We start from the raw sequence: 124201 nt of genomic DNA, 5'->3' as shown, positions 1-124201 counted from the left end.
ACAGTGTTTAAAGGGAGGAAATGAGGAAGTTCATGCTGACGTGTGAGGGCCTCTCCATGCTCGTGGTCTGTCCACTCCAATCCCTGTCCCGCTGAGCCATGGCGGCAAAGCACAATGACCACTGTGCTGTCACAGGATGCAGCCCGATGGGCTGACCTACATACACCCTCTGTCCCCGAACAGGCGGACGTCTCGCTGTGTCAGCCGCTGTAGTAGGAGCCTCTGCTGAGACAGCTCAAAGCTGCACAAGGTCAGACTGTGTCCACAGATGATATGAACGAGGTGTAATGGACAATGTACTGCCATGCAAAACCTCGGAAGCATGAAAGCTACAGTGTGGTTTCTGTCCCAGAAAATGAAAGGCGTCAAGGTCTCCAACAAAGCAATTATCTTCTGGGGATGTTAGGTGGGTTATTACACATCTTTTCTTGTCTCAGAGGAGCGAAGAGAGACTGGGAGTGTTAATGAAGTGGGCTTCAAGTTGGTTGGACCTCAACTAACTCATTCAATTTGCACTTTACAAAAGGTACAGTATGTGAAAATCAAATTCCCTTGCTGAATATTTCACATGCATGCATACGCGCACACACACAGTATACTGTACATTACATTAGTCTTTAAATGAGGTCTATCCACCCCGTGCTAGATTTTTCGTATTTAGAAATTACATTTAGAAAAAGACAGACGATGATGGCACAGTCCAATTTCTCTTTTCCAAGCCATTGTCCAAGCCATTTTAGCACCTGGTTGTATCTTTGTCTCCATTTTGAAGAAAGTTGAAAGAATTTCCTCACATCTGCAAGTACAGGGTTGTGATGAATAAAAACAGAATATAAGCTATATTCTGTTTATAAGTTTTCCATTCCCAGCCTGCAAACCGCTTTCATTAACCACTTAATCCTATATATTTTATTCTGCAGGGTCTCCCAGTGGTCTATATGCCCTCCTTTCCCCTCTGCACCAAAAATAGTAAATCTAAAAGGGCTAAGGTTTAGGCTTGTAGAGGTGCTATTTTTCGTTGAATGTTCGCCTATTGCTGCTGAATGTTTGCCAATTATGACATGCTCAGAATAGGGACACTGGCTAGGGTTCATGTAGTTAAGTGTTGGTTTAACCCTGAGCTTCAGCAGATCTCATACAATAGTATTTTTCACATTGTTAATAAGAATGTATCACAGGCTTTATTCTGACCGTAACCCATTTAGACCTGTTACACCTATACATTATCTTTCAAGCTGTGTCATTTTAGTTGTTGCTATATATATATATATATTATATATCTCCAACATTAATTATTTTACTTTTTATTTTTTATCCCACGATTTTGTAACCCATTTTTCACCCCTGTGTCAATCATCTAATGTGATCCTGGGCTCTACACACCCTCCACCAACCTAGTCCCCATATATGGGGGACAAGGGGAGAGCAACAGACTTGAACTCATGCTTCCTTAGTGTCCAAGTTGCTCCTTTACACCTGACAGGGGGGAGTTTCCCTGGTTGGACGTAGCGCGTGGAAGGAACACGTTATTCCAACCAGTTCCTTTCCCCTCCATCAGGCGCCCCGGCTGGCCAGGGGGAGGCAGTTTAGTGACCAGGATTACTGCATGTTTTTTGTGAGGGTACCTACCCTAGGGGACACGGGGAGAACATGCAAACTCCACACAGAAAGGCCCTTTCGCCAACCCCCGCCTTCGGGTATGGGCACTGAGGAAACACGCCGCCAGCACCCACAGTGTCCCGAGCAGGAATCGAACCCAGGACCTTCTAGCTGCGAGGCGACAGCACTACCAACTGTGCCACCGTGCCGCCAACATTAATTATTTTAAAGTTTTTCAGAAGGTAATTTAGATTCTGCCTCAGGTCTAACTAAGTACATAATTACTTGAATGTTACTATTTTTACAGTGTCACTCTGCCTAGCCATCTAGAGGTAGCCTGGGTAAACCCACTCCCCCTGCTGGACAACATTTCATTCTGCCAGGAGGGGTGAGTCTGGCATAATCGCCTGTGTGGCTGTTTAGCCGTGGGGCGGGAGAGTAGCGTTGACGGACAACCCCTTCAGCCAATCAGCGTATATCAAAACAAGAGGCGTCATCTAAACGCGTTCTGTTCCTACTTCCTCATTCCCATGTTTGTTGTTGTGAATGAGTCGAGGAGTTCACACGTCATCAACTGCTCAAATCGTTCCTGATTGGCCAACGTGCGCTGTCAATCACAGAGCCCTGAGCTCGGTCGCGGATTGGCTCGTACCAAAGCTGATACAATCTTAAGGACTTTGTATTACCATTTAGCCAGACTCACCCCTCCTGGCAGAATGAAATGTTGTCCAGCAGGGGGAGTGGGTTTACCCAGGCTAATCTAGAGGGTCATCTGTTTGTGTGTCTAGAATTAATATTGCAAACCACTGGACCGATTAGTGTTACATTTCTTGTGCCACATAAGTACTTGAACTGAAACCTTGCCAAAAGTTTGAGTTATACGTCATATATACGGTACGTCATAGATACGGTACATCATAGATGACTGACGTAATAGAATAGAAAAATGTTTGCCACAGGAAGTCTGAGATCCACATTGGACTCACACGGTTTCCATGTGGATCTGAGTTTTTTACCTGTGGTGAAAGAGACCATAAGACCATTCAATGTATGCTACCTGTGGTGAAAGAGACCATGAGGGGTCAGCAGTGTTTCACAGAGAGCAATAACATTCCATAATTCTGTTATAGTAACAAATATTAAGTATCCAGCCGCACTCAGGTTTTAATATTAGATTATATTGCAATCCAAAGTGTGTGTGTGTGTGTGTGTGTGTGTGTGTGTGTGTGTGTGTGTGTGTGTGTGTGTGTGTGTGTGTGTGTGTGTGTGTGTGTGTGAGAGAGAGTTAGTACATCCACAATCACAAATTTGGAGTCCACTTGTACAGTATTTCGGTTACAGAGACATTCTATATTCTACACTACAGAGATCATCATATCAGTATGACAGCACAATCTGTTCCAAATTGTATATCAACATTCAACAACATAGTAAGTGATAAAGAGAGGGAAAAAAGTATATCATTCTTTCTTGAAGAGTTGAAAAACAAGCTAGGGCAAAGTAATGACACCGACATGAATGATAATAGCTTTGTTGTGCCAGTAAGTGATTGCAATAGGAGTGCATCCAGATGTCCTTGATCATCAGTGCAAAATATTTAGCATTTCTTGCTCATTTTCTGATTCATGTGGTGGGGAGATAACTTTGTTTTGCTTAGATTTTTCATAGCTTTTGGCACAATTCTAAAGGGATACCCCCTCCCCCTATTTTTGAAGTACATGATAAGGTTCATGTCTGGCTCATTAAAGAGGCTTTAGGCAAGCATAAAGCAACAGTGTACAACTCCATAAACTCCCACACCCCAAATGGGCAATATATTGCAGATTCTAATTCAAATTCTGCACGGTTTAAATTACTTGAAAGCCTTTGATGACACACACTGATCTGTGAAATCGTCTCCAAATGTCTCCTTTATGAAACTTGGGGATCAGAGGAATTCATTAAAGATCTGTGGGTGGCATAGGCAATGTAAAAAACTCAAGCAATCCAATAACACTTCCACACAAGAGCTAAGTTGACCTGCTTTCAAATCTGAAATCTGTACCGCTAAGTGGAACACATCCACAGTCCCTATGGGTCCCCTTTCTGTGCATCCAAGTTGGAACCTTTCCTTTGGATTGTCTCGGCAAACAATAATTTGTGTCCAGCTACAAGACATCTTATTTTAGGAGGGTCATCGCCATTGCACAGCAGAAACCATGAAGGGTTTCCCTGTATTGAGTGAGCTGCTTGGTTAAAACAAAGGCGCCCCCAGACCTCAAACCTTGCAATGTCTCTGAGTGTGCTTCAATAACCATTCCCCCCAGGCATGTATCGCCTCATGTATGACTGCTGTCTTGGCAGGCATTGATATGGCTGATGCACATTATGCATCTGTGAGTCCAGTGTTATTGCAACGTAGGTCACAGATTACTGCAAAACCTGTCCGTCCATCCGTCAGTCAGGTCACGCCTCCATATATGGTTGTCAGTCCATTATGCCTCGTGACATCACACGCCTCCATATATGGTTGTCAGTCCATTATGCCTCGTGACATCACGCCTCGTGACACGTCACACAACGTGGTGAGTACTTTATATTTGAAATCTGAATGTTCATGTACACGTTCGCTTTGTAAATGTAGCGCTTGCGTAAAACTGGCTGCAGTTGCGCCATGTGAACCATAGTAAACAGTTAAGAATGAAGTTTCATAGAGTGCACACAGCACTTCAAGCACCTTTATGTTTGTTTATTTCACTCACTCACGCTTAACCCATTTAGGCCTGATGTCGAAATAAAATAAAAAAATCTTCAAAATCCTGACAGTTTTCTGAAAAACCTTATGTTTCTGTATCAGGTGGTGCTCAATATTTCATGTCAAGGACCCCAACAATGATTATGTAATTGGCCGCCGACCCCCAACTGTAAATATGTTGTTCCATGCAAGGACTCCCCCAGAAGCAAAGATTTTAGTTAAAAACGTTCGTTCTGAAAAAATATATATTCCAAATTTGTGCCACATTTTCGCGATCTTTCAAAAATAGCAGACCTACAAGTTCATAGCGCGGCACTCTGTTATGAGCTTGTAGATCTGCCAATTTTCAATAGCTAAAGTATAACATAATGCTTTAACCCGCATTATGTTGTTGCATTATGCTATCGAAAAATAGCAGATCTACAAGCTCATAGTACGGCACCGAGTGTCGCGCTACAAGCTTGTAGGTCTGCTATTTTAGAAAAATCGTGAAAATGTCGTCCAATTGTTTGAATATATATTCTTTCTTTGCTTCTGCGGGGGTCCCTAGAACTACATATTTTGAGATTGGGGTCCGGGGCCAATTACATATAATTATGGGGTCCTTGACATGAAATAGTTTGAGAACCACAGACATAGAAACAAAGTTTTGTTCCGAAAACTGTCATGATTTAGAAGACATTTGTAGAATGTCAAAATGGGTTAAAACACCAAAAGGGATTCCCGCCCTGAATGGGTTAAGGTAACTGACCTGCAGAATAAGATCACACCTGCAAATCTGCAATGTGAAGTGAACGACGTTGTTGACTTAAGCACAGCTGCAACGGTCAATGGATCAGAGTGTGTGTGTGTGTGTGTGTGTGCGCGCGCGTGCGCGTGCGTGACCCGAATGCAACCACAATCAGCTCCAGGGGTCAATGGGTCGTACTACAAACATACAGACAGACATACACACTCAGTCCCTCATTGGAGTGATAGGCACCACTCAAGAACAAATCGACCAAGCAGTTTGTTTATGAAAATTAATTAACTTCTCTTTCAAACTGTCACACACTTGTGACTGCACTGAGCAGTTTCCACTTCCTAAACAACACACTAACAGTGGCTGAGCGTTTACTGCAAGCTCACAACGCGCTGCATGTGGACGCAGCAGGAAAAAAACTAGTAGTGGGGTCCCTAGACACACCGTCATTTACAACTCAACAAAAGTTTAACTTTCACTTCTAATTTGTAGATAATGACCTATAGAACAATTTCACACAAATGAGACAACGCAGTACATATGTGGGGAACTAAAGTTAGATATTGGAATATAATACACCACTCCTGTGTTATATTTGTTTATTTTATTTTATTAGTTATACTATGTACTGCCACTATAGGGGGCAGAGTAGCAGGTGTGTCTTAATTGTTCAGACTTGGTAGCTTGTTAGTTATAAGACTAAGCATACTGCAGAAGAGCATGAGCTGCACTGATTGCTCTCTTGTGGTATTGATATTTTGAAGGTAAACAAAAAAGTTAAACATGTCATGAAGGATCCTAAAGTGTTTTTTATGAATATGGATAGTCATGTGGGATAAGTGGTCAAAGTACTACATCCCAATAGTATGAGCTAGCATCAACCAAAGTAGCCTGTAGCTATAGCACAGTCTAAAACTATAGCTACAGTATAGCAATTATGCTGAGGAAGAAATTGTGTTTTCATTATTTTCATTATTATTACAATGGTAAATGTGAATGTAGCTATATGCACTGCTGACTGTTTTCTTGTATTAATATGTTGAGGCAAACTGTTAAATACAAAAGTTATATAATAATATAGTAATATAATAATATAATATTTTCTATATTTTTTTCATGATATGACCCTAACAGAAAACTAAACCTGGATAAAGTATTTGTCTGTTATGGCTGGGACAACGAAATGGCAGTTGTGCATTTTGTGCCAAAAGCAAACTGAGGAAAGACTTGTTTGCCCTCTTGCAAATCCAGTTGCCAGTCGTAGAGAAGGAGCCTACACAGACATCATAGGCCTTGCAAGTCAGTTCAGAGCAATTGACGCTTCTCCCCACCCAGACGTAGAACTTCCAGATGCAGAATCCATGAAGCTAAATCGTGCATCCTGGCATACAACTTGTCCGCATCTTTACAGGGCAACAGCACTTGACAGTGCAAAAAAAAGGCATTCTGGAGGTGCTGTGGCATTGGCAAGAAGATCATGCCAGACTGGTGCACCTGTTAATCGTAATAAATGTCTCTTTTGTGGTGAAGAAACATATGCAGCAGACCATTCATTCCAGAAGGTAGAACTCACCCAAGAGATAAACGACAAGGCAGTTGCGCTGGGAGAAGACCGTATCGTGGCACTCCATGACTATCCATATTCATAAAAAACACTTAAGAATCCTTCATGACATGTTTAACGTTTTAGCTTACCTTCAAAATATCAATACCACAAGAGAGCAATCAGTGCAGCTCATGCTCTTCTGCAGTATGCTTAGTCTTATAACTAGCAAGCTACCAAGTCTGAACAATTAAGACACACCTGCTACTCTGCCCCCTATAGTGGCAGTACATAGTATAACAAATAAAATAAAATAAACAAATATAACACAGGAGTGGTGTATTATATTCCAATATCTAACTTTAGTTCCCCACATATGTACTGCATTGTCTCATTTGTGTGAAATATTATATATTGTCCTATTATATATGTATTTTGTTTTTATACAATTAGTCATTCATGATAACATATAGGCACCAACATCACCATTCTAGGTTCAACAGGATAGAAGTTAGGTGTAATGTAGTAATTCAATGTACATTGGCAGCCATCTTTATTTTGTTTCTATATCAGATTATTCAAAACATTAATATTTGAAATCCAGTTGATTCCTCACACAGGATTGACTTGATATAGCAAGAAAAACAAAGAAAAAACAGCAATATAAGAAAATTAAGACATTTTTCAAATAAACATAATTCCGATTTTGGCCATTTTGGAAAGTTGGCAAAAATATATATTTCTTTAATTTGTAGACTTGCCACTCGAACTAAAATTGTTCTATAGGTCATTATCTACAAAATAGAAGTGAAAGTTAAGCTTTTGTTGAGTTGTAAATGTGTGTCTAGGGACCCCACTACTAGTTTTTAGCTCGTTTTTCCTGCTATTTTTGTGGATATACACCAATACTGGGTGGAAACAAATATTATATGTGTAATAAGGTTTAAGTACCAACTGCTACTCCTGATTGTGAAGCCATACATATCTCATATGTTCAGATTGGATAATTTAATCAAAAGTTACAACAGTTTACATACTTTGGTAGGGCTGATGGGGGTTGGCACCTGACTACGCCCCCTATATGCCAATTATTTTATTTTGGTGATTGCCACTCGAACCAAAATGGTTCTATAGACCCTCACCTTCAAATTAGTACTGAAAGTGAAACTTTTACATGAGTTGTAATTGTAAATGACAACTAAATTTAACATGGAGACGGAACCCCACTATTGTTGGTGTAGGGCTGTAGGCTACTGCGCAATGGCATTTGGCCTGGGTCCTTATTGGTAGGTTAATATCCACAGTTTCTCTGTAGCGGTCCGCAATTAACCTATTGTTCAAGCTTCACACTCAAATACAAATGAAACTATTTGAATAAAGGTTGTACACATCAGTGAAATTAACCTCTGGGAAAATCCCTAATTGAGAGTGTAGGCCTATAGCAAGCGCACCACAGATCATATATATCATATATCATGGCTAGAACAGGGCTTGGGCACTACTCTACCATCTCTCTAGTCTATATCATTTGATAAAGGCATATTCAAAACATGACTTGTACACCCAATGAAAATATAAACTTCACGGAATATACCACTTCGAATTATAACAATCGGTTGAAGATTATCTGAATATCGCACAAGTAAAATCTCAACTTCTTTGCAACGGGCCATTGCGCTGAGCACTGGCAGTGTTTTACCTATACTTGTGAGGACCTCTGCTTGGATTCGTGGGTGAGTGGGGCACCGACGATCTGCAAGCTCACAACGCGCTGCATGTGGACGCAACACTTGGAGCTTGTAGATCCACGGCTTGCCAAGCCGTGTATATCCACGGCTTCCATAACAATTACTCAAACATGTCCACAGTCCACACGCAATTATATGAACAAACTGACAAAATGCATCATAAAAAGGCATAGGCCTATTTAGGTTACACATGACATTGGCAAGGCGCCGATATCAAAAAACATATAAATTATAGCCCTATTATACAACAGTACGAGCTGACAGCGCAGCGCACTTGGGCTCGGCGATCCGGGTGTTGTATCGTCATCATAGATCTCTCCCCGAGTCCCGAACAGGAAACTAGAACAGGGCCCGTCAGAATCTAATATATATTAACATTAAATTGCAGCAGCATTCAGCAGTTCAGTTGGCACGGCGGCCATAGTAATTAGTAAATACTATATTATTTCTCACTGCAATAGTGACTATTAGAGAAATAATATAGTTAAATAGTAAATGCTTTACCTTAAACCCCAAATGTGCTCTTGCGCTCCGGGGTGGTCAATTCCCTCATCATGGCATTCACTGTATCCAACGTGTGTTACTTGTCCAGAATGTCATTATGTACGTGAGGGTAATAATAACAGTATAGTCGCCTGGCTCCTGCAGGTGCAGGGGCCGTGGCCGCCCGGGCGTGCAGGTAGACTCTAGCTCGGCCCCTGCTGAACACTGTCACTGCTGCTGCTGCTGTTATTGTTATTATTGTCCTCCACGACGACAACTTCACGACAATGTCCTCCTCAACGTTAGCACTCCCCTGCTGAACACTGCGCTGGTGCTCACTGCTCATGAAGGGTTCATGAACTAGACTTGATTTGGGCTTGGACCCACCAAAGAAATCACTCATTCTCGCCTGAGCCATGTTGACAACAACAACACACACAGTCAGGCTGACCGGAGAAATTCAAATCCGTGCGCCCCGTGCGTAAAGGTAACCGGAAATAGGTGCTTCAGCCCCTCTAGCACCCCTACTTCCCTCAGCCATGCATGAGGTGTAAAGTTTCATTATAAGTTGTTTATTTCACTCTTTTTACTACCAAACATAAGGAGCTTGTGTCTGTCTGTCTGGTTGCTTGCAGCAGCCAGCAGGTGTGTGTAGAAGGGGAGGGGGCGAGGCTACCATAGGATTTTAAAGCTCTTGAAGCCTGGAGTGTCAGGGAGTGTCTACCAATTTACTGTCTATTTTTTCTAGTAAGAGAAAATAATTATGTATACCGGTACTTAACTTGTAATACTAAATACTAAATCTCAGTGTTGTCATAATGAACCCTCATCATCAGAGGGTGCATCTGTAGGTGTTTGCTATGGATTTCTATCTTTTGACCTGTCACCTCCTTCAACCACCTTGAACATCTCATTAGTGTTTTAGTGTGACAAGTGTGGTGGTGTTTCCACACTATAGACCCCGCCCACTCCACTGAAGTGAACTGAACTGCTTCAGGAAGCTTCAGTCTTGTTAAACAGGCTATATGGTGGCGCTAGCATAAACAAAACCTATGTCTATAGATGCTAGAAAAGGAGAGGCTTCACAAGCTGAAGGTTGAGGGTTTGAATCTTGGTCCTTATTGTAACTCTTTATTCGAGGTCCTGACCTCTACAGGAACTCCTGGAAAAGGGCAGATCCCTGTCCTCACTGAAGGTGAACCTAGCCGACATAACGGCATGCCACATTGGCATTGAGAATAAGGTGCTGAGTGAGGACGCCCTCATAAGGCGGTTTATGAGGGGCGTGTGGAAAATCCGCCCAGTGACCCGCGGTATTTTGTCCCACCATGGGACCTGTCCTTGGTTCTGGAGGCTCTTTCAGAGACCCCGTTCGAACCATTGGAGACAGTGGGTTTGAAGGCCCTGTCTTTGAAAGCCATTTTGTTGGTGGCTCTAAGATTCAGTGACTTACAGGCACTTTCTGTCAGTCCAGACTGCACAGCTTTCAACGAAGACATGAAGACTAGGGTCACGGACACGGTCAAACCTAACCCAGCCTTTGTCCCTAAGAACTCCAATGCCACCATTGTGCCAGTGCAGGACTTGAGGTTTTTTCATCCTCCTCCTTTTTAGTCTGCAGGGGGTGAGAGGTTACACTCGCTTTGCCCGGTCAGGGCTATACGGGTGTACATGGCCAGGACGGCTCCCTTCAGGAAAGGGAACCAGTTGTTTGTGGCCTGGGGAACGAAGGCCAGAGGGAAGCCTGCTACGAAGATCAGGCTGTCCCAGTGGATTGTGGAGGCCATTCAGCTGGCCTATTCCAGTAAAGGCGTTTTGCCACCTTTGGGTTTGAGGGCGCACTCTACCCGAGGTGTAGCGGCATCCTGGGCACTCTATATGGGTATTTCGGTGCAGGATGTGTGTACGGTGGTGAACTGGTCGTCGCCTTCGACCTTTGCTAGGTTTTACAACTTGGACGTCACGGAGCAATCAGTGGCGCATGCAGTCCTACAGGTTGCTGTAGAGCGTAGGGACCGCTCTTAGATTTACTCTAGTTCTCTAGTACCCAGGGGTTCAGGCTAACTAGTGGGATTGGGCCTGAAACAGTTACGCCTGGAGCATATAAGGCAGCCTAGGTCTGTTGGCTCCTTACATAGGGCTGAGACCGTCGGGTCGGACACCCGATAGGTCTCAACCTTTGACTCCACTATAGGCCAGTGGCCTAGTGGTTTGTTTATGGTCCCGTATGGGCGTGGCCGAGTGTATAAAGATGTTTTCTGTTTGATCGCATATGGAGATATGCTCCCATAGGGCAAAATGCTCGCTTGTATTACTTATATAACCACTGTTATTGCATAATCTCTGGGTTTCATGATTCTGAATCCATTACAAGCATTAGTTTTGCACAAAAAACACTCCTTGGGCTTAAAACGGCCATAGCCGTCATCACCAATGTGATGAGGTCAGCACATTTTGGGCACATTTGGGCAAGTGGATTCAGAATCATGAAAACCCCCTAGTTTGACTTTGACATGCTACATAACATAAAGCATATGAAATTCTGAAAATCGTTTTTTATTTTTATTTTATTTTGAAGTTGATTATCTTTGCCCATGAAGCTTTCAGAAGATTCGATCACCAATTTAGGCCTGACGTCAAAATATAATAAAAAGTCTTCTGAAAGAATATATATTCAAAGATTTGTGCCTCATTTTCACGATATTTCAAAAATAGCAGACCTACAAGCTCGCAGCGTGCCACTCGGTGGTGCGCTATGAGCTTGTAGATCTGCTACTTTTTGCGAACGCAATGAGCACTAACTATGAGACCCTGCTGATCATGTCTGTGTGTATGTCTGTCCCGCTGTTACACCACCCGCCCGCCACCAGAGGGCGCAGCTGTATCACACAACACGCACGCACTCACACACACACACACACCTTAACTTAAAAAAAACTTAACTTAAAATGAAAAAGAAAAAACTTAACTTCAAAAAAAAACTTTAAAAACACTTAACTTCAAAAAACTTAACTTAAAAAAAAAATCTTAAAAAAAACACAAAAAAACTTAACTTCAAAAAAATCTTTAAAAACACTTAACTTAAAAAAAAAATCTTAAAAAAACACAAAAAAGAGAACTTTAAAAAGAAAACCTTAAAAAAGTACGTAATTTATTCTAATTGTTGTTATTGCCATTTACGAGCTGCGTTCGCTTCCCGCGTTTGCGCGTCTTACTTGTCTAAAGTAAAGTATAACATAATGCTTAGTTAAAACACCAAAAGGGGCCCAGGCGGTGGCGTAACCGTCTGGTCACCCGACTGGTAATCCAGTCGCAGTGTGCCGCGGGTTCGACTCCCCAGCCCAACACGGCCTTTACTGCATGTCTTCCCCCATCTCTCTCCCGTTTCCTGTCAGCCTACTGTCTGTCCCTTCAAAAAACCAATGAAAGGCGTAAGCCGCAAAAAAAACAAAAAAACACCAAAAGGGGTTCCCGTCCAGATGATGAGTGAAAATGTGAAATTGTGCAAGACAGAAACCACATACTGACGTAGAGTACATACTACAAGTAATAAAGCACATTAAAGTAATGTAGGGCAGGCGTACGTACTGTGAGGGGATTTCAAACTTTTCAGTGTCATTAATTACTAAATATCAATTTCACTGCCTTATTGGTTCAGCATAATATGCTCCCTTTAACGAATTTAACGTTAAAGGGAATTTTACGTTTTAATCTTTATTCATATTATGAATAAATTACAGCATGTACAGTAGTTGCATTCTCTCATTCTCTCACAGTGAATTAAAGGAACCCTTTGATACAAACAAGGAGCCATCCCCATGTAATTATATTTGATCATGTTTGCATATGTCACTCCCACAGCCTCGGTCACGCTATGTGATTTGTATGCTGTGACACTTTTGGGACCACCCTTCCTAATCCAAAAAGTTGACGTACTGTACCTCCCAGTATGGGGGGACGGGGGGATGGATGAATTGGAGGGCACATACAGACAGGCTGGGTGCATTATTTATCTGGAAGAGAGAGATAAGTGTATATTCCACCCTCTTCCAGGGAACGCACATTAACGGTGCCTTGAGGGAACGGTGGGTGCAGAGATGGAGTGGGGTGGTTGGGGGGGTAGTGTGTCTGGCTGCCGTAAGCAGGGAGCTTTCACTCACTTTAGAAAGTTGTGAAAATGTCCCCCTTCACACCCTAAGCAGATCCAGCTCTTTGACGCAGTGTTAGCAGTGAGAAAATGCCTCAGATGGTGTAGCACGTTTGGAAGTGTGATGTACAACGTTATCCGCTGGGGTGATGTGCTGTCAGGACTACAATCTGCAAATTTGTGTCCTACAGTGACTTATGACCCTGTCCCTAGTCTGAAGGAGAAACCACACCTCGTCTAGATGTTAATGAATTGTTGACTTTGAGACAAGATTAAAAACGACAAAAGCAAAATGTATGCAACAAAAGAAACTATTTATTTGGAATATGCATTGCCAGTACAAATTAAGAGACCATAAAACCTACACCAGCTATTTTTCTCCACAGAAAACATGTTTTGAGTTGGAATTAAAAAGACAATAGTTTCTCATTTGATACCTTTTTACATAGGCAGAGATCTTAAAAGTTAAAATCTGTCCTGGAAAAAGGCTCCACGATTTCACTCTGAAATCCTTATAAAAAAAAGAATTAACATTCAAAACACTGCAGTACGTTATTTCATTGAAGAACAAAAGACATGCAACAAAGAAAACATTTCATGTTTTACAAATTGTTCTGTTTCTTTTCTCTTTTTTATGTTCCTTTTACTTTTATATTCAAAAACTAAAAGCATCATTACATGAAGCTTTAATAATATTTGACAGGCAATGTGAAAAGTAGAGTTAAGCATTTTTGAGAGGGATAGAAAGAATCCTGGCGTGGTGCGCGGCCAACGCTCTCATTTCAATGGACTGGTTTAAACGATTGAGACACTGTATAGTGTATATCACCTTCATGGCACTCATTCCTCCACTTAAATGCTGCGCTGGTGAACCAAGAAAGTCTTTCTGAATGATCAGAATTTCACATAATTGCTTATTATGTTAACATATGCTGGAGACTATTATAAAAGCACTGTAAAAAAAGAAAAATAACCACTGTTTTTTTCAGTCTGTGGTGAACTCGACATGTCTCTCTGAGAGGGTCAGTTAGGATTGGATCTCGTTTCGTTGTAAGGATTTACTCAAGCTAGAAAGAAAAATATCACAAGACAGTGTTAACACTGACTTTTCACGTCACCTTCGTCGAGACAGTAGCCATTTTGGAGGCAGGCTTGAGTGTAAAAGTACAAAGTAAACAGAGGAACTGCCTCACAAGGGTCTGGTGACCTCAATCTGCTCGTTTGACACTATGCTGCAGAATATAAAATAAAATAAAAAGGATACTGCCCAATAAAATTAAAATAAGCAAAACAAGAAAGGTGCATATCTACATATAGAGCATTCTTGGGCTAATTCACATATTATGAAAAACAGTCCTGTAACCAAGTGAAAGAAAAGCACAACAACAAAAAAGTGAATTATTCACAACATGAGGACATAAAAATATATCCAAACATCATCTGTGTGCCATCAGGGTACTTGTTTCAATTTAATTTCTATAAAGACTACTGTATTTTGACTGCATTTATGTTTTTGGTTTTGAGTACTAAAGCATTTTTGACATACTAGTACCGTAGGTAATAAAATTCTACAAAACGAGAAAAGAAAAGCTGATAAAGCTGATCCCAAAGTAGAGAATGAAAATGTCTGCCTTTTTTTTGGTATCAAAGTATGGTATATATGCTGAATATCTCAAGAGTACTACTTGTAATGTATACATGTTGGACCAAATACTATACTGTACATACAACAAAGGTCACAAATCTAATTTCACATTTTGGGTTGGTTGTGTAAGTTATGAATGCTGTGTTTTTGTTATGTGTTGTTGGCATTTTGGAAACCAAATGAAAAGTGGACATTAATTCACAGAACAAAGATATGCAGTGTATTAGCCACTTGAACCCTAGCGTCCTTATGCTGGGGTAAACATGGAGTGAAAACAGCAGATCTACAAGCTCACAGGTTGCGACGCTTTATGAGCTTGTTGATCAGCTATTTTCAATGAAGGGAAAAGGAGCGGACCTTAGTATATAGGGTTTAAGTGGTTAAATCCCCACAACATAGCACCTTAAAATTAAGAAGAATTAAGAAAGTTAAAGATATCAATTTGTTTTGCCCACAAGTGGTTTTGGTTACCAGCAGTATTTGGCTATAGTGATCGCGTTGATGTACACTGATTTGAGTGATGATGTACCCTATTTGTTCCATAAATGAATACTATCGTTATAATCTAGATTCTCTTTATCTGTACTCACTATTCTCACTATGACAATGACATAATACAAACATTACCCATTGAATGTGATCATTAGACGTTATTGTGCTTTAATACATATCGATGAGTCATAATTGCTGCCAATGTAATCATTGATTAAGTGTTTCAGGTCAATTTTTCAAACTAGCTTGAGTCAATTGTCAGTGAATACTAAGGACACAACAATACCTCAAGAGAAAGGAATTGATCCTTATCAAACTCCGTCAAAACATGTTAAATTATGTATTTTTCTACTTACCAACTTTGGAGCATAAATAATGTTACTCTGTGTTTCTGTATTGTATGCGAGTATAAAACATACTATGCTGGCGAAAAAATGAAAAGAAAAAAAAACTGTCTTACGAGTTACTGAAGATTTGAATACAAAGTAAGGTGAGAACCATTTCAGATATACAAAGAGAGTAGACTAACATGGTTGGTACATAACAAACAAATGAAATGTTACCTCCCATAGTACGTGAAAAAATAAAACAACGGAGTGAGTAGTAGTCATAACAAGAAACATGAATAATGTAACAATATCAAAATTCACCTCCAGGGTTGAACTTTGGCAGTCAAATGGAAACCTGTGGGCATGGCAGTAAAAATAAAAGGGTTTTGTTACAGAAATAAAACTGGGTGGTAGTATAAATTTCAGTAATTACAAAAGTGAAAAAAGAGAAAAGAAGCGACTCTCAAATGATTTTTCTTTTGTTATCGTTTGTTTGTTATTTTCCATAGAGGTAGTGTGAGAGTATTTGAATTTACAAGACACAGGCCCAATTGAGCACATTCCCATGGTGGCCATACTTCTTCATACTTCATACTCAGGGAAGGGTCCCAGACTCCCCACCCCTCCCCAAGTATGAAGTCATAACAAAATTGCCGCTGTGTGAATATGGCCGATACACTGCTAATCGTGTCCCTACGGAGTCACATACTGTATGAGAAATACAAAGAGGCAACGTGGACATTGTGTGGAAACTGTACAGACAGTAATGATGTGGAACGTGAGCTCCCTATGCAGGCTGCTGATGGCGTGGTGGTCGCAGTGATGGTCTGGGTAGAAAAAAGAAGTGACGATTTGTCCGTAAACGGCGATAATGTCATCCCCGGTTCCTACCCCACCCCCAGATGTCTCCTGCCCCTGTAACTACAAATGTCAGCTCCAGTCCTGATGGGGTTGGGGGTTGGGTGGGTCGTGAGGCTATTATGGAGGCTGTAGTGGTGTGGCGGTTGGAGGGATCAGTTGGAGGTGTCAGAGTGAACGCTTCCGGGTCCTTCTGTGGGTGAAGTCACTGATGAGGGGGTTGTAGGATCCTGCCAGCCACCGTTTGCCTGGGAGAATATATGGGGGAAAACATGGGACAACGGGAGGAGAAGTGAGTCGGGGTCGTTGGTGCTCATTACTCATGCATCTGGGTGATCTACAGAGAAGTGATACTGAGGTGCATTGAACATGAGTCCTGAGGGAAGGAACACAGTGAACTATATATGCAATATCCTCAGTTACTTCACATACGGTATTGTTAACTGCAGCCTGCAGCCAAATATATATCAGAAGGAAAAGAATATCTTCATATTAAATGCAATATTTCAAAGCAGAACTGACATTACATGTTTCTTTAATGACCAAAAGAAAGTATGGCTTTATGGCAAAAGATATGGTCTTGACGTAAATGTCACAAAATATAGAATGATGAAATTAGTGTGAACGGCCCCTTTGAAACTAAACAAAAGCACCATCAGTGTACATTTTCAGTAATTATGGCAGTGAAGCAACCACAATGAGGCATATGGAGGTCCTTTGCAATTCTGAAGACAGGCCTGCTAAAGAACATTTGGAATATGAATAGTAAATTTCAAGCCATCAGAGTTTTAAAAAAAAGCAGGAAAAAAAAAAGGAAATGGACATTTTTCATTTCAAAGCCTGTTATTTAAAGCAAACGACAGTCTGTAATCAAAGATGGCGGGGAAGAAAAATCACAGAATGTCTGACCTTGGTGACACTCTGTCTATTTCAAAATTGTAATTACTGCTGGAGTCGACCACAAAAAGGCATTATGTATCTGCTCTAACATTATCAATGTTGGGAGTTTGACAACATTTTGGATTGGAATTCCTCGACCCCCCACATCCCTTCTCCAGTTCGGTTCGATATGTGTCTCTGTCTTTGTTTCCGTACAATATGTGTGTGAGAGGGAGGGTGACTGATTTAAGCAGTCACACCTGGCCTGAGTCAAACTAGAACTGGACTCAGAGCTGGGTGTCGCTGCGCACCTGTTGTGCATGGACTTGATCAAGGCACAACAAGTTAAATCAGTCACCTCCCTCATGTGTTTTATGTTTTCTTGAAGATATAGACTCTATATCTTAGTAGTATTAAAGTTGCCCTTTAATATTGTAGCATATAAATCTCTGTATTATAGAGTTCTATATGCTACAATATTAAAGGGCAACTTCACCCATTTTCAACCTATATTGATATAATTGGTCCTCGCTAATGGCACCTTTTGTGTCTATACTCGCTCTGTGTCTCAGAGGAGGGCAGTGGATGGACAGTTCATAAACCCTCCTACCAGTGACATACTCAATGGAATCCAAGCTAATAGAAACTGCAAGCTTTCTATAAGTTGGCATCCTATAATGGAAGCTATTGTTCTTGTGTTAAAAAAAAGCCTAATGATGATGTCACTCGTAGTCAGGTTTCTGAACTGTCCACAGCCATTTTCTGAGACACAGGCAGCGTAGAATTTTTACCATATTATCATGAGCATTAGTGAGGATCAATTATATGAAGATAGGTTGAAAATGCGTGAAGTCTTCCTTTAACAATTCTGAGATTGTATTGATTCATTTTCCGTTTTCTTATTACAATGAGTGTTTTTCTCAAGCCATTCCAACATTCCAACAGTGCCATACCCGTCATACTATAGGAGCAAACAGCTACGGAGGGGGCAGAGGGGGCAACATTTGAACTGTGCAGCCTTCGCTACATAAATCATAAGGTAACAGCTTGTCACACAGATATCCCGCTCTTACATTATGCACTATGAGCCTTCTTTTAAGGCTGTAAAAGTGAATAAACCAGCATATTGAGGCATTGTAAGATGTGGAAGAGCAAGCAGGCGTCCAAGGAGAACCGTATCACCGAGGTCAGGGGAACGGCAGCGAACGGGCCCTGAATACGTTAGTGCTCTCTCAGGGCTAGACTAGACTAGAGAAAGGAGGACATGTCCAGATCCGTCCAGGAAGGGCCATTTGAATACATGTCATGTACATGCTCTTTTATGCATACACACACGCACATGCACACGCGCACGCGCACACACACACACACACACACACACACACACACACACACACACACACACACACACACACACACACACACACACACACACACACACACACACACACACACACACAATGTGTATGTATACACGTACATACATACATGCGCACACACACACACACACACACTGTACATACATACACAGGCCACATTTCAGTTCATTATCATGCGGCCGCTGAGGCACAACAGACAACGTCGACAGCAGAGGGACCCAGCCGCGCCTGTGACCGTCCTCGCCCTCTTTCTGCCGTGGCTCACTGTCAGGGCCATTAGTGTGGCAGCAACGTGATCTGAGCAATGCGCTTGGATTGCTGTCCCAAGTCCACACTCTGCTCTCCTTGTGTCTGTCTTATCGATTTTACCCTTTACGACACGGCTTGTCGCTGTGAATTTCCCTGCAGTTTGCAGCCGCCAGCTAGCCAGCATCCCCCCAAACTCCTGCCTCCCCCCGCATGCCCCCCACCCCAACTACGCAGGCCTGTCTCACAGTATGCACGAGATGCTAAATCCGCCGCCAAATCAGGTGAGGGACAAATGTGTGTACATACACAAATGTTTCCTTTTCTCGGGGGGGGGGGGACATTTCCTTTTCTAGTTTAAATTATCATTATGGTGGCCTATCGGAGCCTCTGGCTCTGTGCCACCAATCAGGGTCAACTAAGAGATGTGAAGCCCCATGCAGTAGGTGTCACCTGTTCTTGCATGCCTCTCACGACGGGGTGGGGGGGTACGTGGCTGCAGGTGCTGCACCGGAGCTGATCGGACATGACAGGCTCAGACGGCACCTCTACGAGCACATACACGCATATGTCTGCGTGTGTGTGAGTGTGTGTGTGCGCGGCCACGCACGCATCCAGGCCCCAGGTCTGTGCCCGTGGCGTGACCGATACAGAAGCAATCAACTAGGTGACCGCGGAAGCTGAGACAAGTCCTACTAAGTGGGAATCTGAGCCCCATGGCTTTGAAATAATTGCTAGGGGAGAGAAAGGAAGGAAGGAAGAAAATAAATAAATAAAAGGATTGTGTTGTTTTCTTTTCCTCCTTACATTGATGCCCTGCGGACTGTACATCTGGTTGGCTGTGAGTCCATCACTGTATCCGCCTGTCTGACTGATAACATGGCGAAGGGTATCCACCTGAAACAGAGGCAACAAACCAGGCAAGGTCAGAGTCTCCCAGCAGAAGCTCAAAGACGACAGAGGAACGGATGACAGGATGATAATGGGAACACAGCACTGCGGTGGAGGACAATCACATCCAATCAGACATCACAGATACTTAGGACTGAAAATGTTGTCATGTTGAAATAATACATAGTGTACAGACACACACACACACACACACACACACACACACACACACACACACACACACACAAAAACAAGAAAACAATCTGTGTTCAACTATTCTCAGTGCGAGCACGTCAGTAGCATCTAAATGTGAGTAGGCTACGGCAATGTGAAACAGCACACTGGATCCACATGAAAGATTGTGACTCTAGTCTGTACACAACAGGCCTAGTGGCGGGGAGCGAGCTATGCGTCTGTGCCTGTGGTTATCTGCTGCACCGCTCAGGGGCCCCCTACCTGTGACTGCACGTTGGCTCCCACCTGAGCCCCCTGGTACGAGTCCCCATTGAGAGACTGCACGCTCATGAACAAGTCCCCGGAGTTTGACATGTTAAAAGAGCCAGCAGAACCTGGAAGTAGAGAGGGAGCACCGGAATCACAGATAGAAAGAGGGCAAGCAGGATAAGCCAACTGGCCCATCCAGGGGAGGTCGGGCGCAAATGTCCACCGCCCCCTCCCTCCCCTGGAGGAGCACCATGCAGATGTTAGCTAGCTAGCAGGCACTGGCAGGCAGGTAGCTAGGCCAGATAAGATGACAGGAGCAGAACAGAGCAATGCTGACATGTGGACAGCAGAGCAGCAGCTATTACACGCAGCAGACGCTGTTTGTCTGAAGCGTTCACATCATCATCGACAACATTTGGCATATGACTTGTGTTATCACCGTGTTAATGTTGTTAAACAAGTGTTTGTGACCAAGCCTAGAGCCAGAGCAAATAGAAACTCAGGAGGCTTATATGTCAGTGCAGCAGAAAAACGCAGTAAGACAGTATGCCATAGTATGTCATGAACATCTGACATACACAGTAAAATCATGTGTTAATTTAAGCCTGAACATAAAGAAATTGACCCGTAACAGTCTTTTCACACTCTCCAAGTTAAATGAACACTGAGGATTTTATTGTGTAGTAACATGAGAGATATTGAGTTAATATGAAGAACAATGTTAATTGAAAAGCAAGAGCAATAAGCAAAGGGAGACGTGGCATGGGGCCCAGGTCTAATCTCTGACATAGCCATGGTCTTGATTTGAGGTGTCTTTAAAGCAGTTGCCAAAGTTTGCTACGCCCTCTATGCTATGCGGTGGTTATGTTACATGGTGACAGCCATGTTTCTTTTATATAGTAAGAGTGCTTTTACACTGATATTGTAGTCTGAATCTGTGTATGACTCAAAATGTGATATGTGAAAGCTTTTTCTTTTAACCTGGGTGTGCACATGTCATTCATATTCTGACTAACATTTTGGTAGCAGCATAAAAAAATATTGCATACTGTTCTCAGTTTCCAGCAATAATGTGCGTGCGTTGGACAGACTGACAGATTTGTAACAGTGTGAAACCAGAGAAGTTCTCAAGACTGTGAAAACCACATAAGAGCTGCTACAGTGTGGTTTAGTATCGTGAACAGCACCAGAGTGTGATCAAATTTATTCAGATCTAAATATAGCACTTGCACAATCATGATAATCATCAGCAAGGAATAACATGTGGAAATGCACTGTGCAGTGTGCACTCACCTGCAGAGTTTGGAGTCGAGGGTGAATTTGCTTGGCTTCCGTGCGAGGAGACGTTGGCAGCATTTACGGCAGTCCTTGCGGCATACATGTTGGCTTCTTCTTGGAACTTGCCAATGTTCTTCTTGTATCTGATTCTCTTATTTCCAAACCAGTTGGAAACCTACGTCAACAATCCGCAGAAAGCACATAATCTATGAAATTTACAATCATTACACGCTAAACTTTGCCATATTGAAAGCCGACGTAGATGTCAGGGTGAATCAGGGGAGTTTTTAGCCGGCCTGGCCTCCGCTGGCATGTCTAATAGTGAAGACGGCCTCTGGGGCTGTCAGGAGGTAGGGGCTAGAGATAGACCAGTGCTGTGAATCTACATTAGTGCCAGGATGGAATGATTGCCAATAACAGTCTCATTATGTCACCATGACTGCAGCAGCTATCATCAGAACTCATGCTAGCACCAATCAGTCAACATCCGCTAACACCCATTAATGCTAATGGACTCCCAGATGAAGCTACGGGGATAAGCCCAGCGCTAATGATAAACAACATTAAAATGAAAACCAAATCAATCCTGCAAAGTTTCCAATTCGCTGAGTAGGTAAACATGTCCCTTTATTACGACACCAAGCGACAATGCACAAATCATCTGGCCCCTAAGTAAGCTTTCACAATCAAGCCCAGATGTATCCTCAAATTATTTCGTATAAACTAATGAAACCAAATGAGAAAACAATTTGCTTCCCAAATGATGGATTCAAGCATTTTTAATAAAATGCTGTTTACCGTGGCATTGTCAATGACCCCTTTACTGTTTATCAATTATTACACAGGAATTCCACATATTAGTGCTGGAATGCCCGGAGGTGCCTATATTTCTGTCTTTCAAATGCTAAGATCACATTTTCCAGTCTCTTGGGTGGGCGTGTAATAAGTTCCAAAAGATGTGGGGCGCCAGCTGTTCTCTAACCTACCTGGGAAACTGTGATGGAGCACTTCTTTGCAAGCTCTTCTTTCGCCTCTTCGCTGGGGTAAGGGTTGCTGAGGTGTGAATAGAAGTACTCGTTCAGGATTTCTGTCGCTTGCTTGTTGAAGTTCCGTCTTTTCCGTCTGCAAGGAAGCAGAGCACAAACATTCAGCTGCATGGAAATCTTATAAACACAGATAACGCACATATACAATGGAGAGGCACAGCACAATAACAATTCACGGCAGCACGACAACAATGTACCCTAGCACAATAGCCATGCTGGAGTGAAAGATGCTCCTTTGTCAGGGGTTCACAGATGAAAATAATATAAATAAAAAAGACAAAAAAGGACAAAAACATGATAAAAAAGATAAACAACACAACTCTTTTGCAAGGCGTAAAATATTAAATATGGTATGGCGATGTCCGTGAGTTGACTGACCCCTCCATTTCCAGCACCTATCAGGTTATGTCTGCAGTGTACCACATCTCAAGAGTGCTTTACATAAGCTGGAGGGGAAACCCTGTAAAATCTCTTTCCACACATCCACAGCTGAGGAGATTTGTGCTGCAATCTCTGTCCCACACTCCAAAAGCCTGCTTGAGAATATGTAAATGTACACAGCATGGGCTCCAGCAGCCAGTAGATTAATCAGCAGAGCCGAGCATGGCAGTGCCTCTCAACCAGTGAAAGCCCTTCCCTTCCCTTCCATTCCCCTGCCTGCACCGCCGCAATCATTTGCAAGAGAATAGATGGGGAGCTTTGTAAGGGGAGCGCAGGCCTCATTTAAATGTTATGCCTCCGACTCAGACTGTGAGTGAGATTTATCCTAAGAGAAATGTATGCAAATCCAAAACACGCATCTAAAGCGAACAAGCGATTACTTTAAGAAAGGGGAAGCGTTCAACGTTACGGAGCTTGGAGAGAATTGTTATTGGCTGGCCGGTATCATTATGCGTGTGGCTCTGAACGGCACAACTATAGGACGCTAACTCCAAGGAGGCTGTTAGCCAAGCCTCGCGTTGTGAGCAGGGGTGGCAATAAGATGCAAAATGGCGTGCGGCGAACACGTTTATAACATAATGAGCTTCCAGAATCTCCCATTCATATGGACATGAGGATGAGAGAGAAGCACGTAATTAGTCGTTTGCCTTATTGTAAATTTGGGCTTACTTCAGCGAGGGAACACAGAGTAAAGGGTATAAGTAAGTAGATATGAAGAACATCACACACACACACACACACACACACAGGCCTCATTAGTACAAATATCAAAATAGCCAGACATATAAGCGCTGTGAGCTTGCAGATCGGCTATTTTACGATGCACGACCAAAGTATAAATCAGGCACCACTTTCTCACATGCCCACACTCACAGACAAAAAGAGCCACGCACCTGGCGTCCAGGAAGCGGGACCGCAGGATCATGACGGCCTCGCAGGTGCTCTGCTTCAGCTGCATCTGGATGGAGCTGAACTTGCGGTGGATGATGTTCACCATGCGCTCGATCTCCTTGGGCGAGATCGGCCGCGTGCGTGACTGCTCTCTCAACAGGTTCATCACATGGGTGGTGAACTCATTACACGCCTGTAAGAGAAATAAGATCAAATAAAAGGGGGCCATTCTATAAGATATGGGAGAAGTTCTTGGACTGAGGTGATATTGAAGAGACTTTGGATGTATAGTGGTTAACTGAGTAGTCAGCTGTGGGGTGGGGGTAGGGAACTGTGACGGACATTGGGCATTTGTTTGTTTAACTGTATGTAATGTGTTTTATTTTCGTTTTATTTTTCTTTATGTCATTATTTATTTATTTTTGTTCTGTATTAATTATTGTCAAAACATTTTGTGATAAGATTTTGTATGTGTGCTGCCATGGGGATGTGGGGGAAAAAAATATATGTCAATTGTTTTGAAAATACTTATTTGTACTGTAAAGAAAATGAATAAACATATGTTTAAAAATAAAATAAAATAAAAGGGGGCCGGAGGGTGAGGGGGGTGGGCACTCACTGACAGAAATAAATCAGAATTTCTTTCTGAACGCCCTCCACGAGGTCGATAGAAATTAATAGGGCTGCCTGGCGACGATGCAAAGCTTTGGCTCTTGAATGTGGCCGTGCAAAATTCAGCGTTGACAAAAACATACAACACATATGCGTGAAAATGCATGCTTGCAGAGCACACAGGCTGCACTGCATCACTCTAAATGCATGAAAGCATGTTGCACACATAGTGGGAAATATTGAAAATGTTGCACACATAGTGGGAAATATTGAAAAATGAAATCAAGCCCTGTGCTTAATGTTGTTCTGGGGGCTACGCTGGCTCACAGAGCCGAGGGGGAATAGAAGTGGTGATATTTCTCATATTTAACAGAAGTGGTGACGGCAGTGTGTTTGAGAGGAGCCCATGACAGCTACTCCCGTCTTACGAGCACATTTTCACAGTGTAGCCAGCCTGGGGCACGCACACACACACACATGTGCACATGTGCGCACACACACACACACACGCACGCACACGCACACGCACACGCACACGCACACACACACACACACACACACACACACACACACACACACACACACACACACACACACACACACACACACACACACACACACACACACCTCCCCTGTGTGACACAAGGCGTGAATCTGCCACGATATTACACTTTCTCTCACTCTCTCTGTCTCTCTTTATTTTTCCTACTGTCTCTTCTTTATTCCTTTCTCCCAGTATCAATCTCTCCCTGGATTTAACTGTGTCACTCAGTGTCTGTTTCTGTCTGTCTTACCTCATGTTCATTTGAAATGCGCCCAATTGTCGGGGATACCCGGATATCTCTGCAATCAAGGCAATGAGAGCAAATCCGTGTCTCAAGACTACGTGTCTCAAGACTATCACTGGCATATACAGACACACACACATGCTGTGCTTACGGACACTGTAGGTTCATTACACCACCTTAAAGCGCAAATAACATGCATTTTAAAACTGCTTTTAATATTTAATAATCATATTGTCTATGTCCCTCAAAGTTATTTCTAATGGTTTGAGCCTCAATCACCACTCTGATATAACCAGGCCTCAATTCTTTCTGGACTTTTAAAGCAGTTTTAGCTGCAGTACCACACTGTCCTGAGGTGGAGAGGGTGCTGATATGCAGATTATTTAATATTTGAGTCATTATAATACTCATGCTAGATAAAACCAGGCTTGTTTCCATTCCATGCCAGCTTGGAAAATCAACAATGGTGGACATTGTAAACAAAGTGGAAATGCAAATTTGCAACTGAAGACTGAAGAAAAGGAGGAATTATACAAAGTAGGGTGACATTGATGACATCACGATGAGGCCAAAATCAGTCGAGCTGTTTCTGAGAGAAACTTCCATTAAAACACCCATATGACATGAAGGCCTGATTGTTCAAAATTGGTTATTTGTGGGGATAGAAAACACACATGGGAGCCCCAAAAACACAAAAGAAATTGAAAAAGTTGAATTTTATGTTATAGGTCCTTTAAATTGTTTCCACTAGCACAGGCCAGCATACACTGGCCTGAGCCAGTGGAACCATAATTTAAGGCGGTATAATGAATTCCTATCGACAGCAGCCTACTGAGTCAAACATTATCTAATATGCAAGGCTTGCTGCCATCTTTAAGATTGAGTTGCCATCTCCCTATTGATCCTCCCAGTGGCAATATTTCACATATAGATCACCCAGGATTTCAGTGCCGTATAAGAGACTCGATCTGATGGCTCAGGCAGACCAAATGCCAAGTAAGTGGGAACATTGGCCGTGATCAGCACAATTGGATTAAATTACTCACTAGCAATATAAACAGTCTATAAAAGCTACGTAGGCCTAAGCCTAGAGTAAGACGATGTCATTGGTTGAGCGGTGGCATGCTTTCTGGGTACCTGGGAGAGCATCTGTAATGGTCTACTCTACTCTACTGCATTGGTTCCCAGACGTTTACAGCTGAGACACAAACAATACATTTGATGTCTCCCCAGCACCCAAACTTACAAAAGAATCCATTATGAATTAACCTCGTAAGCAAGCACTGTTTAATATTGAAAATAGGAAGATCTACAAGCTCACAACACATCGTGATGTGATGATTGTGGGGGATAAAAAGCTTTTGAAAAGCTTTGAAATAATAATGAAAAAGTATTTCTGTAACTTTACCTTTCCTTTCACCTACATTGTAATTTTAAACACTTGATGCGCAGTGTGATCACCTGATGGTCACATACATACTCTCACATCTTTCCACACTCCCCAGTTCCCCTGCCCACTTGCATACTGTTAAAGACCCTGTCAACCCACAGTTAACGCTCACACGCTCACACGCTACACAGCAAATACACTCACTTCAAATAAGAGTTTGCATTCATTCTGGGAACTTAATGTTCGACTATGTTTGTATACAGAGGTATCATTATGCGGTAACACACACTGATTTAGCATGGTGCAACCAACTGGAGAGCAAGCAGACAATTCTACTATATATTATAATATCTAATGAACTAGCTCAGCGGATGAGTTTGACCAAAATGACACTGGCAGTTTGTGCTCGTGCTCAGGGGTTTAACATGGTTTACCTGTTCATATTTCTCCAGCTCCGTGTGGTAAATCTGTCTGATCTGGGACAGCTTGGCGCGGTAATCCGAGTGCTCTGTAGAGTTGTCGGTGCCGGCCCCTCCTCCTGACGCGGCGGCGGCGGCAGCGGCGGCCGCAGAGCCGCCCCCTTTCTCTGGGCCCGACACGCCCTCCGCCAGCAGCATGTTGTCCAGGCGCATGAGCTGGGCGTCCGGGGGCTCCTCCTCCTGCGCACCGCGGATACTCAGCACTGCAAAGACAGGGAGGGTCGGAGGTCAGTGGTCAGTTCAGAGCCTCGTAACGAGCCGCCAGGCACAGTGTCCCTGCCTCCATGGCTGAGCTCCACCCACATGCTGCTGTTGCACCACCCCAAAAAAGGCAAAAAGGATAAACACATGAGTCCCATTCTGGGCATAATAGAAAAACATTATGTGAAAATAGGCAAATCTACAAGCTCATAAAAATGTCACAATGCAAAGAGTTGTGAGCTTGTAGATCCGCTATTTTGATTTGGTGTAGAGGGAAAAAACGAGGGAGCCAAGTACAGACCCTTGTCAGAACCCGCTAAACGTATATAGGATTTAGGTGATTAAAGTGAGCAATACAAGGCCTGGTCAAGAGCAACAGAAAGGCGGGGACTGGCAGAGTCATACTTATGTCAATTTGAGAATCCGGCAAATGAAGGAAAAACAGCGCCCTCTTTTCCTCGAAATTCTCTCAAGTCTCTCAAGACAGACTGTTGCTGTTGACGTGAGTCAGCAGTCTGTCTTCAGAGACTTCTTATGTAGACTGGTTGGCATCAGTTGCATCCTGTCTTGGAACTGGAAGGCCATAGTCCTCCCAGCAAGCACGGTCAGGACCTGGACCGACGAATCAGTGACATCTCCATTGGGGCCAGATCAGTCAAACCAAGACTAGTCAGATCTGGCCCAGAATATCACCTGATTTCAACATAAAATGTACCCACTAAGACGGACGTCCCTGGATGAATCAGAGAGAGTCTGATCGAGGCCAGATCAACTTAATCCATTTTGGGCGGGAACCCCTTTTGGTGTTAGCATTACGCTATGCTTTAGCTATTGAAAAATAGCAGATCTACAAGCTCATAGCGCTACGAGCTTGTAGGTCTGCTATTATTTTTAAATATAAGAACGACTGACATAGAAACATAGCTTTTTCAGAAAACTGTCAGGATGTAGAAGACATTTTTTTAATCTGATCTCAGGTCAGAATGGGTCAACTAGTCAGCTGGGCTTTGATAAATCATCTCCCTTTTCATTCACTTTCCAGAGCATGAATAGAGGGTATGGCTACAGTTTGGCAGAACAACAGATTATTAAAGTTTAATTTGTTTAATTTCATTAACTTAAATATCATGTATAAGTATTAAGTATTTAGAATAATGTTTTAAATGTCATCTTTATTGGCAAGTAGGTCTGAAAGACAGAAAGAGGGGGGGTGACAGTAATAACGGTCCTGAGCTGAATTAAAACCCACAATGTCTCCACTAAATGGCTTATGCTTTGCACTAAAATGTGAAAAAACAATCTTAGACTCTGATGGAAATGTACACACAAAGCCTGTGTCAATTAGGAGTCAGTGATTCATTCAGGCGATTGTTACTGTTGTTTGTCACGATTGTCGTGGTTCAATGCGGTGTGGATTTACACCTCTATAAATCAAAATCATACTGAGGATGTTATGGAAAAATACACCAGCGTGTGGTTGTGTGTGGCAAAGCTGGGTCTTTCACAATAACGTGCCTACAATAACACCTCCCACAGACACAGTGACGCTGGACAACACTGGACCAGCCCGAATGCTGAGAAAACAGAGCCTCTCCCTTCCACTAGAGGTCCCCCTTGCCATTCTATAGGCAGGGTCAGCCTTCCATTTTTCGGAGGGGTTGGGTGGAGGTGAAACACTCAAGATGCTGATATTTCTTCCACCATCTGAGGACCATCCATTTCAATTTCAAACACCTTCTGACACTATATGAGAAACCAAATTGATCCCGGAGAAGACAAGTGCATCAAACGCAGCCAGTGTTATCGTTGCTTTGGCGGCTCAGCCACTTAAATGTGGCCCTACGACTTAAGTGACTTTAAGGCCTGTGTGTCGATTGCCATTTAAAATGTTACCACTTGTCACGTGTCTCATTGTCACTGAATGAGAATGGACAGGCAGGGAGCACTTCATTAATCCAGAGACAATGGGAGTGCTTGGTGCATTAACCCGAGACTGCCGTCCGGGTGGGCCGGGCCTGGGCAGGGGGTCAGTGGGATGAGAAAGGGGCCTGCTGTATGGCCAAAGGGAAAGGGGGGTGGTGGGGAGTCTGTCCCCTCCTCCCTTGAAGTTGGGACTGGAAATGCAAATGTGGCGACTGTTGGCGAGTGGAGGAGGTCAGAAGTTGAGGCTGTGTGCTCAGCAGGGGGTAGATTGAATGGGGGGCGAGGGGGACACTGAAGGGGGGTGGGGTGGGGGTTGAGGTGGAGGGGAAGTCTCATGGGATCCCAGGACTGTACAAACATCCTGTCTCATTACACAGACTCCTTCATCACGCGTGTATAATGTATGGATGAGGAACGGTGGGGAAAACCCCCTGGTCACTTCACACACCCGCACTCAACTCTCCTGGCCCGGTATACTATGTTGTCTCATGATCACATAGCTTGGTTGAGAGTCACACTGTTATTTACAGGTGATCAGATTGGATTCCAGACATTATCGACCTATCCTTGGTTGCCGTGGTAACGACCCAACGACATGGGGTGAATAATGCTCTGTCGTAGGACGGTGTCACTCGTTACATTCAGCTATGTAGCAGCTATTCAGAGTGACACTGTCATTATGACAAAGTATAAATCCAGTTTCAGTGTCCGAGTGTTCAGACTAAGACATCATTAGAAATCACATTTGAATCACATTTGAAAACACCTGGAATGTGTTTTATGATCTAATTAGCCAAAATCAGTTTCCCTGCCTTGTTTTTCCGTTGTTCAGACTTGATCCAATCTGGTTCCAATATAATTAATAGGTAAAAATAAAAAAATAGGGTGCCCAGTCTGAACATACCCTATGTTATGTCATGAACACCTCTCTGAACTGTTCCCCGAACACCCCACTTCATGTCCACACTGATTCCCATACATCACCACACGTTCTGCTCTCCCAACTCTCCAACATTCAGAAGTGTGGCAGAGCAATTTTCTACGGTTACCACCTCGTAAATACCAGACTTAAGTGGGTGTTAAAATGAGCACTCACCACAATAACCCATACAGTAAAATGAGTGGTTTCTGACTTATTTTTTAACTGAAAAACGTATCTCACAGCACTGCAGACTTTGGGAAGAAGGAAACCACTAACCTTGACAAAGATAAACAATAAAAGGGTACATATGGTTTTCCAAAGTGGATAGAAGCACATTTGCCAGGCTCACAAGATGCATGAAATGTTTGGCTACTTCATGTGAATGTCTAAATCTGGGCTATTGTTTCAGACAACTCACTTGACCCTGTCCCTTGAACGTGGGAGGGAGGGAAGGAATCTCTCTGTCACTAAATCATAACCAACAGCACTCTGGGATCCAGAGTGTACAAAAAATATACAGGAGGAAGCCCTTCTCAGATGTTTCAGCTGAAAGCCGAGGCCTTCGGATTTCTTCCCAAACTCATAAAATGTCTAGACTGTCAAATGAAAATGGAACATAAAAATTCCCTGCGTCCACGCAATGATCCGATTCACGGCTGCCAAGCCCCGGCCTTACATTCACAGTGTTTATTTTACTTGGCTGGAAGCGCCTCAGACATCAGTCTTTTAGCAGAGTGGCCGTTCCAGAGCAGGTCATTCTGTTTTAGAAGATCTCTTGGAGGGAAAAACAGAGAAGGAGATGGAAAAAAGAAATAGGGCTATGCCTGAAACAGGAACAAAGGTCAGCGAAAAAGAGGAGCCAGTCAAATAAAAACCCAATGGGTTAGTTTGCCGTTTAAGACACTCTAAGCTAGAGTTTCACAGTTAAAAAATAAAACTGGTGCATTTTATTAAGGAAAACACACAAAAACGGTGGCATCAGTTTTGTGTCTGAGGCTGACAGATAACAGCATCCCCAGCATGAACCCTAAGCCTTGCTAGCTTGACATCTGTATACCCTACCTAATCAGCCAGATATCACATTTGTGCTCCTATCCCTGTGAATACCCCATATCCCAGCTCCATTCGTGTTGCTGATCCAGCTGTCTTGGGGAGCATCTGTCAGGGGGGACCCAGCAAGGAACAATGCAACGCGCCATGTTGGCTGTGTACTGTCATCCCTCATTGACAGAACATTGTCACACAAACACACAGTCCTCTGAGCTAAGAACTAAATGGCTGCTGCCTATAATATTGCCTCTTACTAACAGCTCTTCTTTTAACGTACCATTTGGTGGGAAAATTAACTTGCTCCCAGGACGGTTATTTCCGATTCTGTGAGAAGACACTAGGCTGTTTTGGGTAATAATTTGATTGATGTGATTCTGATGAAGCAGACAAAAATCTTGCCAGAATTCGAAATAGGTTCTCCTATCTCTCGTTTTGTGATTTCCCTCAGTCGCCTGGCACTTGGCACTTTGGCTACACGCTTACAGATCAAGCATGCTGTAAATGTTTATAGAACCGACTAAAGCACCAGACCTGTGTGTTTGTGTGCGCGTGTGTGTGTCATCTAAAGAGAGCGTCTGATGGAAGCAAAGGATGATTTATTTATTCTGCCCTGAACCTAAAGCACGTAATTAAAACCACAGAACAGATTATTCCTGAACAAATAAAATTAAAAACAAAAAGGGGGCTATGTGCCTCCATACAATTGGCTTTGCTGTGGGTCATAATTACACGACTCAGTGAGGGCCACTTTATTGGCTAATGGTGGCCTAATTGATTCATCCTAATGTTTTCGAGCCTTGGGTCTGTTGGCCTCTCCCTGTCCAATACTGCTGGTGAACTTACTTAGCCACCCGCAGATAAACATTGAAGGTTCTCCCAGGGATAAACAATTATCTGCACGCGTGTGTGTGTGTGTGTGTGTGTGTGTGCTTGTCTGATTTCAGCCCACCCCCACGTCCTCGCTCCCCCGCCTCTCCGGCGAGAGGCACATTCGCTGTAAGTCTCTAATGGATGCCATTTCCCTCTTGGAGGCGTTTCAAAGATGGCTTGTTGTCAGACAATGCCTTATTCCTCTCTCCTGTCACTGACACGCAATTCCCACAAGGTGGCTGATAAGCTACACGTTATTCCGGCGTTATTATGAATAAAAAACATGGGTTTATTATTACATTGGTGGGGGTGGCTGATTAATTTACTGATAGTGCATAACATTCTCTTTTTGGAAAGATGGTAGTGTGTTTTATAAGTAAATACTTAGGGTGGAGTGTTTAGCTGTAATTGATTCCATCTTGGAAGAGTGTATTATAGTATGTGTAAATACTAGGCAAATGTATCTGTGATAATAAATGCATAATCTTTGCAAACATGGACTCGGCCAGAATGGGGAAGTAATTCTTTGCACATTGCTGTGTGTACAAAATGTCACCCACTGAGTATAGACGTGAAAAGTAAACTGCAGTCAAACCTACAGGGAAACATGACATTTATTCAACCTCGCAGCATCTGGCTTTTTACAAATCGATATATTTAATAAAAACATTGAAATTATCGGTGCAACTATACATTTATTGTAATAGTTACAGTACTGTACTGTGCTCTGTACTGTATTGTGGTGTACCGTGTGGGTGTCCCAGGGGATCCGTCATCCGTGTGGGGGTCCCCAGAACATCTGGAGCCCCAGGAACGGCCCAGGGCTCATACTGTAGTGTACTCTGTGCTGTACTCTACTGGCCACTTTAGGAGTTGTCCGTGCTCAGACATACATACAGACACAGAGACAGACAGACATACATACACACATTGCACATACAAAAACAAGCCTATTGGCTTATGGACGGGTGGATGTTGAACTGTATGGTCGTTTATCTGGGAATATTATTTTATTTCATTTCCAAGACGTAGCTCAGGTAAAAGCTTTTCTCTTTGAGGATAAGCTAGGAACATCATGCTAGGAGATGATTTACGTACCTATTTGGAGAAAGCTGCTTTCCCTACCCGCAACCCCCCCCCGCCCCCCCGCGTGCGCAACATGCTGTGCTCCGTGTGTTTCCATTAGCCAATCAACCGGCTCAGTTCATGGCTTTATGTGAAGATGACAGTGTACATTAAAATATTAATTGAACTGCTGGAAACTGAGTCGTACTGTAGATCATTTCAGCTTAGCCCCGAATTTGGGGTAAGCCTTAATTGAACAAGAAGAAGGGACAAAAGTGTCCCCCCTCTACTTCTCTCCGCAGGGGACTGAGCCATGGCAATAAGAAGTGGGTTGACAGCCAGGGGGTTAACATCGTCTTCCAAGGTGGAGTAAAGCTAGGCTACCTAGTTTAGAGCCATGTTTATCACTGTGTGAAGATACACCAAGTTAAAAGAAAATATACAAATATGTGAATAAATAACAAATCCATGCAGCTCTAAAAATATAGGCCTACTTTTCAGTCAGTGACAATATATGGGATTGTATCAAAGGCCCCTAAGAGGATTAAGCTTTCTTCCAGGACACTGCTTGCATCTTCAGAATGATTCAGCTTGTTTTTTTTGGTTTTGTTTGTTTAAATAGCATAACAATATGAGGCTCAGATAGAGCGCACCATGCTCTGCGGTCCAGATATCTTATCCTATCAGATTAACAGAGTCAAATGGCAGGCTGTCAAAAACCATTACCATATGTAATCCCCCTTCTAGATTTGGAAGGCATGTCGACAGGGACCGTTGGCATGGCAGCCCGACGAGCCCGTCATGGCGATCCGATGATTGGGGGGAAGCTTGATGTTTAATTAATGATGTTGGGCCTTTCTGTCACATTTAGCAAGACGCACGGTCAAACACAGCTTTGCCTCTGACGTCCGGGGATGATTGGTCGCTCCGGTTCATACTGGCAGCCACCTTTGGAGGCCTTCCATTCTGGATGGCGATGCTGTAATGTGATCTGCAATGTTACGTCAAGGGAGTAGAAGCTCAGGGAGCAGCGAGAGCTGGCCCAAAACGACACTCAATGCCAGTCAGGTGACGGCTGGTCCAGATACGCAGGGCGCTGGTGGAAGTTCAACAACCACCTTGCTCTGACATCTCTGAGTGTGTTTTGATTAGAAAAGTGAAGAGCATGAGACCTGACATGATTATGTGTGCTTTCACTTGATGTCACCGTTCCACAGCCATTTTGTGCCTATTGGAACAAGCCTTCAGTTTAATTCATTTGGGGATGCAAATGACAGCATCCCAGTATGTTAATACATCATGCAGTGTGACTGGGCTGGATTTAATTGAATTGGTTTGATGGAAGTGGACTATTAATTGTAGTGAAGGGGAGATGGCAAATGGCAAAATGAGTAATTATATTTAAACTATGAACCCTAAAAACATGCAGTTTTTTACCAACTGCCAAATAAAATGTCACTTTATAGCCAACCACTGGCACCGAACCACTCCAAAGCCTGCCTACCACCACTCTTGCTGTGTGGGTGTGTGTGTGTGTGTGTGTGTGTGTGTGTGTGTGTGTGTGTGTGTGTGTGTGTGTGTGTGTGTGTGTGTGTGTGTGTGTGTGTGTGTGTGTGCGCACATTTCATTTCATTTCATTTTAAGCTATGCAATTATTTTGTCATGTTTGGTGTGAATGCACCTTTAGGTAATACATATAGTTTATTGTTGGTTGAAGAATTTGCTACTAATCTAAAGTTTGGTAAAAATCCTGTGTCTCGAGAGATCGCTGGAAAAACTCTGTGAGCTTAGGTGAAACAATGCGCTTTGCGCCTGCAGAAGGAATTCTTGAGATGTGTCATGTCCTCCTCATAATAGAATGATAGGATTCAGGTTAACCACTGGCAGAATTGCCCTTATATTATATTATATTATATTACATGCACAGGTCTATAGGAACACAAAATAAACCCACTCCCCAAAACTACATATCAATCAGCATATGGAAATATATGAATCTCACATTTAGATGAAAAACTATTCAAGCAGTGTAAACAAAACGTTTTCCATCCTTACAAAAAAAGTATTGCGTCTGGTGAAAGCCAATTTCTTATTTATTTTGGTATAATTAACCCTCTCTGGTCAGGCTGTGGTCGGCTTGTCGTCTTGAATTTACAGTGACAGCACTGGCCCTATTTGTTTGCATTGGTGCTTCAGTGGGCACACTTCATTGTGGCTTTAGCAGTTAATAAATCACAGTAGCGGCCCCCTCTCTTGACGCCAGCCTGTGCTACGGTGGTCCTGTCACAAGGCAGGCACCAGAGCCGAAGCGACAGCTACATGCTAATTCAACATCGGCATAATTCATTATACAGTCGCAAGTGTACTGGAATGGAAAGGGAACCAACATACACCAACCAGGAGGAGAAAGACAAGCATCAAACTGCTAAACCCAGCTGAACCTGCTTCATCTTCCCTGTTTGCCTTTGTAAAGTCTCATGTCTTTAACATTTAAGGTATACCGGTGCTTCACAAAAATACAATAATAAAAATGTAATTGCTTCTACTTGTAAAGCATGAATATGTAAATACGTAATACCTAATACGTAAATAAGTCTTGAATTCATTAACCATTTCGAGAGGTGACTAAATTGCATACACAGTAGGTTAATAAAGATGATTAACCAGCATTTGAGCTACTTAACAGCGCTGTTAAAATGGATATCTGCCTTTTTTATGAAATACGATAATCTATATAGCGAGTTCTTGTAAGTCATGCGAAAGCCAATGTAAAGTGACATATCAAAAGGTATAGGATGGGGGCTATTGAACTCAAGGGGAAATTAACAAAAAGATAAAGAGTCAATTAAAACGATAAGACGTTGCTGTGCGCTTCAGAAGGTGACAGGGGGAATGGATCTGACAGGCCTTGTATTAAACCTCCTTGGTGGCTCCTAGTCTTCAATGTGCCGCCGCCGCCCTCACCCCCCCCCCCCCACACACACACACACACACACCACCACTTTACTGTATGCGACCAGCAGAGTCCTAAAGCGCAAGGAGAAACCCACACTTTGTTAAGCGGGCCTGATCACACACCCTCCCGTCCTCAGCAGCCGCGTCTAGTAATTATAATTAGGCCCAGCCAGGCCCGAGGGCGGCCAATAACGACGCAGCCCCTGGTACGCTGGACACGCTCGCTACTCGGGACGTGAAGTGAAAGTGATTCGCACGAAAAATGCTCTCCATTATTCAAGAGGAACAGTATACCAGGCCCCCGGGCCCCACTATAGTTATGCCTATTGCCTACTCCTTCTTTTGTGGGGAAAAAAAAGTTTGAAGATATAAGATTGGTATGCTTGATGTAATCAGATTGGAGTCCATGGAGAAGATAACGCAACGGGGGGCCTGAGGCTTCCCTCTATGTCTCGCTTAGTTAATGTCCATACAACTATAGAATGTGGCAGCACTTTCTCTAGGAATATCTCCAAATATTCCTGATATTACATGGCTTAATCAAGCAGTTCTCAATTTTTTTATGTCAAGGTCCCCCAAATTGATATGTATTTAGCCAAGGACCACCATTTGAAAAGATTATGTGCCAGGGACCCCAAAGGACAACTTTTCTCGAAAATAGCAATCTACACGTCACATCACCATAACTCTATGCACAGTTGCACACCAATGCGCTGTGAGCTGGTCGCTCAGCTATTTTCGAATAGCTGAAAAATAAAACAGGGCTTAAGTATTTACTCATTTTACTGCGGGGGACCTCTGGAACCCCCTCAAGAACCCAAGTGGGGTCCCGGTACCTCACTTTTGGCTTAAACAAGCTAAAAACGTGCACGCCGTAAAGTCCTCAGTGTTCATTTAACTTGGAGTAAAAATCGGTAAGGGACCACTTTAAGGATTTTACTGTGTACTGTTTTCATACATGAAGCAATGGCTGCTATGCAGGCTGTCTATGACGCTATATCAATTCATGAGACAATCTAATATTTCTTGCTTGAAAATCATAACACTTGTATTTAACAACATGACAGAGAAGGGACACACATTCCTGAGTATTAATGCCCCATAATAACCAGTAATATGACCATATTGCAGTATATGGCCATATTATGTGTTTCGAAGCAACACATAATACTGGATAGGACCAGTATCACATTTTCAGAAAGCAAGTAAATTAATGATTGGTAGAGATGCACCTATATAGGTGACAGGATATTTGTTCACCTTTGCTGTCTGATTAGTTTTCTTGTTTTGTTTTCTGTGGACGAGTTTCACAGCTGTGGCCACTCTCCGTCCCCAACCAATACCCTTCAAAATTCCTGAATGCTGTCACTTCACCATAGCAGCTTGCTTACTGATTGAACTTCAGCTGAGCTCAATATTGTGAATACTTAAATCTCAGCCAAGAAACAAGAGCTATCGCTCACCCAAATCAAAATCACCATGGTTAATGAGATATCACATGTGGTTATCCCACGGACATAAACCAATTGGGTGTCAGGGACGACGATGATGGATTAAAAACAACTTGAGTAGGCCTACTACTGTGTAAATGCACCGCTGGAGGGTCCAGTCCAAATGTCCTGTGTGGTCCCATGCAGGAGGTAGCTATAGCGTCCAGCAGCGTGCACCAGACTGAGGCCATCCAGAGCCCGGGGCACAGGGCCACTGTGTTGACTGGGCCTGCCATGTCATTAACGCTTGCCTCGATACGCTCTACCTTATTAAAGCCATTCCTTCAGGAGAGCAGACGAGCATGTCACTCTGTAAAACCAGGCCAGGGAGGGGAAGGTGACCACACTGCCACCCTCAGCCTTCACACGGGGCACGAGGGGATATGAAGCACAGCCACGCAGCGCTGTTGTCAGCCTCATCGCGGACCCCCTGATGTCGCTTTGATTCCCCTGTCAGTCTGTGTTAATGGAACTCACAGTGTGGTTATGCTTCTTCACACTATCTATCTTCAGCAGGTTGGTCCCACGGCAGCAACGTCTTCATGGACATGGCTGGCTAGCAGCTCCAGTATATGGACATAATTGCCATTTTGAAATACCAACAATGTTGTTGTGTTTTCCCCGGGGGGGAGGCAAAGAAGCTATCAGCGATTAACTCTATTTAAGAATGCGGAGATTCAAATCGGCACTACTGCAGTGTCAGCATTAGTGCTTTGCAGTGTCCTGGCTTCCCACTGTTTGAACTTGAATTAAATGATGCAGAGAGTTATCAGAGGTTAACTCACTTTGACTTGTGTGCTCATGAGTAAAAAAAGCTACAGTATCAAATCAGAAGGACTCTCCTCCAGCCCCGATTGGCAAGCCTGGCAGCCTCCGGTTCCATCCCATTCCATCTATCTGACTACGCTCACTCGCGTGGCATTTTTCACAGCGAACAGCCCTCCTACTGCCAACCAGTTTATGTAAAAGTGATTAACAGTAATTAATCCTTAATCACCATGATTAGCCAAGTCGCAGTAAATTAAGCCACATCTGGAGCAGCTGAGGGCTTGTGACTGGCAGCAGGCGTGCACAGTGTTGATGCCAATGTTTACCGAGGCCTTCCTAAAACACTTACTATATAAACCAATGGCTCAGTGTTTATTCCTGTGGTGTTGGTTTTGTATGGTGTTTGTGGTGTGTGTGTGTGTGTGTGTGTGTGTGTGTGTGTGTGTGTGTGTGTGTGTGTGTGTGTGTGTGTGTGTGTGTGTGTGTGTGTGTGTGTGTGTGTGTGTGTGTGTGTGCGTGCGTGCGTGCGTGCATGCATGTAGAATTCTCAACTCACCTCAAGCGCAAGTGTCTAGTCTATAGCTACAGTATGCTTCGAAGCAAGCCAAAGATGCATTGCTTGTGGTAGGATGTGTAATGGGCTACAATGTGTATCATATCTCTGGGAATAAAGGAATGATAACTACCACACTTCATCATGTTTTCTAAGTTTAAGGAAATCCACACTCGCCTAAAAAAAAAGAAAAAAAAGCTTTCCAAGAAACGGGGGAAACTGACCTTCAACATCTATAACAAATAGACACAGAAGCATATTCCCCCATCTTCAAGGACACACACACAGACACGCGTACTCACAAACACACATGCACGCACACACCTCGCCCTCTGTGCCCATGCTGCATCGTTGATTGGCTGAGTTGCCTGAAGATGTCTCAGTGCATGCCAGCACCAGAGCCCTGTGTCTCTCCATAGGTCTTTTTTGTGCAGGGAGATAAATGATGCAGCAGGCATGGTTGTGTGCTGGGGAACTGGTTTCATCACAGTGGGGGTGCCGAGTGTCTTAGCCCAATGTTTCTCTTCTGCCCCCCTGGAGAGTACCCTCCCTGCGCCCCCAGTCTCTCCCTGTTACCCAGCTCCAGATTAATTACACACTTTAATGAGCTGAATTATTAATGGGGCTCTTACTTGGCAGTTTAAGGAAATGCAGCAGAGAAAAGTCAACGCCGAGCGTTGGGGTCTCAGGCTCTCATTAAAACATCACACAACGCCTCTGGGACCGGTGTTATTTAGCCAGAGAAATAATAGGATTTGGTATTTTACATATCAGGAACAGAAAAGCTGTTTGAGGATGAATCCACCGCAGCAGATAGGGGGAAGGAGCCCTGCGGAGGATCTTTCATGACATTATGTCATTATGATTGCAGGCCCGGGGAAAATGAAAGGCCATCTAATGCAACCACTAGAAAAGGTTCATTTTCTGATTGTTCAGCACAGATGGGAGCGTTATTATCTGAAATGAGGTGGACTAAAGCAGGAATGAAATGAGTAAAAAGAATGGCAATTTGTGCACGATTACATCTCATTTTCTTTCCTCGAAAAGCAGACGCGGAAGCGTTACCAAGGCACAGATCCTCATCAATGTAAATGAAAATTGAGAATCATTAAAAATGTAACTGTTACATTCCCCTTTGTATGTCTAGGGGTATAAGAAGAGGATGCAACACGGCTGACATAAGAGTTGTGATTTATTTAACGTTATTGTGAAAAGTATATAATAATAAACAATCAAGATTACAATATCAACACAAAGACAGGCGGTATGGGGCAACTAAACAAAACAATCAAAACTATCTAGCCCTATTCTGGATCAACTGAGCCCTCTACCTAAACCTAATCTATAAAAGGAAAAGAGGGGTTACACAAGATTTAACTGCCTACACTCCCTACTCTACCTACTGCCTAACAAAAGGTTACAATAAACACGCTCCCATACTCTGTTCACATTATATATATATTCTCTCTACATATATAATCACTGGTACCCTCAGGTAATGAGACAGACAGGAAAAGGCTCTGGGTGCTCCCCACAGGTGAACTGAAGACCCACTGACTCCCCTTGAAATAAATATATAGAATTGTCATAACATTACAAATAACAAACAACTCCACTGTGAAGAGGCAGGGCAATAAAGGCAGGAACTGGTTCCTGACAAGTCCCTTGTAGTCTGATTATGTAACTCAAATTGAAACAGAGACTTAATTGAATCTATTTGTGGATGTTATGTCTATGGGTCATACACAAGTATGATGTTTGTCTACCGGAAAAGGTCCAACAGTGTTAACACACTTGCGGCATGAACATTCAAACTGTAAGTGTATACAATTTCACTACGTTTCGTGTGTCATAAACAAGCCGTTCCGAAAACGTACTCATATAAGTTACACATATAAGTGCGATAATTGTGTTTATATCAGGCAAGCTGTGCTACGATGGCTGCGTCGCAAACACTCAGGCTACATGTCTAGGGAGCAAGAGATGAGGCTTTCGCACTCGCCAGTGGAATCCACAGTGCGATCCCAGGAGACCTCTCTATTTGTGTACAAGGCGCTGCCAATGCTGACTTTGTTCCTGCTGTTCAGGGGGAGGGAAACAATGGCAGGCATTGCACAGTCAGATTACATTACAGCCCAAAGCCCTGTGCAGGATTCTGAATGGATCCCCCCCCCCCCCCCCCCCCCCCCCCACACACACACACACACCCCCCTCCGATATTCAGGAAGGCACTTGAGGGAAACGGCTGATATTATCCAAGAGAGATAAGACAGGGAAATTCTAACTGACGATTTGGTTGTCGCATATCTGGTCGCTGGTCTTGATTAATCATCACCATGAATAGTAATCAGATGACCTAGAACGGCCTGAGTGGCCAGGCAAGGTCAGCGCTGGAGACTTTGTCTTTGTATGTCCCTGCTGCCCCAGACAGCAGGCCCTGGGGACACCGCTACTGACTCCCCCAACTTCCCCCATCCCCGGACACGGGGATGAAACCAACACAAGTAACCACTCAGGATTATAAAAAAAAAAGGCAGAGTGGCTCATTACGTGGGTCCTATCTAGGTCACGGAGCAGATGCAAATGTAGGTCAGAATGAACCCCTGTTGTCAATCAAGAAAGAGAAAAGAAAGGGGTGGAGTAATGGAGGAGCGGCAAGGGGAGAGTGTCCCCCTGGTGAGAGATCACGCCTGCTGCACTTCACAGCTCGTTCCCCAAGGACGAGCGAGCAAAACAATATGAAAGTGATACGTGGCTGGGAGGAGAGTGGTGCTAAGCTTGTATTAGGAAATGAAACAAGACTGACTTGAGGTGTGCATCTAGTGTGATCGGCAAAAGGTCAAGTTAGAGAATCTTCATGCATTTTCACAGTGACATCAAAGCCCCTTTTGTAGTCTTATGCCAGAGACTAAGGAGTGTCATTATAGCATTCATCACCGCTGTGCTAATAAAGCCGTTTCCCCGTGGTAAAGCCATCCTGCACGGTGTGCAGTCCTGCTGTACCATCAGCATTCTGCTTGGATTATAAAGGCAGTCTGACCTAGATGCTGCACACCTCCAGAGAGTCCACTATCTGGTCCTCCTATGCCTGGCAAGCACATCCTGCCAACAGGGAGTTCATCCCACATGTTAAGTCACCTTGCTGCAAGAGCTGCAGTGGCACTTTCCCAAACCTTTCAGATGACTAGGTCGTGGTTTTTGTGTCATATTTTTTTCTTTTCTTTTCCTTTAAAAAATAAATAAAAGTTAACACAATCTTTTCTCACTCTCACATCTGGAACATTTTTGGCCAATTCTACTTCAAAGAGAAGAAATCTCTTTGGCTGTCTTGGCTAGCATCCTCCCGAAATCTGTAGCACTTCACCACACGCTGAGCTTAGATGCAGTGCTAACTGCCGAGAAGGATGACACTTGTCTGAATAATGTTATGCTAATGCTCTAGTCTACCTGTATTTACCCCTAAGTGCAGCAAGCAATCTGTTGATTGCAGGAAAGCAATTTTCCTGAAAGAGGGAGAGTGAGTGAGTGAGTGAGTGAGTGAGTGAGTGAGTGAGTGAGTGAGTGTGTGTGTGTGTGTGTGTGTGTGTGTGTGTGTGTGTGTGTGTGTGTGTGTGTGTGTGTGTGTGTGCGTGTGAGTGCGACTGTGTGGGTACGCGAGAGAGAGAGAGTGTGCAGGCAAGAAGGACTGAAAGAGAGAGAGAGCGAGGACGAATGATCTTCTTAAAGCTACAGCCAAGCAATTTATCGGGGCTGACAATTTTCTCTGCGACTGTGAAAAGAGCCTTTTTTCTAATTGTGCTCTGGCAGAGACATCGAGATGGGAACCAGCACAGCAGGGACTCATAAGCCTGATCGGTGTTGTGTGCTGAAAATAGCTTATCTACAACATCACAACGCATCACCTCATGGTGCGTTGTGAGTTTGTAGATCAGCTATTTTCAGCACGCAACACTGAAATGCAACAAAGTATATATCCAGCAATACACACATGCAGAAAACTTGCCAGTATCAGCAGAAGCAAAGAAACACTAAAAAGCTTTTCTTGAGTTATTGAAAATATTTTTCAAAGATAATTACAGTGGCCCATTCATGGAGTCCATAACATTCTCTACTGCCTTATAAATGTCATGCTCATGTCTCTTCTTGCAGTGGCAGGCTAATTACTTTCAGGTGCTATCTTATACATAATGCAGTATGGCAACCCATTGTTATGACATTAATAAAAAAGAGAAAAAGAATGCTTCCCATCTACATTGCAAGATATATATATATATATATACTGTGTGTGTGTGTGTGTGTGTGTGTGTGTGTGTGTGTGTGTGTGTGTGTGTGTGTGTGTGTGTGTGTGTGTGCATATACTGTAACTGTACATTGCTTTTGTAGGCCTCTGCAACACCGAACCAATAATGATAAATGGGGACAATGCCCTTTTAATTTGTCTGTGGGACTTCTTCCGGCCTGCAAAGGCAGATGTAGAAATTGATTGCTCTTGGAGTGTGTGTGTGTGTGTGTGTGTGTGTGTGTGTGTGTGTGTGTGTGTGTGTGTGTGTGTGTGCATAGGGGGGTGACAAGGCTTCTAAAAATAAAGCAGCAGAACCGTGTGTGTGGTGCCAGATTGGGCTCAACGCTGTGCTCCGTCTCGCTCTGGCTTCGACTTCTATCTACCCGTGTGATAAAGCTGCTAACAGGCCTTTATCAGGGAGCAAGGGGAAATATGCTCCTGCCAGATTAGGCCCCAGACTCTGCCAAGGTTATAAACAGCCTGTTATCTGTGTCCCAAACAGAGTAATCCACGCTCTATCAGCACCCAAACATATGGGCCACACAGAGCAGAGATAGCCTCTGATGGACACTTGGTTTTAATTGCAATGAGAAGCACCAGAGCATCCAGGAGGGGGAAAGAGACGGGACATTAAAAAGAAAAGAGTGTTTTTATTGTGAACGTCGCCCGGTGTAGCCGGCCGGCGCTCACAAAGACCGACCTCGACCTCTCAGCAACGCTGCACCTGCTCCTCCTCATAAGGCGAGGAGAAGTCGTCAATGATCAGGGCAGATCCAACGTTACGTATGGCTGGAACCTCTAAAGGGCCTGCAACATACTACACCGTAAACTCCTTGTGTTTATTTTATATTTGCATGCTGGACTCGCGTGCCAATAATAGACAGTCTACCTCTACCAACTCACTTTGTGAGCTTGTTGATCAGCAATTCTCAGCATGCGACAACGTCGCGCAACTATAAGTGTAATTAGGTTAGTGTGTGAATTTTGTTTCGCAAGCTCCAGCTGAACATTTTCCCTTCCAACTGACGTCATTAATTTTTGCGCCTTTGTGGGTTTGGTCGTGTGCTAAATTAGATGCGGTCACAGTGTACGCATTAATATGATTAGGCTGTGAGGAGGCTATTTTCAGTTCTCAGCACAAAATATGTCCAGTCTTACACTGAAGCTGCACTTCCCGAAACAGCAATTCTCAGATGCACTCTCTTCCTCACTAATCAATAACAACTCACATTCCCAGTCTGAGTTTTAGTAGACAAGTACAGCTACAGTACTTTGTCTGCTTGGCGTTTTGCATGACTGTACATTCACTGTGTGTCTGTCATTCCTTCCTCTTGGCTGTCAATGAATGATATGGCACATGTAAAGCTGTCATGTCAACGAATCACACCTCACAGTTTACTAGCAGGGGCACTAGTTACTAAGTAGGATAAGGATAGGTTCCTGTTATTTCAAGGTAGAAAGTCCTGCTCAGTATACTGTAAGTTTTAATATGGAGTTAAGAGTTTCCCATTACCTTGATTATGAAGACTTTGACAAAGGTGTTGCTCATCTAAACCAGGGGGGCAGTCAGACAGATATTTTGTGAAGCCACAAGGAAATCGGGATTTCCTGAAAGTTCATATAATGGCCTGTTGTGGCGCTGTCATTGGGCCCAAAAAAACCCATAGCCCCATAGAAGTCCATGTATTTGGGCCCAACTTCACCTAGACTGTACTGTTTAAGTTTTTTTACAATTTTCTTTTTTTTACATCTTTTTTAAAACGCCCTCTTTTTTTATAATTGGAGAATTGGCACTCAGAGCCTAAACTGGTGACCACCAGGTGGCGCTTAAACATGGTCATGAATACTTTTTGCTTCCAGTCACTAGTTTAAAGTCTCATTTCTAATGTCATAATATTCTTTTTGGAAAATTATGGTCCCATTTATAAAAAAAATTACCATAAAGTCGCACATGTTCTGAGGGGCGTGGCTACCGTTACAGTCTATGAACGGGATCCCCCACCCACTCGAGTCTAAAATAAAAACCAACGAAGAAGAAGGGGGGAAGTCCCGCCTCGTTGTCTGGGCCAGCCAATGGGCCAGCTGGGCCCAAACGGATCTAGAAAGATGGCGACTTACAATTCAAGGACTGACAGGCTTCATTTTACGTTCATGTTAGACCCGGGGAACGCTTTGTCCATATTTTTTACAGTCTATGATCTAAACACAATAATAAAGTGGGAAGCATTTTTTAATAGCAATGAAGAATAGCATCTCCCCAGAAATGAAAACAACTTTGTTTAGCTTGGATTTAACCCACATGCTCATTACAGTGAGTGGGATAGCCACTTATTATCCAGTGTACAGTGCGAGAGGTATGAAACATTTCATTCCCATCGACCCATTAGACGCTAGTCATTATGTGATGGCTGAGGCAAATCTGGGAGATGTTTAGACTCTGGACTCTGCTTCGTCTCCTCACATAAGCAGCAGGCTGCACTCTCTGTCAGTGGAGCTGTGATCTGAATACCTCTGCCTTCATAAAAGATTCAGGCCTTATTGACTTCCTACTTTGGTTTCCCTGCAGAGCAGAGCCTACCTCTCCGGCTCCTTTTAAATTCTGCTCTCGTGGCTGAGGATCCGCACCTGCCTCAGGATAAAAAATAAGAAATAAAACCGCCGGCTTAACAAAAAGCTTTTATAGCCTTCCCCGAACCGCCTCTATCGCGTATCATTCAGCCCACAGAAAATATACCATATATCTGTGCACTGCATCATTAGTGAGTGTATTCCCTGCAGGAACGCTGTGCACAGTATATATGAGAATTGTACAATAATGGTTATCAAAGAAGAGCCTCTCCACCAAATATTTACTGTTGGCGCTGATGGGTGCTGTATTTAACAGATCAGATTTCTCAGTTGTTTCCTTCTTAAAGGGTCAATTGTGAGATTATTGGCATTATAAAATGCCACATCCATCTGTGATGCTAAATATTGATACATCATGTTCCGTTTATTTCAGCATCTGTTGACGGTACTGCTCACAGCACATCGTTTGCTTGGGGAGAACTGATTGCAGTGTTAGAGAGGCATGCACGAGTTCAGCTGGCTCTGTCCCTACAATATTTCAAACACCAGCACATATGAAAGGGCATGGCGTCTAATAAATTCCTCATTTTATATACTTCCCCCAGATTTCAAAGTCTTGTCCAATAAAGTTTTAAATGTCACGAAGGAGCCATAACATAGACAGTATAAACGGGAGCCGGGAAGACCATACAACACTTTGTCTCTCATCCTTTTATCCAATAAAGTTTTATACCTTTGGATCAACTATAAAACGCTGTGGAAATTGTCAACAGGGGAATAATTGGCCATTTTTACTGTTATCATTATATGTCCCTAGAGGCTCTTCTCACAGGATTAGGTCACCTTTGAGAAAAGCTGTGTACTACACGCCCTGTTCCTTTGGTTGCCTAAGTAGTAATTAGGCAACATACAGTAATCTACATGCATGCACAACAAATTTGGGCACAGGCAGCTTGTTCCAATTGATCTGTTAACCACTTTCAGTTTCACCCTGACCTGACATCCCTATTTTGGGCATGTCATCATACAGTAAGCAGGAAAAACACAATTTGAATCAACAACATAGTAGATCTACAAGCTCACAATGCATCGCATCACAATGCATTGGGAGCTTGTAGATATTTTCTAATAAATAAAATACAACTAGAAAAAGTGCCCCTCGGGGCACAGGTCTCCACCAGGATAATAGCGTTTGTGATGTTTGGACAACATATACAGTAACATATAGAGTAATATATGAAAAATCTAACGGATCTGTGTTGAACACATGTCTATAGAGGTAGTGTATACCGAATTGCGCGGTGTATGGATAAAATCTGTAAGGCCGCTTCTCGCCCTCAGGGTGTCTCACTGGTAGGTAAGAACATGAATTGTCCTGTTATAGCGCCACCATGAGGCTGATTTGAATTATTTTAAGTGGCATTTCTTCCTCAGCCTAGTGGGAAATAGAATGTGTGTGCATATTTTCACGGAAATCGCATGCTGTATCCATGATTTGTGGCATTTTGTTCAAAACAGACCAATCCTGCAAACATTGGAAGACAATCTTAGCCATTGGGGATGGAATATGGGGAAGCGGACAGGTCCGTGTTGATCACATGACTATAGAGATAGTGTATACCGATCTCCGTGATGTATGGCTAAAATGTGTATAAGTAATGTAATGAAATGTGTAAACATCGGCCTCATGGTGACGCTATAATAGGCCACTCTGAAGAATTTGGGACAGAGGTTCATCGTTGGCATCCAAGGAGTGTGTGTGCAGAGTTTGGCATCGGCCAGGCCAACGGTGCCGGATATTAGCTGGTAAAGGACGGACAGACACACACACACACACACAGACACACGGACGGACGGACTGAGTGCAAAACATACTCTCTCCCCATGCCTTCGGCCTGGTGGAGACAATAAAATGGCACTTCAGTTCAGTCAGTCAACATGAGGGTAGAATGCAGATCATGGTAAGACAACTGAATAATGCAAGGTGGATGGATGCAAAGACAGAGTTCAAAAGGCGGCACTGGCCGTCTGTCCAGGATTCCAGAATTGAGGCATACTGGCCGAATAAACAAAAGCAGACCAGCATCTCTAAGGCACATTTCACACTTGGGTAGAGGCAAAGGACGGGCCTTTAATGACACACAGTCCCCCCAGTCACCTAGAATGAACACGCAGCGCTGGAAATAGACCGGAAACTCTGCCTCCACACAAGCCAGAAACCCAGTGACGCCTGCTCGTCTGCATGGTCGCCTGCCAACCCCTACGTAAAGCACTGTAGATGTACAGAGATTCAAAACTGCAATGGCGTAAAATACGTCTCTATCATACAAACAATACACGCCTCTAATGCTGACATAAAGCGACATAGCGTGTATATCACACACTGTCTACACTGTAGACAGTTAATGTGCTGCCCAGTGATGTGTGCAGCAGCACTGGAGATAGGCTTTCAGCAGAGGAAAAACTCTGCATGTTGCATAAACTGTCTGAGTGTATCACTATGCTCATCCTAGTCTCGTATTGCAAGACAATCGGACAGAGATCTCCGGCCTACCGATCACTGTCCCAATACTGCCTTAAAGTCTTTGCATCGGTTCTGCAATGCGGTTATTTTTTTACATCTCCAATTTGTTTCCACCCATTTTTAGTACCGAGGGCTGGCAGACCAGGTCACCAGTCTCTAGCGAAGCGTTTAGAGACGGTGTAATGTTCATTCAGACTCCAACAGAGGCTTACAAGATTATAAAACAGACTCAACAAATCATTCTAATGTAGTATCAAAAGTTCAGAAAACTCTATTTCTATAAGCACCTGACTTCCCCTCTGAAATGATTCCATAGGACGTTGAACTTTCCAGTGCTCTTAGCAGACAACGGCAGGTACGGGGAGTCAAAAAATAGAAACAAAGCACCCGGTGACCTTCTCGTTTGCCGGAGATTTAAGCCCTTGACCGTTATTGAACATGGACGTTCCATACGTTTAATATGACAAACTGGTCACTTGTATCGTATTAAGACTGAATGCTTTGCTATTGATTGTGTTTCCCTGCCGGTGGAAGCAGCATGGCAGGCCGCCCTGCTTCCTGAAAGGTCATTTCATAATGCCTCATACATAAAGTAACTCACCTGTACCACTATACCCCAGACTACACTAGAGGCTTCCAATATTGGATTCCCTCCTTCACCAAAAATATATATCCCCCCCCACCCCACCCGCCCCCAGCCTTTTCCATTCCCTGGCCTCCACAAATGTGCTCCATGACAAAGGCATCTGGGGTGGGCAGTGCTGGGGTTAAGTTCCAGTCTCCTAATGAGCTGCTCTGTTCCACTATGTTGCATAAACCCATTACCTCCCAGAACATTACCTCATTCATTTCTTATATGTGGATAGCTTCCCTCCTTTCTCTCTCTCTCCCGAGAGCATGGCTTTTCAGACACGGCTCACACATGTGCACACACATGCACCAACACATGCATGCACCCATGCACACAAGACATATAGGCCCCCCTCCCACATAATACAACACAGCAAGACGACCAGAGGTAAGTCTATAAAGATTCCGTTCCACAATAACTTGACCCTGAGACATCAGGCAAAAAGAAAATTAAAAATTAAAAAGAATCTCTGCTGGTGGAAGATACATAATTCAGCGGGAAGACAAAAGATGGTAGAGATACAGAGAGAAGAATAGGAGGTGTCTCCTCCATATAGTGCTGCTTCCTCAGTATGTGGTGACTACTAGTGCTGTGCAGGAAGACACAAGTGATATCAATCCTGAGGCTTATAATGCCTGATTTATTCCCCCGCCGTACGATGGTGTCGCAAGTCATAGATATAAACATAGATCTACAAGCTCACTGCGTCGTGTCCAGGACATGTTGTGAGTTTGAAGATCCGCTATTTTTGTCACACGACACGTGTTGTATGACACGTCGTACAACACAGTATAAATCTAGGCTTAAACCTGAGATAGCATCCACTATGTGAGGCGCTGTGTGTTCTCCCCATATGGCTGGCTGCCGCTGATGCATTAGCATTCCAGGCCACTTCGGAGAAGGCATGCAGTGATGAGAATACACACATTTACATTTTAGCTGGCAAGAAGACAAGAAATTTCAAATGGATACACTGATAGAGGCAAAGAACCGCAACCTCTTGTGAGGTTGTGCATTCACAAAGCATTTGAGAACATGCTTTGGACCCCACTGGTGCATGTGGAACAATGAGAGACATGAGTTCCATTCATGTAACAAGCCACTTCATAGAGCCTCGCTGTGATTGATTGTGGACACCAAATAAATCTCGACTTGTCTGTTTATCAATTACCCCCGTACTAATCCTCTGTCTTCTATCCAAACCAGAGAATATTTATGTCGGCGGAAGACAATATTAAATTACAGCCACTGCTTCTATAGCAAACCTTCTAGAAAGCCTCACGTGTAGCTCAAACTGAGAACATGCATGTTAGCTTCCACTCACAGAAGGACAAATCTATTGACACCTTGGTTGGAAATGAGCGAGCACTGGCATCATTTTGATGCTAGGACACTTTACTTTGTCGCAATAAATTAACATTCAGAGTTCAGAGGAACAATGGTGGCATTCCTCAAGCTAATAGCAGCTGCTTCTAGGCTACAGAGGGAGACTGACTTTGAATCAACTATTCAATATGGCATGTGTGTGTTTACATGGATATCAATATTTAATCACAGTTAGAGACAGCCTCAATTCAGAGAGACAATAGATGGGCTTAATATGAATGCCACTGCCTTAAGCAAAATATGTTTTGTTTTCAGGGGGAGTTTGAGAGAATTCCTCTGCACTTTAATGAAAAAGTAAACAATGACATCAAATGAAACCGAGAGGAATTGCAACCCACCCCCCTGGGCTCTACTCAAGATATAACCAAATCTTCTTACATTGTAGAGTAATGATGGGAATAATGTGGTATTCTGTCTACAGTTTAGTTGATTCATCACTCCCTTCACCCACTTCTATAGTATCCAGTGTTGAAGACAATGATGTGTTGTTAATGTTGTTGTTTGTCAGGCCAAGTCAATAACTAACGTTTCAATCTCAGCCATTTGGACCTCATTATAGTTCAAACCGCAGCCCTCAGACATCAATCAAAGGAAACATTGTGAGCAAATGTGTCCCCTGTATAATTGCACCCAGTCCCATTTTTTGGGCGCACAATGACAGCGCATGCAGTGATGGAAAACTGCAATGCATCCTGCGGCACATCGTTCTGTTTGAAGAGGGAATGTCTGCAATATCAAATCCATATGAATGTTTCACAACCTCCTCCAAGTTTCCAGTAAAAAAAAAGAGAAAAAGAAAGAGAGAATCTTGTAATATATTGCTCTGGAAAATTAGCACCATCCTTCTCTTCTTACGGGTGAAGGCTTGTGAGTTTTCACTCACAAGAGGATGGTATCCTCTGCAAGGTGGCGCTCTCTCTCTCTCAGGCCCGTCACAGTCATTACAAAATCACCTAATCATTATTAGAGAACATTAGAGAACATTTCCCCAAATGATCTGATCTGCAAGCTCACAATGTGCCACAATGCGACACGTTGTAAGCTTGTAGATCAGCTATTCCCACTTTATTATTTTTTAGAGTATAAAATATGTAAATATGGGCTATTGTGGCAGCTTAACACATTATTTATTTTGATTATCGGCATCGATGATTGCCATTTCTTTGATGCATCATTGCCCTTGCAATTTCTGTTTATAAATATATGCCAAACAAAAAATTTTAGTTAATGGCAAATTGTGTGACAGCTAATCGTCAAGCAAAACTTCACGATTGTGACAGCCCTAGTCTCCTAGCTTCTCTTCTCTTCCAGGGCCAAGCTAAAACAGAGCATCAAGACTCCTAGCTTAAATAATTGAGCGAGAAACTGCAGGGTACTCAGCTCAAGCCTGCTTGATGTAAGGAGTCCTTAAAAGATGCATGGATGCTTCCCCGGAGAGGCTTCGCAGAGCTGAAGCTCTGTACTCTTAAAGATTATGTGTGCATCCTCTAAAGCAAAATGACCAGAGAAGCATGCTCAGAGGACCATTATTCTCCACACAGCCGTTTGAGGGATGGGTACCAACCTGTCAATATTTATGCCTCTAAATCAATGGGGCGTACGTTTATTTGTGATGCAAACAGACATAATCAGAGTGACTTCCAAGACTGCAATACTGCCTAATGCAAGACAAACGTAGAGTGAAGCAAGGTAAAGCAATGCTCGGTTGCAGACTTATCGCTTTTAGTTCTATTGCGCTAACTAACAGTCTAGCAAACATAAACATGCCATTTCCAGCTAAACATATTCGAGGTGTTTGTGGTTGATTCCAACTGCCGGCACGTCATGAACACGGCTGTGCCTTTAAAATGTAATCTCTAACTCAGATGTATTGGCTTCTCCTCGCCCCGCCATTAAGGACAAGGGCCTAAATTATTGATCCCCTGGCTTCATCAGCATAGCAGTCACGTCCGAGCGCAGGGGATCTAACTCAAGCTGTGTCCCCACGCTCCAGCCACTGAAATAATTAGGAGGAGTTCTCATTAAGGGAGACTGAAAGGTTGAGAGGGAGAGCAGCCTGAGGGGCATTCTGGGTGTTTAATGTCTTCCCCTGGGTCCCCGAGATCGTTCTGATCAAATCCTGAGGCTGTGTCTAAAGACGACAGGCCGTGTACCGCAGCAAAACACACACGCGCGCACGCATGCACGCACGCACACACGCACACACGCACACACGCACACACACACACACACACACACGTGCGCGTCCACAAGTGTGGACACACAGCGATGCACAAATAATACATCAAGACAGCGAGAGGAGAGGAGCAATGCATAAATAAAGACGTTGCACAGAGCTGCAAAATTAATAATAAATTGTGAAGGTTGGGATCAATAACTTCGGCACATAGCCTCAGCAAGTATTAATATGGTAGAAAAATGAGGCTACTGAATGTATGCTCAGAGTCAGACTAGTATAGCAGTGTGAACTGGAGCACACTCTCCTCAACTCCTGTTATTTCAGCTACTGAGGGATTCCACAGGGCTTTGTTGTTGTCCCAAGGTGATTTCCCTCTGCATGCTTTGTGGATCATACTGGAAATTCAGCTGCATGTGTTTGTCTGAGTGTGCACCTGCATTCATTGGAATGTGTGTGTGTGTGTGTGTGTGTGTGTGTGTGTGTGCGTGTGTGTGTGCGTACTGCGTGGGCACATGTGCCTGTGTCTTTGGAGGAAAGAGAAGAGGGCAAAACTGAAAAAAGAAATGCAAAATAATTGGGAATGAATGTATAATGAATGAGCGATGCTTTGATTTCCAGCCTATTTATGGAAGCAGAGAAAAGATAAAAACCGCCAAGTGACGAAGCTCTATTTTCCAACACATCTAGCTACACAAATACCTCAGACTAATCTCAACTTCAACCATCTTAGTTAATGCTCAACCAAACAGTCCATATGGAGACCTTTGCAGAGAAACTGCATTGTCATGTCAGGCAGCAGAGGAAAGCAACAAACAGCACTACCACACCGGGATCAGACAAACAAACCTGATGGATACTTTATCGTACAGCGGTGTCGCTCACTGAAAATAGACGATCTACAAGCTCACAATGCGTCGTGATTGGATGCGCTGTGAGCTTATAGATCTTTTGTACAAATCTTAAAACATTTGAGGATTTTTTTTAATAATAATTTCGAAAAATGTTAACAAATTCTATGGGTTTCTGGCACAAACTCCTTTCAGACAGGGGTCCAATGAAAATGTTTTAGAACCACTGGTGTACGTGACGTCATACACTGTGGCGTGTGGCTAGTGAAGTCCGTGAATCCCTTTCTCTCTTGTTTCTGGTCACATATTGCCTTCTTCACGGTGGACTTGCCTCACACTGCGACTCCCGAGCTTCCCTAAGTAGCTCGGTGTCGAGGCCACACCCCTCGTTAGCGGGGAGGGTTCATTATGCAAATGATCCTGCTGGAGCCGTATCAACGAGGCGCACGCTCCGTTATCGTTTTCCGCCGCCGGGCCTCTTCCTCTCCCCGATCGCTCATACGGAATCATGGCCTAATAGCATCCCATTAACATAATTGCCAGCACAACTAGTGTTCCGTGTCTCAGAGCACTCTGCTGCTCTGCCAGCCATAGAAGAGAGAGAGAGCGAGAGGCACAGAGAGAGAGGAGGGGGGGGGGGGTCGGGGGGGTAGAGAGAAAGATGGAGGGAGAGGGAGGAGGATGGGTGGAGGAGTGGGGAGCAATTTTTTTTAATTAAGCCGACTCCATGGCCACTCCCTCCTGCCGCCGTAAATGTGTCTGTTTTCTCTCGCTTTTTTTTCTCTGAAAGAGAGGGAGAGGGGGGCAGAGCTTTTTGTTTTGCAGAGACCTTGAGATGCTCCTCTCGCTCCTGCGAAGCGAGCGCACGGTGCTCAATATTCTGCTGATGAGCTCACAGCAGACGCCAGCGTCACGTCCAAAGCGCAGTCTGCCAGGCAAAATAAAATCCCCATTATTTTTTAATTAATCCTTAATTAAAATATATTACGCCGCCGATTCCGCAAATCTCTCCTAATGTGCGATTGCGGCCCATTCAAGCATATTTACATATCTTTAATTAAAGCGGGACATTCTTTCAGTCTAACAAGCCGTGGGCTTTTGAGCGCCAAGGTGATCCAAAGCAATGTGCTGGAGCTGCGCGCATGTGGAGGCCTTCTAAAGACCTCCCTGGCAAGAATGTGCACACCCGCTGGATTGTCACTGTGCCTCGCTAAGGACCCTCCACAGGAACCCTCAAAGACCATGGAAACACTGTGTACATCAAGGCATTGCGGCATTGGCAATGGTGGCGAGAGAAAGATGTGGGGAGGGAATAGTTTGCAGCAGGGAGCCATTATCATGTGCTACGCTCCTCCTCTGGGCTGCCATTACCACGCCCCCAGCTCCCCTGCAAGCACAGCCACCCGTGTTGCCCTGATGAATTGATTGACACCATTTTCCATCTTCTGGCGCTGTCAGAGAAATAGAGAGAGAGAGAGAGAGAGAGAGAGAGAGAGAGAGAGAGAGAGAGACACACACAGCCACACAGGGAGGCCCCCACGCCTCTGACGCCTTGGTGGCGGTGGCAGCACTCTGGTCATTTCTGAAGGGTACTCCGCTGGGAAATGTACACATACATCAAGAGCACCGGCCTCACTTAGCCCCAACAAGCACCCCATATAATCATAAAGTAGCACAAAGCCCAGTGCATCCCAAACATAAATGAAGCAGGAGTGCGACGATTCCAACGATTCATTCAACAATTTGTACGGCAATGACGAGCAAACGCCACAGCGTGTACTGTACGCTACAGCGCCATGTGCCCGCGAGAGTGCGAGTCTTAGGAAGGGTGTCTCTCCGCTCCACCTCTCACAGCTCAATAACACGTCTGGCCTCGTTACGCTTATCACAATGACAACTAAATAAGCACAATTAGCAATCACCCAGGCAGCCCCTTACTGCTGGTATTTTCATTCCCTGAATCATCCAAGATATATTAAATGTTATTGATGCAATGTTGTTTTTTATATCATGAAGTAACACACAGTAACTACGCAAAGCGTGAGGGGGTTGGGCGTTCTGTCGGCAACAGAAGGACTGTTATGATAGAACCTCTCACATTAAATTCATGCTGCCATTGATGTGAAGGTGTGTTCAGTGTTCACTGCAGACTATACCTTTTTATTTATCCAACAAATTGTTTATTTAGTCTGCCTTGATCTCAACGGTCAGCATCATGTAAACACACTCTCAATCTTAGACAAACAAAAGCGACTGCCCCAGACCATTTTGAAGTTCATAAGCACGCAGCATGCAGATCTGAAACAGACACACACACACGCACGCACGCACGCAAGCACGCACACACGCACACACGCAAACTGTTTCCTCTCTTTTCCCAGGCTGTTTTAATTTGACACCTTGAGCTGGGGTAACGAGGTGGGGAGTGAGGAGCCGCAGTGGAATTCATTAGGCGCGCCACTGCAGGGTCCTGGCTCGGAGCGTTAATGACATTGGAGGATAGGGAGACGAGACAGCCCAGACGCAGGATGAAATAAACATGAGGACTGTCAGCTCTGACAGCACCGACAAAAGGGGACAGAGTCATTTGGGCCAGAGACCTTCAGCCCCAAAGATCAGACCAAAAACGACGTATGACTATGAACCAAAACAATGATACTGCGGGAGAGCACCAAGCATCTTAGATTTACCACATTGATTCTGTGCGCTCTGTGTTTGTGTGTACGTGTGGATTTGCATGTTCCATATGCTGTTATAATTGGGCGTCGCCAATCTTCACTCTTCATATCATTAAAAATATCCATCACTTGGCACTCCAATGGCATTCACATGCACCGCTGAAATTTAATTATTAATGTCAAAGCAACACCCCTATGAAACTGCACTCTTAATGTGCCTGGTGAAAGACATTAAATATACAACCATCTATGTCGGGCTTCAAAAAAATACGCTCACAGAAAATAGGGATACTTGCCACAGAACATGAGGGGAAAAGGGTGCTTTAGTCATTTGGCTTTCAGTATTTCATGTCACTCCTTTGAATAAAAGTGTCATGCAGTGGCAGGTAGAACAATGTGCCAATATGGATAAAATTGCCTCTAAAATGACGGATATTTGGGGCTCTCTCATACTCTCTGGTTCTCGTCAGGTGAGGCAAGCTGCAAAGTGCTTTATAACAGCCAAATGCACCTTAATTTACTAAATCCAAAAAGCCTGTCCAGGAAAGTGGCTGCAGTTCCTCCACTTAGAGCGACTCTATAGATGAGGCTAGGATTCAACTGTGGTGCCATCTTAATACCTATGGAAGTGAGCAGGATATTGCAAATAAACAAATTTGCGAATTAGATGTTTAGCAAAAAGCCAGATGTCTTTCAATTTTTTTTATTTTGTACAGCTGTGGTTGGGATAGTATTGATATGGAGGGCATTCAACGAAACAACGATCTACACATGAGAACAAGTAATTCTGACTCCGCATGGCAGAGCACAGTCTTTGTTTGGAAAGGCTTTTCATGAGTGCCTTTTATCCTCATTCCTCTAAGGAGACAATGAATGCTGTCAGTCAGTCAGTTCGTAGGCATGGTCTATATCTATAACACTCCTGCACCGGGGGGCAGGGGGAGTCTCCCACTCTCCTCTGGTGGATGCTCCATATATGATATGAATGCCCCCTCACAGCGACCCCAACTCCACTCTCTTGGCTATAGAGGAACTGTGAAAGGGGAGGCAGAGATGACCCTTCCTTCTAAGTTGCTCAGCTTCAAATATGTGGCACCGTCACACAGCAGGCATCTGCCTGAGAGAACGCACGAGAGAGCGAGATGGAGGGAGGGGAAGCAGGGAGGGGAAGGGGGTGGGTGCTGACACCTGTCTCTCCCAGGACGAGGCCTCCTTTGTGACGTGGCAGCCCTGGCTGGCTGTCGGGACAGGCCTGAGACGGATATGACAGAGCCACTGACAAGGGCCAGGCTGCACACTGGGAGCAAGTCTGCAGTCCAACACAAACAAGTCTCCTGCTCTCTGCAATATATACAAGACTGGTTTATACGTAGATGCAAGCTGGTGTCGCACACTGAAAATAACCTAATAAATAATCTAAAAGCTCACAACGCTGCATGTTGTAGATCGGCTATTTTGGTGTACGACGACAACCAAAACCATGTATAAATCAAGCATCAACACTGTGCAACCCTGCCTGCAGAACTTGACCTGTACTGTATATGTGTTCAGTCTAATTGACTGAAAGCTGCAGAGCTCATGGGGACGCTGATTGCACGAAGGAACCTAAAAAATCACAAACGCAAAGTTTCACCTTTTGCATCTCAATGTCGACCATTTTTACCAATCTACTCCACAGGCCTCTGCTCTTCAATATGGCACTTGGCGCGCCGGCACGCGCACATGCACACACGCACACACACACACACACACACACACACACACACACACACACACACACACACACACTTCGGAGCGTCATTCCGAGTGTCCAGCCGTCTACTAATTGTTATCAGGTCCGTGTTGAGGCTGTCAGAAGCGAGCCAGTGACCACTGATAACCGCTCTCCCGGAGCTGCCAAGACCTCTCACACATCAGGTAGGAGTTTTAGGATGTCTGCGCTTTGGCACTGGGGCTATAACTGTGTATGTTTTATCAGTGCGGCTGTGACTGAAATTCGCTACAGGACGAAAACAGGTCTGAGGCATGGATGTGCAGACGGGGAGGAGGTGCCGGTGCAACTTGCCTTGCTCTCTGACCATAGTCACAAGGATATGACAAATTGGCCTAGTTTTCCTTTTAATTAATCATGCCTTGCTGACAGGTACCTGCACCACACATCATCATTAGCAGAGAGGAAAGGAAGCCCCCGCCACGTATGATAAGAGAGGAGGATACACCTCATTAAGTCATTTTCCTCCGTTTATTGTTTTTACAGCAACAAAGCGATTGCAGACATAATATTTTCTAGGCTGCACCTCCGCAATAGAATGTGATTTAATTTAGCTTCTTACGCACAGTTACAGTAAGCAAGCTTCCTTACACTTGTCTATATACTTTAAGGCAAATTTGTCGAAGAACCCTGCATGGAAATGCAAATGTGTGTGACGTGATACTATACAATATATGATACTATATTGATTCCCCTACTTTGCTTCCTAGGTCATCCATGTTAACATTCAGTGACTTTAAACAAGGCCAGAAGATTAAAAACAGTCCATGTAACCCCATTCACTGGATCAAAAATGACCCGGCTGTAATCTGTATATGGCATAATTGAAATTTTCATGGAACCCCCTGTGTGCCTTTTGAGCCTCATTCAAATTGAAATGATGAATTGAATCAACGTGCAACACGCTGCGAAACAGTCGCCATGAAACATCACGTGTGTGTGTGTGTGTGTGTGTGTGTGGCGACAAAAGTCAATTGTTCCCATCCCCTCTCTGAGACCACAGGCTGCTCCCGAGGACTCTGGAAACCCAGGAATGATTGACAGTTCCATCTTCATAGGGGCCATCCAACAAAAAGGCAGACAGAGGGACCATCCCCGCCCACCAGGCTCAATGTGCTTGGAGAACAGTCATGGAAAATGTAAAAGGAGAAGCCAAATCATAGCATCTGCAGATAAATCTGTAAAGCCTGACACCTCTCAGACACTGGCATGAAGAACAATCCTTCATATGTTCCTCCTTTTATGTTAAAAGAGGGGAGGGGTGGTGGCACAGGGGGTTATTGCTATCGTGGATGCTTAACTTCTAATTGAGTCCATATATTTGTTTATCACACTCATTAAAGGTTATGACTAAAATGATATGTCAAATCCCATCTGTTCAACACTAGCCAATCATGGGGACATTTTAACAGCTACCCATAACACTGTATGGGTACAGGCTTTGGTTGAAAAGTGTCTAGTCTTACCTTTCACATAAAAGCCTCAATATAAACACCTCACTGCACCCCCAACATCTTAAACCTAAGCAAATAATCACAGCCCATATTCATATAAGTGGGTACAAATAAATAAAGCTCAAAGCATTGTGGCTCTTCCATTGGCAAGGAAAGATGTGCAAGGGGGATAGACTACTTTGAAATGAAACCAAACGGACCCTTAACTCTCAGAGTGTACAAATGGAACCAAATGGATCTGGCTCCATTTATACATTCTCAGAGTTAAATTAATAACCAGCAAAGGACTAGTAGCATATTGATGGACACCATCCAGAGAGAGAAAAAACAGCTAGTAGGGTAATAGCCTCCTGTCCTGAACTCACACAAATAAATGTTGCACAGCCTGTGCTGACATAGTTAAAAATGGAGGAATGTAGCAATGTAAAATTTTCTACACGCTGTTAATATTTTATGAGTAGCCGTACTGACACTGTCAGTACACACCTAATTTGTATGGCAAGCGAGGACACGGCACAGAGAAACTGATGGGGGGGGGGGGGGATGAAGTGGAGAAATTGCAGGGGAAAAAGCGGGATGAGAAGGAAAGGAGAGAAGAAGAGGAAGCTAAGAAAATGGAGTGAGATATATACCATAAAAAAGACGTAGGGAGGGATGGAGTTCAAGGGAGGGGGGTGGGTGGGGGGGAGAGAAAATGCTTCGACATGCACCAGAACTGGATGACAGTGAATTTGGAAGTCAGCATGGTACAAAGAACATTTGAAATGGCCCATTTAACACCACTGTACTCCACTCCCAGCCGATAGCTTGCATTTGCATACTTCATATCGGATGAAGATGGATGGTAAAAATCAATGTCATTGAGACAAGCGTTTTATCAAGGTTATGGCGTTACGCTATCCTCCAAACTCCTAAAAACCTTCTTATCTCGTCGCTGTCGTGGGAATATTAAGTTATCAACACAATCTCTACACAGAGGTAGTAGTACAGAACAGAGGCAATGTGAATGTGAATTTATAAGCAACGGTCAATGAAAGAGCAGTCAACTGACATTGTATAGTACCAATGACACTGTCTGTATATGTCTAGTGTGACAACATATGCTTGCTTGCTTGTTTGCTATGCTTAAAATACAAAAATAGCTGCTCTACAAGCTCACAACACAGCTATTTCGGCGAGATACACCGTCATACGACTATGTTTAAATCAGGCTTTATTCTCCAGCATGCACATATCATACTGTTTAACGGTCTCTTGGTGTCTCGGAGCCCCTTCCTTTGTCTGTAGATTAGCTACTAGGGCATCATTACGTGGCTTATAGCTGAACCTTCATTTCAAGCCCCTGTGACTCGCACCTTTAGTTCAAGCCACTATAGCCATAAAAATGCCATGCCAGCTATAGCTCTGGAACGAAAGGCTGCACATTGTGGTCTGGACAGAGATCTGACCAGGCAGAGACTGCCTGCATGGGTGGTCAGAATTTGGCGATAGACTAGATGTTTCTGGGATTCGCCTCACCTCACCCTCACCACTATTTTACATCCTTTCACCACGGCCTTCAATCCATCACACATCCTTTGTTTTTACACTCTCCTTCCCAGACCAAAAAGGTGTAACACAGTACCGCAGAGAGAGAGAGAGAGAGAGAGAGAGAGAGAGAGAGAGAGAGAGAGAGAGAGAGAGAATGACGGACCATTATTTTGTGAAGCAGGAAGATGGTCCAACTACAGTAAGCATAATCTATTTCTGGAGAAGGACCTTGGCAGAGAACAAAGGGATGTCGAGAAAATAATCTCAACAGGTCCACAGTGAAATGAGAATCATACCTTAAAAAAGAGCTTTTAAGGCTAAGCACATTATGTCAGTAATTTAATAATACATTAAAGAAAACCTCCAAGTCTTGGTTTTCTATGTTTAATCCACTAGTGTTTTGAATGCCGCTCATTGGTGCAGCCCGCCACCCTCCGTGCTAAAAGTTCCCCACCATGTCACTGGCGTCTGCACTGGGACGTCGTCCAAAACCACAATGCATTTCTGCTCCGGGACATTTGTTTCCTTTCAGGGGGCACGGGGCCCAACGTGCGCCTTCTACATTTTTCTGTCCTGCCATGTTGCACGACAGTTTATTTTGGGAGCCATAGATTGGCACCTGAGACACAGACTGACAAAGCACTTGGTGCCAATCCAGTGAGGACAGTTGGTGCCATAACAACGCCTACACTGTGAAATCCTGAGTGTCAATTTAACCCTGAGAGTGTACACATGGAACCAAATTGACATTACCCATTTGTAACTCTGAGAGAGCACAAGTGGAACCAAATGGACCTTTTGTGCAGTCAAGTTAAATGAATACACAGTGTGTATGAATGTGTAGTTCCAAAAGATAGGGGTTTAGCATTTCCAAAGCTTATTATTTCTTTTCCCTGGCCAGATCGTTCAGATCATAATGGGGATAGCCATTTGAAGTCATGTAAACTCTCTATTTTGTCATGATGTTATACAATATGAATTTAAATTAAGTTGCAACATTAAGTTGTGCCTTTCATCTAGCCTCATGTCATTGTCTATTCACAACATCAACCATAATATCATACATAAACATAGATATTTATTTTCATTAATGGCTTCCTTTTTTGGCATGTTTACATTTTCTCCAAAGACATCCAAACATTTCCGAACGTACGGGAATAATTGAGTCAATGTTTGATAAAAAGGGACATTTTAGTTACATTCCTAAATCTTTTCCCCAAGGGACTCCTTTTGGCTAGACTTTTCAAAACACAATGATAGCGTAACTTTGACAAAGAAATAACCGCACCATGACATTTATCATGCTGGATTACTTAGCTCATGCAAGGTTCAAGTCTCTGCAAGGCTCATACTGTAGCTGTACTGAAATTAATGAAATCCATAAAAATAAACTATAACAATCCATGTTATGCTTTTGAAAATGGTCAGTATTAACCATATGAACCATCATCCCTCTCTAGGAAGGTCATAATAGAGACATAGATGATCTACAAGCATTGTGACACGTTAAGCTTGTACTGTATATTGACTATTTTCAGTAAAGAGATTTGGTGTAGAGGGAAAAAGCAGGGGGTGAAATAGGCAGTGGTTAATGTCAAGTAGGCTACATCTTGAGTCGTAGTTAGAGCAAAGTCAAGCTGTGCACACATACCATGAATATTATTTAGAATGAATAGAATTTGGCCATGAAAGAGCAAAGATAATACTAGCGAGTTCAGTGTATATTATTATATTTTAAAGCATAGTAACAGCAGTGTTTCGTCTATATAATTGGCTCTGTAATTTTCTTTCACTTTTTGCTTTAAATTCCATTGCACATTTCACATTGGGTGGAGTGTCGTTAGCCATTATTCGTAACTTGCCCCCTTTAATTCGCCTAGTTTGAAATCTCCTTTGAACATTCAGTGAAGTTGTAAACACTTGAGAGGTTCTGGCTGATGGATGCTTTTGGTTTCATACACAGTGTGTGTTTCATAAAGGCTTACAGCTACTTGAAGATTTACAGGTCCTTCATGAACCACATGGTTCCTGTTGACTGCATTGATAAAAAAAAAACCTTGTCTGGGAATTTCCTGCCAGTTATCAAAGTTATTGCATGGGACTGAACAAGTAAACTATTATATGACCAGAACAGAAAACTCAATTTGCAGTGATGGCTACTGTATAGTAGCTAGATGCTGAGCAGAAGGAACTTCTGTGAATTGCCAGGGACACAGCATGCAGCAGTGAAGGTTCGAGCAAATTAAGAAATTATTACTTCAAAGAAGCAAACTTGATCTCTTTCAGTGTACATTAGAAGAATTACCCACACAGCAGGTGATTTCTATCACATTTTTATCTCCAAAAACTAGAAGTAAGAGGACCCAATACTATACTTGTACAGACTGGATTCATGCAATTAAACTCAATCGGTTTTGATTTACGCAGTTAATTAAATTAGCCTGATATTAGTGTTGCCAGGAGCTGTGTACAGTATATTAAACAGAAAATCCTCATGCAGTTTAGACAGTGCCACCTTTATTCATTCTCTGTACATCCGTGAAATCACAAATTGAGTGGCGTGATGAACTCTTCTATGGGAGACAGCATTGAAGCTCCCTAATAATACAGACCAAAATATCCCGAGGTAAAGATATCTTTTCAAAGGTTAATAGCTCTGCCTCAGACCTTGAAATGCGATCATTCTTTTCTACCCGTCTGGTGCAAACATAATTTCTCGTATTAACTCCTTTAGCACCATCTAGTGGTAGCATACGCACACCTAAGGAATGCCGGTGCTTGTTTCCTTTCCGGGTTATTCAGGAAGGTGAGGGCCTTTGTTATGAGCACATCACCACTCACATTAGCTCATACCCCTTAGCTAGCATTACAACCAGTTACATTTGCTCAGCAATGCGGTACAAACTCACAAATGATTTACGATCGTCGGGTGTGCGGCAGCCCACCATGGACAGCTCTCGAACCTTTAGAGATACAGCGCTTTGAAAATCCTGTTATAATGGAGGCTGGATGGAGCTGGATTTTTAAAATCTCATAGCTGGTGGGGACGGAAGCGCTCCATAGTAAACGGAGAAATGCTAAAAGGTAAATAAACAGTCGGGCTTTCATATATGGAGTATACGGTTGTCTACGAACATACGCGTAGATAGCACCAGTTGTACTGTTAGCCTAGCTATGTTTATGAACGTAGATGGCAGTGAGATCTCTAATCAACTGTTTGTCTGCACCTATTGATTGACAAGGCAATGTTGACTAGCTGCAGTGGAAGACATCCAGATCAATGATGATCAAACCAAAAGCAAATGTACGGTATGTACACGCAAATGTACAAAGAGGTCTGTACATTGCAGGTCTAACGCATAAATGTACAATTTCTTGGAAAATGATCACCTGTAAAATGATATGATGCTAACCGTAATTATTATGTAGACCCTTTTTCTGGAGAGAGATGTCCTGTCCAATCACTATTGTCTTAACTGTGACAAACGGGAATCTCAAGTTCCCAGGGAAAATCTAGATCTATTCTGTACTGTACATTTAAGTGACATATATAAGAATGACTGCACATCCTGTTTCTGATAATGCAACGGCGGCTAAGTGGAGATAAGATTAGTGACCGGGCCGGGTCACTGCCTAAAATTGTATGCACAGACACATGCAAACAGATTCGTATGTATGCAAACAGAAACAGGAGCGGTACCTCTGAGAGTGTACAAATGGGACCAAATTGACCCGTGAGGGTCTGAGAGCGTTAAAATGGAACCAAATTTGGTCCATTTGGTTCAATTTGTACACTCTCAGGATTTTACACTACACTACACTACACCACACACACGCACACAGGTTTACTGTAAAGTGACAGAGCAACTGCTTTGCTGTGTTAAATATCAGATGCAAATGAAAAGAGAAAATCTATCATGACTCTAATGTGTCCTGATAGCAGGGGGCGCAGCACTCTCCTCAGAGGAGCCAGGGAGGAGCGGCGTGAGGAGGGTGATGTATGGAGGAGCTGGATGAGAGGTGAAAAGCGTAGCGAGACGGACGGAGGAAGGGAGGGAGGGCTGCTGGATTGCTGGAAGGTGGTGGTGGTGGTGGGGGGGGCGGGGGGGAAGGGGGTGCACGGTCCCGCCAGACTCCTTGAGGGCCCAGGGCAAAAGTGGAATAAATGTTGATTAGTGTTGATTTTGTCCAACGAGCACCCGGCAACTGACAGTGGGACTAAGCTGCAGCGAAAGGGAACCATTAATCTTGGTCTGGTTTAAGTAGTGTATATTAATTTGTGTCATTTCCACTACGTGGAGAGAGGCCTCTCTCTCTCACCCTCTCTCTCTCTCTCATTTACCATATCTCCCTCTCTCCTGCTATTTCTCTCTCTTACTCCTCCTTCTCTCCCCCTCTCCATCTCTTCACCATATCTCCCTCTCCCACAAGCTCTCTCTCTCTCTCTCTCTCTCCCTCCCTATCTCTCCCTCTCTCTCCCCGGTGTGTGAAAGGCTCATTGGTAGCGTACGCACAGAAGAGGCCTGGAGGTGGCGTCTGCGTATAGCAGCAGGGGAGAGTGGTAGGAAATGAGATTCCAAACACTACATTATGGAAAATGAACTCCTGGGGGGGTTGGTATGGTAACCACACTCGCATATGCCGTTGCGTGTTCAATTTAACGTGCATAACAAATTTGCGGACTTGATTAAATTCGTAACATATTAAGGAGGCTGGTACGAAGGGGGAAAAAAAGAAAGAAAAAAAGGCTGGCCAAATCTAGAGGGATTGAGATTGCAGACCACTTGATTGGAGCAATTGGCAGCACTGTGATTTCTGAGCAGTCAATTCTTGGGTTTGAGCATGGAGATGGCATGGAGTCTACTAGTTTGGTGAATGATCGTGGCCTGTGCTCATTTACAAGTCCACTTGTCTCCATCCTGTCTGCTTTTTCCTTTTCACTATAATCGGGATGAGAGGGCATGTAATGGCGGAACAACTTATCCTGTAACGTGAAAAATAGATCACGTTCCTTGTAAATGTGATGTCACTGTTAATTACCAAATCGCAGCGCAGTAAGATTCCTATAATTAAGCTCCTTAATATGATTAACATGTATCAATTAGGCGACTGACAATTTGCATAATGTATAACGTAACCACGTTGTTCTATACCCTAAATGATATCAACACACCACTTGCTGTACTGTCACTCAAACTCTGAGTGTCTTGTGACGACGCTTGGACAACAAATGCCATCAAAAGGAGCTAGTAGCACCCTGGGGTGCATGGTTAAGCACTTAAGCCTGATTTATATACATGATGGCCATACAATCGCAGATCGGCTTGCAGATCGTCTATTTTACTATGATGACATGGCCAAAATAGGAATGCCATGCTGAAAGTGGTTACTCAAAGGCAGTATACACATTGCCCCATTTGTTCCATTTTCCCCATAATGCTGTGATCCTCCGGGCAAAATTAGATTTTAGCTCTTGCTCTCAGTGGATGATTAACCAGAGAGATTGGGGAAACAGCTGTGGCAGCTAGATTGGCACCCCGACCCCCCTCCCCACATCCCTCTGAACGCTGCTGTATCAGCAGTGGAGGAAGGATGAAAGGGAGACAAAAGGCGCACATATTTGAATCCTCTATGACCCGACATCTGCTGTACTGAACATCTCCTTGGGATCTAGGATATTGTGAAAATAAACATTTACAACCTGCTAGTTTACATTTACGTTGGTTCTCCACAAGCCCTGCATTCCTCCTACTGAATAACATAATTATTCCTTGGGAGATGTTCCCTAAATCAGTGGTCTTGATAATAAGCCATGTGGTAGGTACTGTAGATATAACTAGCAGTAGTCTACTGTACCTGTATCACTGAGGCTTTGCGTTGCAAAACCGAAGATGCAACCCTTGGCTTAAAAAAACCCCCTCTTGAACCCTGTATACTTTGTTGATTGGGGTCCCCAGGGGTCTACACTTCCTTTTTTTCTCCCCTAGACCAAAGGATCTCAAACTATGGGCCAGGACCGCAAGTAGGGTCATGGGAGTTTACGGTAGGGTCGCACATTGACAACTGAAAAAAAGAAAGTGTAGGGCCACCAAAAGATTTCCCCCATGAAATGGAATAAAGACATTTGAGAACCCCTGGTCTAGACTAGACAATAGTCAGGGAATATTATCAGAATAATGTCAAATCTGGGAATAAATGTATTACCAAGACTTTTCTTCACCAATGTGTTTGTAAAGGTGTCTACCAACATATCCCACGTTGGTTTCTATTCAACCCCCTAGGGGAATTTTTGACAGCTGCTGAAAGTTGGGGTACCATCAACCAGGTACCATCAAGAAACCAATGTGGGATATGTTAGCAGACACCTCTACAAACACATTGGTTAAGAAAGTTCTTGGTAAGAAATGTATTCCCAGATTTTATTAATATCCCCTGACTATATCTAAAGCTCACAATGTGTCTTTTTTATAGAATGTTTGATTTATTTTGCAGAATGTTCTCCTACTATGACATGACATACCCAGAATGGGGACGCTAAGGTTAATGTGGTTAGAAAGACAAATTACCCACTTCTCTGCACTTGGATATAAATCCTACCAGTTTCTTTCTGGTGATTATGACGGCTGACGTCATCTGTTTACACAATGACATGTCGGGCAGAGGCGAGTTCATACCTCTACAATACAAATAGGCAGATGCCAAACATGTGAATGGACTGACAATTCAATATAGTGTAGGCCACCATACCCCCTCCAACCTCCTGCCCCCACCACCCATAATCAGATCTCTGGCTCATTTCATCCCGTCAAACATTACTCGCCTGCCCTCTGTAAAACACCCTATTTTCACCCTTCAAAAAATAACATTACATCACCCAGCCAGTCATTTTTATAAATGGAGGATCCCCTAGGCGTGAAACCTTACACTGTTCAAACAGAGGCCACGAGAAAGTTGGCCTTTTGTTGAGGTTGAGAGGAAGAAAATTCAACAGCAAGTCAGAGCAGCATATTTACTGAGCAGCTCACTCAAGGAGTGGTTCTGTTTGGGGCTGCTAGATTTATGATGTTGGCCAAGTGTTTACAGAGGTCAAGGCAGATCATTTTCCAAATCAGTTTGTCAAGCATTTGCTTATCTAAAGCGGCCTTTTCATCAATCAAAACAAAAAAATTGACAGTGCAAAAGAAAGTAGTCATACTTATGTATGTATAAAAAACAGAAACATGTATCAATTTACAACTTTAGCAGAAGCTCTTATCCAGAGTGACTTAATAATTGCAACATTGGAGTAAAGTGTCATGAAAGCTAGTCGTCAACAAATGGCAGGGTAAATGGTCACGTAAACAGAGTGCAAACAAAACTATTTAGTATCACGTAACAAAGTAACAAGAACAATATATTAGAATACATATACCACCTAACATGTTCACACCTATTCTTTATTCACAGATTAAATTAGCTATATCTATATAGGCTATAACTTAGCCTACCTTTTTTATTTGTTTTATTTTGCAATACTAGTTAGACAGACAGACAGACAGACAGACAGACAGACAGACAGACAGACAGACAGACAGACAGACAGACAGACAGACAGACAGACAGACAGACAGACAGACAGACAGACAGACAGACAGACAGACAGACAGATAGATAGATATGCAGATATGCACTGTACTGTAATGTATACATACTGTAGTTAGAGCACACTGACAGATAGTTGAGGCTCAGATTGAGTTGTGTCATATTTATATGATATGTGCCTAAATATACCAGGCCATAAAGTAATAGAATTCAGTTGAAAGGTTAGAGTTTCATGGACCAATAGCAGAGGAGTCAAATTGTTTGAATGTATTTTTGGAAAGTCCCTGTCAGAGCCTCTCATAGCACAGCGGTACTGCATGCACTAATGACGGCAAACTTCAACTTTCCTTGTCAAGCTGCTATTTTTACCTTTGCTCTGCATTTCAGATGCATAGCAAACCTAAAAACACATACAGTACAGAGCGTCGCAGTCCCGCCCCCTTTCATGACGACAGGCCCAGGAAATAATTCCCCATTAATTTTCCCCATAGACATTTAAAAAATAATGTATTAAAAGATCTGTAAGCCTCAAACAAAGCCAACTCGGATTGTGACAAATCCAATATTTTGGCCCGAACAAATAATTAGAAAGAAGAAAAAAAATACACATTTTTTGTTGTTTTTCTTCTTTGTAATTATTTGTTCGGCTCAAAATATTGTGTTTGTTGTCATGATTTGTCACGATCCGAGTTGGCTTTGTTCGAGGCTTACAGATCTTTAAATAAATACTTTTTGAAATGTCTATGGGGAAAATGCATGGGGAATTATTTCCTGGGCTTGTCGTCGTCATGAAAGAGGGCGGGACTGCGACGCTATGGTCAAGACTGTCTGCGTAGTACTGAATGGACAGTGTTGATCGGAATGCCATTGTCTCAGTAAAATAACATGCCACTTTCTTCTTAGACATTACCCTGTAGCTTTCACTAGTGTTAAAGACATCATATTCACACACACACACAACACACCACACCACACACACACACACACACACACACACACACACACACACACACACACACACACACACACACACACACACACACACACACACACACACACACACACACACACACACACACACACACACACACACACACACTCACAGGCTCTGAAAAGTAGCATTCCTTGAGTAAAAAAGACAACCAAAATATGCTTGGAATGAAACTGGGCAAAGAGAGAAACAAAAAAAGAAACCAGTGTCTGTAATGAAAAAAAGAAAGAAGTTTAAATAAAGTGTTCCTTCCTCCTCCTTTCCTCTCGGGTGTAAGCGCACCATTGTGCTTGTTTATACTTCACAATATTTCTGCTGGCCATCCCTCACTGCGTCCCAGTAAAAATACACAGAGTGGGTCAGAAGTTCAGGTCCTAGATCAACGCTGGCATTCTGTCCTGCAGGTGCTGTCAGCTGCAATGGGGACAGGCAGCCACTGACAGAAAATATAGTCAAATCATCAGTGTTCATTTAACTCAGCGAGTACACCAATGTACTGCATATGTAAATGGTTATATTTGTATACTCTCTGAGTTACAAATCGATAAATGAACAGTGAACACTGAAGGTTTTACTGTGTGCAGTCTATGGACGCAGCAGCACAGCAAAATAGTAGCTCTTATTACTCGCAAAATCATAACTGTGGTGTGGACTCTCTGTGCAAAGAGAAGCACAAAATGTTTCTCACACATCAAAAATGGAGAAAACAAAAATATATATATAGAGGCACGAATAAGCAGTGCATACAGTGTTTTGGCTGTTGCAGTGCTAACTTTTCCATTTTAAAAAGACGCAACAGGACGAGTTTGACAGTTTGTACAAAGGGAGGCAGACGGGAGAGCGGGGGGGCTTGTTAGCACCAAACTAGATTCAAAGTGGTATCTCCTGTGACTTCAGACTGTAAAGAAAGGTACTGGGGTTATTATAGTTGACTAGAAGAAATGCAAACACTACAAGAGAGTGTTTTCATTAGACAATTACCAAAGCGAAACTGAAAAAAATGAAACGAAAAAGACTAAAACTAGCAATACGTAACCACTAGAGGGAGCAACATGTTATGAATTTCTATAAAAATAGACAATTTATCGACACATCATGGGTGACTTTAACCACAACATAGCAAAATATATATATATATATCTGATATTCTATCTAGTCTAGAGAAAACAATGACATATTGTTGGTGTCGGGCATGGGCAGAAACATTTATATTATTTCATAAATTAATGCTGCGTTATTTTAGTTTGTCGTATGATAAAAGTAGCAGAAATAGACGATCTACAAGCCCACACATGAACTTTTCAGCTATTTTCATTGGGATGCCAGGTTATAACAAAGTGTAAAAAGTCTGTCTGTGGGTTTATTAAAAAATAAATATCTCGTGAATATTTTTTCCCAATTTCTTAAATTACTCCTGGTATAACTAATAATAAAAGATATTCTGAATTCTACAGAAAGTGTTTACATTAAATCAACTACTAAACCAGCCGTAACCTCAACCTTTACATTGCTTCACTAATAGACTGAACCAAAGTTGAAGAGGTATTTAAAACATATACTATTTAGGTGGTGGTGACCACGATGATAATTTTTACACTTTGGCCTGGCAGCAAGCCTGGAATGCCAAATTACATACTAAACAGGAGGCTTATTCCAGCCGAAAGCAATGAAAAACAAGTATTGACTTCTTTTGACTCTCTAGCTTAGCGTCAATTGTAATGCAGATTTCACAGGTGATTTGATGCAAAAACGCTCAACATACTTTCTACATTTTAAAAGTATTAACAGCAGGACATGGGTTCCAGCTATATAAAATCTGCAACAAGGTTCATCGCCTGTGACTAAAGCAAAGCATACACAGCAAAATCCTAAGTGTAAATGTATCCATTTGTAACCCCAGAGCATACAAATGTAACCAAATGGACTCTATTTGGGTACATTTGTACGCTCTCAGGGTTAAATTAACACTCAGGGTTTTACAGTGTAGAACTCACTGCTGTCAATGATGAATTGCATGCAGCACATAAAGCATGCGAATACAGGACAAGCACCAAATCTTTTCTCTTAAGCTCTGAAACCTGCACCGTGTATTTATGGGTTGCCAACTGAAGGAGAAAAGCAAAGGGTGCGCAGCCAGGAAGGGGTCCAAGTTACTTTGTACTCTGTGCTGAGCCGAACTTTGGATGAACTCCGAGGAACGCCAGGGAGTAAAACACTATGCATAACTGTGTCACTCCCCCTCCGAAAACCTACCAAGACAACAAGAAAAGAAGAGAGGGCCAGCAGGCTTCAAAAGGCCCCCCTGCTCTCCTGAGGCAGTGGGCCGATTCAGGGGGAAGCTACATGGGGTTTCGGGGGCACAGAGGCAGGGAATTGAACTTCAATGAAAACATCAATGCAAAAAAACACCACGCAAGAGAAGAGATCACATGCAAGAAAGGCAGGAAAATGACAAACGGCTCAAGTAGTAACCTCCAGTGCGAGAGAAGTACAATCTAGTGCAACTTGAAAATGATATCTCATTTATCCTGTAACCATTCCGTTTTATTTCACACGCTGATAACTGTGAAACACAGAGAGCGGGCTGCTTTCCCACGTTAAACCAGCCAGCTATAGCAACTCAATATCTCACACCCATAAGTTTCAAGGAGTCCTATTCCCTATAGTCAGTCTAAAAGACAGGGAAAAATAAAAAAGATGAGATGCACGCTATCAATCTGAAGAGCGCTGAATTCTATCTGTGCCAATTTCAAAAATGTCACAGGGGGAAAACGATTTGGAAACATGACTTACGCCTCCTATGTTATGTCATTTCTCTTCAAGCAATTATTTGTGTGACACGCTCTCTACTTTAATGGAGGGACACAATATTCAATAGAATGAGACATATTCACCAGATGTGACAGTTAACGTTGGAGACATCACAATAATTCTCTCTATTATGATAACATCAAAACGTCTAATTCATCTAGTGATGTGATCAATTGTATGGGTGGTTATATTTCCCCTTGTAATAATTGTTAAAATAGAGGTATTATGTATGTTTATGTATAAGCCAAAGAGCGTTTATAATTTATATGATTGAATATCCTGATTCCTGCATCAGGTTCTTGAACATTTCTCTGAAATAGCAACATACAAGTATTCTCACTCACTGTATGCTTCTCTGAGACAAAATATTGTGCACTGTGCACAAATTTTATCCAACAAGTTATTGTTTGGGCACATTTTACAGGAGTGTGTTGCATTTTTGGAGCAGAAAATGTGGACCAGTGCAGTGCCATATAGATAATTTACATTTACATCTCAAGGTTACCATTGCCCAAACTAGAGTGAAAGTGGGTGAATGAATAGCAATAAATGTTGCTGAAAATGTGAACGTACCTGTCTTTTCTTTGATTTCACACAAGACATTAAAAAGAGCAGGCTTCATTCTGTGACAATTCAGAGCGTGTTTCCTGTAACACAAAAGTTGGTGTAAGCAACCTGAAATGCCGGCAAAAGAATTATATAGCCTATTTTACTTCTAAACCATCAATATAAGAGTAAATGGTTTTGTATTTGTTTTTTTATGAGAACCCAGTGTGTAATGGGATTGTAAGATGCAATACTAAAATATATAGTACTTAGCCTACTAGGCTATAGCTTAATAAGCCTATCTTTAAGAAAACCTACAAGGTGCTTCAAGTGGGCTTGAAGAAGAATTCAATCAACATATAACAACTGTTCTAAATCATTGCCCTTTAATTAATTTATTTTATTTACTTATCCCTAATGGCTAGTAAAGTGTAGGACACAGAAAGCCATAAGTATATTAACCATAATGCAAAACTGTTGATCGTAGATGGTTGGCTACTGTAAAATACACACAAAAATAGAGTTAAATCATGTTGAAACATAACTGTCACAGACCAATTAAATCAGTCTAACTTCATTTGACTTAAACCAAAATTAAATTATTTTATTAGAATTAAATTAAATCTGTAAAAAAAAAAGTGAAAGTGATCAAATGTGTATTTGTGCAACACTTGTAAACATTTGCTTCGTGCATGTCAAGACTGTTGAGTCAGTGGTTCACTGGGATGTTTAATACTAAAATTGCATTTCGCATAATTAGAATAGCCTATTATTATTTTATTGATTTATTCTGCGGATACGTCTTGGACTTGGTAGGCTGTATGAACCTGCGAAGTGTTTCAAAAATAGCCTAGTGTCAATTATGAAAGACACTTGCAAGAAAGGGAAAACATATTTACATACTTTAGGTGTCGACTTTATGTCTCGTTTGATCTTTAAGACCCAGCTTGTCATTTCATGATTTAAGTTTAAGTGCTGCAGTGCATGCCGTCGTTTTTCCTGTTTTGTTAGACTATTTGAAGCGCGCGGCGTGAGTGAATTAGATCTGTGTCAGCTTTCTAAATTTCAAAGTAAAAATTGTCACTTCTTTTATTTCTTATTCTTTAAATTGCCACATTGCGTTACAGTGGACGAGGATACAGAATCTGAGAACATCCATACCTGGCTTGGGCTTCATCCAGACTTTGATCAGTGATGGTCATAATTTGCTGTAAAATGTCTCCAATGTCCTGCTTTCTTCCATCGCCGTCCGTTCCTCCGTTGCCTTCCTGCATATGTTGCGGCAGGCCGGGGTGCCCTGCCATGCCTACTACCGAATGAGAATGCATCAACCGCGGCTGGTCGTCCATCTCTTCCCAGCTCACTCTGTGCCTCGCCTCGGCGTCCGTCTCACTGAAATCCCAGAGAGAGAAAAAATAAATTCCGACAGAGCGTTATTGCGCACAACGGAGCGCTCGCAGCGCGGATGAGTCGCCAAGCAAAGCAGCCCCGTATCGGAGGAGGTGAAGAGAATCTTCTCTTCTTGCTCAGTCTCGTTTCTCTCCCAGCTGGTTGAAGAAGCTCAGTGTGAAATCTGATCTGAACTGCCTTGCCTTGTGAGTAGAGGAGTAGGCTGTGCGCAGAAGAGATAGGCTGACTTCAACTACAAAATCTGAATTCGGCACGTTTTATATAATACGACAGAGTGATCCAAATCCTCAACCCTTTCTAGTCAAATAGACTATGTGCCGTCACTGCCGTGATAAAAAGTGGCTTTCAGAGACAGTAACTAGGTTAATTTGACTTACTCCATCCTCTTCTTGCTTTTGTCATGTACAGTACAGGCTGGCAAGCAGCACATAGCTGGAGTATGAGAGACAGACTCCGCCTACGCGACATGATTGGGAATATAGACCATTTAGCCCCACCTTGAGGTGCCTCTCATGAAACGACGATCATTGGAGGGCTACTAAAGGTGGGTTGCAGAAGGGGAGAGCTCTTGGAGATTGCCATGCAAAAGACAAGAGAGATCAGTAGTGGTGGATATGCCTACAATAAAATCCTGTTCATTCAACCCAGTCTGTACAAATGTAACCAAATAGAAATCGATAAATTAACCATGAGGATTTTACTGTGTAGACTAGAGCCTGAACTCCGGGTTATATGTATATTTAATAAATAATAATCATTGACACAAGAGGTCTGCTTTAAGTCTCCCCCCTGATGATCCTGATCATGGGAATATATCCATTTTAAGTCTCCCCCCTGATCATGGGATACCCATTTGTTCCCCAAGAAAAAGATTCATTCATTTTCATAAACTATTGCATAGAAATAGATTAATCCTTGGTACACCATTCAAAACAATTGACCAGGCCCCTTCATCTTGTGAAAGTTATTAGTTAGATACTGTGACTTAAGATTAATGTAAGGGGAGCCCATCTACTGATGGGTGTAATCACCATGAAGGACCTCTGTGTGATATCTTGTAATGACATTACATTCTCAGTATGGGACCACATGATCTTTAACACTCACATCATTATGTACAATGTGCTTAGTTTGTGCTCAACATTGGGGTTGTGGACCCCACACATTGTTGATTTCTTTCCCCAGGTATGTTGGAGGGCCTCGCATGGCTGAGTTTGGCAGGGTCCTCCTAATGTAAGCCGGTGACCCATGTTGGCGCAGCCAAGCAGAAAAGCCCGAGTGTGTTTGGCCAGGCTGAAAAGTGCCCTTCAGGCCTAGTGTAGCCTCACTTGCACGCTGCTCCCTCCTGCCTCTGTGAGATGTTCACTGAGAAGAGGGGAGAGGAGGGGCAAAATGCTGGAGACAGTGTTTAAGTGTGAACAAGGCTGTGCAAAGCATAAAGCTCGATAGCGATAAGTGATAGCAATATTACATTGGTGGTGTTGCAGCCATTCGTGTCAAACAAGGTATGCTCTCAGTTTGACAAGATATCGTGATGGCCATTATAACGTGAATGATGTTGTACTGTGTGATATATATCAGTAACACTTCTTGGCTCCACTTCAAATGTGAATGTTGACTTTTGACATGCATAGGCCTACTGTATCATGTCAAAATGTCTTCAGACTGAGTTGCACTACACTTTGAATTCAAATTATGTCATATTACTGTACCATTATGCAGGCAAAATATTTTGTGCAATACTTGTGCAATTATTGAAATGCTATTCAAATACAGCAGATTTTTCTATGACATCCTTTCAGTAAATGTGTCAATTTTGAATACCGGAAGTGATGCTTCTGCTGTATATAGCTAGAAGTTATTTTTACCCACCCCCCCCCCATCTATTAATATAATGTTTCTCAAACAAACTTCAAGCTTCATTCAAAATATACAACTGGGATGCACCCATTGGAATACCTCTGTTTGACTATTAGCATATTTGAGTTTGAGGTGTAGTGACAGTGACATCTCAGACTGCCTTCACCAATCCCAGGTGAAGCTGCAGTGCTATCCTTGAGCTAGGTACTCTCCCTGTAGGAGCTCCTGTGAAGCAGCAGCTATGTAAATTGAGAGCAGAATATGCATGATGTATAATGGTAAGTGTGGTAAGTTTCCTTGCCATCTGCTCAGTGGTAGAATAATGAGAATACCTGAGGGGGTCTCTGTTACACCAGCAACCGTATGACTCCCTAACATCTGCCAAGTTCTGTTAGCAGGGCATTTAGAAATCTAAATATATGCTGATACTTTCAAACTCTGTGGCAATGGCAAGGCAAACGAATCATAGACCAGGCAGTGATCTTCATGTGTTTAGTGCCAGACCATGTGTGCCTCACTAGTGGTACAACATGCAATGCCAAAATACTGTAGGTGGTATTTAATACTTAAATTGTGACGGAGATGTGTACAATATACAGAAACTTGACACTGAATGTTTGCTGAAGCAAAGTACAAGCCTCCCTTGTGTGATTCTATGATACTCCCACAGTTATTAAGGGAAACAATGGCAACTTCTAACAGTAGTGTAAAATATATCACCCCCATGCAGCATTGGACCTCACACCACCACACTGTACAGTTGATCTTCCAAAGCATTGGAGTTGAGCTTTAGGCTGCATGAAAAAGATGCATATGCTAGTGCTCATTCCGAACAGCACTCGCACCTTTGCATGATTTAAATACTCAGAGCACCCAGCACTAGAAGTTTTGAATATTTCAACTTCTCAACACATGTGTGCCACACCTCAAATGGATTTCCAAAGCAAAGATCAACGCTTCCCCAAACATCTTTTAGCACTACTTACTAAAACGGAGTTAACCGACGGACACAGAGGCTAAAGCCTAATTCAAACAGTACAATTATATACTAGGATTATGACTGAATAAAGAAAACAAAAACATAATACATGTAGGTTCAAGGTTGTTTATTAGTGTCCCCGAAGGGCAAAAGGTTTTACAGCAGGTCATAAGGCTTGAAACACATAATTACATCAGTCAGACCAAATATTGCATATTGCTGCTGGTCGCAAGCGTGCTCTGCGCCCGGCCTACTTGCATCTTCAGAATATACATGTAATATATATGTATAGTATATACATAGTGTAAATTGTAAAAGATAAAAACAAACAAACAAACCCGACCACCCATCCCTCCCAGGACCAACGATGTCACGAAAAGTAGTATTTGGGGTTTAAGCCAAGTGGTTAAAAACCTCACTCAGGCAACACCACACAACAACAAACACACTTCCTAATCAGTCCCTGAATGTAGGGTCAGTCAGACAAGTCACCACAGAGTCTGAGAGTTTCCTAAGCTGGAACAGGACCGAGAGTGAGTGGGAGAGAGACAGGGTATCAGCCAGAGGTTGCCTTCCATGGCGCCTCAAACAGAGTCCTCTCTGCTCCAGGCCCCAGGTCACTCCATGTGATGGGCTTATGCAGATAAATCCTCCCATTCATTCACAACACTTCTGGCTTCTAGAGAAGTGGCATTGATAGGAAGGAGGGACTAGGGCGTTATATACTGTAGACATTAAGACTCTCCTTCCTCTGATTCTAGTTATTATTGCCTGAGAAACGAACACAGAGGAAGCACACCTTCTCTTTGATTTCAAACATCCAACAGAGGGAAAGTGTACAGTATAGTGGCTGATGAAAAGGAAGTCACAGCATGTTCAAAGAATAAAAAGCACTATCATAAGAAAACAAGGAGGCATTTGATGTTATAGCGTTTACCTGTGACTTAAACTTCAGTGTTAGTGTTGTCACTGCAACTGAGATGGCCCACTGGTGATCTACTGTGTGACCCAACTGTACGTGAAGCTAGATTATGCATTTATAGCTAGAGGCTCCTTTTACATCAAAATATATGGTTTGACGCGAAGGCATGGCGACACAAAGATTATCCTTCGCCTAACAATCCCTTGGGGTTGTTTTATATTGGAGCATGATACATTCCTTTGGAGACGTGGGAGACTGAGACAATCGATTTGTCTACCAGTATAGTGATTCATACATCTGCCCTAACAAGGAAGGAAATAGATTAAGTCATCTTCAAGTAGGTTAAATGATCAAGAGATTTAGTATACTGTATATGCACTTAGTAGAGAACAAATCTCTGCCAGGAGGTATGCCATCTCTCTGTCTGTCTGGGGCATGTGATGACAATGTTTTGGGGTGGTGTGCGTGTATCAAACGGCATGGGGCAATGGGGGGGGGGGGATTTACAGTACAGTAATAAAGGACTGTCATAGTGTCATTACATCATTGTGGTACAACCAGACAGTGACATGTAGTATTGAGACAAATCTTTGAACAGTGAACACATCAAAAAGTAGAGCGGCATGTTGCCATCACTAGGATATAGGGCATGACATTACAAGGTTATAGCCTAAACTGTACAGTGGCCGGTATACCGGTATACGCTTCAGTGTGCGTGGATTGAAATGATGCAACAGCGGACTTCAGCATATCCATGCGAATATCAATGTTTACGATCATGCATACCGTTGGTACCTGCATGGCAACTATGCAAAGTTGGCATGAAACAGTTTCCCATCGCAATGAAAATATGTTTTAGCTGTAGTCTTTATACAACAGCACACATCCTCCGATCTTGGTGCTGAGCCAAACTGTTAAACTAACAGATATCATGAAGAGAAGCAAAGGCTCGGAACTCACTTTTGTAATGCTCCAAGTATTTATTCACATTCACAGCAGGCAGGACATATTTGTTTCACAAAAGAATATTCAGAAATTGAGGTCCTTGCCCTGCATGATGCCGATTGGCCCATGCGAGTGAGTTAGCGCGCGCGCGCGCACACACACACACACACACACACACACACACACACACACACACACACACACACACACACACACACACACACACACACACACACACACACACACACACACACACACACACACACACACACACACACACACACACACACACACACACACACACACACACACACACACAACCCGCCTGATGGGAGATAAATATGACAAATTGTAATAACAATGAAGTTAACAAATGACAAAGACCACAGTACTGTATAACAGTGCTAACCAACCTTTTGTTCCTTAGGGCTCCCCCTTCTTGCATGTGACTTTTATCAAGATGATCATGACATGTATTAAGTCATCATACATCGCTTTCTAGGCCCACAGTGGCCTAAAAAGTTCCATAAAAAGTTCATAGACTTGGCTGCCACATGACATCACAGTCATGCGTTGGCGTGGCTAATGCCGCTCAAAAACATAAAATAAAGGTCAAATAAAACGCACCCACACACCCACACACACACACACACACACACACACACACACACATCACAATGTGTTGCATCGTAGATCTGCTATTTTCCCTATTCACTACAGTTCCACTATTTAGAAAATATCTGTGATCTTAAGGACCTCAAGTTGGGAAAACTGCTGAAAAAACATAGCGGCCAATATGAAACTCCTGACATGTTATGTCACAATAACCGTTCATAAAGTAATAGGTTTGTAGAACACCATGGCGAGGGACCTCTCGTTGAGGACAGTGAGCACTGTGCAGTTTACTTTCCTTGGCTGCTGTGTGCGAATGAACATTGGAGGAAGAAATGCGGTACAAGCTAGTTGGAACACAGCGAGCACCAGAGGAGTACATTGGGGAGGAGGCCTGAATGGATCGATACATCACAGAACAAAGGGGACCTGTTCTTCAGCAGGGGCCCGAGAACAAGACAGAGCCATTTCTCAACCACTGTCACAGGAGTGTATCACAGGGGTCTCACATGCACCTTTTCAGGGCTTGAGCCCCTTGGTTATAGCACATACACAGGGATAAACACAGACGAGTGGAAGTGTGAATGAATTAACCTGGGTGAGGACAAAACTAATTAACAGACAGACCCATGCAGGGATTACAGTAAAATCATGAGTGTGTACGAATGTAACCAAATGTTGGATTTTACCTATATACCTACCAGTAAGGCAGAGAAAAAAGTAAAACTTTTTATAGTGACTGTTAGCTGATTTGGGGTTTCATCAGATAGCAATAAAATAATGTTTTGGGTTTTGGGTCTTTTTGCCTTTATTGATAGCTGTAGTAGGTAGACAGGACACGGGGAGAGATATAGGGGGAAGACACACAGTAAAGTTCTTCAGGACCGGGTCTCGAAGCCACAACATACTGGATGTGTCATGCTGGATTACCAGTCAAGGTGCCTGGACCGCTAAGCCGGCCCAGGCCGACTTCCATTATTTGTAAATACGAAGCTTGCAATGCAAATGTAGGTAGACATTGTAGTGTTTAAAAAGGTTGCAAGCTGAAAACTTTACACAGTATTTGAGGATAATTTTGATTTTCCAATGTGTAACTCTCTATGTTATAATAACTAGAAAAAGTGCCCCTGCACCAGGGCAGGTCAGGTTGTGGCCTCTTGGTGGCGCTATAATAGGCCAATGTGAAAAGGGTGCCATTTCTTCTTACGCCTTGGATGATTTGAGGCATTTTGTTCCAAAAATGTGTTTTGCAAAAATCCACCTGTTGGTGGCGCTATAACAGGCCAATGTGAAAAGGGTGGGATATATTCCTCAGCCTAGTAGGAAAGTCTGTGAAAGATTTCACGTAAATTGCACGCTGCGTTCATGATTTGAGGCTTTTTGTCATGGGATAAGAATTATAATCACCACAGGGAACTGGTTAAAGGCAACGAAATGTGTTTTGCTTCCATTCACAGAACAGAGCAGGAATTGTGGGTAGAAAGAAGTAGAAATGGTGAAACAAAAACATAAGGATTAATTGACATATTTGGAGCGCTGAAAGAGTTGAATCCAGCTGAACTTAGTCATTTCGTAGTGCGTCACACCCATCACATTGCATTGTGACATTATTGTCAGGCGTCAGTTTTCACTGACTTCCGTTGAAAATTGTCAGTGTCTCAGCAATACAAAATGATTGAGCAGTGGTAGAAGAAGTATACTTAGAACTTTGACTAGTAAAAGTAATACCACAGTGAATAAATGCATTGGGTAAGACTATTAAAGGAGAATTCCATGCTAGAATGCTTTCTTATCTTTCTTACCTTTCTTTGTAGTTCCTACGTCCCCACCAAAGAGGTCCAGGTGTTTTTTTGTGCAAAAACTCCTTATTGGCTATTTCCCCTACCATAAGCCCTACATGAATTGCATTGAATTGAATGGGAATTGAATGGGGCTATGGGGTGTTGTGCTAATTCGCTTATTTCCATCGAAATAAGTAGTAAAGTGTGCCGCTTGGGTTCTTATTTACATTATGAAGAGAGGATATATACAAAGAAATTATAATTTTGAGCGATGGAAATAAGTGAATTAGCATAACACCCCATAGCCCCATTCAATTCCCATTCAATTCAATGCAATTCATTGAGGGCTTATGGTAGGGGAAATAGCCAATAAGGAGCTTTTGCACAAAATAACACCTGGACATCTTTGGTGGGGACGTAACAACTACAAAGAAAGGTAAGAAAGCCTTATAGTATGGAATTCTCCTTTAAGTTTGGGTCTAATTATAATTATCATTATAATGACTTCTATAGCATTACAACACTTATTATAAATGTTTATTATTATGCATAACAAGGTTTATAAAGTATTAAATGCATTATATAATGCATTATAAGTCTTTATAACTTCAGTTATTAAGTATGTTATGAAGTTATAAAGTTTGTATGCATAATTATAAACATTTATGAATGTTACAAATGTAACATGTAATGTTATGAATGTTATGAACTTGAAGCCTTATAAGCCTTATATACAGCTGTTGCTATGAAACTAGAATTCCCCCCTGGAGATCAATAAAGGTCTTCTCTTCTCTTTTATCTTATCTATATTAGTTCTCTAGGCACAGATGCTGTAACAATGTCAACACGTCACATAAATGTCACTGACAGTATAAGTGTCCTTCACATGCTTGGTAGTTATACATGCCCCCTGTCTCATTCATTTGGCCATCAATGTCTTTTTACGTTACCTGTCATATCCATTATGTAATATTTATTCTTCCCAAGATCCAGCGTCCTCCTCTGGAATTGCAGTTTCTTAGTATAGCAAACAGAAAAGTGCACTAGTCACATCAGTGATAGTGTTAAACCAAACCAATAATTTACATTATTATGCAAAAGAATGCCTCCTGGATTTGAACATCCAGCCCATTACATTTTTATTTTTGGCGTGGTGGAGCCAAACGAAGCTTTAATCAAACCCAAAGATAAATTAAGAGGCAAGCGTTGACTCAGCATTTTGTCGCCCTAGCGATCCATTGACCCTGAGGTTCCAGCGGGGAGAAAATTGAGAAATGCTTGTTTTAATGCCTATCCGATATATACGGCATCCACCTCGAGATGGGGCTGCGCAATCAACCACTAATCCATTAGACAGACGTGTTTTTCAAAGATTGACGCGTTATTGTGCTGCTGTCTGCACTGGCTCACGTTCAAGGTTAACCTTTTAGAGACGCCTGATTGTTGCTAGAAGGTTAAACAACACATTAACATGCATTAAAATATTAAATTATGGCTCCATTTACTATATGAGAGAAAAACAACAACATAAAAAAGGCTTTTAAAATTATGAAGGCAATTGATAAAGTGGGTGGCTCGCAAAGACGTTTACTCTGGGGGGGGAATGGGTTGAGAGAGTGAGATGGCTTTCAAATGGCTCGGCCGGGTGCAGTTCTGGCAGAACGAGGGCTTCCTTTATTGCCAGGTTAATGAACTGATGGTGAGGTCAAGTATTGAAGCATTTGCAATTAAGGTGACTTTTCCCATAAGAGCGAGCCAATATAGAGGATGAAAACAAATTGAAACAGCCACCTCTCTGGCTGACATTTTACTCCCCCTTTTTTTTCTCCTTTTGCTCATATAGTGCAATGTAGCCTTTATGAAGGAGTCAGTGTACAGTGTTACAGACAGCCTGTTTTCCAACAGGAGCAGCCCTCTGTCGGCTACAGTATATTGACAGGGGGGAGGATTCTGAATAAGTGATGCCTCGTTGTCTCCCAGAGTGAAATACAACGTCTACCTTGTTTGAGAAGATAACCAATTAGCCAATCTGAACGTTATAGCATAGCTACAGTGGCAGCGCCCGCTTCTTTCCCCATCTCATCCATTTAAGTAATTGAAGGATTGGAGAAGCCATCCCATTTTAGACCTTTAAAAGAGGGAGCAATCCCATCGCGCTCACGTCTTCACTCCCGCCGGTCCCAACCTGCGCTCCCCTCCCCGTCGCACAACACTTGATTGACAGCTTCCCTTTTTAACGATCCCACAGCCCAGCAAGTTCAATCTGCCTTATGTGATGCGAGTGTCCGGCCCCGGGATGGCGAGGTCTAGATGCCCACAAGCTCAAGAGCAGTAGTGGAGGAGGAGGGAAAATACTTGTGGGGGGAAGTATGGGGATGGGGGGCTGGGTTATGCTTAATTTATAATGAGTCATACGACGAGTGCTGTCAACTGAAATTAGCGGATCTACAACTCACATCGTGCCGCGTTATGAGCTTATATATCTTCTATTTTCGGCGTGCGTCGCCGTCGTACGATGAGGTATAAAATCCGGCTTCAGAGAGCAAGAGAGGATAACAGGCCAAACAGGGTAGGAATGAAAGGAGAGAGGGCGGATAGAAAGGCAGAGAGGAAGAGGGAGAGGACCCTGTCACATGGAATCACCGTCAGAGAGCAGGTGGAGAGAGATAAATGTCAAAGGACTCTTGGCGAAATAAAACAACAACTCTGGCTTGCGCTCACACACGCATCGGCTTCAGCCGTGCCGAGCGAGGCTCCTCCTGGCCTCCAGTTTATGTAAACACATCACCACCACCATGCAGCAACCTGAAAAAAGAAACCTTGATGTGCTGCGGAGCAATTGCATAAATCATATTACAAACGAGGATCAACACAAGAGACCAAGGGGGGCTGGCCATTACCCATTCGTGTTGATTAATTTTGTTTTCGTCAACCACAATTAATCTTCTTTTGAACATGCGGCACATTTACTGTACGTAACTTTTTCCCTGCGACTCTAGGTTACGGCTGGCCAGTGGAATCGCGGTCAAGTGTTCCTCCTCCTCTAAGGACAGACATCTCGAATGTGGCCAACATACTCTTTGCTATCAAGTGCAGTGGGTTTTTTCGACCCTGGAAAAATGTTACAAAAAAGAAAAGGAAAGAAATAGACAAGAAAGGCTCGAAAAGTTGGTGGAGGGCCCATGTGTGTGTTGAGTGTCACCGCTGCAGTGTGACAGGTCCTCCTGCAGGCCCTATTCTCACACCACCACTCTGTAGGCCTGCTTTTATTAACCCCCTCAATAACACAGAGAGAGAGAGAGAGAGAGAGCCAGAGAGAGAGAGAGAGGAGTCGGTGGAGCCAAGGAGCTGTTGCTGGCATTTTTCAGGCCTCATTTGCATTAATAAAGAGGCTGTTCCTTGTCGGAATGTGTTTTATCCGGCTCAAAAAAAATCCCAGGGCGATCCCTCTCTGCAGAGCAGTGGGAGAATCCGACTGTCAGAGACGACAAGACAAATGAATCCCAGTGTCAGCGCCGAGTGGCTCTGCGTTGACAGATTGAGAAGAACTGTCCCTCGGTCGACAGGCATGCTTCATTTTCAAATTAATAAATCTGAATAAAATATTTTACCCTTCATTATGAGTGCTGCCTGTGTGACAGCTCTGCTGAACAGGGCTAGGGGTGGGAGGGATGAAAACAGCTTGTTCCAAATTCACCTGGGTTTCAGATGTGTGTTTATAATTTGCGGGGTGTGTGTGTGTGTGTGTGTGTGTGTGTGTGTGTGTGTGTGTGTGTGTGTGTGTGTGTGTGTGTGTGTGTGAGCGTACACATGTGCATCATCTATGAAGCGGTGTCTGACTGGTGTACAGTAGGTGTTTGTGAATTCTACACAGCAAGAGAATATGCACGCAGTCTCTCTTTTTTCCTACTGATCCTCCTCTCAAATCCTGCATGTGCTGAACTCCTCCGTTCTACCAAAGGTAGCAGTGTTGTTTGTGGTGAGGCTGGATAGTTCCTTTTCCCCTCACGCCTGCACAGCCATATGGAGCCTTGTCAATGGCAACAAAAAAAAACTTCCATATACACACAAGAAAAGGATTTGACCTTTAATAGTCCATTTGCTTACATTTTGTACACTCTGAGAAGCAAATGGATGACATAAGACTGAAAATGGTACTGTGCTTGGTGCGAATCACTGAGCATCTAGCATGTCCTCCATGTCCAACACACAGACACATGTTTGTTTACACGGTAAAATCTTCAATTGGTTCAAAACGAAGCAGCCAGGCTCCTAACTGGCACCAAGAAGAGAGACCACATCACTCCCGTACTGGCCTCCCTCCACTGGTTGCCGGAGTGATTTAGAATTGATTTTAAGACACTTTTATTTGTTTACAAAGCCCTGAACGGACTAGCCCCCGCCCACAACTATAGGCACGTCAGATATGTCCCAATCACGTTTTTTTGCTCCCGATCCGATCTGATTTTGAGCATCTGCCGATACAGATTTTTCCCGATCCGATATTTATATTTTATAGAACACGTTTTCACAATTTCCAGTCTAATATCATGATATGGATATAATATTGATACTAGGATGTCCCGATCACGTTTTTTGGCTCCCGATCCGATTCCGATCATTTGAAAATGACGTGATCGGCCCCAATTTCCGATCACCCGATTCGATCGGGACAACCCTATAACATCAGATCAACAGACCTGGAGCTACTGGAGGTTCCACCGACCAAATGTAGGCTTAGGGGAGTCCGCACCTTCTCTGTCGCAGCCCCGCCTAGGCTATGGAACACCATCCGCTACTCTATTAGAACCTCCCCCTCCATTGAAGTTTTTTAATCCAGTCTCAAAACCCTGTTTGATTGTCCGTGTTATTGTTTAGTTTGTTTGTTTTTAACCCATTATTATGATTATTCCTATGATAACTTCAGTTTGCTCATAAATGTGTTTTTACTCTCTATATTCTGTTGCACACCTATTATCTGTGTCATGTTGATGAGATGTTCTGTACAGCACTTTGGTACAATGAACATTGTTTTTAAATGTGCTTCATAAATAAACGTGATTTGATTTAATTTGATTTACACAATTATTCATTTCCAGCTAAAATTAGACTAGATTAATTGGCTTTTTGTTTGTATTAACTTGGGCCAAAAAATAAAAGTTATTTGTTTGCTAGTAGCACGTCCTCTAACCATTAGGCACAGTGAATCATGATACTAATATAACAAATTGTATTAATGTCTATGTTTTTGTCATTCTCAAAATAATCAAAACAATCTCCAATGTGATCACATTTCAGGCTTGTGGTCTATGGAGTCTAAGCTTTTATGAAATAAAAAAGGATTGATTAAAAGTCAAGTGTTAGGCAATGAATCAATAAAGTACTCTCCTGGCAACCTCTTCCACACCACATAGTGTTTTTTATCAGTGTGGGTTGAGTGACAGATTGATGGGCCAAAGACATAATTGCCTGAGATGAAAAGGACTAGTCAGAGAGGGGAATGTATAAATGCATCGTGCAGGACTCATAATCCTGCTATATTACCCCTGCAGGGCAGGAGGGAGACATGAGGAGGGGAGGCTTGGTTTGTAGCCAGTCACAATCACTCTGGATACTGAATTAATATGCAACAACAACAACCAATATGCCCTTTGAGAAAGCCCCGGCATATTGTGTATGACTTTAAGCTTTGGAAGTCGCCCGGAGGAAAATACATTTGAATAATATCAAACATAATATAATGCTCAGAGGAATTATGGAATTGTTATGTTATCATATTCCCCGCGTTATTCCCTTTCCTGCTGCCTAAAATATTTCTAAGTGCATGTTAAATGTACAAAAAATGTTTAAAATGTTAATTTGGTGCCATCTTGGTCAAAACAACGGAAGCAGCAAGATGCTGTTACATATACCGGTAATACTGATACCATATCAACTATTATTATTGTACTGTGTAATTGTTACAAATGCTGCATGTAACATGAAGCAAGGATGGCAGCACAGTGTTATCCAAATGGCACAGGCCTCTGTGCAGGCCTGGACTGGTGCTATGTGCTGTGTGCAATATGTTCAGTGATGTGTGCGATGTGTTCAGCGTCAGTGTGTCTCTGACCATAGACGTTGTTATGTTTCTGTTAAACAAAAAGTTGCCAGGAATCAGAATCTGAGATGAGCCCTTTTTGTATTCTCTTTAATCAACTTTACAAAGACACCGTCTGATCCAGCCAATTAACTTACACCATCTGACATGTGTACAGTGATGACAGGCAGCACAAACTGAAACTGCTAGGTGCTCCTCTTTGTGTAGACCTTTAATATTTTACGAAAATATGTGTTTTTGGCAAGGGTGCGGCAACTCATGTCAGTTAAGCTTCTTAGACTTCAGCCTTCTCTGTGAACATAAACGGCATCAAAGATGACATCTCATCAGGTAAATCAATAAATAATACAACATGCGGCCTGTTATTTGAACCTTGTGTGACAACATCTGAAGGATGTGTCACACTTTAATTTGGATTCTTATGTCTTCTGTCAAGTTGTATTCACCCATGAAGATCTATCACTTGTATTAATCTCATGTAAAAAGTACAAAAAGTATGTTCACTTTTAAATGGAGGTTATATCTGCTAGATAGAAAGATTTAAAAGACCATAGTGATGGACTTGCATGTTTAGCCTAATGACTACAAATATAAACAATTACCTCATTCTCCATGAGTTCAAACATGTGACGAGTTGGGAGGGAATTGAGCATCTGTCAGACGTTTGACGTGAAGGGATGTTTGATGATCCTGGGCTCTACACACCCTCCGCCAACCTGGGGAGAGCAACGAACTTGAACTCATGCTTCCTTCATGCCTGAGTGTCCAAGTTGCTCCTTTACACCTGACAGGGGGGAGTTTCCCTGGTTGGACGTAGCGTGTGGAAGGAACACGTTATTCCAACCAGTTCCTTTCCCCTCCATCAGGCGCAACGGCTGGCCAGGGGGAGGCAGTTTAGAGACCAGGATTACTGCTACCTACCCTAGGGGACACGGGGAGAACATGCAAACTCCACACAGAAAGGCCCTTTCGCCAACCCCGCCTTCGGGTATGGGCACTGATGACGCGGAGGAGGAAACACGCCGCCAGCACCCACAGCGTCCCGAGCGGGAATCGAACCCAGGACCTTCTAGCTGTGAGGCGACAGCACTACCAACTGTGCCACCGTGCCATGACAAGGAGGTGTCAACATGCATGGTGTCAACATGCATGTTGACGCCATGGCTGTTCGGAGTGTGGCTGTTCAGAACGCAGCTGTTCAGAACACGTGGATATTCGGAATGTGTGGCTGTTCGGAACGTGTGGCTGTTCGGAACATGTGGCTGTTCAGAATGTGTGGCTGTTCGGAATGTGTGGCTGTTTGGAACGCACGTGTGGCTGTTCGGAACGTGTGGCTGTTCAGAATGTGTGGCTGTTCGGAATGTGTGGCTGTTTGGAACGCACGTGTGGCTGTTCGGAACGTGTGGCTGTTCGGAACGTGTGGCTGTTCAGAATGTGTGGCTGTTCGGAACGTGTGGCTGTTTGGAACGCGGCTGTTTGGAACATGGCTGTTTGGAACACGTGGCTGTTCGGAATGTGGCTGTTCGGAACATGTGGCTGTTCAGAACGTGTGGCTGTTTGGAACGTGTGGCTGTTTGGAACGTGTGGCTGTTCGGAACGCTGTTCGCGGTTGTTTGGAAACGTGTGGCTGTTCGGAACGTGGCTGTTCGGAACACGGCTGTTTGGAACACGTGGCTGTTCGGAATGTGGCTGTTTGGAACACGTGGCTGTTCGGAATGTGGCTGTTTGGAACACGTGGCTGTTCGGAATGTGGCTGTTTGGAACACGTGGCTGTTCGGAATGTGGCTGTTTGGAACACGTGGCTGTTCAGAACGTGTGTCTGTTTGGAACGTGTGGCTGTTTGGAACGCTGTTCGGCTGTTCGCGGTTGTTTGGAACGTGTGGCTGTTCGGAACGTGGCTGTTCGGAATGCGGCTATTCGGAATGCGGCTGTTCGGAACGCGTCTGTTCGGAACGTGGCTGTTCGGAACGCGGCTGTTCGTAACATGGCTGTCGTGTGGCTGTTCAGAACACGGCTGTCGTGTGGCTGTTCAGAACACGGCTGTTCGGAACGAGTGGCTGTTCAGAATGCGGCTGTTCGGAACGAGTGGCTGTTCAGAATGCGGCTGTTCGGAATAAGTGGCTGTTGTGGCTGTTCGGAACATGTGGCTGTTCGGAACGTGTGTCTGTAAGGAGAGAGTGGATTGCTTGGCCCCCGGAAATGCTGCTTCCAATGTTGTTGAGAACTACGATATGAGTGCTTGCAGTGTCGCCCTCGCCCGTCTGATCGACTTACACCGTGGACAGTGTACTCCCTCAGTAATACGCCCACCAAGTGAGTTGATCGGGTGAATGAGATAGGTGATGTGATGGACAGAGACATACAGCTATACAGAGATTACTTGAAATTTGATTTTTTTTTACTTCTAGCCCTAGAGGAAAGTGTACTATATAAAGTTCAAGTTGTGGAAGGTAGGCCACTTATGCCCAAATATGGGCTTGCATGAGTGTGGAAGGGAGCAGGAGGGAGGTTGTGTGTGACATCAGAACAGAGCTAGATTAATTACAGACAGACAGACAGACAGACAGACAGACAGACAGACAGACAGACAGACAGACAGACAGACAGACAGACAGACAGACAGACAGACAGACAGACAGACAGACAGACAGACAGACAGACAGACAGACAGACAGACAGACAGACAGACAGACAGACAGACAGACAGACAGACAGACAGACAGACAGACAGACAGACAGACAGACAGACAGACAGACAAGTTTTGTGCCTGATGATTGGAAATGGCCGGTCCATCAGTGAAAGCAGAGGTAGAGTGAGCGGACAGGGAGTGACAGGGCTGTGTTTGTGATCTCTTTACAGAGAAGGGGGATTGCTTGGGAGGGTGCCGGAGAAATGTGCCAGCCCTAATGCCTTATGGCAACTCATGTTCAGCTGATAAGACAATATTTCATGTAGGGTCAGGGCCAATAAGGGGCCTTTTCAACACTGCAGAGATGAATAGGGCCTGACTGGCATGATCAAAATGCAGACAGTGCACACACACACACACACACACACACACACACACACACACACACACACACACACACACACACACACACACACACACACACACACACACACACACACACACACACACACACACACACACACACACACACACACACACACACACACACACACACACACACACACACACACACACAGGGTGCGCTGTGAGTCTAATGCATGTGGGCAGGCCCTACACAACTCTGCTCAGTCATAATACAAGAGAGAGATCTGAAACTGATTGAGAGGTGACTCCAGAAAGGTTGTAATCCAGGCATCATACTGTATGTATGCTGATGCTAAATAACTGACAGGGCAACGTGATATATACCAGCTGTTATTAGAATTTCTAAAGTTACAAGTGAGGAGTTGCAGGCAGATGCCAGTAGAGTACACAGTACACACACAGTATCTCGGTGTAAATCTACTATTTTCTCTGAATGTTCGCCCTATAATAGTGATGCTATAGGGTTCATGTGGTTACGTATAATTATGCTCAACATTGCATTGTACGTGATCGTATCTTGTGTATACACTAGGTCCCTTGCGGCTTCTGTGTATGGAGAAATGGCATGCGGGGCCAAGGAAGGGTTAAACCTATAAAGAGATATACTTCAGCCCTGACCCCTGGCTCTCCGAGGTATCTCCCCTGTGCAGGATTCTTATTCAACTTCAAACTGACAGTGTTTTTAATCTTTTCTTTGCCTCTCTCCTGGAGATTGGGGAAACAAAAATCAATACTGTGTGGCAGGCGATGTAGAAGCGGGGTGAATTACAAGGCCTGGGCCAGCGCTGGCCGGCTCGGCAGCCTTGAGCAGGGAACCATGGGAGTATCATCAGAGCCCAGGGAGGGGGATGGGGGGCGGGTGTGGGGGGTCACAGGTTCAAGCCAGGACCAACAGACAGAAAAGTCAGGTATTTACTGCCAGGGCAACAAAATGAGAAATAACTCCCACGCAGCGCTAGGGGGTGTGTGGGGGCACAGGGGTTGTGGGGCTGGGGGATTTTGAGGGCAGATTGACAGGGTTTGGGGAGGGGGCTATAGAGAATCCCCTCAAATCTCCTTCACTCTCTCTCTGAGAATAGTTTTAGCCTCTGTGCTGATACTATACCCACAGCAAACCACACATCCAAACACACACCCACCCCACACACTTCCCCAAGTCCTCCTTCTGCTGACTCCCCTTTCGGATGATATATCGGGCCGGCGATCATGCCCGCGCTACAAATCTGAGCCATGGAACATATCGACACCACGGCCTGTCATTATCCGTTAATCACCCCGCTGACGGTACGTTTCAATCCGAGCACCCTGGCAGCCCACCAAGTTACATAAATGACCTCCGATAAATCCACCGGATGGAAGCAAGCACACACACACACACACACACACACACACACACACACACACACACACACACACACACACACACACACACACACACACACACACACACACACACACACACACACACACACACACACACACACACACACACACACACACACCCACCCACCCACCCCCACACACACACACACACACACACACACACACACACACACACACACACACATACACACGGGGGCCTACTTCCACTTCCATCTCACGCTAAACCCAAAACACATCAAAAAGTTGCGAAAGGGATGTCAAAAAGTGTTCCATACAAGTGGTTCCCATTTACTGGGAGGCATGCAGCATAAGTGAAGTACTACAGTATACACAGCGCTGACTATAAAGTGAGTTGGAGGAGTGTGGTTTTACTACATTTAATTTAACAAACCCCTACGGAAAGAAGAAACAGGTGCAAAGCTAAGGTTCTCAAAGCATATCAACATGCAGTGCTATGAAATAATGGTCAACACTTAACATGAGTCTAATGTTCTGGAGAATGATGCGACAGAGAGGAAATGAACAAAAACTGCATTCCCAAAACTGTCAAATAGAGTCAACTTTTAATTAACCACTTATGCTCTATTCAAAACTTTTCAAAACTTAAAAAACAAGCTCACAACACAACTCGATGCTGCTATTTATTTTCTTTCTTTTTTTACTTTCTTTTGAATCCCTGGAAATCTTTTGAAAGTCTATAATGACATGGCCCGGATGCCGGATCCCAGATGGTGAAAAAAACTATTTAACATCCCATCTGATCATCACCACAAAATTATTGCATACCTTTTCCAATGTCTTCCTCATCGTTTATATATGTTATAGAGCACCGAAGTCTAACGTAATTCACGCATCCTACCTGGGTCACATTGAAATTTGTATTCACAGTTAGTAGAATGGGTACACTTCAAACGAAGGTATAGGTCAATAGAAAAACGAGCTACGAGGATTAAACAAAAAAAGCACTAAGACTTGTTTACATCAGGGTCCATCAGGGTCCTCCATTTTCAATAATTCCGAATATTTAAAGACGCACAAATATACACTTCTATGAAGAAAAGGAAATCATCATATGTACAGTTAAATCAAGTAAAAAAAGGGATAAACATGTACAGTATGGAAAAAATGGGGGGGGGCTATGACTCATCTTAGCCCGCAGCACCTGCCGTAGCACTTACACTATAGCCTCTACACTATTACAGGTGTATGCAAAGGCTAAACTTATGTAATTTAGATAGCATTTTATGTAGACACTCATAACTTTACTGTACATATTTTCTACTGTTAGACAGATGCTATGTTCTTAACTTTCTTATGATTTGTTTTTTGTGGCTTTTCTGCCTTTATTGATATCAAGTGAAGATAGACAGGAAAGAGGGAGAGAGAGAATGGGAGAAACACGCAGCAAAGGTCGTCATGAACAGGCCTCGAACACACAACACGCTGTCAGGCCAAAGCCTATGTGGCATGCGCCTGGACCACTTGGCCAGCGGGTGCCCCTTCCTTTCTTGATGACTATGTTTTATGTAATTGATGTATTACCATGTGTTGTTCTTGCTTACTGTAAGTTGCACTGAATTAAGAGCGTCTGCCTAAATTGTAAATTGAAGCATCAACTGATGGGAGAAAACGCTAAATGTTACAGCCGCTGAATTAGTTACATTTTCAGAAATAGACTAATAAATCCAATATGAGTGACTGACGATTAGAAACGATACAGAGCCATCTCCCGGACAATATTGCCGTGACCGTTTGTGTATTTTTGGACCTTCTTATATGAGACGATTCTAAGATGACCCAATGTTATTCACCATACTTCCACAACCCAGGGGATGAACGAGTGACGTCAGGACTTCGGTACTTTATTATGGAGTAGCCAACAGAAATTACAGAGCTTCCGTGAATGCACCAGCTGCTGATTAAACGGCCTGATACTAACTCATATGATCCAGCTCGCCTGTCTTATAGTTTCAATAAATGGCTGCCAAGTTGTGCCAACCTAAATCACTTTACATGTTGATTTGTCGAAACGCAGAGCTGTTGTACACTCTCTAAATCAAGACAGTTTTGGGAGAAACGCTTCACATTTGTCACTTTGTTTCCTGCCACTGTTGGGGATCAGTGTGCACTTGTGGTTGCTTGTAGAGGACAGACTAAAGAATTGGTTGGAAGGTTCAGTATACAATAGCCTACTATCATTACGACAAACATTTATTATTGTTTGTATCATGACACTAGGTTTAATTAACAAATATATAATATACTGTGTGGGGAAATTCCGTCAGTGAGATTGGTAAACACCACTGGCATCTTCTTTTACCATGTACTGTACAGACAGTCACAGTAGTCTACGAAACAGCTATTCGAGATTCGTACAGATCCTATTAAAATTAGCTTACCAGTGGCAGTAATTAGATGTGAGGTCTTCAAACTATGAGGCCTTCCCTTGAGGGGCACCAGCAAATTCCAACAGGCACATAGATGACTTGATAATTACTTTACTTACCAAGGAAATTCCACTTCCATCAATCTGCATTAATAGAGTATACTTTTGGTTTCCTGGTGTGGTACAGTCCTTGAAAAATGGTTTATGTATGATTTCTAAAGCATCCAGGAATGGGACAGTCCAATAAGATTGTTAGACTTTTACAGTATTCCCCATCGCACATCCACCATTACGGCTAAGCGGTTTTTAAAGAGGGTTAGAGTGTGTGTCTTACCTCAAGTCACCTGTGTACCTTGTGTTTATTTTTTCCCCATTACAACATAGTATTATCTTATCTTGTTGTATAGTATTGCTGTTGCTTCTTGTGGAAAATACCACACATATAATGAGCAAGAACTCATTTGGACAGTCTGCCTCAGTAAAGGGTCAAGACTCTGGAACTCGTTGCCCACCGATCTAAAACTGACTGATGGCAATGCTTTTAATAAACAGAGGACGACTCAAATTATGGTTAAAATCAAAACATGAATATATTGACTTGCTTATTGCTACGATCTTACTATAGTTTACCGAGTATGATTCTGATTATAGTGTTTTTTATTCCCTGTATTTAATTGGTTATTAGATTTATTCTGTTAAAAAAAACGCCTCCTGTGTGGACATGTATTAAAAATCACACTTGTGTGAAGTAAGTGGTGCAACTCTGTGTGGGGGTCCCCGGGGGGGGGGGGGGGGGGTCCCCAAAACTTCCATACCCGCAGGAACACGCCCAGGGTGCCGCCCCGCATCCGAAACGGTCGAGTAATGACAGAGTTACCGTGTGGGGGTCCCCGGGGGGTCCCCAGGAACGCGCGCAGGGGGCCTTCAGGGTGATTAACCACCTCAGCTTCGCCTCGGTGGTTAAACTCCCTGTCTGTGAATTATCTACCGACAATGACCACCAGATATTATCCCTTACATATCGTAGAGTAGAGTAGAGTAGTATAGTATTATTTGAGACACACATTATTTTGCGAGGTGAAAACAAAGCAGCTTACCATTGGAATTGCATTACGGAACTTACACATTGTTACAAACCCCAGAAATGTTTTTTTTTCTCCCCGTCATACAGTATAGCAACATACAGTATAGCAACATACAGATCTTGTGAAAAATGACAACGGGCGGCCAAATATTCTAAACTTTCCACGATTCTGCCAATATCATATTCTTTGAGACAAACATCCAAGTTTGTGCGGTGTCAAGGGAATCAATCCCCTTCCCCTATTCGCTTACAGTACATGTGGAAAGCCGGGCTTTTTGTATGGTATGGTGCGGTACTGTACGGTCCAGTATAGTATAGTATAGTATTATACCTGTAGTATAGTGAGGTGTAGACATATTGGAACTAGTCCCACAGGATGGAACATGATTAACACAAAACCTGACTTTCTCTTTCGGTATCTGAATTTTCCCCATGTGGCATAAATCCCCAAATTTCCATCACACTCAAACCAAAAGGCACACATCGCATTTGATATGGAATAGTTTAAAATATAATATTTCTTCCTCCACCAAAAATAATGCTTGATTAATTTGTGTTTGAGACTCCGGACCTAAGCACTTTGATCAATATGTGTGCAACCACCTGCCAATACCAGGCTGACTGAGTAATTAGCCAATGTGCTCCAGCGATCCTTGGCAGGCCTGACCGGGGGAATGAAGTCGTACAGGCTAAAAGCTGCCAGGGAAAAAAGTCAGTGCCTTATTTCAGTCCACATAAAGGGCTTGTATGGACTGATAGATCTGCCACAACATTGAGGCAATGGAGTCAAATTCGGAAGCTATTTCATACGATGGTATCTAAAAGCTCACATCACGAAGCATTGTTATCATAGCCTATAGATCTTTTTTAGTTATTTTTTTTAAATGTTTGCAACAGCAGTGCCCCACAAATCATATGTGTCCATATACAGTATATTAACACAAGTAGAGACCACTTTCATTTTCAAGAATTTTAATTCCAACCAAAGACTGAAGTAGTGAGCTATAAATATCTATGCCCATCTGATTGCCGCAGGGGGATCAAACACAGACAAACAATGCTCTTTCTAAACAGTTTGTTCTGACAGAACCATGACAGAAATTACTGACAGCTCCGGATACACAGGAACATCCGAAGATCAGACAAGGTTTTATTGCATCAGAAATGTATTCTAAAAATGATACATCAATCAGCGTTGTATTAAAAGCGTTCAAGCTCTTAGATTAAAGAAGTTTTGATTTCCCTGACAACGGAGCCTAATTAAACAAAACACATCTCTGTTTGCCTGACTGAAATAACTCAATTATAGAAACTCCAAACATCTGGCCAAGGACGAGCTGAATTGATTAAGACCAAGTTTACTGCAATGATTAAATTACACAGTAATCATTTTGGAGGCAGCAAGGTCTCTGTTATAAGTGTGTCGAAGTCAAAAGGTGTGAAAACAAATCCAATCACTGCAGCAGCTGCACCCACACACTTCATGGTTCTCATACAGTATAGTTATCTACAGTACGTACAGAAAAAATGTTCTTGTCATATCATGATGTGACTAGATCTATTTTACTTAGCTTGTTCTTTCATGAATAATGGCTAAATAATGAATTGTATTGCTTTTATTTTGACAGTGGCAAATTATACGGAGCTGTCGTCCATGGCGGCTTATTCGTTATGTTCGTTACGTACGCTATTTAGTATTTAGATAAATGCTGATTATGAGAAAATTACAGTTGGGTCTGTGCTTACACCCTGCATGCCATGAATGGTCTGTGCTTACACCCTGCATGCCATGCATGCTAATAATTGCAGCCATCCTAGCATTATAATGAGACCAGAGCGTTTGAGTTTTCCTTCGGCCAATGTATCTAGTGCCACCGGCCCATTACCCTTACAGTCCGGGAGCCGTGGGGTGGGTGAGGGGTTTTTCTCAACTGATTCCTGTAGCTTGGGGTCACATCTTAAGAATTCAAGAGGCTGCCCAGTGATATCCATTTAGCATTTTTAATTATTAACCCCTTAATGCCCGAAACAAACAAATCCCAGAAAATAAAGCTTTATGTAATATTGAATGCAAAATACTTGGTCTAAATGCATCAAATTGGCTTTCTACAGTGTTTATGAATGTGGATATGCACAAGCTACTTTATTTCATGATTAATGCATTATTACTTAATGCATATTAACCCCTTCATGCCTGAAAAGCTCCAAATCCCATAAAATATATTGAGGCCAAAGGGATATCACTGGTCACCCTGAATTCTTAAGAGGTGACCCCAAGCTACAAGAATCAGTTGAGAAAAAAACTAACTGGCGAAACCACGTTCAGCCAAAAAACAACCTTCGGCTCTTGGACTATTACTAGGACAGGGCAGAACAGAATCTCCTGTGGCCTTTAATTTCAGAAATACTGAAGAAAAGAAAAGGTCTAATTGAAACTTTCTCTGAACGTATTGCTGCTTGATTTGACACTGGACTTTCCCATTGTCACAAAATCAATAGAGGCAAGACAGGCAGGGACTAACTGGAAAGGGCTTTTGGCTTTTCATGCGACACGCAGTCGGGTGAAAGCGCCGGGGTTAAGTGGCGTGTTTCTGATGCTGAGTGGGTCTGGGACAGTGCACCCTACAATCTCACCAGCCTGCAGGAACTCTCTGGCGTAATGGCAGGGCAAATCACTCGGGGAGGTGGGGAGAGGGGGGCCAACTCTGCAGTGAGCGAGTGAACGAGTGAGTGAGTGAGTGAGTGAGTGAGTGAGTGAGTGAGTGAGTGAGTGAGTGAGTGTGTGTGTGTGTGTGTGTGTGGTGCATACATATGCGGTTGTACCGTTGTAATCGTTGTATTAGTGTGTAACGTGATCCTAATACAAATGTGGCATTAGGATCAAAACACAAAGAGACGTACAATAGCAATAAATCACAAATGCCACCTATATTCACAATGAACCACTTCATCCTATCCTATACTTAGCCATACGACAAAATAGAAAAAATAGAAAATTACATGCTCACAACAACACAATGACACACGTTGTGAGCTTGTAGATTGGATATTTTCACTAAATGTAGAAAACATTTAATTTTTTTGGAAATGTCATATCATTACGGATGTGAGACTGTTTCTAAGAGAAAATAAGGACTAGTCAAAAAGGTTGAACTACACAGTTACGAACACAAATTCTTCTAGTGAGGGCTTGGGAAGCCCCAGTTAATGCACTTAGGCAAAAAGTGGAGGCTAAACCCATTTGGGTAAGTAGGGAGCAATTACACGTGAGGATGATTTAAGCGAATGCTTCCACTATGGTGTGGAGCCAGGACCTCTACAGATGAAATGAAAATGGCCCCAATAATGGCAGAGGCGACTGCACAGCCACTCTGGATGGACTGACTATTACGGCACGTCAACACAGGAAAGAAAAAGAGCAAAACTATGAGGACGGCAATTAGGGGACATGATAGAAAATGTATGGGGGGGCATCTGAGCTACGGGAAGCATTACGGGCAAAGGACTTGGGAACAGCGGTTAATGCAGTGATTTATAGGATTTTTGATCATAGACTTGTACATTATAAATTTTCTGACAGTAGTAATAGCCATAATGAGGTCACCAACTGCACAGTGTCATCTCAGCACTTTGGAGGGTTTGCGCGCAACTATTGAGAGTGGCTGCCCCGTCCGTCCGGTATTGTGAATCATTAGACGACGGCATCAGTCACCAAACATTACCTTAATGCAAATGTCAGCCTGGCACTGGGCACATCACGGTCCTGTGAAGGCTCATCCTTCTACTATGCTGGAATGAGAGTGTAGCAGGGCTGCCAGTGATCTGCTACAGGAATAACATTATGCTAGATCTACAGGGTGACTACCGCACAGATATTACCACTAATATGCACAATCATGATCATCATGATCATCATCATCATCGTCTTTATGACTCTGCACCACCATCGTTGCCTGATCATTATGTAAATACACTCTTTGCATTTTGCGGCTGAAAATTCTGGACTCTTCCACGGGCACAGCAGGCACCATCTTGCATTCTGCATGTGCATATTTCAGTGTTTATCTTTTTTCTTTTTTTTTCTCTCTGTCGGCAATTAACACAGGATTAATTGGCATCTTTATCTCATTAGAGCCAATCTGATCAGAGTATGATGAGATTTCTGGGTGCTCCCATTTGTTTAAGCCGATTGTGGTAATTGCTGTCATTATTATGGGCTCTTTAGCGTCATCCATGGGGCCTCCTCTCCCTGCCTGGACCCCATAAAGCCCAGCCATGTGTCACAGCTCAGTTTAGTTAACCCCTGGAATGAGCCCAGTGGTGCCGGCATGTGCTTAACGGCCGAACAGTGATTAGCTCTCACACGTCAGCCTATTAACACCCCTCTCCCCCAAACTGCCTTTGTGTTCTGCTAATTACAAGCCCACCTTCCCAAACTTAACAGGTCCCCTACTGTATATGGGGATGGCAGGGTGGGGGGAAACACAGTCAAAACCACAGCGCAGGATGGGACAAACGCGGGTTCAGTCAGTGATGGGTTCTTTTAAAAAGCCCCGGGGACTCATCTGTCAATCTGGCAATGATGTAGTTCTCGACTGTGGCACGTACATGCCGTAAAAAGGATAGATGTCTCTTTATAGACAATGAAGGAAAATTACGGTTATTTCACACACTGATACTAAGGCTTTCAGTAGGGGGTTATATCCAACTGGCTCCAAACACTTTTCCCATAACATATTACTACTCCTTTACTGTATATTTTACAGTATCCACATTATAGTAAATAAGGCAGATCTAAAGCATGCAGCATCACAAGACAGTATTTCTGAGGGAGGGAGCATTCACTTCAACAGGATCTACAACCCACAAGAGAGGATGGAAGAGAGTGATATGGAGATATGTGCAATAGAAACAGAGAACCATTGATCCCACAGTGCACAAACTTTACTCTAGCTGGTAAGTTCTCTAAAGGGGGCAATCAAGTTTTATGTGCTCGTAACTATTTCACCCTCTCTCTAAATGTTAACAACTGAACACTCACACTATATGGCCCGTCCCCTTTGTTGCTCTGCTGCGGCGATGAGCCCCATCTCCATGGATTTGCAATGTAATAACGTAATCCTCTGACATACTGAGTGGCTTCTCAGGTTTCATAGCGTGACTTTCATGGTGCCAATACATTATTGTCACAAGTCAATCGGGTCCTGCGGGGCCTCTAAAGATCCGTCCATATCCCACCCATTGGAACAAGGGAGAGGTGTCAATAATAAGACATCCAGGGGTGCCCTGACATGACACCTCCACTGTTGTAGAGTAAAAACTAAATGTGCTGCGGAAGTCTGAGGCCACATTTCATGCCAAATCCATCATTGCAGTTCCATACAGTTCCATTATAATTAATAATATATTAATTACTATATATATATATATATATATATATATTAATATATACTGTATATTAATTATTATTATTATTATTATTAAGAGCGTCTGCCAAATTCCTAACAGCCAGGCACAGCCAACACCAGGCTTTTCATTGCGCGTTACTTAAAATAGGACTGGAAGTGGTAAGTGCAGGTGTGCGTTTGTCCGTATATATATATATATATATATATATATATATATATATATATATATATATATATATATATTATTAAGAATTAACATCCTATCCAGTGAGATTCACTTCAAATGCCCATGCTGAGGCATCCGTGCAAGGCTGAGGCTCACCAATATGAAAATGAATGTTCTGAATTTGAGGCCAGTTTTTTAACGGCAGTGTGAGACGACAAGTGAAAACTACACCAAGCTTTGAGACGCGGGGAAACAGGCTCCTCTCGGATGTGTCACAAAAGAGCACCCTGATTGTCAAAGAATTAGACAACCATGCGCTCCGTCAGAGCGCTGACAGTGTGACAGCAGTAGGCACCAGTTGTACCCAATCACCTTATGCCTTGGAGTACAAACAAAGCTTTGATTCCCCACCAATTCACCAAGAGTATACCCACCCTATACCGCATACCCTTATCCCCCCCTCACACAACCCAACAAGGCGTGTAGCCCATCTGTACCTGTGGGAAGCTTCTCTCTTCTTCATCAAAAGAGCAACAAGAAGATCAACATTACAACATCTGAAAGATTCCTCTCCAAGACCTAGGAGAGCATGTCGGAGGCACACAGGTACAGACTGACACAGAAAAGACAGTAAGTAAAGAACTACTGTAACTGTATCCAGAGTGTTAACCCATAATAACTCTGAGCATACAAAATGGATTTGTACACTCAAAAGTTACAAATGCATGAACACTGAGATTTTCTTTACTGAGAAAGGGTTATTGAAGTTGTGGTGGGGACAAATCTCATTTTTCACTTTTGTTTTTCAAATGTAATAATCTGATGAGGATCAAAATAGCTGCACATTCATTTTCCAGTTAAAGGCAGGTGATTAACGTTAAACTACATAACTTGGAGTCAAATTAAAAGTTTGCACACTGTAGCTCCCTTTTATTCTTGGGAGTGGGCTGAGCGACGTTTGGAGCACACTGCTCTTCTTCAGACTGAACTAGATAAGTTAACCAACACAGTGTAATGTACAAAATGTATGTATTGTAAGTCATGGGCAGAGGTCTCTTGTGGCGGTTCTGGACAACCGTGGGTCCGACTGACTCGACACCAGGCAAGATAGATAGATAGATAGATAGATAGATAGATAGATAGATAGATAGATAGATAGATAGATAGATAGATAGATAGATAGATAGATAGATAGATAGATAGATAGATAGATATATAGATAGATAGATAGATAGATAGATAGATAGATAGATAGATAGATAGATAGATAGATAGATCTGATGTTCTGATTCTATGGCTGTTGGCTCTGTGCATACTGTATTTCCTGCCCCAATACATTTTCCAATAGCTTAGTTTAACGGGCTGAGCAGCAGATTTGAACTGGAAACACATGCAAAGGTGTCATGTGTTTCCAGTTCAATTCAGCTGCTGAGCAAATCAGACGAAGCTATAGGAAGATGTACTGGAACAGGGCATAAATAAGTATGAAAACCTGGGACTACAGTTATGCACAGAGCCTATAGGGGATGTTTTTCATTTCATGCTGCTGGCTGTACACATACTGTACAATTTCAGGCCATCATGTATTCATAAAGTGACTTTCATGCTGTTAATCATTATGTCATCATACTGTACTGAATTGTGTTTTGACAGACATTTTGCCACACAATAAAACATTTGGACACACACACACACACACACACACACACACACACACACACACACACACACACACACACAAAACCATCTGTCCATGACGAATACACATTATTTGACTTATTTATACTCGAGACATGCAGCAGCAGTACAGTTACTGTATAACTCATAATACAGCCAGCATCATCGTCAATAAGCTTTGTGGATGGCTGCGGGGTTCAATTACAGCATTGGTACTGTGAGGAACAAACACTGGCAGGCCAGTGTCTCTGATGCATCAGAAATATTCATGTCAGTGCCCTACAGAACCAAGCAGGCCAGGAGAGAGAGATGAATACTCAGCCATGGTGAGAGGGAGGAGAGGGGGATTGGAAGAAGGCAGAAGAAACAGAAACAATGTTAAAAATGAAAAGGCAAAGCAGCCTTTGCTCTGCTGGATATTTGAAGTTCTCCAGATGCACACACAAGCTCTTTCTGGCGCGCGCGCACGCACATGCACACGCGCATGCGCGCGCGCACACACACACACACACACACACACACACACACACACACACACACACACACACACACACACACACACACACACACACACACACACACACACACACACACACACACACCCCATTCCCAATCTCTCTTTCATCTCCTCTGCATCATTCCTTCATCGTTACCCTGTGCGCTCCAGGGATAACCCCCCACCCGCCCAAAACTTACCACTCGTTTGCTGTCCGAGCTTTGATATCTGCTCACAGCAAGATCAACAACTCGTGCTGGATCATTCCATTTCTCCAGCCACCACAGCTTTAATACCAGCAACAAAGCCAGGGCTTTTCAACTGCACAGTGAGTCACTTCTAGCTGTTATTCATAGCCGTTGTCTTCCCCAAAGCACAAAAACATATGCATAACTTCCTGCACATGAAAAGGGAGTGCATATCCTGTGCACCTCTCAAATGTAGTTTGGGTATTACTGTGAGAAGTTCTGCCAAAAAACAGACAAAAAGAAAAAAAAGTGAAGACGTCATTGTGAACAGCAGTGAGCCACACAAAAAAACTGCAGCACTGAATTCACTTCAGCAAATACTCAATGCTTTAACTTCTTTCTCAGGCGGCAGTGGCTTAGGAGGTAGCGGATCCTTAGGTCTGTCTTGGTTGGTTCGCGGTTCCATCCCTGGCTTCTCCTAGTGATCAAGACACTGAAGACACAAGAGCAAGACACTGAACCGCTCCCAATGAGCAAACTGGTGCCTGCCTGGCATGGTTGCCCCCACCATCGGTAAATGAATGGGTGAATGTACAATGTGCTTTGGAGAAAGGCACAATATAAATGCACAATTTACTATTTTTACCATTATTTTCCACTGCTGTATTTAGATTCAGCATAGCTAAATAGAGACTATAAAACCTGGCTGCACAAGCCAATAATTCTGTGAGTCCTTAACCACAGACTTGAGCCTTCAATGTCTTCAAGGGGTGTGTGGGGGAGTGCACACTGCTTTCTGGCCGTGCACACAGCCTGGTTCTGTCTGAACCGAAAGGTTCTGAGAGGCTCCAGGCCAGCCATCATCATACCAGGCATGAATCATAGAAATGTCAAGTGCAACCTCTGCCATACAACTCACTGAAGAGCCTTAGTATGAGGAGACGCCAAGCAGCACCATACAGGCACACTACTGTACGACCGGGAGGGACATGCATGCATTATGCTGCAACATCACTCAAATTAATAGTGTAGATATTGGAAACTGTGTGTATTATTTAGGATATACTGTCAAACTCTACACACTCAATGTGCTTTACTTCATGAAACCTTGATTTAAATACAGGGATCCGAGTATAGTAAGTTTAGAGACCAAGAGAACGGTCAACTCCATCTTGGTATACGTATAGAGTAGACAAAGTGAGCGGTGATATGAAAATGCTACAGAAACCAAATTATATATTGTTTTAGGTTTTACACACTGAGCAAAAAACACAAGGATATAGACAAATAATATGGAGTCAAATATCTCAGAAATAAACGCCAAACTTCTTTATGGTGACAGTAAACGTATCTGCCTTCAAACTTTGATCCACGACAGATTGCCAACGACTGCGAGAGGTATACTCTCGCCATATCTGAGTGCCTCTCCAACAGATGGATCAAAGATGTGCACCGCACAGCAAATCTGGAACTCTTAATAATTCAGCAACTTCTTGTGTGACATTGACTGCAGTTTAGCTCACTCTCAAAACTGGGCACAGATGGGGAAGGCAGACGCGCCTCTTACAGCAAACACTGCACACTAACAGGGAGAAGTCCCCAAAGAGAGCAGCGCAGAAGGAGCGAGATAGGTAAGGACGGACAGAATGCTGCGCGGGCCCCTGGAGGCCCCCGGTGAGACATTCTCCTCAGCTGTGTCTGCGTGAACAGCTTGAGCCGGGTGCGCCACATGCTGCCGCCGGAGACACATCCGCCTGTTCACCAGTTTAATTTGTGCTCAAATTAGTGTCCGGCGAAAAGTCTGCCACATTCAGAAATGATTGACTGGATCTATGACAATAGAGTTAACCTGCACGAAATTAATAGAGCCGTATTTGTCATGGTAATCGTGTGTGAAGCGCACATGAATCAACGTGTACTATAAAAAGGGGTCTTGAAAATTTCATAATCGCCCTGCCCGGTGTACAGAATTTCATGTCAGTGTGAAGTGCTTGTAGAAAATCGTTTTGAAGCGTACTGTACGCAATCCTGAGTGTTAATTTGACTGTGAGAATTGTACGCATGAAATTTGTACTTTCTCAGAGTTACAAATTAATAAATTGACACTGAGGATATTGTGCTAATACTGTATACAGTTCAAGCCTTCAATACACTTTTTATTTAAAAATACCAAAAAACACTACGTTAAACATGACATTAAATACTCTCAAAACATTACTATATCAAACAAAGAATGTTATTGGTATTCCATAAGGTCCAACTGAGAACCCACAGGCATACGACAACTAAAAATAAAAAATGACCGGAGAAAACAGCTTCAAGAGACCCAACCAACTTAGACAAATAACACGGCGTTGACAGAGCCGTGAACAGTGTGAACATGAAACTGGAGGTTTTAAGATAGATAAGAACATCTGCTTTTGACTTCAGCTTTTGAAATATTGGTCTGTAGTTAATCCTATCTGTCACACACGTCTATTTTAATGCAGCTCACTGAACCAGGCTGACAATGTGCTTTTATGGACTCGGAATGGTTCTGAATTTCAATGTTTTGTTTAATTTGTTCTGGGAAATCAGACATTTAAAAACATATTGTAGTTAAAAGGCACTGACTGGATCCACATAACAAGAAATGTCAGTAGCCTTCTGTGAAGGTCATCTACAATGTGCTATGAGCACATATACCTTATGCAGCCATAAGGCATTAAATACATCAGTGATAAATGTTTATGAAAAATGCACCGTGACATATATTAACATATGATTCATAAAGTGTTATTATATATACAGTACTGTAATGCTCAGGTCCCAAGTTGTATTGCACATTATAACTTCCAAACACAACGTTAGTTGTTATAAATAAGTTATAAGTTATAAATAACCTATACAGGACATGTAGCTGAATATATCATATAAATAATTGTAACTGCTCAAATGTTCTCAATTCAGAATGTTTGGATTGAGCATCCAAACTAATGTTTCGTACTGAGTTTTGCACCAACCTCTTCTGTAAATAATAAATGTTGTTAAAATCAGGGGCTCCCAAACATTTCCATGCCAAGGAACTCACCTATGCTTTCTATGGCATAGGCAGCTCCCGGCAGGATCCGCCGGGAGTAATTAGACACAGCTGCAGGACATGAGACTAATTAATTTGAGCGACAGAGAGAGAGAGGAGTGTGTGCGTGTCTGCGTCAATTTAACAAAGGTGCAGACGATCAGAAATCAGCAGAGAGAGACCGACCGACACACACGCACATATTAACTGTATATATGATGATTTCAGGTGTGCCAATACAGTACAGTACAGTACAGTACAGTACAGTACAGTACAGTACAGTACAGTACAGTACAGTACAGTACAGTACAGTACAGTACAGTACAGTACAGTACAGTACAGTACAGTACAGTACAGTACAGTAGAGGGTAGAGGGACCGGCACACGGGACCGGTACCCCGGGGACCCCCACATGGTAACTATGTCATTTCTCTACCATTACGGACACGGGGCGGCTCTCCCTGGAAATAAAAACGTCTGGGTTTCCGAGGCTACATAGCCTCTGACTGAGGTCCCTGTATTGAAAAATGATAGCGCAATCGCGGGGGGAAAATAGTAAAAAAAATACGTTTAAGGATAAGGGGTGGCACAAGATAGAGATAAAGAAGGAGAAAACGAGGGGGCCATGTAGACCCCTAGCCCAGGGGTTTACAGGGCCATGTAGACCCCTAGCCCAGGGGTTTACAGGGCCATGTAGACCCCTAGCCCAGGGGTTTACAGGGCCATGTAGACCCCTAGCCCAGGGGTTTACAGGGCCCCCCTCTAGGTGCTCTGGGGAGCCTAGTCAAGTCGTATAGGGTTTAAGTAGTAAAAATGTACGATTGAGTGAATTTAACACCCCAGATTTTATGACTATGTGCTACTTCTACTACTGTATGACTATACTACTTATTTTATTTTGACTCTGCAACAAAGCCTGACCTTGTCTGTAGGCCACGTCAACACGTGTCAACCCTTAAGATAAACTACACGTTAATAAAGATTGAATTAAATAGACGCTCTCTCTCTCCGACGGAAGGGAAAATGCTTCGCTGCCTGTTGGCAAGCAGAGAAACTTCCACACAACTTGGCACTGCTCCTTCAAGTCCTCTGAAACCCCCTGGCAGCGGTGTGCCACGCACGCACGCACGCACGCACGCACGCACGCACGCACGCACGCACGCACGCACGCACGCACGCACGCACGCACTTCATAAGCATAACTTCCACTTCAGCTGGTTAGGTTAGGTGGTCTGTGCGTTCTCACTCTTCCTCTCTCACACTCTTCCCATCATCTCCCTCTTTCTACGTTCGCTACCGCTTGCCTGTCTCACGGCCCTCCCTGCGGCACCAGTAGTTGTTAGTGTCTCGTAGTGTAGGTGGTGGTGGTGGTGGGGCACACGGAGCGCAATGGTCTCATTACCTCCACGCGCTCACCCTGCAGCCCGGGCCCTGAGATGAGGGGTGGCGGACGGAGCTTGATTCGTTTTGATGTTGCGCAAATAACGAGGTTCCCCGAGTGCTACCCGAGCGGAGCCCTAGGGAACCCTGGCGCGCCTTTGACACACTGTGGCAGCGTGAATGCCACACACACACACACACACACACACACACACACACACACACACACACACACACACACACACACACACACACACACACACACACACAAGGTCAGGGAGTAATGTCTGCTGGAATTCTATGTCCTCAGGGCTTTTCTCATTAGCAACCCGGGAGTGGGTGGATCTCTGGCGTCAATCAAATAACACTGTAAAGCATGATTTATAGTTAGTTGCGCATCAGTGTCTTGCACCAAAAATAGCCGATCTACAAGCTCACAGCGTGTCACACTGCTACGTGTTGTGAGGTTGGAGATTGGCTACTTTCGGTGCATGATGCAATGTGCAACCAAGTATGAATCAAGCACAAGACTCTTCTAGGAGGAGGCAAACAAACCAACTTGAGCTGCGTATTCTTCGTAACAAGCACAGGCTAATACATTTGGGACACTTCTGTAGCCAAAATGAAGAGCAACTCTGAATGTTGCTTTTCCCTTACAGCACAGCAGCAACAAATGATTCTTTGCCCCCGTGTCCCCATTCCCGACCACATGCAGTGCACCATCACACATATCCCACAGTTAATCTCCACGCCTCGGCCTCCAGGCTGACAGTTAAGCTTGATAAGGTATCCGCTTTTCCATTATTGTGTCTAGGATGATGGCCGCGAATTTGTACACATGTACAGCTAATGCAGCGCTGCGTCTGCCTCAGTGATGCTTCTGACTGGTGGAGCTTAATACCACCTGATTGCCAGCGCTCAGAGAGGCTTTGCTCCCAGATTGCCTCCCTCCCGTCCGCCTCCTCTTCCAGTTCTGTTGTTTGGTCTCTTGGAATAATCTAATAGGCACATTCCGCCTGAGATGTTTCTGCCTAATATATCCTACAAGAGCCAGTATGAACTGGCTGGGAGGGAAGGCTACAGTAACTGTCTTCGGGAATGCTCAATGGTTGCAAGTGTCATCATCAACACAGTACACAGTAAAATCCTCAGTGATCATTTAACTCAGAGAGTAAAATGGACCACTAAATACTATTATTGTATACAAAGAAGCTATACGCACACCAAAGTCCTTGTGGCGGTGCCAGCACACGGGAGAAAACTGTAGAGGAGATCTTGAAAAAACAAGAAGGTGGCCGCACACGCCAATAGCCAGAGTGCCAATATTTTATTAGGACAGCAGGTAAGACAAAAATGAATCCAACGTTTCGGCGGTTAAGCCTTCATCAGGGAATATGTACTATTATTGTATACAGGATACTGCTCAAAGAAATTAAGGGAAAGTGTTCCCTGAATTCTTTGAGCAGTACATATATATATACAGCCTTTATTTTATAAAATGACAGAGAAGGTCAGCCCTATATGGCAGCTGATCAATCAGCACAATATAAAGTTGTATCAGCTCTATGGCTTATACAGTAACTGACCAAACAACACATGCTAAAGTGCCACCACGTGCTATACTGTCACAAATGGGTAACCATGTCAAACAGATGCAACACTGATGGTTTGGTAACACTCATAACATTGGAGTTAATCGAGGTGCAAGAAAATCTAAACACAGCAGAAACCGCAACCTTGGGCACGTCAAAGATTGGCTGAACGGTGAGGCTAGTCTGCCTTCAGCCAACTCCTGTTGGGAAATCCCATTTATGGGTGTGACCGCATATAGCGCTCAGATCGGTGGTTCTGGAGAACCGGATCTCCATATATGCCTATATATGGGCATTCCGTTGAACTGGCGGTTCTGGACAACCGCCTATCTGACTGACTCGACACCGGGCATGGCACTCCCTCGAGTCTTTAGAGTTTGAAGTCAGTCGGACAGATCTCGAGATAAGTGAACTACAGATACACAGATTTTACGCATTTATAGTAGGATAGTGCTTGATTTGTGCAGCCGATTCTTTTCACACAGCAGCTCAAAAGGAAGAGCTCTATCATCCTATACTAAATGATGTACCAAACAATACAACTTGAGAGAAAGCATTCCAACACTGAATGTTCACTCAGCAGTTGACTGAGTAAATAAACTATGGTTAATTTTTTTTTTAATAATAAGCCAACTGCCTTCAATAAGATGATTGTATGCTTAACAAACCTTCCATAAAAATGTACACTACCAGCAGTTCATCCACCTGCTTGCCACTCAACATGTCTGTTTCAGGTGGCATCCTCGAGTATTCCCTATACACCACTAGAGGCATCTGTCTGGAACACAGAACAGGCAACACAAGACATTAACTAACAATGTCGCAACAACAAAACTCAGACATGACTGAGAATGAAGATGTCAGTACTTTTCATCAAGGGAAAGCAACTCGCTCCAAATTATTCGCCACTGTCATTGCCTCATCAAGAGAAGAAGTTGAGGAGGCAGAGGATAATCAAATTTTAACCGTCCATCACTTTGAGTTTGGGGGAGACTCTGGGAGAGAAATCCTCGGAAGGGGTTACAGAGCAATCTCTCTCATTTTCTGTTTCTCGCCTCCACTTGGAGACTGGTGATGTATGTGTCTCCAATATACCAACTTCAGCAGAACCGTGATTGGCTCTTTTGTGGCTGTCCTATCAGATAGAGGCCTTAAAAAAAAGAGAGCGAGAGAGAGAGAGAGAGATCTCCCTCAGCCAGCCTCATTCATTCCGTCCTGCTCCGCTCTGCAAGGCCAACAGAATGAGAAGTAGAACAGACAGCAGTGGGCAGCTGGATTAGCCAGACAGGCTGAAACACACTTGGTGAGTTCCTCACTGATCACTATCTGACACACCGGCAGGGGAAAGTAATCAGAAGCGCAACCCATTCCTACTTTTCTCCTGCACCAGCATTTTATCACAGCAAACTGTATCTGCAACTGATACACAGATATCCCATGCAGGGAGCCAAGGATGTAGGTAGTGATTACCAACAATACAGCACAGAGGTTCAAACCACATTACCACACAGGGTTGGATTTGTAAAAAAAAAAGAAAGAAAAACATCACACATGTGTGACGTGAGGGGCGCTCTTATCATTATACATCATCATACATCATTCATCTCATGAAAAACTGAATTTATGTGATTGGTTGGTTAAAGTTACGTCATATTTGGTGGACATTTTACCTAATTTCTCCTTTCATTGTCAATGGCAAATATTGAGACGTGTGTGGACAAAAGCTGTATATAGGAGGGGCTAGCGCCCTCAAACATCAGACCCGTCTGAACTGAGTGGTGCTGTGTGTGTGTGTGTGTGTGTGTGTGTGTGTGTGTGTGTGTGTGTGTGTGTGTGTGTGTGTGAGGCGGGGTTGGTGAAAGGGCCTTTCTGTGTGGAGTTTGCATGTTCTCCCCGTGTCCCCTAGAGTAGGTACCCTCACAAAAACATGCCGTAATCCTGGTCTCTAAACTACCTCTCCCTAGCCAGCCGGGGCGCCTGATGGAGGGGAAAGGAACTGGTCGGAATAACGTGTTCCTTCCACTCGCTACGTCCGGGAAACTCTCCGCTGTCAGGTGAAAAGAAGCAGCTTGGACTCCTCGTGCATAGAAGGAAGCATGAGGTCAGTCCGCTGCCCTCATGCTTGTGGGATAAAACATTAAAAAAAACTAAAAAAAACAATGGAGCAGCTAAAATGAAAATGAATATGAAATCTAAATACTGAATCGAGCAACTTAAACTGTCTGGGGTGTTGGCAAAAATAGCCAATGTACATGCTAACAACGTGTCACATCACAATTCTTTTAATTAGATAAAAAAGAAAAAATATCTAAATTTGCCCAAAATAGGGATTAGAGGTTGGTTAAAAATAGCATGCTTTTTAAATTGAATTGTTCAATTCTAATATTATCACATATCAAAAGGAAATGCATTTGATTCATTCTGACCAGAAGCAGGGATAAAACATTCAAATGAATGACCAGCGGGGGGATATCAAAAGCAGAAGCATGGACCCCCCCCCCTCCCCCGAGCAAATCCAACCCTGCAAAGAGTGTATACAAAAATAGCACAAATTCAGTTACCGAAACTTACTGTAACTCCATTCATGGCTCCACAGGGAGCATACCACAGGATAAAGCCATGAAACACAATTACGACCAAAACGGGCCTGAGCCATGTTTCACACCACCATGCTTCATATAAACGGATATTTTACGTATATTTTGTTTCTGTGTCAGCTGTGATGTTTATGCAGCTATAATGTCTGTGAGTGCACGCCTGTGTGTGTGTGTGTGTGTGTGTGTGTGTGTGTGTGTGTGTGTGTGTGTGTGTGTGTGTGTGTGTGTGTGTGTGTGTGTGTGTGTGTGTGTGTGTGTGAGACTGTGTGTGTATATAATTGATAACCGAAGCGATAATTGAAACCAGAAATAAAGATTTGACGAGTTACGGTTGCAATTAGGTAAAGATGAAGGTTGGGTAAGGGGTTAAGGTTACGATCGGGATAGGGGTGGTGCTCTTGAGACTACGGTTAGGGTTAAGGTGAGGTGTGGTTATGGTTAAGGTTGGGGCTAAATTGGACCAGCAGGTTATGTGTGTGTGTGTGTGTGTGTGTGTGTGTGTGTGTGTGTGTGTGTGTGTGTGTGTGTGTGTGTGTGTGTGTGTGTGTGTGTGTGTGTGTGTGTGTGTGTGTGTGTGTGTGTGTGTGCATGTATTTTTCTGAATAGCATGTGGACTACGTTTCAAAGCATTTGTGTAGCATTTGTAAATGGACTTGAAATGTGTTCCAGGGGAGCTGGTCTGTTTTCCCTTACTCCAGAGCAGGAGACAGAGATCACAGGGTGAAAAGTCAGAGGGAGGACAGCTTGACAGATAGAGCTGGGGTGGTGGAAGGGTCAGTGCTGGGAGGGCCATTTCCTCGCTGATTTTTATCTGTCTATTAACACAATACACCACCTGGCAGTAATAAACACACGAACACACAGCCACGAGCACAAGATCACAGCACATACACACGCTTAATGCAAATAAACACAAAGAGTGACCCATAAACTACACTTGTGAGGAAACATAAAAAGTCTAAATATACATCACAGGGAGAGCTCACGCGGTTTCTCATAAGCGCAGGACACGCTCACAAGATAATGTGGTCCTGTGGCTTTGCGCTCATGCACGTACAACAAACTCCTTTCAAGGCACACATTCGCACATTAATCAAAACAAGTCTGACAAGAAACTTTGAAGGTAACTCTTTGTCCCAAGAAACCGCCTGCTTTGATTGCATTTTCCTTTTATTCTTCAGTTTAATCAGAGGAGCCTTTTCAATGTAGAATTCAATTACACCACACACCTGAACACACAATGCACTGGACCCCGTTCCGCGCAGGCCATTGTTGGTTTAACGTTTAGGCATCACCGTCTCTAATAGGAAATATTGATTCAAATTTCCCCCCCCCCTTCTCCCTGTCCAAGCACCAGCATGTTGTTGTTTTTTTCTCTCTTTAGTTGGCTTAGATTGTGAACACATTGGAATTGAATCAAAAAGTGAATGGCCGTTTATTTCATTTGGGTTTATTTCCCCCTAGACAAGCAGAGAGCACCACTATAGTTTATTGCTTGGATTATCATCCTGGAAAAGCAATTAGTATGAAATGATCCCTTCAATTCATTACTATCAGGAGGTGTGGAAACAGAAGCGAATGCACAAGCATTCTCTGAGTTGCATTTCTAATAAAATTTACACAGAACCTAGTAACCTACAGTACACACCTATCGCCCCTTGACAATGGAAACAATGAGCATGGAGGTGTTAATAATTGAGACTGTAAGAGAATAGTAATGCACAGAAAATTCTGAGCAATGAATGCCCTTTGCAAGAGGGGAGCACCAAGGGGTGATATATCCTGAGAAAGGTCAACATGGCAAAGTACGTCGAGAGAAGAAACAGGAGATATCCATACAGCTGTGGAAACAAGAGGCATTCTGGCGGCTGTGCAGGGCCATTTTAAGATTCAACAGTCCAGCCAGAGCCAAGTGGAGTATATACATCATGTCCGGGTGCACCATGTACAGCGTCTACAAACGACTCCTGCACAGATCACTTCATAAATCTACTAAAGCGCACTTAATGAAGGTCTACGCTCCAGCCACAGAGATTTACATACAAGTTATGACACTTCAGAAGGCTCAGAGTCGATGCCGTTATCTACTTTCATTTCATTTCAGCTGGCGCGGAGGGCACTTTTTATCCAAGCAGTTTCCACAGGCCAAGTATATCAATTTCATATTACAGCCAAGAGACACTCTACTGCAAGACCACACCATATAAACATTTAAATGGATATTTACTTCCTTAAACACAGTAATGCTAGGTTTACAATGATATATGGTATTTACCAAGTCCAGTATTGTCTGCCATGCAGAGTGAAGCCTCATTGGTGACTTTGTGCCAATATATAATATATGGTGAACCCGAATGATTGAACATGTATCTGGCTTTTATTTTACAAAATAGAATATGCTCACAGAAATTAGCTCAGGAGCTGGAAGAGCCAATTGTTCACCACAATGTTCATTTTCAAATTCTCATAAAGATGTATTTAAAAGAAACCTATACAGACAACCAATATAAAGAGAGGTTATACATAGTTAATGATTAGTAGTATCCTTTGTTTGTATTGTAATAATGTAATATGGCAGGGCAAAGGGAACACATATTTAATGTATTTAACATGATGTTGAATCCATAAATATAAAACATATATTCAATAATTCATTGGCAAGCTTGTCCCTCTTAGTAATAGAGAGAGAATTACAGTGTCATGTCCACAATATAGCATCCCTCCAGAATGGTGGTGTGCTTTGCAGAGCATGTAGGGGCTTTCTCTGTGTGTGTGTGTGTGTGTGTGTGTGTGTGTGTGTGTGTGTGTGTGTGTGTGTGTGTGTGTGTGTGTGTGTGTGTGTGTGTGTGTGTGTGTGTGTGTGTGTGTGTGTGTGTGTGTGTGTGTGTGTAGTGTACACTGTCTACCTGCCTGTACCACTGAGCCCATTGCCATGGGAGGGAGGGATCTGTGATCTCCCATCAAGCGCTTAGGAGAGCACAGCCACGCAAGATTGATGACACCCTCCGGAAGAAACAAAAGATCTGCCGCCTGCAAGAACTGGCTTATGAGACCTGATAGACTTGTCTCTTAATAAACATCACTGATATGTCAGCCACGGCATGTTTCACCCACTGCTGCGTCGTGGAGGGTACCGCCAAGAACTACAGCCCCCCACTGTCGCTATCCTCCCATCGTAATATGCCACAGTGGTTACACCAAAAGATCAGGCTACAATGCATGTAACTGGGAAATAGTAAAGGCTTGCTGCTCCCCCCCAAACCCCCACCACCCCATTCTTCCTCTGAAATTTCTTATGGATTCTGTCATCACACATGCCATTGTAAAAATATTTCTTCCCTAAATCCCTACCACCAAAGAGTGGACAGTAGAACGCAGGATCAGCCAACCTTTAACCAGTCATAATTTAGGCAAGTCATTATAGGTGAAATATACAGTATATTTCTTAAACTCCATTTCTAAAATAGTGAAAATAACAAGTAAGGAAAAGATGTTGCACATCAGCAATGGGTTTTCTCAGTGCTAGACCCAAAATCCAGTAGGCTATACATATCATAGAAAAAAATCACACCCGTGTGAAGTGAGGGGCGCTCTTGTCGTCGTACATCATCCAATAAAAAAATATACTTCATCAATTAATTTGACAACTTTTTGTTATTATCTTTTAACCATGACACAATGTTTAAAAATTGGTTCGCCGATTTGCTCGAATTTTTACACAAATTTACGTGATATTTCAGGCACAGATTAAGTAAATTCTCCTTTCATTGTCAATGGCAAATGTGAGTCGTGACGGGACGAAAAGCCCCTTAAAAAATAGCACATCGAAGATTTCAAATATTTCTTTTAGAGTGGTGCAACCATGTGTGTCCCTGGGTCCCTGGGTCTGTCCCTGGCTGGCTGGGTCTGTCCGAGCACGAAAATAGCTGGGTCTGTCCCTGACTGGCTGGGTTTGTCCGAGCACGAAAATAGCTTTTGGTTGGTTTTCACAACCAAGTGTCACTGTTGCGCAGCCTAACACACACACACACAAATTGTATATATGATGATTTGGAGTGTTAGAGTACAGTACAGTGACAGTACAGTACAGTAGAGGGACCCCCACACGGTAACTCTGTCATTTCTCAACCATTCCGGACGCGGGGCGGCTGGCCGGAACCAGGCTGACCACCTGGGCACGTTGCTGCCAGACTGGGTTACCTTACCAGTCTGGTTCACGGCCCAGGCTAGTTCACGGCCCAGGCTAGTTCACGGCCCAGGCTAGTTCACGGCCCAGGCTAGTTCACGGCACAGGCTAGTTCACGGCCCAGGCTAGTTCACGGCCCAGGCTAGTTCACGGCCCAGGCTAGTTCACGGCCCAGGCTAGTTCACGGCCCAGGCTAGTTCACGGCCCAGGCTAGTTCACGGCACAGGCTAGTTCACGGCCCAGGCTAGTTCACGGCCCAGGCTGACCACCTGGGCGCGTTGCTGCCAAACTGGGTTACCAGGCTAGTTCACGGCCCAGGCTGACCACCTGGGCGCGTTGCTGCCAGACTGGGTTACCAGGCTGGTTCACGGCCCAGGCTGGTTCACGGCCCAGGCTGGTTCACGGCCCAGGCTGGTTCACGGCCCAGGCTGGTTCACGGCCCAGGCTGGTTCACGGCCCAGGCTGGGCCATATGTATACGTATGTGTACGTGTCAGAGCACGGTCCGAGTATGGTGTTTACTGTTTAGCAACACCTAAAGTGGCCAGTAGAGTACAGCACAGAGTAAAGTGGCACAGAGTAGCCTACACTACAGTACGAGCCCTGGGCACGTTCCTGGGGGTCTGGATGGTCCGGGGACCCCCACACGGTAACTGTCATTTCTATTTTTTCCAAAAATAATCAGTACCGTACAGAGCACAGTACACTACAATACAGTACAGAGCACAGTACAGTACAGTACAGTAACTATAACAATAAATGTATAGTTGCACCGTTCAGTTCACACAGGTGTGAGGGAAAGAGACGGGGAGCGACACCCAGCAACGGTTGTCTGGAAACAGGATTCGAACCTGCGACTCGCTGTCAGGCTTCATTAGAGCCTAGGTGCCCGGACCGCTACGCTACGATATAATTTCCTGTAGAAATAACAGTCTCAGACTTGTGTTACATACTAAATAGAATACATGGATATTATGTATTCATTAACCACAAAACCTCAACATTGATCTACACGCTCACATCATGTTGCATAGCTTTGTGTTGTGAGCTTGTATAGCTCCTATTTCTGAAAAAAAAAACATTTGATTGTTATATATATATATATATTGTTTTTTTGCCTATATAAATGACATGCCCGTAATTTGGATGCCAGTGTTATATATATTTTTTTACCTATAATGACATGGCTGTAATTTGAATGCCAGGGTTAAAGTGATAAATAATAAATATTCATTAAATGATTAGAGTCGCCAGACGTTAGACTGAGGGGAAGAGAGACTGAGTGACATGTACACATATATGAGCAGTTCCCCCTCTGAACTCTGCCACATTTATAGACTCTGCTATTTACAATATTTTGTATTTTCATCATAAAAAATGTTGTATCTGTCACAATTCTATCTCCCAGACTCTCCCTCAGTGCTGTATAATGCCTTGTTAAAGCCAGCCGTGTGTGAAATGGTGTTTTGAAATAAATGAAACCGACCAGGAAACCAAGGAGTGGGGGAATATTGCAATGTCAAGCTGACAGACAGGCAGTGAAAATGTAACAAGAGCTATCATCTTAAAGAAAACCAGATTAAATAAGAACCTACGACCATTGGTGCATCTCCAGCCCCTGATATTGACAAGTCGCTGGCGAGGGCCATTTTTCATTGTCTCATCAAGACAAAGCATTATGGGAGATCAATCTCCCTCCCTTGCGTCAGATGGGCACATCCACTTTAAAGTGCTGGGTGTTGGTTTTTATTATTCCTGGAAATTCACTGAATGCTTGAGACCATAGCAGGAGTGTCACTGTCTGACGCTGGTATGAGAGGTTGGAGCATTCCTTAATCAGGAAGAATCTATAGCAGGCTATATCTACTGTTGCCACAGTACAATGCAGCCCTAGAACCTACAGTAGTACAACCTGAGTCTAACAGAATTTTTTATTCACATAATGGTCATGCATTGACGCATTAATCAGTGCAGGAACTTTAACCACTTAAGCCCTATAATACATAATTGTACGACGAATAATGGAAATAGACAATCTAAGCTTGTAGAGTGAGCTTGTAGATTGTCTATTTTCACTATCTTAACCATATTAACCCTATTTTGACCAGAGTCCCCAAGGGATCTATACTAGCCACTCTCTTTTTTTACTCTCTCAAAAATAACATTTACTGCCAAAAATAGCTATAATAAGCGTATTGCGAGGTATTGTGAGCTTGTAGATCTGATATTTTATTAGGACATGCTGAGAATAGGGAGGCCAGGTTGAACATTAGCATCGTTCATCAACCGAGAACCTCTGTGATCCATGCAAAACAAACTCACTGTATGGACGAGTTCATTCTCTGTGTTGCATCGCAGCACAGAAACGCAACCACAAGAAAGAGACCAAAGGAAGCCACATGTTTCTCTTGGTCTGTGTAAGAACGACGTGTGGAACTGCAATTACAGCATGAAATCATATATCACGGCTTTAACCTTGAGAGCTTGTATATCTTTAGGGGTCGTTAATTTTAAAAGTCGCCCACTAACCTGTGTTTGGGCGGGAACGCGAAGAGGGGAGGCGGATCCGTACATAAACAAACATCCCTGTAGACGTGCTGCGGGGAGACAGAGAGGGTCTACATTCAGCCAGCTGCTGGACACAGTATGATGTGTAGCGCTTTGTGCCACTGGCTTGCACACACCAACCAACCTCCACGGAAAGCCCTGTCAAATAGAATCATAAAACTGAACTGGAAAGAACGGATGGCTTTATTGGCTTACTATTGTGAAGCAGGAGCTAATGATGGCCCCTTCCCCCTTTTGTTTTGTTTTACCACTTAAACCCTTTGTTGAGTTCCCCCCCCCCCTCCCCCCCCCACCCCCCAGATATCTATACTGTACTTGGTTCCCTCCTTTTTTCCCCTCTACATAAATCTCTTAGCTGAAAATAGCCATGGTACAAGGTCACAACGTGCTTACAGAGCTGCTATTTTCACCACATTTTGAATTTTTTTACAGAATGTTCGCCTATTTTGACATGCCCAGAATAGGGACGCTAGTGTTCATGTTCATGTGATTAAAATGTCATGTCAAATTATGCTATTATTGAGGAAATGCAGTGTAGGCCTATAAGGCCCAGTCTTATGAGGTAAATCCATATTCGAGCATGAATATCCCTTCCATACATTGTTTTTCTTTCATAAAGACGATAAAGCATGTTGTCTGCTTTCATTCCAGTGCCAATTTCCTCCATGTGAACACAACTGGCATCTCGGTTCAAACAAAAGCGACCTGCAGTCCTCATTCAGTGAGCTACTCGTCCTGTGACTGCACATCTCTGTGGTATTACCTTTATAGCCCCCGGGGGACTTAAGCATGGAGCTTTGGCGCTGCCTGTTGATTGCACTTTGACCGATCATTTCCTTGAAGTGCTCCACAATGTCACATACAAAAAACATTTTTCATTCGGCACTGAAACCCCAAGTCCACCGTGATCAAAGAGACATGAGTGCATGTGGCACTCAACAACTTCTGTCTGTATATCCTCATTAATCTTTTTATTTTAGACACTGCTAGGCCTACCTCAAATTATTTGTTGAAGAACAAAACCCAACCAAATATTTTAGAAAATATATACGTTTAACGATTTAAGCCATATGTAGTCCTACTAGGCTACTTCGTTGCCTGGGGACCCCCAGGGGTCTGTACTTGGCCCCCTCTTATTTTCCCTCGACCACATTTCTTTGCCGAAACAAGGCAATCTACAAGCTCCACAATGTGTCGCAATGTGAAGCATTGTGAGCTTGTAGACAGAATAGAAAGGCTACAGTTCATATGGTTTATGTGTCAAACTCAGCAAAAAAATCTAAAAAAAAAACATGCTGATGAGCTCATTTCTCAGCAGGAAACATTGCGCAAAAACTCTAACCAAAATGCTCTTCACACTGATTAAAAAAAAATCAAACAAAAGAACTGAGACTATAATCAAGAGAGATTTACATCAAGTGTACTGTAGGCGACAATAAAAACAGAACTTGATGTGTCCTTCCCGAGGAGAAAATCAGACCCAGAGCTGTGTTTGTGAGGATTAAGATGTTTGACGACCGGGGCCCCCTGACCGAGGCGGTTTCTGACCACAAATAAACATCAGCCTCAGCGGGTCCCCGTGCTCTGGCCTCCGCACGGTCAGCAACAGGAGCGCATCAATCACAGCTGGAGTGGGGGCTCCCCAAGGCGGGAGCGCAGAGAAAAAAAAGCCACGGCCAGCTGCCGCCCCAACCCTGCACTATCTTTCTCTCTCTCACACACACATGCACAGGCGTGCAGACGCACACATGCAGACATATTTGCCCACACAGTTGAGCGCATGCGGCCAGACTTAATCTCCCTCCACAACTTAACTCTGAAAGACAGCCGGCCTGGCAAAAAACAGAGCTAGTAGGTTTGAGCAAAAATGAGAAGCAGATTATTACAGGGAAAGCATGAGGATGGGTCAATCAGTCACAATCAAAGTTGGCAACATAGCAGACTATTAACAACTTTTAACCCTGGTGTCCCTATTTTGGTGGTCTCGGGATGCCAGACTGTTGCCTCATGCAATTTTCAAACGCTTCCGTCATACAGTCTGGAGCAACGGAAGATCTATCATGGGAAAAATATAAAGCGGAAATGGAGACTCCTCCCCACTTCCGTTTCGTCTTTACAGTCACGCAAATTTATCCAAATATAAATAGAAATCACCTAGGCTAAGCATATACAGTAGCTTGTTGCTTAGCAGAAAAGGAAATAAAACGTGAACGGAGATGGCACCTTCATTACTCAGATTTAGTGTAGTTCCAGACTCTATATAGCATTCGGAGATTGTGGAATAGTTGTCTGGCTACACGAGACTACTATTTTGGGCATGTCTTTTAGGGAAAAACATTTCAAAATTCTCCCTATTTTGTCAAAATGTTATCAAAATTCTAAATGACCCGTTTTTCCACAAACTCTTGTCCCTGTATTGTGGCCTTAAAGATGGTGACATTTTGGCTGTTGGTCTATTCATCTTTCTTTCTTTTTTTGGGAGGGGGGAAAGTATCTTCAGAATAATTGCATGACACTTTTACATCGCCTTTGAAGGTGAAAATACAGTGATAATAATCCAGTCTGTGTGCTACACTCATTACTCGTGAAGGAGTGAACTATGGGTGCTTATGATATAAAATAAAAAAGCCTCCATATGTGCACTCAACTTACTTGATACTACTATGTATTTTTTCTATTCATTTTGCGAAACGTTCCTATTTTTGTTTTAAACAGAGAAATGCCTGTGACATAAATGGTTCTTCGTCTCAACTCTTCATACTGTACATGTATATGCTCTAGATTTCATATGAATATATTGATCAAATACCAGTGTTAACCATTATTTAAGGCATTTACGAAAGATATTTGAACTGAATGTCTTTCTTATTTCATTTATTGATTTGGTTTAATCAGCAACATCTTTGGATTTTTTAATCAGTGATACCTATGCTTATTGCTTACATTAGAGCAGTGTACCTCAAATTATCTTTTAACATAGCACATTTGAATTGGCATTCACACTTTTATTTCTGATGGTGTTTGATGAAACAAATGCTAACCTTAAACCTAGATAACCTTTCTTCCCTTAGTAGAAGGAACAGGGTGGCCACTCTAGTTAATATTGCCCCCTGCTGGAGATAAAATGCTGACATTTTTTAAGCTCAGGACAAAGTTTCACCTTGGATGAAGACAACTGTTTGATCAGAACATTGCAGTCTACTCTAGATATGGTGCATTAAATTGTCATCTCAGACTTATTGACATGATTCAAGATGAATGTAATACAAATGTAGGTACATAACAGTGTCCTTGGGCCAACCGCTGTAAAACAATCTGGAGTTCTGGACCCTTGATCAAGACAGTGAAACTCTTGTGGATATCTGGAAATCTCCATATGAACATAAGTAAGTAAGCCTTGCTTACTGTTTGCTTACTTGCTTACTGTTTCTGTAGCATGAGGCAGATTGATGTACAAGTACACCCCCTGGACATGATGTACAAGTACACCGTCACCTCCTGGACATGGCACTAGTATGTTGCAGAGATTGACCTCAAACCAACCCTTGATGCTGAGTGCCAAGCAGGGAGGCATTGGTTCCCATTTTGCAGAGTCATTGGTATCAACCAGCCGGGAATTGAAACCCGAACCTCCCAGTCTCAGACTCAGACTAAGCGGCCACTGAGCCTGCTCCATATGAACATGGCTATATCATATGTACCACTACCATCTGCCTTTTTTTCCTCTAAAACAAATATCTTACTCCATCAAGCTCATCTGCAAGGCAAACACCTATAAAGCCAATGTAGGAGCTCAAACGCGCTGCATTGCGATGTGGTATGAGCTTGTAATTTGCTATCTTCACAGACTATTTGCCCAAAATAGGGACGCTAGGTTTCATTGTGGTTGATCTTTCTCAGTGTGTAGTTCAAACTATTTTGGAATAATCTTTTTAAGTGCATAGTGGACAGCTCCTGGGTCTAAATTATTGTAAGCACGAGTGTTGAGTAGGACATCGCTGAAAAGGAACAAGCAGTCAAGCCGTCCTGGGCAAACCCATGAAAAGGCTTGAAAGGCAGAATCCAAATGTTTGCTTTCATAGCTTTTTCTTTGCAGGATCCAGTACACTGGTCATGGTCTGGCTAGCGGATGCAGCTGGGGTAAAAAAAAATAGTAATGGCGCCAGCAAATTAATCTCTTCATTGTGCATAAACAGCAAAGCGCTATCATACTGCTGAATATTCATTTCCCAGAATGCAGTGTGAGCACATTAAAACAGCTGACCTCATCTGCTGGATTGATTGATATCTGTCAAAACTGTAAAAGTCACCAGAAGGAGCAGAGATTCACCTGACAAAGTCGCTTTAAGCCCAATTTATTGGAAAGAATTGGCTAGCATGCATTATGCCGGTATTAGAGAAAAATATCAGTGGTCTGAATGACGCTAAAGCACCATCTGACCAGTCAGTGACATGAAAACTAATTCATCATCATTGTGAACCACATTTACAGTATGAGCACAATTAACACTATGTTTTAAGATTCTAAATGTTACATTTAGACAAGTTTACTATAAAGAACTAATATATTGAACATGACTTTGGATTTATGACCTACAAATGTATTATAGCGTATAATTTGTGTTATAATTGAAAGCTGGTTAGGGATGCATTAATTAGTCAAGGGTCCTTTCCTCCTACGCCATCACTCCATTATGAACATTACCCATACAAAGCGCTCAGTGTAATTGATATTGTGAACAAAGATCATAAAATCTACCACCTAAATCGGATTAAAAAATAGTTAATTGGTCGACCTATTACATTCCAGGGGTCCATTATGGAGAGTTACATTCAGTGGAACCTCCCTTCTTCATTCCTTTTCTCTGGAAGGTAATTGAATTTCTAATAGAAAATTTAGTTTTTGAAATGACCTTTTTCAATCAAGGCTCTTTAATTGAAAGTAACTATATCTTTTTCTATCACTGGGTGTTATTTAATTAAATGTAAATCAAAAATATATAGGACAGTTTCATCCTCAAATTGTGTGCACATTTTGACAAAGGCTCATGTCTGGGTAGACGCTTGACACTGTGCAATTTCAACCGTTCACAAATTGACATATCACCTAAAAGTGTTTCCAAAATAAGTTTTTCGAATGAAATATTTTTTCCTATAACAATAGTTATGTTCATGTAATCGTTTTGAAAATTAGATCACTGAAAAAAGTACAGAAGACAATGTAGACTGAAAACTTCAATGCCGTTTTGCCATGTATGGTGTTACTGTGAATAGCCTGCTGTCCTCAGCTAGCTCTGGGTAAAAGGAAAATCAAATGTATGGCAGCAGATTGTGGCACAAACGGCTTCATCCCTGTTAACGAGGAGCGAACACAACATGCAGACCACACAGAAGTACCATTCAATTTCACCCCAGAGTTTGTTGCTTTCTATGTAATGAGCAGCTATCTGTTAATATTGTTTAATGTGATGAATCTTCTTTGATCCATATTTTAGGTACAGAAAGCATACGAGAAACAGTAAGTGGTGGTGATTTTCATAATAGCCCACTGTGTCAAAAATATAACAACATATGTTTGGGCTGACTGTTAAAAACTGAGGTGACGGGGCTGATTCTAAAGAAAATAATAAGAACACCCAGTGAGTATTCCATCAACCACAACAGTATCTGTAGTGTGTGCCCAAAATGTATTTCTCTCACCGTAAGA

General features: G+C 43.1%; 1 protein-coding gene across 2 annotated transcripts; it reads right to left on the bottom strand.

Moving 5' to 3' along the window:
* Positions 1 to 13293: 13293 nt before the first annotated feature.
* LOC310860434 (pre-B-cell leukemia transcription factor 1) lies at positions 13294 to 74438 on the bottom strand. 2 transcript variants are annotated; one of them, XM_083767330.1, is made up of 9 exons: positions 73823 to 74438; positions 72689 to 72762; positions 27040 to 27287; positions 23818 to 24008; positions 22424 to 22559; positions 21453 to 21612; positions 20172 to 20284; positions 19632 to 19721; positions 13294 to 16568 (listed from the first exon to the last, which is right to left on the bottom strand). In XM_083767330.1, exons 1-9 carry the CDS (start codon positions 74008 to 74010, stop codon positions 16476 to 16478), a joined length of 1293 nt encoding a protein of 430 aa, XP_083623456.1. In that variant the 5' UTR covers positions 74011 to 74438; the 3' UTR covers positions 13294 to 16475. The 2 variants fall into 2 exon arrangements, with proteins under 2 accessions (XP_083623456.1, XP_083623457.1); XM_083767331.1 differs by lacking the exon at positions 20172 to 20284.
* Between the last annotated feature and the right edge of the window lie 49763 nt (positions 74439 to 124201).

This window comes from Protomyctophum parallelum (genome assembly GCF_964188405.1).
Source record: "Protomyctophum parallelum genome assembly, chromosome: 6".
NCBI lineage: Eukaryota > Metazoa > Chordata > Actinopteri > Myctophiformes > Myctophidae > Protomyctophum > Protomyctophum parallelum.
Note: the sequence above shows the minus strand (reverse complement) of the source record. Positions and strands in the feature narration are given on the sequence as shown.

Bases quoted from the DNA above. Each gene is read 5' to 3' on its own strand.
- LOC310860434 (XM_083767330.1), bottom strand. From the start codon at position 74,010: ATGGACGACCAGCCGCGGTTGATGCATTCTCATTCGGTAGTAGGCATG. The intron at 27,288-72,688 runs GTACGTTCACAT...CTGTCTTTGCAG, and splicing joins TGAAATCAAAGAAAAGACAG to TGCTGAGTATCCGCGGTGCG. The intron at 19,722-20,171 runs GTAGGGGGCCCC...CCTCTGTTTCAG, and splicing joins GAGCCAACGTGCAGTCACAG to GTGGATACCCTTCGCCATGT.